The sequence below is a fragment of the Triturus cristatus genome, chromosome 1_1 (assembly GCF_964204655.1).
Source record: "Triturus cristatus chromosome 1_1, aTriCri1.1, whole genome shotgun sequence".
Taxonomy (NCBI): Eukaryota; Metazoa; Chordata; class Amphibia; order Caudata; family Salamandridae; genus Triturus; species Triturus cristatus.
The window spans coordinates 764,086,847-764,231,025 of NC_140579.1; positions in this window are offsets into that span (position 1 = coordinate 764,086,847).

Below are 144,179 nucleotides of genomic sequence, written 5' to 3' on the forward strand. Positions count from 1 at the left end.
TGTTTGCAACACTGTCTGCTTTCTTTTGGATAGCCCACTAATGGCTGGATTTATGAGAAATATATTTGAGTGACTTTGGTGTTTATCATGAACTACGAGGCTATTCACAGAACTGCTGTTCCCAGAATGCTATTCTACTTTGATTGCAAGGCTCCACCTGTGGCTAATAAAAGGTATTTGTTTTACTCAACAGCATTCTGTGCATTACATGAGAGGTTGCTCTGCCTATGAATAAGGACGATTGATGTCTGAAACGCGTAAGGCAATTTATTTATCCAGGGAGCTGCAGATGGTGTTGTTGCCTTATTTTGACGATGAAAAGTGCGTCCTAAAAGCTTTGGCAAATGTGAAACTTTATGTAATGCACGGCAGCCTTGCCGTGGGGACTGAACTACCGCAAGAAAAGCGGGCCGACGGCTCTGGATGCATGGAGCCGATCCCGGTCCATCGTGTCGGCATATCATTGTTTGCAACACTGTCTGCTTTCTTTTGGATAGCCCACTAATGGCTGGATTTATGAGAAATATATTTGAGTGACTTTGTTGTTTTTCACGAACTACGAGGCTAATCACAGAACTGCTGTTCCCAGAATGCTATTCTACTTTGATTGCAAGGCTCCACCTGTGGCTAATAAAAGGTGTTTGTTTTACTCAACAGCATTCTGTGCCTTACATGAGAGGTTGCTCTGCCTATGAATAAGGACGATTGATGTCTGAAACGCGTAAGGCAATTTATTTATCCAGGGAGCTGCAGATGGTGTTGTTGCCTTATTTTGACGATGGAAAGTGCGTCCTAAAAGCTTTGGCAAATGTGAAACTTTATGTAATGCACGGCAGCCTTGCCGTGGGGACTGCACTACCGCAAGAAAAGCGGGCCGACGGCTCTGGATGCATGGAGCCGATCCCGGTCCATCGTGTCGGCATATCATTGTTTGCAACACTGTCTGCTTTCTTTTGGATAGCCCACTAATGGCTGGATTTATGAGAAATATATTTGAGTGACTTTGGTGTTTATCATGAACTACGAGGCTATTCACAGAACTGCTGTTCCCAGAATGCTATTCTACTTTGATTGCAAGGCTCCACCTGTGGCTAATAAAAGGTATTTGTTTTACTCAACAGCATTCTGTGCCTTACATGAGAGGTTGCTCTGCCTATGAATAAGGACGATTGATGTCTGAAACGCGTAAGGCAATTTATTTATCCAGGGAGCTGCAGATGGTGTTGTTGCCTTATTTTGACGATGAAAAGTGCGTCCTAAAAGCTTTGGCAAATGTGAAACTTTATGTAATGCACGGCAGCCTTGCCGTGGGGACTGAACTACCGCAAGAAAAGCGGGCCGACGGCTCTGGATGCATGGAGCCGATCCCGGTCCATCGTGTCGGCATATCATTGTTTGCAACACTGTCTGCTTTCTTTTGGATAGCCCACTAATGGCTGGATTTATGAGAAATATATTTGAGTGACTTTGTTGTTTTTCATGAACTACGAGGCTAATCACAGAACTGCTGTTCCCAGAATGCTATTCTACTTTGATTGCAAGGCTCCACCTGTGGCTAATAAAAGGTATTTGTTTTACTCAACAGCATTCTGTGCCTTACATGAGAGGTTGCTCTGCCTATGAATAAGGACGATTGATGTCTGAAACGCGTAAGGCAATTTATTTATCCAGGGAGCTGCAGATGGTGTTGTTGCCTTATTTTGACGATGGAAAGTGCGTCCTAAAAGCTTTGGCAAATGTGAAACTTTATGTAATGCACGGCAGCCTTGCCGTGGGGACTGCACTACCGCAAGAAAAGCGGGCCGACGGCTCTGGATGCATGGAGCCGATCCCGGTCCATCGTGTCGGCATATCATTGTTTGCAACACTGTCTGCTTTCTTTTGGATAGCCCACTAATGGCTGGATTTATGAGAAATATATTTGAGTGACTTTGTTGTTTATCATGAACTACGAGGCTAATCACAGAACAGCTGTTCCCAGAATGCTATTCTACTTTGATTGCAAGGCTCCACCTGTGGCTAATAAAAGGTATTTGTTTTACTCAACAGCATTCTGTGCCTTACATGAGAGGTTGCTCTGCCTATGAATAAGGACGATTGATGTCTGAAACACGTAAGGCAATTTATTTATCCAGGGAGCTGCAGATGGTGTTGTTGCCTTATTTTGACGATGGAAAGTGCGTCCTAAAAGCTTTGGCAAATGTGAAACTTTATGTAATGCACGGCAGCCTTGCCGTGGGGACTGCACAACCGCAAGAAAAGCGGGCCGACGGCTCTGGATGCATGGAGCCGATCCCGGTCCATCGTGTCGGCATATCATTGTTTGCAACACTGTCTGCTTTCTTTTGGATAGCCCACTAATGGCTGGATTTATGAGAAATATATTTGAGTGACTTTGTTGTTTATCATGAACTACGAGGCTAATCACAGAACTGCTGTTCCCAGAATGCTATTCTACTTTGATTGCAAGGCTCCACCTGTGGCTAATAAAAGGTATTTGTTTTACTCAACAGCATTCTGTGCCTTACATGAGAGGTTGCTCTGCCTATGAATAAGGACGATTGATGTCTGAAACGCGTAAGGCAATTTATTTATCCAGGGAGCTGCAGATGGTGTTGTTGCCTTATTTTGACGATGGAAAGTGCGTCCTAAAAGCTTTGGCAAATGTGAAACTTTATGTAATGCACGGCAGCCTTGACGTGGGGACTGCACTACCGCAAGAAAAGCGGGCCGACGGCTCTGGATGCATGGAGCTGATCCCGGTCCATCGTGTCGGCATATCATTGTTTGCAACACTGTCTGCTTTCTTTTGGATAGCCCACTAATGGCTGGGTTTATGAGAAATACATTTGAGTGACTTTGTTGTTTATCATGAACTACGAGGCTAATCACAGAACTGCTGTTCCCAAAATGCTATTCTACTTTGATTGCAAGGCTCCACCTGTGGCTAATAAAAGGTACTTGTTTTACTCAACAGCATTCTGTGCCTTACATGAGAGGTTGCTCTGCCTATGAATAAGGACGATTGATGTCTGAAACGCGTAAGGCAATTTATTTATCCAGGGAGCTGCAGATGGTGTTGTTGCCTTATTTTGACAATGGAAAGTACGTCCTAAAAGCTTTGGCAAATGTGAAACTTTATGTAATGCACGGCAGCCTTGCCGTGGGGACTGCACTACCGCAAGAAAAGCGGGCCGACGGCTCTGGATGAATGGAGCCGATCCCGGTCCATCGTGTCGGCATATCATTGTTTGCAACACTGTCTGCTTTATTTTGGATAGCCCACTAATGGCTGGATTTATGAGAAATATATTTGAATGACTTTGTTGTTTATCATGAACTACGAGGCTAATCACAGAACTGCTGTTCCCAGAATGCTATTCTACTTTGATTGCAAGGCTCCACCTGTGGCTAATAAAAGGTATTTGTTTTACTCAACAGCATTCTGTGCCTTACATGAGAGGTTGCTCTGCCTATGAATAAGGACGATTGATGTCTGAAACGCGTAAGGCAATTTATTTATCCAGGGAGCTGCAGATGGTGTTGTTGCCTTATTTTGACGATGGAAAGTGCGTCCTAAAAGCTTTGGCAAATGTGAAACTTTATGTAATGCACGGCAGCCTTGCCGTGGGGACTGCACTACCGCAAGAAAAGCAGGTCTCTGGATGCATCGAGCCGATCCCGGTCCATCGTGTCGGCATATCATTGTTTGCAACACTGTCTGCTTTCTTTTGGATAGCCCACTAATGGCTGGATTTATGAGAAATATATTTGAGTGACTTTGTTGTTTATCATGAACTACGAGGCTAATCACAGAACTGCTGTTCCCAGAATGCTATTCTACTTTGATTGCAAGGCTCCACCTGTGGCTAATAAAAGGTATTTTTTTTACTCAACAGCATTCTGTGCCTTACATGAGAGGTTGCTCTGCCTATGAATAAGGACGATTGATGTCTGAAACGCGTAATGCAATTTATTTATCCAGGGAGCTGCAGATGGTGTTGTTGCCTTATTTTGACGATGGAAAGTGCGTCCTAAAAGCTTTGGCAAATGTGAAACTTTATGTAATGCACGGCAGCCTTGCCGTGGGGACTTCACTACCACAAGAAAAGCGGGCCGACGGCTCTGGATGCATGGAGCCGATCCCGGTCCATCGTGTCGGCATATCATTGTTTGCAACACTGTCTGCTTTCTTTTGGATAGCCCACTAATGGCTGGATTTATGAGAAATATATTTGAGTGACTTTGGTGTTTATCATGAACTACGAGGCTAATCACAGAACTGCTGTTCCCAAAATGCTATTCTACTTTGATTGCAAGGCTCCACCTGTGGCTAATAAAAGGTATTTGTTTTACTCAACAGCATTCTGTGCCTTACATGAGAGGTTGCTCTGCCTATGAATAAGGACGATTGATGTCTGAAACGCGTAAGGCAATTTATTTATCCAGGGAGCTGCAGATGGTGTTGTTGCCTTATTTTGACGATGGAAAGTGCGTCCTAAAAGCTTTGGCAAATGTGAAACTTTATGTAATGCACGGCAGCCTTGCCGTGGGGACTGCACTACCGCAAGAAAAGCGGGCCGACGGCTCTGGATGCATGGAGCCGATCCCGGTCCATCGTGTCGGCATATCATTGTTTGCAACACTGTCTGCTTTCTTTTGGATAGCCCACTAATGGCTGGATTTATGAGAAATATATTTGAGTGACTTTGGTGTTTATCATGAACTACGAGGCTAATCACAGAACTGCTGTTCCCAAAATGCTATTCTACTTTGATTGCAAGGCTCCACCTGTGGCTAATAAAAGGTATTTGTTTTACTCAACAGCATTCTGTGCCTTACATGAGAGGTTGCTCTGCCTATGAATAAGGACGATTGATGTCTGAAACGCGTAAGGCAATTTATTTATCCAGGGAGCTGCAGATGGTGTTGTTGCCTTATTTTGACGATGGAAAGTGCGTCCTAAAAGCTTTGGCAAATGTGAAAGTTTATGTAATGCACGGCAGCCTTGCCGTGGGGACTGCACTACCGCAAGAAAAGCGGGCCGACGGCTCTGGATGCATGGAGCCGATCCCGGTCCATCGTGTCGGCATATCATTGTTTGCAACACTGTCTGCTTTCTTTTGGATAGCCCACTAATGGCTGGATTTATGAGAAATATATTTGAGTGACTTTGTTGTTTATCATGAACTACGAGGCTAATCACAGAACTGCTGTTCCCAGAATGCTATTCTACTTTGATTGCAAGGCTCCACCTGTGGCTAATAAAAGGTATTTGTTTTACTCAACAGCATTCTGTGCCTTACATGAGAGGTTGCTCTGCCTATGAATAAGGACGATTGATGTCTGAAACGCGTAAGGCAATTTATTTATCCAGGGAGCTGCAGATGGTGTTGTTGCCTTATTTTGACGATGGAAAGTGCGTCCTAAAAGCTTTGGCAAATGTGAAACTTTATGTAATGCACGGCAGCCTTGCCGTGGGGACTGCACTACCGCAAGAAAAGCGGGCCGACGGCTCTGGATGCATGGAGCCGATCCCGGTCCATCGTGTCGGCATATCATTGTTTGCAACACTGTCTGCTTTCTTTTGGATAGCCCACTAATGGCTGGATTTATGAGAAATATATTTGAGTGACTTTGTTGTTTATTATGAACTGCGAGGCAAATCACAGAACTGCTGTTCCCAGAATGCTATTCTACTTTGATTGCAAGGCTCCACCTGTGGCTAATAAAAGGTATTTGTTTTACTCAACAGCATTCTGTGCCTTACATGAGAGGTTGCTCTGCCTATGAATAAGGACGATTGATGTCTGAAACGCGTAAGGCAATTTATTTATCCAGGGAGCTGCAGATGGTGTTGTTGCCTTATTTTGACGATGGAAAGTGCGTCCTAAAAGCTTTGGCAAATGTGAAACTTTATGTAATGCACGGCAGCCTTGCCGTGGGGACTGCACTACCGGAAGAAAAGCGGGCCGACGGCTCTGGGTGCATGGAGCCGATCCCGGTCCATCGTGTCGGCATATCATTGTTTGCAACACTGTCTGCTTTCTTTTGGATAGCCCACTAATGGCTGGATTTATGAGAAATATATTTGAGTGACTTTGGTGTTTATCATGAACTACGAGGCTAATCACAGAACTGCTGTTCCCAAAATGCTATTCTACTTTGATTGCAAGGCTCCACCTGTGGCTAATAAAAGGTATTTGTTTTACTCAACAGCATTCTGTGCCTTACATGAGAGGTTGCTCTGCCTATGAATAAGGACGATTGATGTCTGAAACGCGTAATGCAATTTATTTATCCAGGGAGCTGCAGATGGTGTTGTTGCCTTATTTTGACGATGGAAAGTGCGTCCTAAAAGCTTTGGCAAATGTGAAACTTTATGTAATGCACGGCAGCCTTGCCGTGGGGACTGCACTACCGCAAGAAAAGCGGGCCAACGGCTCTGGATGTATGGAGCCGATCCCGGTCCATCGTGTCGGCATATCATTGTTTGCAACACTGTCTGCTTTCTTTTGGATAGCCCACTAATGGCTGGATTTATGAGAAATATATTTGAGTGACTTTGTTGTTTATCATGAACTACGAGGCTATTCACAGAACTGCTGTTCCCAGAATGCTATTCTACTTTGATTGCAAGGCTCCACCTGTGGCTAATAAAAGGTATTTGTTTTACTCAACAGCATTCTGTGCCTTACATGAGAGGTTGCTCTGCCTATGAATAAGGACGATTGATGTCTGAAACGCGTAAGGCAATTTATTTATCCAGGGAGCTGCAGATGGTGTTGTTGCCTTATTTTGACGATGAAAAGTGCGTCCTAAAAGCTTTGGCAAATGTGAAACTTTATGTAATGCACGGCAGCCTTGCCGTGGGGACTGAACTACCGCAAGAAAAGCGGGCCGACGGCTCTGGATGCATGGAGCCGATCCCGGTCCATCGTGTCGGCATATCATTGTTTGCAACACTGTCTGCTTTCTTTTGGATAGCCCACTAATGGCTGGATTTATGAGAAATATATTTGAGTGACTTTGTTGTTTTTCATGAACTACGAGGCTAATCACAGAACTGCTGTTCCCAGAATGCTATTCTACTTTGATTGCAAGGCTCCACCTGTGGCTAATAAAAGGTATTTGTTTTACTCAACAGCATTCTGTGCCTTACATGAGAGGTTGCTCTGCCTATGAATAAGGACGATTGATGTCTGAAACGCGTAAGGCAATTTATTTATCCAGGGAGCTGCAGATGGTGTTGTTGCCTTATTTTGACGATGGAAAGTGCGTCCTAAAAGCTTTGGCAAATGTGAAACTTTATGTAATGCACGGCAGCCTTGCCGTGGGGACTGCACTACCGCAAGAAAAGCGGGCCGACGGCTCTGGATGCATGGAGCCGATCCCGGTCCATCGTGTCGGCATATCATTGTTTGCAACACTGTCTGCTTTCTTTTGGATAGCCCACTAATGGCTGGATTTATGAGAAATATATTTGAGTGACTTTGTTGTTTATCATGAACTACGAGGCTAATCACAGAACTGCTGTTCCCAGAATGCTATTCTACTTTGATTGCAAGGCTCCACCTGTGGCTAATAAAAGGTATTTGTTTTACTCAACAGCATTCTGTGCCTTACATGAGAGGTTGCTCTGCCTATGAATAAGGACGATTGATGTCTGAAACGCGTAAGGCAATTTATTTATCCAGGGAGCTGCAGATGGTGTTGTTGCCTTATTTTGACGATGGAAAGTGCGTCCTAAAAGCTTTGGCAAATGTGAAACTTTATGTAATGCACGGCAGCCTTGACGTGGGGACTGCACTACCGCAAGAAAAGCGGGCCGACGGCTCTGGATGCATGGAGCTGATCCCGGTCCATCGTGTCGGCATATCATTGTTTGCAACACTGTCTGCTTTCTTTTGGATAGCCCACTAATGGCTGGGTTTATGAGAAATATATTTGAGTGACTTTGTTGTTTATCATGAACTACGAGGCTAATCACAGAACTGCTGTTCCCAAAATGCTATTCTACTTTGATTGCAAGGCTCCACCTGTGGCTAATAAAAGGTACTTGTTTTACTCAACAGCATTCTGTGCCTTACATGAGAGGTTGCTCTGCCTATGAATAAGGACGATTGATGTCTGAAACGCGTAAGGCAATTTATTTATCCAGGGAGCTGCAGATGGTGTTGTTGCCTTATTTTGACAATGGAAAGTACGTCCTAAAAGCTTTGGCAAATGTGAAACTTTATATAATGCACGGCAGCCTTGCCGTGGGGACTGCACTACCGCAAGAAAAGCGGGCCGACGGCTCTGGATGCATGGAGCCGATCCCGGTCCATCGTGTCGGCATATCATTGTTTGCAACACTGTCTGCTTTATTTTGGATAGCCCACTAATGGCTGGATTTATGAGAAATATATTTGAATGACTTTGTTGTTTATCATGAACTACGAGGCTAATCACAGAACTGCTGTTCCCAGAATGCTATTCTACTTTGATTGCAAGGCTCCACCTGTGGCTAATAAAAGGTATTTGTTTTACTCAACAGCATTCTGTGCCTTACATGAGAGGTTGCTCTGCCTATGAATAAGGACGATTGATGTCTGAAACGCGTAAGGCAATTTATTTATCCAGTGAGCTGCAGATGGTGTTGTTGCCTTATTTTGACGATGGAAAGTGCGTCCTAAAAGCTTTGGAAAATGTGAAACTTTATGTAATGCACGGCAGCCTTGCCGTGGGGACTGCACTACCGCAAGAAAAGCAGGTCGACGGCTCTGGATGCATGGAGCCGATCCCGGTCCATCGTGTCGGCATATCATTGTTTGCAACACTGTCTGCTTTCTTTTGGATAGCCCACTAATGGCTGGATTTATGAGAAATATATTTGAGTGACTTTGTTGTTTATAATGAACTACGAGGCTAATCACAGAACTGCTGTTCCCAGAATGCTATTCTACTTTGATTGCAAGGCTCCACCTGTGGCTAATAAAAGGTATTTTTTTTACTCAACAGCATTCTGTGCCTTACATGAGAGGTTGCTCTGCCTATGAATAAGGACGATTGATGTCTGAAACGCGTAATGCAATTTATTTATCCAGGGAGCTGCAGATGGTGTTGTTGCCTTATTTTGACGATGGAAAGTGCGTCCTAAAAGCTTTGGCATATGTGAAACTTTATGTAATGCACGGCAGCCTTGCTATGGGGACTGCACTACCGCAAGAAAAGCGGGCCGATGGCTCTGGATGCATGGAGCCGATCCCGGTCCATCGTGTCGGCATATCATTGTTTGCAACACTGTCTGCTTTCTTTTGGATAGCCCACTAATGGCTGGATTTATGAGAAATATATTTGAGTGACTTTGTTGTTTATCATGAACTACGAGGCTAATCACATAACAGCTGTTCCCAGAATGCTATTCTACTTTGATTGCAAGGCTCCACCTGTGGCTAATAAAAGGTATTTGTTTTACTCAACAGCATTCTGTGCCTTACATGAGAGGTTGCTCTGCCTATGAATAAGGACGATTGATGTCTGAAACGCGTAAGGCAATTTATTTATTCAGGGAGCTGCAGATGGTGTTGTTGCCTTATTTTGACGATGGAAAGTGCGTCCTAAAAGCTTTGGCAAATGTGAAACTTTATGTAATGCACGGCAGCCTTGCCGTGGGGACTTCACTACCACAAGAAAAGCGGTCCGACGGCTCTGGATGCATGGAGCCGATCCCGGTCCATCGTGTCGGCATATCATTGTTTGCAACACTGTCTGCTTTCTTTTGGATAGCCCACTAATGGCTGGATTTATGAGAAATATATTTGAGTGACTTTGGTGTTTATCATGAACTACGAGGCTAATCACAGAACTGCTGTTCCCAAAATGCTATTCTACTTTGATTGCAAGGCTCCACCTGTGGCTAATAAAAGGTATTTGTTTTACTCAACAGCATTCTGTGCCTTACATGAGAGGTTGCTCTGCCTATGAATAAGGACGATTGATGTCTGAAACGCGTAAGGCAATTTATTTATCCAGGTAGCTGCAGATGGTGTTGTTGCCTTATTTTGACGATGGAAAGTGCGTCCTAAAAGCTTTGGCAAATGTGAAACTTTATGTAATGCACGGCAGCCTTGCCGTGGGGACTGCACTACCGCAAGAAAAGCGGGCCGACGGCTCTGGATGCATGGAGCCGATCCCGGTCCATCGTGTCGGCATATCATTGTTTGCAACACTGTCTGCTTTCTTTTGGATAGCCCACTAATGGCTGGATTTATGAGAAATATATTTGAGTGACTTTGTTGTTTATCATGAACTACGAGGCTAATCACAGAACTGCTGTTCCCAGAATGCTATTCTACTTTGATTGCAAGGCTCCACCTGTGGCTAATAAAAGGTATTTGTTTTACTCAACAGCATTCTGTGCCTTACATGAGAGGTTGCTCTGCCTATGAATAAGGACGATTGATGTCTGAAACGCGTAAGGCAATTTATTTATCCAGGGAGCTGCAGATGGTGTTGTTGCCTTATTTTGACGATGGAAAGTGCGTCCTAAAAGCTTTGGCAAATGTGAAACTTTATGTAATGCACGGCAGCCTTGCCGTGGGGACTGCACTACCGCAAGAAAAGCGGGCCGACGGCTCTGGATGCATGGAGCCGATCCCGGTCCATCGTGTCGGCATATCATTGTTTGCAACACTGTCTGCTTTCTTTTGGATAGCCCACTAATGGCTGGATTTATGAGAAATATATTTGAGTGACTTTGTTGTTTATCATGAACTGCGAGGCAAATCACAGAACTGCTGTTCCCAGAATGCTATTCTACTTTGATTGCAAGGCTCCACCTGTGGCTAATAAAAGGTATTTGTTTTACTCAACAGCATTCTGTGCCTTACATGAGAGGTTGCTCTGCCTATGAATAAGGACGATTGATGTCTGAAACGCGTAAGGCAATTTATTTATCCAGGGAGCTGCAGATGGTGTTGTTGCCTTATTTTGACGATGGAAAGTGCGTCCTAAAAGCTTTGGCAAATGTGAAACTTTATGTAATGCACGGCAGCCTTGCCGTGGGGACTGCACTACCGCAAGAAAAGCGGGCCGACGGCTCTGGATGCATGGAGCCGATCCCGGTCCATCGTGTCGGCATATCATTGTTTGCAACACTGTCTGCTTTCTTTTGGATAGCCCACTAATGGCTGGATTTATGAGAAATATATTTGAGTGACTTTGGTGTTTATCATGAACTACGAGGCTAATCACAGAACTGCTGTTCCCAAAATGCTATTCTACTTTGATTGCAAGGCTCAACCTGTGGCTAATAAAAGGTATTTGTTTTACTCAACAGCATTCTGTGCCTTACATGAGAGGTTGCTCTGCCTATGAATAAGGACGATTGATGTCTGAAACTCGTAATGCAATTTATTTATCCAGGGAGCTGCAGATGGTGTTGTTGCCTTATTTTGACGATGGAAAGTGCGTCCTAAAAGCTTTGGCAAATGTGAAACTTTATGTAATGCACGGCAGCCTTGCCGTGGGGACTGCACTACCGCAAGAAAAGCGGGCCAACGGCTCTGGATGCATGGAGCCGATCCCGGTCCATCGTGTCGGCATATCATTGTTTGCAACACTGTCTGCTTTCTTTTGGATAGCCCACTAATGGCTGGATTTATGAGAAATATATTTGAGTGACTTTGTTGTTTATCATGAACTACGAGGCTATTCACAGAACTGCTGTTCCCAGAATGCTATTCTACTTTGATTGCAAGGCTCCACCTGTGGCTAATAAAAGGTATTTGTTTTACTCAACAGCATTCTGTGCCTTACATGAGAGGTTGCTCTGCCTATCAATAAGGACGATTGATGTCTGAAACGCGTAAGGCAATTTATTTATCCAGGGAGCTGCAGATGGTGTTGTTGCCTTATTTTGACGATGAAAAGTGCGTCCTAAAAGCTTTGGCAAATGTGAAAACTTATGTAATGCACGGCAGCCTTGCCGTGGGGACTGAACTACCGCAAGAAAAGCGGGCCGACGGCTCTGGATGCATGGAGCCGATCCCGGTCCATCGTGTCGGCATATCATTGTTTGCAACACTGTCTGCTTTCTTTTGGATAGCCCACTAATGGCTGGATTTATGAGAAATATATTTGAGTGACTTTGTTGTTTTTCATGAACTACGAGGCTAATCACAGAACTGCTGTTCCCAGAATGCTATTCTACTTTGATTGCAAGGCTCCACCTGTGGCTAATAAAAGGTATTTGTTTTACTCAACAGCATTCTGTGCCTTACATGAGAGGTTGCTCTGCCTATGAATAAGGACGATTGATGTCTGAAACGCGTAAGGCAATTTATTTATCCAGGGAGCTGCAGATGGTGTTGTTGCCTTATTTTGACGATGGAAAGTGCGTCCTAAAAGCTTTGGCAAATGTGAAACTTTATGTAATGCACGGCAGCCTTGCCGTGGGGACTGCACTACCGCAAGAAAAGCGGGCCGACGGCTCTGGATGCATGGAGCCGATCCCGGTCCATCGTGTCAGCATATCATTGTTTGCAACACTGTCTGCTTTCTTTTGGATAGCCCACTAATGGCTGGATTTATGAGAAATATATTTGAGTGACTTTGTTGTTTATCATTGTAGGAGAGTAGGGTCTGCTTTCTATGTTCACCCCCACTTTTTGCTTTTGCTTTACTTGTTTTCAACTTAGATGTGGCTGTGGGCCTGCTAATCAGACCCACAGCCCTGCTATTCTCTCTCTAAATTAATACTATGTACTTTAGGTGCATAACCCATTTGGATAGGATCACCTTATTGGCCCCTGTACAGTGTACCCTAGGTACCCAGGGCATAGGTGTACCCTAGGCCTACCAGGGGCTGCAGCATGTATTATGCCACCCCTGGCCTGGCCTTCCATTTTGACACAACTGGCTGATCACTCAGCTGGGGCAAGGTCGTGTACTCACCCCTTGCTTAGGTGTAGTATTCCTATACCTAACTTACATATAGACACATGTGTACCTATCAGTCACTCCTATGGCAGGCCTTGACAATCCTGGAGGCAGAGTGCTTGGTAACATGTGAGATGGTGCTCTAGCATGAGCTGAGCCTGTCTGCAGCTTTCGGAACCTTGTCCTTATAGCTGTTCTATGATATAGCCTACCATATACTCTTAAAGTGCCTTATAATCTTAGACGGTTATGGTAACTATGGTTTGGCTTTATCAAAACATGTCGTGTAAGGTGTCTAACACTAGGGAATAATACCCCCATGCCATTTCTGGACATGAGAATATTATTCCCCCCTTCTAGAGGGAGAGACATGTTAAAATCATACTTCAACTGTTAGCCTCTGACCAAAGCCTCAGCATCACAAAATGGATGCTGCTGCCACGACACAAGTCTGACCTCCTGCAGCTGGGAGTGATCCCAGCCAGGGAGGCCTGGACAATAGGTTTCCTGCTTGGGGAGGTGCTAGCACCTCTCCAGACAGCCTTTAGTGTATTGGGGCAGGGTGGGCTGAAAGGAATGAGACATGCCTGGGGCACACAAGGTGTTCCTTGCATAGTCCAGTTCAAACCGGCGCTGGGGCACTCCAGCCCCAGCTCTGGCGCGAAACTGGACAAAGGGAAGTGGGTGTAACCACCCCCTCCCAGGTCCCACCCATAAGGCGTGACCTAGCAGGTATCCCAGCCCCCCAGATTAGTATAAGAGTGGGAGTTGGGCCTCAAGACTTTAGATTATCCTGAACCTGCAAAACTGAACAGAAACTCTGGACCTTCGACATTCGACGAAAGAAGAAGACTGAAGAATCTCCCTTGTAGCCAAGGAGTGGCTACCCTGTGCAAACAGGCACCATCAAGAGACTACCCTTTGCTTTGCGACCGTTCTACGAGGAACCGACTGCAGAGCCCGACCAGAGCCTTGACTTCCAGACTTCTCCGACCCTCATCCACATCTGCAGCAGAGCTGAGATCCGTGGAGGCGACGAGCGACGTGGGACCGGCTACCTGGGAAAAGTGGCTAGTAACTTACAGCGCAGCTTCTGAGGTACCCTCGAAGTTGTGCACCGGGGATTGAGAAGCCCCAACCCCAAGCACCATCTGCACCGCAGACCAGCCCCCCACACTCCACGAGTCCTGCGTGGGGCCCTTCAGCATTTTCCTGCTTGCCGCGTCTGTCCGGTTGCTTGCCCGCTGGCTTGTGGCCTTTGTGACGACGCTCCCTGAAATCTTCTGCGCTGGTTTGGCTCCTCCAGACTGGCTCCCGCTTCTCTGCAAAGAAGAAGCACCCCAGACCTTCCTGGTCTGCACCAGAAGCAAGTCCTTTGTTCTTCGTGGGTTCCGCTTGCCAAGGCTTGGTGAGTCCTAGTCCAACTTCGACGCCGCCGACAGCAAGAGCCTTCGTGGGACAGCTCGCCTCCTGGTCCTGGTCGTCCTCGACGCTTCCTGGTCCTCCTGGCTGCAGCGACAAGCTTCACCTTCACCTGCAACTCTTCACGACATCGCCTGGTTCCTTCCTGGTTCCACGTGGTCACTGGCTAGTGACCTTGACTCTGTCCCTTCTGCTTGCAGGTTTCTTCTCTTCTAGATCCCAGCCTTGGGATCCACCGGACACTCTCCCCTGACTGCCTGTCAGCATCTTTCTTCAGGCATCCATAGGAGTCGACGACGAAAACGACGCATCTTCACCCCTATGCACCCGCAGCCTGTGGGCTAGGTAACTTGGGTACTCCGGTGCTCATCAGGATAGTGACTATCCTAGTGTCTAGTTTTCAAGTCTCAACTTCCTAGCTACTCCGGAAGTGTCCTAAATCTACCGTTTTCTAAACTGTAATATTGCTATTGACTTTTACGCATTACGCGTGAGTGTTTCCACTCTGCACACGAATCCCGTGGGCCTCCCACTTCCTAACTAACGCTAGTGTAGGGTAGCCCCAGCGATTCCCTAGGCCTAGGCCTATTCTATTTCCGTGACAGTGGTTCTTATACCACTTATTTAGTATATGGTTTGCTTGGCCCCTAGGGCCTAACTGTATTACTTACCTGTGTGACTTACTGTATGCATTAATAAGACTGTGTTGTACTTACCTCTAATCTCATAAAGAGTGCTGAGGGTTTGCTTAGAATAAATACACTTTATTTTATATATATATCTGTTGTGGTGTCCTTTCATTTGGTATTCAAGGGATTATATATGGTATCACAGCTGGCTTCACATGCCATTCAGAGTTTAGCCTAAGACTGCTCTTGTCCATGCTACCACTAGGATAGCTGGTCTATAAGGTTGACTTTACAACCAATCACCATAAGGGTATTTGGACTGATATAAGGTGTACACTATAACTAGTGACATCATACATCAGGCCAACTTCTCACATTGGTGAGCAGCGGTTGGGATCTGAGCTTGCTGTTGTAATACCATTGTAATCTTGAGATACTAAATTGAAAGATCACACAGATATTGTCTAGGTACATATAACATAGATTATTATACTTAAGTCCTACTGGACTTTGTAGCTGTAGGTTGAAGGGAGTAACACACCCTGACTACAACTACTAGAAAGGTTTAGTAGATACAACTAGTGTAGGTAGGTGCACACACCACACCCTCACTAGATCATGTCTCTGAGAGTAGATCAAGTAGATGCTCTCTCAGGAGGATCAGGTCTGCAAAAGATCCCCTCTAGATATGATACCTTAACATTCCAGGAGATGAGACAATTGTGCACCTCCAGAGGAATAAAACAGGGTGCAAACCCTACCCTCCTTCAGTTAAGACAACTCCTAGAGGAGTATGATGCTCAGAGGGCATCTCAGGCAGGTGCCCTAGGCACAGAGGAGGGTCTACCCACCACAGAGGAGTCAGATGGGGCTTCAGATGGGGAGGTAGACAGCCAGAGCCAAGTAAGGAGACTTAGCCAGGCTAACTTAAGTCCCCCCATACAGACCCACAAGTAGGCATTCACAGAGAAGCAGGAGGGACAGATCCCCTTCAAGGGAATCCATCCACTCCCATGTCTCTAGCATCTCTAATGCTTCCTCTCACAGGGGAATGACTTCACCTGAGAGAAAGGAGCATGCAGCCAGAATGAGGGAGGCTAATCTGAGGATTCAGAGGGAAGAACTTGCCCTTGCCAAAGAGAAGCTTGCTCTGGCTAGAGAGCAAAAGTTAAGTGGGTTAGAACCCACTGGTGGCAGCAACATTCCTAGAGATAGAGACAGGCACTATGATAATAGAAACCTGAGCAAGATTGTCCCTCCCTACAAGTGTGGGGATGACATCCACAAATGGATAACTGCTTTGGAGAGAGCTTGCAAAGTACAGCAGGTACCCCAAAGTCAGTGGGCAGCTATCTTGTGGCTCTCCTTCTCTGAGAAAGGAAGAGACAAGCTCCTCACAGTTAGTGATGAGGATGCAGATAATTACACTGTCCTGAAGAGTGCTCTGATTGATGGGTTTGGCCTATTCACTGAACAATACAGGTTGTTGTTCAGGGATACCCAGAAGACACAGACTCAGGACTGGACTGACTTTGTAGATTGTGCCACTAAGGCTCTGGAAGGCTGGCTAATGGGAAGTAAGGTTAAGGACTATACAGGATTGTATAATTTGATCATGAGAGAGCAAATACTTAACAACTGTCAAAACCAGCTATTGCATCAACACCTGATTGATTCTGATCTGACTTCTCCCCAAGAATTGGGAAAGAAGGCAGATAGATGGGTCAGGACTAGAGTTAAGCAGAAAAACCAGAACCAGGGCGGTGATCAGAAAAAGGCAGACCAGAAGGGTAATGAGCAGAAACAAAAAGACCAGAAGTCTTCACCAGGCCCCCAAAAGGCTCAGGGGGAGGGTGGTTCCAAAAAGGACAAGAAGAAAGATGGCCAAAAGAAACCATGGTGCAACTATTGTAAGTCCAACTCACATTGGTTTAGTGAGTGCACCAAAAAGGATAAGCCCCCAGCCACCATTGCCCCTAAGGCAACTGTACCCCCTAGTTCAGCTGTAAGTGGTGGTTCCCAGCAAAAGGGTGTAGTAGGGTTAACCCTGGGAACTGAGGAGGATTCTGGCCTAGTCAGAGTACCTACTCAGGCTGTCCTGATCTGTGATGGGGACTTAGCTTTGTCCTCTACTGTAGGCCCCAGTAACCTGGGCAAGTACAGACAGACACCTTTTATCAACCAAAGAATGGCTCAGGCCTACAGGGACACTGGAGCTAGTGTCACAATGGTGACACCTGCTTTTGTGGACCCTGGACAGATCATACTAGGTGAGAATTACCTAGTGACCAACGCTAGCAATGCCACTACCTCCCATAGTGTGGCTATTGTTAACTTCTCCTGGGGAGGGGTAACTGGCCTCAAGAAAGTTGTTGTTAGTTCAGACCTTCCTGTAGAGTGTTTACTGGGCAATGATCTTGAAACTTCAGTTTGGTCTGAAGTGGAGTATAGGACCCATGCAGAAATGCTGGGGATAGATGCACATGTCCTTGCTGTGACCAGGTCACAGGCCAAAAAGTGCAACACTGAACAAGTGCTGGATCCTGAAACTATGGACCAGTCACAATCCAAGAGAAAGAGCAGTAGGGTTAAGGCTGTGCCTTCCCCCCTGCCTCAGGTGGTGGATCAGCCCTCCCAGGAGGATGATTCTGAGAGCCCTGAAGGAACTGTCCTAGAAGAACTTGAACCTGATCAGGTTGAGTTTCTTGGGACAGGGGGACCTTCCAGGGCAGATCTGAGGCAGGCTCAATTAGACTGCCCCTCTCTTGAACCCCTCAGACAGCTGGCTGCTGCTGAGGCTGCAGGGAATGCTCAAGGTACCCATAGAGTGTATTGGGATGAAGGGCTACTGTACTCAGAGGCTAGAGACCCCAAGCCTGGTGCATCCAGGAGGTTGGTCATACCACTGAAGTTCAGAGGCTTCCTTCTAACCTTGGCCCATGATATTCCCCTTGCAGGACATTTAGGCCAGAACAAGACTTGGGACAGGCTTGTCCCTCACTTTCACTGGCCCCATATGTCAGAAGATACCAAGGAGTTTTGTCGCTCCTGTGTCACCTGCCAAGCCAGTGGCAAATCAGGTGGCACCACAAAGGCCCCCCTCATACCACTACCTGTGGTGGGGGTCCCCTTTGAAAGAGTGGGCATAGATATTGTAGGACCAATGGACCCACAAACAGCATCTGGGCACAGATTCATACTGGTGATAGTGGACCATGCCACCAGGTACCCAGAAGCAATTCCCCTGAGGACCACAACAGCTCCTGTTATGGCAAGGGCCCTGCTTGGAGTATTCTCCAGAGTGGGCTTTCCAAAGGAGGTCATTTCTGACAGAGGTGCCAACTTTATGTCAGGATACTTGACTGCAATGTGGAAGGAGTGTGGTGTTAACTATAAGTTCACCACACCCTATCACCCACAGTGCAATGGGCTTGTTGAGAGATTCAACAAGACCCTAAAGGGAATGATAAAAGGATTACCAGACAAGCTTAGGCGAAGATGGGACATCCTTTTACCCTGCCTTCTGTTTGCTTACAGAGAGGTCCCACAAAAGGGGGTCGGCTACAGCCCTTTTGAGCTTTTGTTTGGGCATCCTGTAAGAGGACCCCTGTGTTTGGTGAAGGAAGGATGGGAGAGACCTCTCAGACAACCCAAACTAGACATAGTGGATTATGTACTTGGTCTCCGCTCCAGGATGGCAGAGTATATGAAGAAGGCTTCTAAAAACCTTGAGGCAAGCCAAGAACTCCAAAAAGCTTGGCATGACCAAAAGGCTGTACTGACTGTTTACCAGCCAGGACAGAAAGTGTGGGTGTTGGAGCCAGTGGCCCCAGCAGCACTCCAAGACAAATGGTCTGGACCCCACACTATTGTTGAGAAAAAGGGAGAAGTCACCTACTTGGTGGACCTTGGGACTCCCAGAAGCCCCCACAGGGTGCTTCATGTCAACAGATTGAAGGCATATGTTGACAGGGCAGACATGGGGCTACTCATGGCTACAGATGAGGGGCAGGAGGAAGAGAGTGACCCTCTCCCAGACCTGTTGACTCAGAACCCTGATGATGGCTCAGTTGATGGTGTGGTCTTTTCTGACAGCCTCACTGTCCATCAGCAACAGGACTGCAGACAGGTTCTGCAATCCTACAGACATATGTTCTCTCTGACCCCAAGTCAGACAAACTGGTGCACCCATGAGGTGGACACTGGTGACAGTCTGCCTGTGAAGAGTAAAATCTACAGGCAACCTGACCATGTCAGGGACTGCATAAAAGTTGAGGTACAAAAGATGTTGGAGCTGGGAGTCATTGAACCTTCAGAGAGCCCTTGGGCTAGTCCTGTAGTCCTTGTGCCAAAACCTCACACCCAAGATGGTAAGAGAGAGATGAGGTTTTGCGTGGATTACAGAGGTCTCAATGCTGTCACTAGGACAGATGCCCACCCAATACCTAGGGCAGATGAGCTCATTGACAGACTGGCAGCTGCTAAGTTTTTGAGCACATTTGACCTAACAGCAGGCTACTGGCAAATCAGACTAGCTGAGAGTGCAAAGGCCAAAACTGCTTTCTCGACCCCAGGAGGACATTATCAATTTGTGGTAATGCCCTTTGGTTTGAAGAATGCACCTGCCACTTTCCAAAGGCTGGTGAATCAAGTCCTTACTGGGTTGGATGATTATTGTGCAGCTTATCTTGATGATATTGCTGTCTTTAGCTCCACCTGGGAGGATCACCTGGTCCACCTGAGGAATGTTTTAGAGGCCCTGCAAAAGGCAGGCCTCACTATCAAGGCCACTAAGTGCCAGATAGGGCAGAGCAAGGTTGTATACCTGGGCCACCTAGTTGGTGGGGGTCAGGTTCAACCACTGGAGAGCAAGATCCAGACCATAAAGGACTGGGCTCCTCCATCTACCCAGACTCAGGTCAGAGCTTTCTTGGGCCTGACTGGGTACTACAGAAAGTTTGTTAAGAACTATGGGTCCATAGTGACACCACTTAATGACTTGACCTCCAAAAAGATGCCAAAGAAAGTTCAGTGGACAGTAAGCTGTCAAAAAGCATTTGATGACCTGAAGCAGGCCATGTGCAGTGCACCTATTCTGAAAAGTCCAGACTACTCCAAAGAGATGCTTCTGAGTTAGGTGTGGGAGCTGTTCTTTCACAACTGAATGTAGATGGTCAAGACCAGCCCATTGCTTTTATAAGTAGAAGGCTGACCCCTAGAGAGAAACGTTGGTCAGCTATTGAGAGGGAGGCCTTTGCTGTGGTTTGGGCCCTGAAGAAGCTGAGGCCATACTTGTTTGGCACTCACTTCAAGATTCAGACAGACCATAAGCCCCTCTTGTGGCTAAATCAGATGAAGGGTGAAAATCCCAAACTTCTTAGGTGGTCCATTTCCCTACAGGGGATGGACTTCACAGTGGAACATAGACCTGGGACTGACCATGCCAATGCAGATGGACTCTCCAGATATTTCCACTTAGAACATGAAGACTCAACTGGTCAAGGTTAGTTTAATGTCCCTAAGTTTGGGGGGGGGGGGGGTTGTGTAGGAGAGTAGGGTCTGCTTTCAATGTTCACCCCCACTTTTTGCTTTTGCTTTACTGGTTTTCGACTTAGATGTGGCTGTGGGCCTGCTAATCAGACCCACAGCCCTGCTGTTCTCTCTCTAAATTAATACTATGTACTGTAGGTGCATAACCCATTTGGATAGGATCACCTTATTGGCCCCTGTACAGTGTACCCTAGGTACCCAGGGCATAGGTGTACCCTAGGCCTACCAGGGGCTGCAGCATGTATTATGCCACCCCTGGCCTGGCCTTCCATTTTGACACAACTGGCTGATCACTCAGCTGGGGCAAGGTCGTGTACTCACCCCTTGCTTAGGTGTAGTATTCCTATACCTAACTTACATATAGACACATGTGTACCTATCAGTCACTCCTATGGCAGGCCTTGACAATCCTGGAGGCAGAGTGCTTGGTAACATGTGAGATGGTGCTCTAGCATGAGCTGAGCCTGTCTGCAGCTTTCGGAACCTTGTCCTTATAGCTGTTCTATGATATAGCCTACCATATACTCTTAAAGTGCCTTATAATCTTAGACGGTTATGGTAACTATGGTTTGGCTTTATCAAAACATGTCGTGTAAGGTGTCTAACACTAGGGAATAATACCCCCATGCCATTTCTGGACATGAGAATATTATTCCCCCCTTCTAGAGGGAGAGACATGTTAAAATCATACTTCAACTGTTAGCCTCTGACCAAAGCCTCAGCATCACAAAATGGATGCTGCTGCCACGACACAAGTCTGACCTCCTGCAGCTGGGAGTGATCCCAGCCAGGGAGGCCTGGACAATAGGTTTCCTGCTTGGGGAGGTGCTAGCACCTCTCCAGACAGCCTTTAGTGTATTGGGGCAGGGTGGGCTGAAAGGAATGAGACATGCCTGGGGCACACAAGGTGTTCCTTGCATAGTCCAGTTCAAACCGGCGCTGGGGCACTCCAGCCCCAGCTCTGGCACGAAACTGGACAAAGGGAAGTGGGTGTAACCACCCCCTCCCAGGTCCCACCCATAAGGCGTGACCTAGCAGGTATCCCAGCCCCCCAGATTAGTATAAGAGTGGGAGTTGGGCCTCAAGACTTTAGATTATCCTGAACCTGCAAAACTGAACAGAAACTCTGGACCTTCGACATTCGACGAAAGAAGAAGACTGAAGAATCTCCCTTGTAGCCAAGGAGTGGCTACCCTGTGCAAACAGGCACCATCAAGAGACTACCCTTTGCTTTGCGACCGTTCTACGAGGAACCGACTGCAGAGCCCGACCAGAGCCTTGACTTCCAGACTTCTCCGACCCTCATCCACATCTGCAGCAGAGCTGAGATCCGTGGAGGCGACGAGCGACGTGGGACCGGCTACCTGGGAAAAGTGGCTAGTAACTTACAGCGCAGCTTCTGAGGTACCCTCGAAGTTGTGCACCGGGGATTGAGAAGCCCCAACCCCAAGCACCATCTGCACCGAAGACCAGCCCCCCACACTCCACGAGTCCTGCGTGGGGCCCTTCAGCATTTTCCTGCTTGCCGCGTCTGTCCGGTTGCTTGCCCGCTGGCTAGTGGCCTTTGTGACGACGCTCCCTGAAATCTTCTGCGCTGGTTTGGCTCCTCCAGACTGGCTCCCGCTTCTCTGCAAAGAAGAAGCACCCCAGACCTTCCTGGTCTGCACCAGAAGCAAGTCCTTTGTTCTTCGTGGGTTCCGCTTGCCAAGGCTTGGTGAGTCCTAGTCCAACTTCGACGCCGCCGACAGCAAGAGCCTTCGTGGGACAGCTCGCCTCCTGGTCCTGGTCGTCCTCGACGCTTCCTGGTCCTCCTGGCTGCAGCGACAAGCTTCACCTTCACCTGCAACTCTTCACGACATCGCCTGGTTCCTTCCTGGTTCCACGTGGTCACTGGCTAGTGACCTTGACTCTGTCCCTTCTGCTTGCAGGTTTCTTCTCTTCTAGATCCCAGCCTTGGGATCCACCGGACACTCTCCCCTGACTGCCTGTCAGCATCTTTCTTCAGGCATCCATAGGAGTCGACGACGAAAACGACGCATCTTCACCCCTATGCACCCGCAGCCTGTGGGCTAGGTAACTTGGGTACTCCGGTGCTCATCAGGATAGTGACTATCCTAGTGTCTAGTTTTCAAGTCTCAACTTCCTAGCTACTCCGGAAGTGTCCTAAATCTACCGTTTTCTAAACTGTAATATTGCTATTGACTTTTACGCATTACGCGTGAGTGTTTCCACTCTGCACACGAATCCCGTGGGCCTCCCACTTCCTAACTAACGCTAGTGTAGGGTAGCCCCAGCGATTCCCTAGGCCTAGGCCTATTCTATTTCCGTGACAGTGGTTCTTATACCACTTATTTAGTATATGGTTTGCGTGGCCCCTAGGGCCTAACTGTATTACTTACCTGTGTGACTTACTGTATGCATTAATAAGACTGTGTTGTACTTACCTCTAATCTCATTAAGAGTGCTGAGGGTTTGCTTAGAATAAATACACTTTATTTTATATATATATCTGTTGTGGTGTCCTTTCATTTGGTATTCAAGGGATTATATATGGTATCACAGCTGGCTTCACATGTCATTCAGAGTTTAGCCTAAGACTGCTCTTGTCCATGCTACCACTAGGATAGCTGGTCTATAAGGTTGACTTTACAACCAATCACCATAAGGGTATTTGGACTGATATAAGGTGTACACTATAACTAGTGACATCATACATCAGGCCAACTTCTCACAATCATGAACTACGAGGCTAATCACAGAACTGCTGTTCCCAGAATGCTATTCTACTTTGATTGCAAGGCTCCACCTGTGGCTAATAAAAGGTATTTGTTTTACTCAACAGCATTCTGTGCCTTACATGAGAGGTTGTTCTGCCTATGAATAAGGACGATTGATGTCTGAAACGCGTAAGGCAATTTATTTATCCAGGGAGCTGCAGATCGTGTTGTTGCCTTATTTTGACGATGGAAAGTGCGTCCTAAAAGCTTTGGCAAATGTGAAACTTTATGTAATGCACGGCAGCCTTGCCGTGGGGACTGCACTACCGCAAGAAAAGCGGGCCGACGGCTCTGGATGCATGGAGCCGATCCCGGTCCATCGTGTCGGCATATCATTGTTTGCAACACTGTCTGCTTTCTTTTGGATAGCCCACTAATGGCTGGATTTATGAGAAATATATTTGAGTGACTTTGTTGTTTATCATGAACTGCGAGGCAAATCACAGAACTGCTGTTCCCAGAATGCTATTCTACTTTGATTGCAAGGCTCCACCTGTGGCTAATAAAAGGTATTTGTTTTACTCAACAGCATTCTGTGCCTTACATGAGAGGTTGCTCTGCCTATGAATAAGGACGATTGATGTCTGAAACGCGTAAGGCAATTTATTTATCCAGGGAGCTGCAGATGGTGTTGTTGCCTTATTTTGACGATGGAAAGTGCGTCCTAAAAGCTTTGGCAAATGTGAAACTTTATGTAATGCACGGCAGCCTTGCCGTGGGGACTGCACTACCGCAAGAAAAGCGGGCCGACGGCTCTGGATGCATGGAGCCGATCCCGGTCCATCGTGTCAGCATATCACTGTTTGCAACACTGTCTGCTTTCTTTTGGATAGCCCACTAATGGCTGGATTTATGAGAAATATATTTGAGTGACTTTGGTGTTTATCATGAACTACGAGGCTAATCACAGAACTGCTGTTCCCAAAATGCTATTCTACTTTGATTGCAAGGCTCCACCTGTGGCTAATAAAAGGTATTTGTTTTACTCAACAGCATTCTGTGCCTTACATGAGAGGTTGCTCTGCCTATGAATAAGGACGATTGATGTCTGAAACGCGTAATGCAATTTATTTATCCAGGGAGCTGCAGATGGTGTTGTTGCCTTATGTTGACGATGGAAAGTGCGTCCTAAAAGCTTTGGCAAATGTGAAACTTTATGTAATGCACGGCAGCCTTGCCGTGGGGACTGCACTACCGCAAGAAAAGCGGGCCGACGGCTCTGGATGCATGGAGCCGATCCCGGTCCATCGTGTCGGCATATCATTGTTTGCAACACTGTCTGCTTTCTTTTGGATAGCCCACTAATGGCTGGATTTATGAGAAATATATTTGAGTGACTTTGTTGTTTATCATGAACTACGAGGCTAATCACAGAACTGCTGTTCCCAGAATGCTATTCTACTTTGATTGCAAGGCTCCACCTGTGGCTAATAAAAGGTATTTGTTTTACTCAACAGCATTCTGTGCCTTACATGAGAGGTTGCTCTGCCTATGAATAAGGACGATTGATGTCTGAAACGCGTAAGGCAATTTATTTATCCAGGGAGCTGCAGATGGTGTTGCTGCCTTATTTTGACGATGGAAAGTGCGTCCTAAAAGCTTTGACAAATGTGAAACTTTATGTAATGCACGGCAGCCTTGCCGTGGGGACTGCACTACCACAAGAAAGGCGGGCCGACGGCTCTGGATGCATAGAGCCGATCCCGGTCCATCGTGTCGGCATATCATTGTTTGCAACACTGTCTGCTTTCTTTTGGATAACCCACTAATGGCTGGATTTATGAGAAATATATTTGAGTGACTTTGTTGTTTATCATGAACTACGAGGCTAATCACAGAACTGCTGTTCCCAGAATGCTATTCTACTTTGATTGCAAGGCTCCACCTGTGGCTAATAAAAGGTATTTGTTTTACTCAACAGCATTCTGTGCCTTACATGAGAGGTTGCTCTGCCTATGAATAGGGACGATTGATGTCTGAAACGCGTAAGGCAATTTATTTATCCAGGGAGCTGCAGATGGTGTTGTTGGCTTATTTTGACGATGGAAAGTGCGTCCTAAAAGCTTTGGCAAATGTGAAACTTTATGTAATGCACGGCAGCCTTGCCGTGGGGACTGCACTACCGCAACAAAAGCAGGCCGACGGCTCTGGATGCATGGAGCCGATCCCGGTCCATCGTGTCGGCATATCATTGTTTGCAACACTGTCTGCTTTCTTTTGGATAGCCCACTAATGGCTGGATTTATGAGAAATATATTTGAGTGACTTTGTTGTGTATCATGAACTACGAGGCTAATCACAGAACTGCTGTTCCCAGAATGCTATTCTACTTTGATTGCAAGGCTCCACCTGTGGCTAATAAAAGGTATTTGTTTTACTCAACAGCATTCTGTGCCTTACATGAGAGGTTGCTCTGCCTATGAATAAGGACGATTGATGTCTGAAACGCGTAAGGCAATTTATTTATCCAGGGAGCTGCAGATGGTGTTGTTGCCTTATTTTGACGATGGAAAGTGCGTCCTAAAAGCTTTGGCAAATGTGAAACTTTATGTAATGCACGGCAGCCTTGCCGTGGGGACTGCACTACCGCAAGAAAAGCGGGCCGACGGCTCTGGATGCATGGAGCCGATCCCGGTCCATCGTGTCGGCATATCATTCTTTGCAACACTGTCTGCTTTCTTTTGGATAGCCCACTAATGGCTGGATTTATGAGAAATATATTTGAGTGACTTTGGTGTTTATCATGAACTACGAGGCTAATCACAGAACTGCTGTTCCCAAAATGCTATTCTACTTTGATTGCAAGGCTCCACCTGTGGCTAATAAAAGGTATTTGTTTTACTCAACAGCATTCTGTGCCTTACATGAGAGGTTGCTCTGCCTATGAATAAGGACGATTGATGTCTGAAACGCGTAATGCAATTTATTTATCCAGGGAGCTGCAGATGGTGTTGTTGCCTTATTTTGACGATGGAAAGTGCGTCCTAAAAGCTTTGGCAAATGTGAAACTTTATGTAATGCACGGCAGCCTTGCCGTGGGGACTGCACTACCGCAAGAAAAGCGGGCCGACGGCTCTGGATGCATGGAGCCGATCCCGGTCCATCGTGTCGGCATATCATTGTTTGCAACACTGTCTGCTTTCTTTTGGATAGCCCACTAATGGCTGGATTTATGAGAAATATATTTGAGTGACTTTGTTGTTTATCATGAACTACGAGGCTATTCACAGAACTGCTGTTCCCAGAATGCTATTCTACTTTGATTGCAAGGCTCCACCTGTGGCTAATAAAAGGTATTTGTTTTACTCAACAGCATTCTGTGCCTTACATGAGAGGTTGCTCTGCCTATGAATAAGGACGATTGATGTCTGAAACGCGTAAGGCAATTTATTTATCCAGGGAGCTGCAGATGGTGTTGTTGCCTTATTTTGACAATGAAAAGTGCGTCCTAAAAGCTTTGGCAAATGTGAAACTTTATATAATGCACGGCAGCCTTGCCGTGGGGACTGCACTACCGCAAGAAAAGCGGGCCGACGGCTCTGGATGCATGGAGCCGATCCCGGTCCATCGTGTCGGCATATCATTGTTTGCAACACTGTCTGCTTTCTTTTGGATAGCCCACTAATGGCTGGATTTATGAGAAATATATTTGAGTGACTTTGTTGTTTATCATGAACTACGAGGCTAATCACAGAACTGCTGTTCCCAGAATGCTATTCTACTTTGATTGCAAGGCTCCACCTGTGGCTAATAAAAGGTATTTGTTTTACTCAACAGCATTCTGTGCCTTACATGAGAGGTTGCTCTGCCTATGAATAAGGACGATTGATGTCTGAAACGTGTAAGGCAATTTATTTATCCAGGGCGCTGCAGATGGTGTTGTTGCCTTATTTTGTCGATGGAAAGTGCGTCCTAAAAGCTTTGGCAAATGTGAAACTTTATGTAATGCACGGCAGCCTTGCCGTGGGGACTGCACTACCGCAAGAAAAGCGGGCCGACGGCTCTGGATGCATGGAGCCGATCCCGGTCCATCGTGTCGGCATATCATTGTTTGCAACACTGTCTGCTTTCTTTTGGATAGCCCACTAATGGCTGGATTTATGAGAAATATATTTGAGTGACTTTGTTGTTTATCATGAACTACGAGGCTATTCACAGAACTGCTGTTCCCAGAATGCTATTCTACTTTGATTGCAAGGCTCCACCTGTGGCTAATAAAAGGTATTTGTTTTACTCAACAGCATTCTGTGCCTTACATGAGAGGTTGCTCTGCCTATGAATAAGGACGATTGATGTCTGAAACGCGTAAGGCAATTTATTTATCCAGGGAGCTGCAGATGGTGTTGTTGCCTTATTTTGACGATGAAAAGTGCGTCCTAAAAGCTTTGGCAAATGTGAAACTTTATATAATGCACGGCAGCCTTGCCGTGGGGACTGCACTACCGCAAGAAAAGCGGGCCGACGGCTCTGGATGCATGGAGCCGATCCCGGTCCATCGTGTCGGCATATCATTGTTTGCAACACTGTCTGCTTTCTTTTGGATAGCCCACTAATGGCTGGATTTATGAGAAATATATTTGAGTGACTTTGTTGTTTATCATGAACTACGAGGCTAATCACAGAACTGCTGTTCCCAGAATGCTATTCTACTTTGATTGCAAGGCTCCACCTGTGGCTAATAAAAGGTATTTGTTTTACTCAACAGCATTCTGTGCCTTACATGAGAGGTTGCTCTGCCTATGAATAAGGACGATTGATGTCTGAAACGCGTAAGGCAATTTATTTATCCAGGGAGCTGCAGATGGTGTTGTTGCCTTATTTTGACGATGAAAAGTGCGTCCTAAAAGCTTTGGCAAATGTGAAACTTTATATAATGCACGGCAGCCTTGCCGTGGGGACTGCACTACCGCAAGAAAAGCGGGCCGACGGCTCTGGATGCATGGAGCCGATCCCGGTCCATCGTGTCGGCATATCATTGTTTGCAACACTGTCTGCTTTCTTTTGGATAGCCCACTAATGGCTGGATTTATGAGAAATATATTTGAGTGACTTTGTTGTTTATCATGAACTACGAGGCTAATCACAGAACTGCTGTTCCCAGAATGCTATTCTACTTTGATTGCAAGGCTCCACCTGTGGCTAATAAAAGGTATTTGTTTTACTCAACAGCATTCTGTGCCTTACATGAGAGGTTGCTCTGCCTATGAATAAGGACGATTGATGTCTGAAACGCGTAAGGCAATTTATTTATCCAGGGAGCTGCAGATGGTGTTGTTGCCTTATTTTGTCGATGGAAAGTGCGTCCTAAAAGCTTTGGCAAATGTGAAACTTTATGTAATGCACGGCAGCCTTGCCGTGGGGACTGCACTACCGCAAGAAAAGCGGGCCGACGGCTCTGGATGCATGGAGCCGATCCCGGTCCATCGTGTCGGCATATCAATGTTTGCAACACTGTCTGCTTTCTTTTGGATAGCCCACTAATGGCTGGATTTATGAGAAATATATTTGAGTGACTTTGTTGTTTATCATGAACTACGAGGCTAATCACAGAACAGCTGTTCCCAGAATTCTATTCTACTTTGATTGCAAGGCTCCACCTGTGGCTAATAAAAGGTATTTGTTTTACTCAACAGCATTCTGTGCCTTACATGAGAGGTTGCTCTGCCTATGAATAAGGACGATTGATGTCTGAAACACGTAAGGCAATTTATTTATCCAGGGAGCTGCAGATGGTGTTGTTGCCTTATTTTGACGATGGAAAGTGCGTCCTAAAAGCTTTGGCAAATGTGAAACTTTATGTAATGCACGGCAGCCTTGCCGTGGGGACTGCACTACCGCAAGAAAAGCGGGCCGACGGCTCTGGATGCATGGAGCCGATCCCGGTCCATCGTGTCGGCATAACATTGTTTGCAACACTGTCTGCTTTCTTTTGGATAGCCCACTAATGGCTGGATTTATGAGAAATATATTTGAGTGACTTTGTTGTTTATCATGAACTGCGAGGCAAATCACAGAACTGTTGTTCCCAGAATGCTATTCTACTTTGATTGCAAGGCTCCACCTCTGGCTAATAAAAGGTATTTGTTTTACTCAACAGCATTCTGTGCCTTACATGAGAGGTTGCTCTGCCTATGAATAAGGACGATTGATGTCTGAAACGCGTAAGGCAATTTATTTATCCAGGGAGCTGCAGATGGTGTTGTTGCCTTATTTTGACGATGGAAAGTGCGTCCTAAAAGCTTTGGCAAATGTGAAACTTTATGTAATGCACGGCAGCCTTGCCGTGGGGACTGCACTACCGCAAGAAAAGCAGGTCGACGGCTCTGGATGCATGGAGCCGATCCCGGTCCATCGTGTCGGCATATCATTGTTTGCAACACTGTCTGCTTTCTTTTGGATAGCCCACTAATGGCTGGATTTATGAGAAATATATTTGAGTGACTTTGTTGTTTATCATGAACTACGAGGCTAATCACAGAACTGCTGTTCCCAGAATGCTATTCTACTTTGATTGCAAGGCTCCACCTGTGGCTAATAAAAGGTATTTGTTTTACTCAACAGCATTCTGTGCCTTACATGAGAGGTTGCTCTGCCTATGAATAAGGACGATTGATGTCTGAAACGCGTAAGGCAATTTATTTATCCAGGGAGCTGCAGATGGTGTTGTTGCCTTATTTTGTCGATGGAAAGTGCGTCCTAAAAGCTTTGGCAAATGTGAAACTTTATGTAATGCACGGCAGCCTTGCCGTGGGGACTGCACTACCGCAAGAAAAGCGGGCCGACGGCTCTGGATGCTTGGAGCCGATCCCGGTCCATCGTGTCGGCATATCATTGTTTGCAACACTGTCTGCTTTCTTTTGGATAGCCCACTAATGGCTGGATTTATGAGAAATATATTTGAGTGACTTTGTTGTTTATCATGAACTACGAGGCTAATCACAGAACAGCTGTTCCCAGAATTCTATTCTACTTTGATTGCAAGGCTCCACCTGTGGCTAATAAAAGGTATTTGTTTTACTCAACAGCATTCTGTGCCTTACATGAGAGGTTGCTCTGCCTATGAATAAGGACGATTGATGTCTGAAACACGTAAGGCAATTTATTTATCCAGGGAGCTGCAGATGGTGTTGTTGCCTTATTTTGACGATGGAAAGTGCGTCCTAAAAGCTTTGGCAAATGTGAAACTTTATGTAATGCACGGCAGCCTTGCCGTGGGGACTGCACTACCGCAAGAAAAGCGGGCCGACGGCTCTGGATGCATGGAGCCGATCCCGGTCCATCGTGTCGGCATATCATTGTTTGCAACACTGTCTGCTTTCTTTTGGATAGCCCACTAATGGCTGGATTTATGAGAAATATATTTGAGTGACTTTGTTGTTTATCATGAACTGCGAGGCAAATCACAGAACTGCTGTTCCCAGAATGCTATTCTACTTTGATTGCAAGGCTCCACCTCTGGCTAATAAAAGGTATTTGTTTTACTCAACAGCATTCTGTGCCTTACATGAGAGGTTGCTCTGCCTATGAATAAGGACGATTGATGTCTGAAACGCGTAAGGCAATTTATTTATCCAGGGAGCTGCAGATGGTGTTGTTGCCTTATTTTGACGATGGAAAGTGCGTCCTAAAAGCTTTGGCAAATGTGAAACTTTATGTAATGCACGGCAGCCTTGCCGTGGGGACTGCACTACCGCAAGAAAAGCGGGCCGACGGCTCTGGATGCATGGAGCCGATCCCGGTCCATCGTGTCGGTGTGAGAAGTTGGCCTGATGTATGATGTCACTAGTTATAGTGTACACCTTATATCAGTCCAAATACCCTTATGGTGATTGGTTGTAAAGTCAACCTTATAGACCAGCTATCCTAGTGGTAGCATGGACAAGAGCAGTCTTAGGCTAAACTCTGAATGGCATGTGAAGCCAGCTGTGATACCATATATAATCCCTTGAATACCAAATGAAAGGACACCACAACAGATATATCTATAAAATAAAGTGTATTTATTCTAAGCAAACCCTCAGCACTCTTTATGAGATTAGAGGTAAGTACAACACAGTCTTATTTATGCATACATTAAGTCACACAGGTAAGTAATACAGTTAGGCCCTAGGGGCCACGCAAACCATATACTAAGTAAGTGGTATAAGAACCACTGTCACGGAAATAGGATAGGCCTAGGCCTAGGGAATCGCTGGGGCTACACTACACTAGCGTTAGTTAGGAAGTGGGAGGCCCACGGGATTCGTGTGCAGAGTGGAAACACTCACGCGTAATGCGTAAAAGTAAATAGCAATAGTACAGTTTAGAAAACTGTAGATTTAGGACACTTCCGGAGTAGCTAGGAAGTTGAGACTTGAAAACTAGACACTAGGATAGTCACTATCCTGATGAGCACCGGACTACCCAAGTTACCTAGCCCACAGGCTGCGGGTGCATAGGGGTGAAGATGCGTCGTTTTCGTCGTCGACTCCTATGGATGCCTGAAGAAAGATGCTGACAGGCAGTCAGTGAAGAGTGTCCGGTGGATCCCAAGGCTGGGATCAAGAAGAGAAGAAACCTGCAAGCAGAAGGGACAGAGTCAAGGTCACTAGCCAGTGACCACGTGGAACCAGGAAGGAACCAGGCGATGTCGTGAAGATTGCAGGTGAAGGTGAAGCTTGTCGCTGCAGCCAGGAGGACCAGGAAGCGTCGAGGACGACCAGGACCAGGAGGCGAGCTGTCCCATGAAGGCTCTTGCTGTTGGCGGCGTCGAAGTTGGACTAGGACTCACCAAGCCTTGGCAAGCGGAACCCACAAAGAACGAAGGACTTGCTTCTGGTGCAGACCAGGAAGGTCTGGGGTGCTTCTTCTTTGCAGAGAAGCGGGAGCCAGTCTGGAGGAGCCAAACCAGTGCAGAAGATTTCAGGGTGCGTCGTCACAGAGGCCACTAGCCAGCGGGCAAGCAACCGGACAGACGCGGCAAGCAGGAAAATGCTGAAGGGCCCCACGCAGGACTCGTGGAGTGTGGGGGGCTGATCTTCGGTGCAGATGGTGCTTGGGGTTGTGGCTTCTCAATCCCCGGTGCACAACTTCGAGGGTACCTCAGAAGCTGCGCTGTAAGTTACTAGCCACTTTTTCCAGGTAGCCGGTCCCACGTCGCTCGTCGCCTCCACGGATCTCAGCTCTGCTGCAGATGTGGATGAGGGTCGGAGAAGTCTGGAAGTCAAGGCTCTGGTCGGGCTCTGCAGTCGGTTCCTCGTAGAACGGTCGCAAAGCAAAGGGTAGTCTCTTGATGGTGCCTGTTTGCACAGGGTAGCCACTCCTTGGCTACAAGGGAGATTCTTCAGTCTTCTTCTTTCGTCGAATGTCGAAGGTCCAGAGTTTCTGTTCAGTTTTGCAGGTTCAGGATAATCTAAAGTCTTGAGGCCCAACTCCCACTCTTATACTAATCTGGGGGGCTGGGATACCTGCTAGGTCACGCCTTATGGGTGGGACCTGGGAGGGGGTGGTTACACCCACTTCCCTTTGTCCAGTTTCGCGCCAGAGCTGGGGCTGGAGTGCCCCAGCGCCGGTTTGAACTGGACTATGCAAGGAACACCTTGTGTGCCCCAGGCATGTCTCATTCCTTTCAGCCCACCCTGCCCCAATACACTAAAGGCTGTCTGGGGAGGTGCTAGCACCTCCCCAAGCAGGAAACCTATTGTCCAGGCCTCCCTGGCTGGGATCACTCCCAGCTGCAGGAGGTCAGACTTGTGTCGTGGCAGCAGCATCCATTTTGTGATGCTGATGCTTTGGTCAGAGGCTAACAGTTGAAGTATGATTTTAACATGTCTTTCCCTCTAGAAGGGGGGAATAATATTCTCATGTCCAGAAATGGCATGGGGGTATTATTCCACAGTGTTAGACACCTTACACGACATGTTTCGATAAAGCCAAACCATAGTTACCATAACCGTCTAAGATTATAAGGCACTTTAAGAGTATATGGTAGGCTATATCATAGAACAGCTATAAGGACAAGGTTCCGAAAGCTGCAGACAGGCTCAGCTCATGCTAGAGCACCATCTCACATGTTACCAAGCACTCTGCCTCCAGGATTGTCAAGGCCTGCCATAGGAGTGACTGATAGGTACACATGTGTCTATATGTAAGTTAGGTATAGGAATACTACACCTAAGCAAGGGGTGATTACACGACCTTGCCCCAGCTGAGTGATCAGCCAGTTGTGTCAAAATGGAAGGCCAGGCCAGGGGTGGCATAATACATGCTGCAGCCCCTGGTAGGCCTAGGGTACACCTATGCCCTGGGTACCTAGGGTACACTGTACAGGGGCCAATAAGGTGATCCTATCCAAATGGGTTATGCACCTAAAGTACATATTATTAATTTAGAGAGAGAACAGCAGGGCTGTGGGTCTGATTAGCAGGTCCACAGCCACATCTAAGTCGAAAACCAGTAAAGCAAAAGCAAAAAGTTGGGGTGAACATAGAAAGCAGACCCTACTCTCCTACACAACCCCCCCCCAAACTTAGGGACATTAAACTAACCTTGACCAGTTGAGTCTTCATGTTCTAAGTGGAAATATCTGGAGAGTCCATCTGCATTGGCATGGTCAGTCCCAGGTCTATGTTCCACTGTGAAGTCCATCCCCTGTAGGGAAATGGACCACCTAAGAAGTTTGGGATTTTCACCCTTCATCTGATTTAGCCACAAGAGGGGCTTATGGTCTGTCTGAATCTTGAAGTGAGTGCCAAACAAGTATGGCCTCAGCTTCTTCAGGGCCCAAACCACAGCAAAGGCCTCCCTCTCAATAGCTGACCAACGTTTCTCTCTAGGGGTCAGCCTTCTACTTATAAAAGCAATGGGCTGGTCTTGACCATCTACATTCAGTTGTGAAAGAACGGCTCCCACACCTAACTCAGAAGCATCTGTCTGGACAATGAACTCTTTGGAGTAGTCTGGACTTTTCAGAATAGGTGCACTGCACATGGCCTGCTTCAGGTCATCAAATGCTTTTTGACAGCTTACTGTCCACTGAACTTTCTTTGGCATCTTCTTGGAGGTCAAGTCATTAAGTGGTGTCACTATGGACCCATAGTTCTTAACAAACTTTCTGTAGTACCCAGTCAGGCCCAAGAAAGCTCTGACCTGAGTCTGGGTAGTTGGAGGAGCCCAGTCCTTTATGGTCTGGATCTTGCTCTCCAGTGGTTGAACCTGACCCCCACCAACTAGGTGGCCCAGGTATACAACCTTGCTCTGCCCTATCTGGCACTTAGTGGCCTTGATAGTGAGGCCTGCCTTTTGCAGGGCCTCTAAAACATTCCTCAGGTGGACCAGGTGATCCTCCCAGGTGGAGCTAAAGACAGCAATATCATCAAGATAAGCTGCACAATAATCATCCAACCCAGTAAGGACTTGATTCACCAGCCTTTGGAAAGTGGCAGGTGCATTCTTCAAACCAAAGGGCATTACTACAAATTGATAATGTCCTCCTGGGGTCGAGAAAGCAGTTTTGGCCTTTGCACTCTCAGCTAGTCTGATTTGCCAGTAGCCTGCTGTTAGGTCAAATGTGCTCAAAAACTTAGCAGCTGCCAGTCTGTCAATGAGCTCATCTGCCCTAGGTATTGGGTGGGCATCTGTCCTAGTGACAGCATTGAGACCTCTGTAATCCACGCAAAACCTCATCTCTCTCTTACCATCTTGGGTGTGAGGTTTTGGCACAAGGACTACAGGACTAGCCCAAAGGCTCTCTGAAGGTTCAATGACTCCCAGCTCCAACATCTTTTGTACCTCAACTTTTATGCAGTCCCTGACATGGTCAGGTTGCCTGTAGATTTTACTCTTCACAGGCAGACTGTCACCAGTGTCCACCTCATGGGTGCACCAGTTTGTCTGACTTGGGGTCAGAGAGAACATATGTCTGTAGGATTGCAGAACCTGTCTGCAGTCCTGTTGCTGATGGACAGTGAGGCTGTCAGAAAAGACCACACCATCAACTGAGCCATCATCAGGGTTCTGAGTCAACAGGTCTGGGAGAGGGTCACTCTCTTCCTCCTGCCCCTCATCTGTAGCCATGAGTAGCCCCATGTCTGCCCTGTCAACATATGCCTTCAATCTGTTGACATGAAGCACCCTGTGGGGGCTTCTGGGAGTCCCAAGGTCCACCAAGTAGGTGACTTCTCCCTTTTTCTCAACAATAGTGTGGGGTCCAGACCATTTGTCTTGGAGTGCTGCTGGGGCCACTGGCTCCAACACCCACACATTCTGTCCTGGCTGGTAAACAGTCAGTACAGCCTTTTGGTCATGCCAAGCTTTTTGGAGTTCTTGGCTTGCCTCAAGGTTTTTAGAAGCCTTCTTCATATACTCTGCCATCCTGGAGCGGAGACCAAGTACATAATCCACTATGTCTAGTTTGAGTTGTCTGAGAGGTCTCTCCCATCCTTCCTTCACCAAACACAGGGGTCCTCTTACAGGATGCCCAAACAAAAGCTCAAAAGGGCTGTAGCCAACCCCCTTTTGTGGGACCTCTCTGTAAGCAAACAGAAGGCAGGGTAAAAGGATGTCCCATCTTCGCCTAAGCTTGTCTGGTAATCCTTTTATCATTCCCTTTAGGGTCTTGTTGAATCTCTCAACAAGCCCATTGCACTGTGGGTGATAGGGTGTGGTGAACTTATAGTTGACAACACACTCCTTCCACATTGCAGTCAAGTATCCTGACATAAAGTTGGTACCTCTGTCAGAAATGACCTCCTTTGGAAAGCCCACTCTGGAGAATACTCCAAGCAGGGCCCTTGCCACAACAGGAGCTGTTGTGGTCCTCAGGGGAATTGCTTCTGGGTACCTGGTGGCATGGTCCACTATCACCAGTATGAATCTGTGCCCAGATGCTGTTTGTGGGTCCATTGGTCCTACAATATCTATGCCCACTCTTTCAAAGGGGACCCCCACCACTGGTAGTGGTATGAGGGGGGCCTTTGTGGTGCCACCTGATTTGCCACTGGCTTGGCAGGTGACACAGGAGCGACAAAACTCCTTAGTATCTTCTGACATATGGGGCCAGTGAAAGTGAGGGACAAGCCTGTCCCAAGTCTTGTTCTGGCCTAAATGTCCTGCAAGGGGAATATCATGGGCCAAGGTAAGAAGGAAGCCTCTGAACTTCAGTGGTATGACCAACCTCCTGGATGCACCAGGCTTGGGGTCTCTAGCCTCTGAATACAGTAGCCCTTCATCCCAATACACTCTAGGGGTACCTTGAGCATTCCCTGCAGCCTCAGCAGCAGCCAGCTGTCTGAGGGGTTCAAGAGAGGGGCAGTCTAATTGAGCCTGCCTCAGATCTGCCCTTGAAGGTCCCCCTGTCCCAAGAAACTCAACCTGATCAGGTTCAAGTTCTTCTAGGACAGTTCCTTCAGGGCTCTCAGAATCATCCTCCTGGGAGGGCTGATCCACCACCTGAGGCAGGGGGGAAGGCACAGCCTTAACCCTACTGCTCTTTCTCTTGGGTTGTGACTGGTCCATAGTTTCAGGATCCAGCACTTGTTCAGTGTTGCACTTTTTGGCCTGTGACCTGGTCACAGCAAGGACATGTGCATCTATCCCCAGCATTTCTGCATGGGTCCTATACTCCACTTCAGACCAAACTGAAGTTTCAAGATCATTGCCCAGTAAACACTCTACAGGAAGGTCTGAACTAACAACAACTTTCTTGAGGCCAGTTACCCCTCCCCAGGAGAAGTTAACAATAGCCACACTATGGGAGGTAGTGGCATTGCTAGCGTTGGTCACTAGGTAATTCTCACCTAGTATGATCTGTCCAGGGTCCACAAAAGCAGGTGTCACCATTGTGACACTAGCTCCAGTGTCCCTGTAGGCCTGAGCCATTCTTTGGTTGATAAAAGGTGTCTGTCTGTACTTGCCCAGGTTACTGGGGCCTACAGTAGAGGACAAATCTAAGTCCCCATCACAGATCAGAACAGCCTGAGTAGGTACTCTGACTAGGCCAGAATCCTCCTCAGTTCCCAGGGTTAACCCTACTACACCCTTTTGCTGGGAACCACCACTTACAGCTGAACTAGGGGGTACAGTTGCCTTAGGGGCAATGGTGGCTGGGGGCTTATCCTTTTTGGTGCATTCACTAAACCAATGTGAGTTGGACTTACAATAGTTGCACCATGGTTTCTTTTGGCCATCTTTCTTCTTATCCTTTTTGGAACCACCCTCCCCCTGAGCCTTTTGGGGGCCTGGTGAAGACTTCTGGTCTTTTTGTTTCTGCTCATTACCCTTCTGGTCTGCCTTTTTCTGATCACCGCCCTGGTTCTGGTTTTTCTGCTTAACTCTAGTCCTGACCCATCTATCTGCCTTCTTTCCCAATTCTTGGGGAGAAGTCAGATCAGAATCAATCAGGTGTTGATGCAATAGCTGGTTTTGACAGTTGTTAAGTATTTGCTCTCTCATGATCAAATTATACAATCCTGTATAGTCCTTAACCTTACTTCCCATTAGCCAGCCTTCCAGAGCCTTAGTGGCACAATCTACAAAGTCAGTCCAGTCCTGAGTCTGTGTCTTCTGGGTATCCCTGAACAACAACCTGTATTGTTCAGTGGTTAGGCCAAACCCATCAATCAGAGCACTCTTCAGGACAGTGTAATTATCTGCATCCTCATCACTAACTGTGAGGAGCTTGTCTCTTCCTTTCTCAGAGAAGGAGAGCCACAAGATAGCTGCCCACTGACTTTGGGGTACCTGCTGTACTTTGCAAGCTCTCTCCAAAGCAGTTATCCATTTGTGGATGTCATCCCCACACTTGTAGGGAGGGACAATCTTGCTCAGGTTTCTATTGTCATAGTGCCTGTCTCTATCTCTAGGAATGTTGCTGCCACCAGTGGGTTCTAACCCACTTAACTTTTGTTCTCTAGCCAGAGCAAGCTTCTCTTTGGCAAGGGCAAGTTCTTCCCTCTGAATCCTCAGATTAGCCTCCCTCATTCTGGCTGCATGCTCCTTTCTCTCAGGTGAAGTCATTCCCCTGTGAGAGGAAGCATTAGAGATGCTAGAGACATGGGAGTGGATGGATTCCCTTGAAGGGGATCTGTCCCTCCTGTTTCTCTCTGTAAGCCTACTTGTGGGTCTGTATGGGGGGACCCCATGCAAACTCCCATGTAAACTTAGGTTAGCCTGGCTAAGTCTTCCTACTTGGCCCTGGCTGTCTACCTCTCCATCTGAAGCCCCATCTGACTCCTCTGTGGTGGGTAGACCCTCCTCTGTGCCTAGGGCACCTGCCTGAGATGCCCTATGAGCATCATACTCCTCTAGGAGTTGTCTTAACTGAAGGAGGGTAGGGTTTGCACCCTGTTTTATTCCTCTGGAGGTACACAAGTGTCTCATCTCCTGGAATGTTAAGGTATCATATCTAGAGGGGATCTTTTGCAGACCTGATCCTCCTGAGAGAGCATCTACTTGATCTCCTCTCAGAGACATGATCTAGTGAGGGTGTGGTGTGTGCACCTACCTACACTAGTTGTATCTACTAAACCTCTCTAGTAGTTGTAGTCAGGGTGTGTTACTCCCTTCCACCTACAACTACAAAGTCCAGTAGGACTTAAGTATAATAATCTATGTTATATGTACCTAGACAATATCTGTGTGATCTTTCAATTTAGTATCTCAAGATTACAATGGTATTACAACAGCAAGCTCAGATCCCACCGCTGCCACCAATGTGAGAAGTTGGCCTGATGTATGATGTCACTAGTTATAGCGTACACCTTATATCAGTCCAAATACCCTTATGGTGATTGGTTGTAAAGTCAACCTTATAGACCAGCTATCCTAGTGGTAGCATGGACAAGAGCAGTCTTAGGCTAAACTCTGAATGGCATGTGAAGCCAGCTGTGATACCATATATAATCCCTTGAATACCAAATGAAAGGACACCACAACAGATATATATATAAAATAAAGTGTATTTATTCTAAGCAAACCCTCAGCACTCTTTATGAGATTAGAGGTAAGTACAACACAGTCTTATTTATGCATACATTAAGTCACACAGGTAAGTAATACAGTTAGGCCCTAGGGGCCACGCAAACCATATACTAAGTAAGTGGTATAAGAACCACTGTCACGGAAATAGGATAGGCCTAGGCCTAGGGAATCGCTGGGGCTACACTACACTAGCGTTAGTTAGGAAGTGGGAGGCCCACGGGATTCGTGTGCAGAGTGGAAACACTCACGCGTAATGCGTAAAAGTCAATAGCAATAGTACAGTTTAGAAAACGGTAGATTTAGGACACTTCCGGAGTAGCTAGGAAGTTGAGACTTGAAAACTAGACACTAGGATAGTCACTATCCTGATGAGCACCGGAGTACCCAAGTTACCTAGCCCACAGGCTGCGGGTGCATAGGGGTGAAGATGCGTCGTTTTCGTCGTCGACTCCTATGGATGCCTGAAGAAAGATGCTGACAGGCAGTCAGTGAAGAGTGTCCGGTGGATCCCAAGGCTGGGATCAAGAAGAGAAGAAACCTGCAAGCAGAAGGGACAGAGTCAAGGTCACTAGCCAGTGACCACGTGGAACCAGGAAGGAACCAGGCGATGTCGTGAAGATTGCAGGTGAAGGTGAAGCTTGTTGCTGCAGCCAGGAGGACCAGGAAGCGTCGAGGACGACCAGGACCAGGAGGCGAGCTGTCCCACGAAGGCTCTTGCTGTCGGCGGCGTCGAAGTTGGACTAGGACTCACCAAGCCTTGGCAAGCGGAACCCACGAAGAACGAAGGACTTGCTTCTGGTGCAGACCAGGAAGGTCTGGGGTTCTTCTTCTTTGCAGAGAAGTGGGAGCCAGTCTGGAGGAGCCAAACCAGCGCAGAAGATTTCAGGGTGCGTCGTCACAGAGGCCACTAGCCAGCGGGCAAGCAACCGGACAGACGCGGCAAGCAGGAAAATGCTGAAGGGCCCCACGCAGGACTCGTGGAGTGTGGGGGGCTGATCTTCGGTGCAGATGGTGCTTGGGGTTGGGGCTTCTCAATCCCCGGTGCACAACTTCGAGGGTACCTCAGAAGCTGCGCTGTAAGTTACTAGCCACTTTTCCCAGGTAGCCGGTCCCACGTCGCTCGTCGCCTCCACGGATCTCAGCTCTGCTGCAGATGTGGATGAGGGTCGGAGAAGTCTGGAAGTCAAGGCTCTGGTTGGGCTCTGCAGTCGGTTCCTCGTAGAACGGTCGCAAAGCAAAGGGTAGTCTCTTGATGGTGCCTGTTTGCACAGGGTAGCCACTCCTTGGCTACAAGGGAGATTCTTCAGTCTTCTTCTTTCGTCGAATGTCGAAGGTCCAGAGTTTCTGTTCAGTTTTGCAGGTTCAGGATAATCTAAAGTCTTGAGGCCCAACTCCCACTCTTATACTAATCTGGGGGGCTGGGATACCTGCTAGGTCACGCCTTATGGGTGGGACCTGGGAGGGGGTGGTTACACCCACTTCCCTTTGTCCAGTTTCGCGCCAGAGCTGGGGCTGGAGTGCCCCAGCGCCGGTTTGAACTGGACTATGCAAGGAACACCTTGTGTGCCCCAGGCATGTCTCATTCCTTTCAGCCCACCCTGCCCCAATACACTAAAGGCTGTCTGGGGAGGTGCTAGCACCTCCCCAAGCAGGAAACCTATTGTCCAGGCCTCCCTGGCTGGGATCACTCCCAGCTGCAGGAGGTCAGACTTGTGTCGTGGCAGCAGCATCCATTTTGTGATGCTGAGGCTTTGGTCAGAGGCTAACAGTTGAAGTATGATTTTAACATGTCTTTCCCTCTAGAAGGGGGGAATAATATTCTCATGTCCAGAAATGGCATGGGGGTATTATTCCACAGTGTTAGACACCTTACACGACATGTTTCGATAAAGCCAAACCATAGTTACCATAACCGTCTAAGATTATAAGGCACTTTAAGAGTATATGGTAGGCTATATCATAGAACAGCTATAAGGACAAGGTTCCGAAAGCTGCAGACAGGCTCAGCTCATGCTAGAGCACCATCTCACATGTTACCAAGCACTCTGCCTCCAGGATTGTCAAGGCCTGCCATAGGAGTGACTGATAGGTACACATGTGTCTATATGTAAGTTAGGTATAGGAATACTACACCTAAGCAAGGGGTGATTACACGACCTTGCCCCAGCTGAGTGATCAGCCAGTTGTGTCAAAATGGAAGGCCAGGCCAGGGGTGGCATAATACATGCTGCAGTCCCTGGTAGGCCTAGGGTACACCTATGCCCTGGGTACCTAGGGTACACTGTACAGGGGCCAATAAGGTGATCCTATCCAAATGGGTTATGCACCTAAAGTACATAGTATTAATTTAGAGAGAGAACAGCAGGGCTGTGGGTCTGATTTGCAGGCCCACAGCCACATCTAAGTCGAAAACCAGTAAAGCAAAAGCAAAAAGTGGGGGTGAACATAGAAAGCAGACCCTACTCTCCTACAGTCGGCATATCATTGTTTGCAACACTGTCTGCTTTCTTTTGGATAGCCCACTAATGGCTGGATTTATGAGAAATATATTTGAGTGACTTTGGTGTTTATCATGAACTACGAGGCTAATCACAGAACTGCTGTTCCCAGAATGCTATTCTACTTTGATTGCAAGGCTCCACCTGTGGCTAATAAAAGGTATTTGTTTTACTCAACAGCATTCTGTGCCTTACATGAGAGGTTGCTCTGCCTATGAATAAGGACGATTGATGTCTGAAACGCGTAAGGCAATTTATTTATCCAGGGAGCTGCAGATGGTGTTGTTGCCTTATTTTGACGATGGAAAGTGCGTCCTAAAAGCTTTGGCAAATGTGAAACTTTATGTAATGCACGGCAGCCTTGCCGTGGGGACTGCACTACCGCAAGAAAAGCGGGCCGACGGCGCTGGATGCATGGAGCCGATCCCGGTCCATCGTGTCGGCATATCATTGTTTGCAACACTGTCTGCTTTCTTTTGGATAGCCCACTAATGGCTGGATTTATGAGAAATATATTTGAGTGACTTTGTTGTTTATCATGAACTACGAGGCTAATCACAGAACTGCTGTTCCCAGAATGCTATTCTACTTTGATTGCAAGGCTCCACCTGTGGCTAATAAAAGGTATTTGTTTTACTCAACAGCATTCTGTGCCTTACATGAGAGGTTGCTCTGCCTATGAATAAGGACGATTGATGTCTGAAACGCGTAAGGCAATTTATTTATCCAGGGAGCTGCAGATGGTGTTGTTGCCTTATTTTGACGATGGAAAGTGCGTCCTAAAAGCTTTGGCAAATGTGAAACTTTATGTAATGCACGGCAGCCTTGACGTGGGGACTGCACTACCGCAAGAAAAGCGGGCCGACGGCTCTGGATGCATGGAGCCGATCCCGGTCCATCGTGTCGGCATATCATTGTTTGCAACACTGTCTGCTTTCTTTTGGATAGCCCACTAATGGCTGGGTTTATGAGAAATATATTTGAGTGACTTTGTTGTTTATCATGAACTACGAGGCTAATCACAGAACTGCTGTTCCCAAAATGCTATTCTACTTTGATTGCAAGGCTCCACCTGTGGCTAATAAAAGGTACTTGTTTTACTCAACAGCATTCTGTGCCTTACATGAGAGGTTGCTCTGCCTATGAATAAGGACGATTGATGTCTGAAACGCGTAAGGCAATTTATTTATCCAGGGAGCTGCAGATGGTGTTGTTGCCTTATTTTGACGATGGAAAGTACGTCCTAAAAGCTTTGGCAAATGTGAAACTTTATGTAATGCACGGCAGCCTTGCCGTGGGGACTGCACTACCACAAGAAAAGCGGGCCGACGGCTCTAGATGCATGGAGCCGATCCCGGTCCATCGTGTCGGCATATCATTGTTTGCAACACTGTCTGCTTTATTTTGGATAGCCCACTAATGGCTGGATTTATGAGAAATATATTTGAATGACTTTGTTGTTTATCATGAACTACGAGGCTAATCACAGAACTGCTGTTCCCAGAATGCTATTCTACTTTGATTGCAAGGCTCCACCTGTGGCTAATAAAAGGTATTTGTTTTACTCAACAGCATTCTGTGCCTTACATGAGAGGTTGCTCTGCCTATGAATAAGGACGATTGATGTCTGAAACGCGTAAGGCAATTTATTTATCCAGGGAGCTGCAGATGGTGTTGTTGCCTTATTTTGACGATGGAAAGTGCGTCCTAAAAGCTTTGGCAAATGTGAAACTTTATGTAATGCACGGCAGCCTTGCCGTGGGGACTGCACTACCGCAAGAAAAGCAGGTCGACGGCTCTGGATGCATGGAGCCGATCCCGGTCCATCGTGTCGGCATATCATTGTTTGCAACACTGTCTGCTTTCTTTTGGATAGCCCACTAATGGCTGGATTTATGAGAAATATATTTGAGTGACTTTGTTGTTTATCATGAACTACGAGGCTAATCACAGAACTGCTGTTCCCAGAATGCTATTCTACTTTGATTGCAAGGCTCCACCTGTGGCTAATAAAAGGTATTTTTTTTACTCAACAGCATTCTGTGCCTTACATGAGAGGTTGCTCTGCCTATGAATAAGGACGATTGATGTCTGAAACGCGTAATGCAATTTATTTATCCAGGGAGCTGCAGATGGTGTTGTTGCCTTATTTTGACGATGGAAAGTGCGTCCTAAAAGCTTTGGCAAATGTGAACATTTATGTAATGCACGGCAGCCTTGCCTTGGGGACTGCACTACCGCAAGAAAAGCGGGCCGACGGCTCTGGATGCATGGAGCCGATCCCGGTCCATCGTGTCGGCATATCATTGTTTGCAACACTGTCTGCTTTCTTTTGGATAACCCACTAATGGCTGGATTTATGAGAAATATATTTGAGTGACTTTGTTGTTTATCATGAACTACGAGGCTAATCACAGAACTGCTGTTCCCAGAATGCTATTCTACTTTGATTGCAAGGCTCCACCTGTGGCTAATAAAAGGTATTTGTTTTACTCAACAGCATTCTGTGCCTTACATGAGAGGTTGCTCTGCCTATGAATAAGGACGATTGATGTCTGAAACGCGTAAGGCAATTTATTTATCCAGGGAGCTGCAGATGGTGTTGTTGCCTTATTTTGACGATGGAAAGTGCGTCCTAAAAGCTTTGGCAAATGTGAAACTTTATGTAATGCACGGCAGCCTTGCCGTGGGGACTGCACTACCGCAAGAAAAGCGGGCCGACGGCTCTGGATGCATGGAGCCGATCCCGGTCCATCGTGTCGGCATATCATTGTTTGCAACACTGTCTGCTTTCTTTTGGATAGCCCACTAATGGCTGGATTTATGAGAAATATATTTGAGTGACTTTGTTGTTTATCATGAACTACGAGGCTAATCACAGAACAGCTGTTCCCAGAATTCTATTCTACTTTGATTGCAAGGCTCCACCTGTGGCTAATAAAAGGTATTTGTTTTACTCAACAGCATTCTGTGCCTTACATGAGAGGTTGCTCTGCCTATGAATAAGGACGATTGATGTCTGAAACACGTAAGGCAATTTATTTATCCAGGGAGCTGCAGATGGTGTTGTTGCCTTATTTTGACGATGGAAAGTGCGTCCTAAAAGCTTTGGCAAATGTGAAACTTTATGTAATGCACGGCAGCCTTGCCGTGGGGACTGCACTACCGCAAGAAAAGCGGGCCGACGGCTCTGGATGCATGGAGCCGATCCCGGTCCATCGTGTCGGCATATCATTGTTTGCAACACTGTCTGCTTTCTTTTGGATAGCCCACTAATGGCTGGATTTATGAGAAATATATTTGAGTGACTTTGGTGTTTATCATGAACTACGAGGCTATTCACAGAACTGCTGTTCCCAAAATGCTATTCTACTTTGATTGCAAGGCTCCACCTGTGGCTAATAAAAGGTATTTGTTTTACTCAACAGCATTCTGTGCCTTACATGAGAGGTTGCTCTGCCTATGAATAAGGACGATTGATGTCTGAAACGCGTAAGGCAATTTATTTATCCAGGGAGCTGCAGATGGTGTTGTTGCCTTATTTTGACGATGAAAAGTGCGTCCTAAAAGCTTTGGCAAATGTGAAACTTTATATAATGCACGGCAGCCTTGCCGTGGGGACTGCACTACCGCAAGAAAAGCGGGCCGACGGCTCTGGATGCATGGAGCCGATCCCGGTCCATCGTGTCGGCATATCATTGTTTGCAACACTGTCTGCTTTCTTTTGGATAGCCCACTAATGGCTGGATTTATGAGAAATATATTTGAGTGACTTTGTTGTTTATCATGAACTACGAGGCTAATCACAGAACTGCTGTTCCCAGAATGCTATTCTACTTTGATTGCAAGGCTCCACCTGTGGCTAATAAAAGGTATTTGTTTTGCTCAACAGCATTCTGTGCCTTACATGAGAGGTTGCTCTGCCTATGAATAAGGACGATTGATGTCTGAAACGCGTAAGGCAATTTATTTATCCAGGGAGCTGCAGATGGTGTTGTTGCCTTATTTTGACGATGGAAAGTGCGTCCTAAAAGCTTTGGCAAATGTGAAACTTTATGTAATGCACGGCAGCCTTGCCGTGGGTACTGCACTACCGCAAGAAAAGCGGGCCGACAGCTCTGGATGCATGGAGCCGATCCCGGTCCATCGTGTCGGCATATCATTGTTTGCAACACTGTCTGCTTTCTTTTGGATAGCCCACTAATGGCTGGATTTATGAGAAATATATTTGAGTGACTTTGTTGTTTATCATGAACTACGAGGCTAATCACAGAACAGCTGTTCCCAGAATTCTATTCTACTTTGATTGCAAGGCTCCACCTGTGGCTAATAAAAGGTATTTGTTTTACTCAACAGCATTCTGTGCCTTACATGAGAGGTTGCTCTGCCTATGAATAAGGACGATTGATGTCTGAAACACGTAAGGCAATTTATTTATCCAGGGAGCTGCAGATGGTGTTGTTGCCTTATTTTGACGATGGAAAGTGCGTCCTAAAAGCTTTGGCAAATGTGAAACTTTATGTAATGCACGGCAGTCTTGCCGTGGGGACTGCACTACCGCAAGAAAAGCGGGCCGACGGCTCTGGATGCATGGAGCCGATCCCGGTCCATCGTGTCGGCATATCATTGTTTGCAACACTGTCTGCTTTCTTTTGGATAGCCCACTAATGGCTGGATTTATGAGAAATATATTTGAGTGACTTTGATGTTTATCATGAACTACGAGGCTAATCACAGAACTGCTGTTCCCAAAATGCTATTCTACTTTGATTGCAAGGCTCCACCTGTGGCTAATAAAAGGTATTTGTTTTACTCAACAGCATTCTGTGCCTTACATGAGAGGTTGCTCTGCCTATGAATAAGGATGATTGATGTCTGAAACGCGTAATGCAATTTATTTATCCAGGGAGCTGCAGATGGTGTTGTTGCCTTATTTTGACGATGGAAAGTGCGTCCTAAAAGCTTTGGCAAATGTGAAACTTTATGTAATGCACGGCAGCCTTGCCGTGGGGACTGCACTACCGCAAGAAAAGCGGGCCGACGGCTCTGGATGCATGGAGCCGATCCCGGTCCATCGTGTCGGCATATCATTGTTTGCAACACTGTCTGCTTTCTTTTGGATAGCCCACTAATGGCTGGATTTATGAGAAATATATTTGAGTGACTTTGTTGTTTATCATGAACTACGAGGCTATTCACAGAACTGCTGTTCCCAGAATGCTATTCTACTTTGATTGCAAGGCTCCACCTGTGGCTAATAAAAGGTATTTGTTTTACTCAACAGCATTCTGTGCCTTACATGAGAGGTTGCTCTGCCTATGAATAAGGACGATTGATGTCTGAAACGCGTAAGGCAATTTATTTATCCAGGGAGCTGCAGATGGTGTTGTTGCCTTATTTTGACAATGGAAAGTACGTCCTAAAAGCTTTGGCAAATGTGAAACTTTATGTAATGCACGGCAGCCTTGCCGTGGGGACTGCACTACCGCAAGAAAAGCGGGCCGACGGCTCTGGATGCATGGAGCCGATCCCGGTCCATCGTGTCGGCATATCATTGTTTGCAACACTGTCTGCTTTATTTTGGATAGCCCACTAATGGCTGGATTTATGAGAAATATATTTGAATGACTTTGTTGTTTATCATGAACTACGAGGCTAATCACAGAACTGCTGTTCCCAGAATGCTATTCTACTTTGATTGCAAGGCTCCACCTGTGGCTAATAAAAGGTATTTGTTTTACTCAACAGCATTCTGTGCCTTACATGAGAGGTTGCTCTGCCTATGAATAAGGACGATTGATGTCTGAAACGCGTAAGGCAATTTATTTATCCAGGGAGCTGCAGATGGTGTTGTTGCCTTATTTTGACGATGGAAAGTGCGTCCTAAAAGCTTTGGCAAATGTGAAACTTTATGTAATGCACGGCAGCCTTGCCGTGGGGACTGCACAACCGCAAGAAAAGCAGGTCGACGGCTCTGGATGCATGGAGCCGATCCCGGTCCATCGTGTCGGCATATCATTGTTTGCAACACTGTCTGCTTTCTTTTGGATAGCCCACTAATGGCTGGATTTATGAGAAATATATTTGAGTGACTTTGTTGTTTATCACGAACTACGAGGCTAATCACAGAACTGCTGTTCCCAGAATGCTATTCTACTTTGATTGCAAGGCTCCACCTGTGGCTAATAAAAGGTATTTGTTTTACTCAACAGCATTCTGTGCCTTACATGAGAGGTTGCTCTGCCTATGAATAAGGACGATTGATGTCTGAAACGCGTAAGGCAATTTATTTATCCAGGGAGCTGCATATGGTGTTGTTGCCTTATTTTGACGATGGAAAGTGCGTCCTAAAAGCTTTGGCATATGTGAAACTTTATGTAATGCACGGCAGCCTTGCTATGGGGACTGCACTACCGCAAGAAAAGTGGGCCGATGGCTCTGGATGCATTGAGCCGATCCCGGTCCATCGTGTCGGCATATCATTGTTTGCAACACTGTCTGCTTTCTTTTGTATAGCCCACTAATGGCTGGATTTATGAGAAATATATTTGAGTGACTTTGTTGTTTATCATGAACTACGAGGCTAATCACATAACAGCTGTTCCCAGAATGCTATTCTACTTTGATTGCAAGGCTCCACCTGTGGCTAATAAAAGGTATTTGTTTTACTCCACAGCATTCTGTGCCTTACATTAGAGGTTGCTCTGCCTATGAATAAGGACGATTGATGTCTGAAACGCGTAAGGCAATTTATTTATTCAGGGAGCTGCAGATGGTGTTGTTGCCTTATTTTGACGATGGAAAGTGCGTCCTAAAAGCTTTGGCCAATGTGAAACTTTATGTAATGCACGGCAGCCTTGCCGTGGGGACTTCACTACCACAAGAAAAGCGGGCCGACGGCTCTGGATGCATGGAGCCGATCCCGGTCCATCGTGTCGGCATATCATTGTTTGCAACACTGTCTGCTTTCTTTTGGATAGCCCACTAATGGCTGGATTTATGAGAAATATATTTGAGTGACTTTGTTGTTTATCATGAACTACGAGGCTATTCACAGAACTGCTGTTCCCAGAATGCTATTCTACTTTGATTGCAAGGCTCCACCTGTGGCTAATAAAAGGTATTTGTTTTACTCAACAGCATTCTGTGCCTTACATGAGAGATTGCTCTGCCTATGAATAAGGACGATTGATGTCTGAAACGCGTAAGGCAATTTATTTATCCAGGGAGCTGCAGATGGTGTTGTTGCCTTATTTTGACGATGAAAAGTGCGTCCTAAAAGCTTTGGCAAATGTGAAACTTTATGTAATGCACGGCAGCCTTGCCGTGGGGACTGAACTACCGCAAGAAAAGCGGGCCAACGGCTCTGGATGCATGGAGCCGATCCCGGTCCATCGTGTCGGCATATCATTGTTTGCAACACTGTCTGCTTTCTTTTGGATAGCCCACTAATGGATGGATTTATGAGAAATATATTTGAGTGACTTTGTTGTTTTTCATGAACTACGAGGCTAATCACAGAACTGCTGTTCCCAGAATGCTATTCTACTTTGATTGCAAGGCTCCACCTGTGGCTAATAAAAGGTATTTGTTTTACTCAACAGCATTCTGTGCCTTACATGAGAGGTTGCTCTGCCTATGAATAAGGACGATTGATGTCTGAAACGCGTAAGGCAATTTATTTATCCAGGGAGCTGCAGATGGTGTTGTTGCCTTATTTTGACGATGGAAAGTGCGTCCTAAAAGCTTTGGCAAATGTGAAACTTTATGTAATGCACGGCAGCCTTGCCGTGGGGACTGCACTACCGCAAGAAAAGCGGGCCGACGGCTCTGGATGCATGGAGCCGATCCCGGTCCATCGTGTCGGCATATCATTGTTTGCAACACTGTCTGCTTTCTTTTGGATAGCCCACAAATGGCTGGATTTATGAGAAATATATTTGAGTGACTTTGTTGTTTATCATGAACTACGAGGCTAATCACAGAACTGCTGTTCCCAGAATGCTATTCTACTTTGATTGCAAGGCTCCACCTGTGGCTAATAAAAGGTATTTGTTTTACTCAACAGCATTCTGTGCCTTACATGAGAGGTTGCTCTGCCTATGAATAAGGACGATTGATGTCTGAAACGCGTAAGGCAATTTATTTATCCAGGGAGCTGCAGATGGTGTTGTTGCCTTATTTTGACGATGGAAAGTGCGTCCTAAAAGCTTTGGCAAATGTGAAACTTTATGTAATGCACGGCAGCCTTGCCGTGGGGACTGCACTACCGCAAGAAAAGCGGCACGACGGCTCTGGATGCATGGAGCCGATCCCGGTCCATCGTGTCGGCATATCATTGTTTGCAACACTGTCTGCTTTCTTTTGGATAGCCCACTAATGGCTGGATTTATGAGAAATATATTTGAGTGACTTTGTTGTTTATCATGAACTGCGAGGCAAATCAAAGAACTGCTGTTCCCAGAATGCTATTCTACTTTGATTGCAAGGCTCCACCTGTGGCTAATAAAAGGTATTTGTTTTACTCAACAGCATTCTGTGCCTTACATGAGAGGTTGCTCTGCCTATGAATAAGGACGATTGATGTCTGAAACGCGTAAGGCAATTTATTTATCCAGGGAGAAGCAGATGGTGTTGTTGCCTTATTTTGACGATGGAAAGTGCGTCCTAAAAGCTTTGGCAAATGTGAAACTTTATGTAATGCACGGCAGCCTTGCCGTGGGGACTGCACTACCGCAAGAAAAGCGGGCCGACGGCTCTGGATGCATGGAGCCGATCCCGGTCCATCGTGTCGGCATATCATTGTTTGCAACACTGTCTGCTTTCTTTTGGATAGCCCACTAATGGCTGGATTTATGAGAAATATATTTGAGTGACTTTGGTGTTTATCATGAACTACGAGGCTAATCACAGAACTGCTGTTCCCAAAATGCTATTCTACTTTGATTGCAAGGCTCCACCTGTGGCTAATAAAAGGTATTTGTTTTACTCAACAGCATTCTGTGCCTTACATGAGAGGTTGCTCTGCCTATGAATAAGGACGATTGATGTCTGAAACGCGTAATGCAATTTATTTATCCAGGGAGCTGCAGATGGTGTTGTTGCCTTATTTTGACGATGGAAAGTGCGTCCTAAAAGCTTTGGCAAATGTGAAACTTTATGTAATGCACGGCAGCCTTGCCGTGGGGACTGCACTACCGCAAGAAAAGCGGGCCAACGGCTCTGGATGCATGGAGCCGATCCCGGTCCATCGTGTCGGCATATCATTGTTTGCAACACTGTCTGCTTTCTTTTGGATAGCCCACTAATGGCTGGATTTATGAGAAATATATTTGAGTGACTTTGTTGTTTATCATGAACTACGAGGCTATTCACAGAACTGCTGTTCCCAGAATGCTATTCTACTTTGATTGCAAGGCTCCACCTGTGGCTAATAAAAGGTATTTGTTTTACTCAACAGCATTCTGTGCCTTACATGAGAGGTTGCTCTGCCTATGAATAAGGACGATTGATGTCTGAAACGCGTAAGGCAATTTATTTATCCAGGGAGCTGCAGATGGTGTTGTTGCCTTATTTTGACGATGAAAAGTGCGTCCTAAAAGCTTTGGCAAATGTGAAAATTTATGTAATGCACGGCAGCCTTGCCGAGGGGACTGAACTACCGCAAGAAAAGCGGGCCGACGGCTCTGGATGCATGGAGCCGATCCCGGTCCATCGTGTCGGCATATCAGTGTTTGCAACACTGTCTGCTTTCTTTTGGATAGCCCACTAATGGCTGGATTTATGAGAAATATATTTGAGTGACTTTGTTGTTTATCATGAACTACGAGGCTAATCACAGAACTGCTGTTCCCAGAATGCTATTCTACTTTGATTGCAAGGCTCCACCTGTGGCTAATAAAAGGTATTTGTTTTACTCAACAGCATTCTGTGCCTTACATGAGAGGTTGTTCTGCCTATGAATAAGGACGATTGATGTCTGAAACGCGTAAGGCAATTTATTTATCCAGGGAGCTGCAGATGGTGTTGTTGCCTTATTTTGACGATGGAAAGTGCGTCCTAAAAGCTTTGGCAAATGTGAAACTTTATGTAATGCACGGCAGCCTTGCCGTGGGGACTGCACTACCGCAAGAAAAGCGGGCCGACGGCTCTGGATGCATGGAGCCGATCCCGGTCCATCGTGTCGGCATATCACTGTTTGCAACACTGTCTGCTTTCTTTTGGATAGCCCACTAATGGCTGGATTTATGAGAAATATATTTGAGTGACTTTGGTGTTTATCATTGTGAGAAGTTGGCCTGATGTATGATGTCACTAGTTATAGTGTACACCTTATATCAGTCCAAATACCCTTATGGTGATTGGTTGTAAAGTCAACCTTATAGACCAGCTATCCTAGTGGTAGCATGGACAAGAGCAGTCTTAGGCTAAACTCTGAATGGCATGTGAAGCCAGCTGTGATACCATATATAATCCCTTGAATACCAAATGAAAGGACACCACAACAGATATATATATAAAATAAAGTGTATTTATTCTAAGCAAACCCTCAGCACTCTTTATGAGTTTAGAGGTAAGTACAACACAGTCTTATTAATGCATACAGTAAGTCACACAGGTAAGTAATACAGTTAGGCCCTAGGGGCCACGCAAACCATATACTAAAGAAGTGGTATAAGAACCACTGTCACGGAAATAGAATAGGCCTAGGCCTAGGGAATCGCTGGGGCTACACTACACTAGCGTTAGTTAGGAAGTGGGAGGCCCACGGGATTCGTGTGCAGAGTGGAAACACTCACGCGTAATGCGTAAAAGTCAATAGCAATGTTACAGTTTAGAAATAGATAGATTTAGGACACTTCCGGAGTAGCTAGGAAGTTGAGACTTGAAAACTAGACACTAGGATAGTCACTATCCTGATGAGCACCGGAGTACCCAAGTTACCTAGCCCACAGGCTGCGGGTGCATAGGGGTGAAGATGCGTCGTTTTCGTCGTCGACTCCTATGGATGCCTGAAGAAAGATGCTGACAGGCAGTCAGGAGAGAGTGTCCGGTGGATCCCAAGCCTGGGATCAAGAAGAGAAGAAACCTGCAAGCAGAGGGGACAGAGTCAAGGTCACTAGCCAGTGACCACGTGGAACCAGGAAGGAACCAGGCGATGTCGTGAAGAGTTGCAGGTGAAGGTGAAGCTTGTCGCTGCAGCCAGGAGGACCAAGAAGCGTCGAGGACGACCAGGACCAGGAGGCGGGCTGTCCCACGAAGGCTCTTGCTGTCGGCGGCGTCGAAGTTGGACTAGGACTCACCAAGCCTTGGCAAGCGGAACCCACGAAGAACAAGGGACTTGCTTCTGGTGCAGACCAGGAAGGTCTGGGGTGCTTCTTCTTTGCAGAGAAGCGGGAGCCAGTCTGGAGGAGCCAAACCAGCGCAGAAGATTTCAGGGAGCGTCGTCACAAAGGCCACTAGCCAGCGGGCAAGCAACCGGACAGACGCGGCAAGCAGGAAAATGCTGAAGGGCCCCACGCAGGACTCGTGGAGTGTGGGGGGCTGGTCTTCGGTGCAGATGGTGCTTGGGGTTGGGGCTTCTCAATCCCCGGTGCACAACTTCGAGGGTACCTCAGAAGCTGCGCTGTAAGTTACTAGCCACTTTTCCCAGGTAGCCGGTCCCACGTCGCTCGTCGCCTCCACGGATCTCAGCTCTGCTGCAGATGTGGATGAGGGTCGGAGAAGTCTGGAAATCAAGGCTCTGGTCGGGCTCTGCAATCGGTTCCTCGTCGAACGTTTCACAAAGCAAAGGGTAGTCACTTGATGGTGCCTGTTTGCACAGGGTAGCCACTCCTTGGCTACAAGGGAGATTCTTCAGTCTTCTTCTTTCGTCGAATGTCGAAGGTCCAGAGTTTCTGTTCAGTTTTGCAGGTTCAGGATAATCCAAAGTCTTGAGGCCCAACTCCCACTCTTATACTAATCTGGGGGGCTGGGATACCTGCTAGGTCACGCCTTATGGGTGGGACCTGGGAGGGGGTGGTTACACCCACTTCCCTTTGTCCAGTTTCGCGCCAGAGCTGGGGCTGGAGTGCCCCAGCACCGGTTTGAACTGGACTATGCAAGGAACACCTTGTGTGCCCCAGGCATGTCTCATTCCTTTCAGCCCACCCTGCCCCAATACACTAAAGGCTGTCTGGGGAGGTGCTAGCACCTCCCCAAGCAGGAAACCTATTGTCCAGGCCTCCCTGGCTGGGATCACTCCCAGCAGCAGGAGGTCAGACTTGTGTCTGTGGCAGCAGCATCCATTTTGTGATGCTGAGGCTTTGGTCAGAGGTTACACAGCAAAGTAGGATTTTAACATGTCTCTCCCTCTAGAAGGGAGGAATAATATCCTCATCACCAGAAATGGTATGGGGGTATTATTCCAAAGTGTTAGACACCTTACACGACATGTTTTGATACAGCCAAACCATAGTTACCATAACCGTTTAAGATTATAAGGCACTTTAAGAGTATATGGTAGGCTATATCATAGAACAGCTATAAGGACTTGGTTCCGAAAGCTGCAGACAGGCTCAGCTCATGCTAGAGCACCATCTCACATGTTACCAAGCACTCTGCCTCCAGGATTGTTAAGGCCTGCCATAGGAGTGACTGATAGGTACACATGTGTCTATATATAAGGGTAGATATAGGCATACTATATCTAAGCAAGGGGTGATTACACGACCTTGCCCCAGCTGAGTGATCAGCCAGTTGTGTCTGATTGGAAGGCCAGACCAGGGGTGGCATAATACATGCTGCAGCCCCTGGGAGGCCTAGGGTACACCTATGCCCTGGGTACCTAGGGTACACTGTACAGGGTCCAATAAGGTGATCCTTACCAATTGGTTATGTACCTAGGGTACATGGAGTCCATTTTACAGAGAGAGCAGACAGCCTGAGACCCTGAATGGCAGGATCTCAGGCCAACTAAGTCGAAAAACCAGCTAGACACTAGGCAAAAAGTTGGGGGTAACCATAGTCAGATATCCACCTTCCTACACAACCCCCCCCCCAAACGAAAGGAGATAAGGCTGGCCTTGACAAGGTAAGCCTCTATTGCCTGAGTGGCCATATAAGGAAGAACCAGCACTGGCATGGTTACCCCCTGTCTCATGGTCCACTAAGCAATCCCTCATCCTAAAGATATCATAGGGTCTCCACCATAGGGAATCTCTACCTTTGGTGTGTCTTTGCAAAGTAAAAGGCTGGTGTTGAGATGGAGTACTGAAGTGAGTGTCCTCAAAGTGAGGCCTCAGCTTCCTCCAATCATCCTCCACCCTGGATGCCTTTCTTTCTCTAACTGAGTTGCACTGTGCTCTCAGGGTCAGCCTCTGGCTACCTAAAGCTGGAGGCTGGGTCCCTTTTGTGGGCTTACTGGAGGGACAGGTCAGGTTTGGGGCCCTAAGGTCCCATGTTTGCCTGTGCCCAACAGAATCCCTCTGGGGGAGGTCCCTAACTACCTGTGAAGGGGATCCCTCAGGAATGTTTTTACCCATCACCTGGCTAGGGCAGCTAACCAGGCAATCCTCATTCTTTTGATGGGGGGGTTCTTGTGGACAGGGGCCCTCTTGGGGTCCACTGGCCTCCCTGACCTCTGCAGCCCTGGGCTGACTGAGGCAGGGTAGAGAGAGGCAGGCTACCTGCACCAGACTGGGTCCCACCTTGGAAGGGGCCACTGACATCAGAGGCTCTGCCAGGCCAGGCCTGGCTACCTCTGGGGCAGTTCCTTCACAAGGGGTGAGGTCAGATCCCTGAGGAGGCTGACCTCTTCCTAATGTCTGGGGAGAGGGAGACTTTTCTTCCTCCCCACTACTCTCTGTTTGTGTGGAGTGATCCATAGTTTCAGGCTTCACTACACCTATATCAGTCTGAGTGTGGGCTGAGACCATTACAGCCTTGCCAACCTTTTCAGGAAGGCACTCAGTTTGTGTTTGAGCTGTGACTGTCACAGCTCTGCCAATTTCTACAGGGAAGTCTGTCTGTGCCTGGGCTGTGGCTACCACTGCCCTTCCAACCTTTTCAGGGAGGAAAGCTACTTGGACAGGGGTTGTGACTGGCACAACCCCACTACCCTTTTTGGAAAGGCCTACCATTTTAGAATGGGTGTCTTGTTCAACTCCAGCCCAAGCTGAGAGTTCTAAGTCATTCCCCAGTAAGCAGTCCACAGGCAAGGTTGGAGACACTGCCACCCTTTTAGGGCCAGTGACCCCTCCCCAGCTGAGACATACCTCTGCCATGGGATGACTGTTCTGTTTGCCATCAATGTTAGTTACCTGGTATGAGAAACCAGGCAAAAGCTGCTCAGAGGGAACTAGCCTATGGGCCACCATAGTGATGCTAGCTCCAGTGTCTCTGTAGGCCTCAGCTTTTCTACCATTGATGTAGGGTTCCTGTCTGTACCTACCCAAAGTGTTGGGACAGGCAGTGAAGTTGGCAAACCCCATGCCACCATCACAGACAAGAGTAGCTGCTGCAGGGGAATTGGCTAAGCCAGGATCCCCCTGGGTTCCCCAAGAAAACCCAACCAAATTTTTGGGGGCACTCCCACCACCTGGGGGATTACTGCTGACAGTAATAGGTGGTGTGACAGGAGTAGTTGGAGGAACAGTTTTGTTTTTAGCCTGTGGACAACTGCTGTCAGTTTTCCAATGCCCAGGTGTTTTACACACATGGCAGTAAGGCTTTTTAACTGTGGTAGAGGAGGGAGCTTGGGACCCACCACCCTGTGTGGAGTTTTGGGGCCCTGAGGAAGATTTCTCTTTTGCTTTATCCCCACCCTTCTCTTGAGGCTTGGTGGTATCTTTCTTTTGGTCACCACCCTGACTTTTAGGCCTAATCCTGGTCCTGACCCATTTATCTGCCCTCTTTCCCAATTCTTGGGGAGAGGTCAAATCTGAGTCTACCAGGTGTTGATGGAGAAGCTGGTTCTGACAATTACTAAGGATCTGCTCCCTCATAATCAAGTTGTACAATCCTGTATAGTCCTGCACCTTGCTGCCATTTAACCAACCTTCCAAAGCCTTAGTGGCACAATCTACAAAATCAGACCAGTCCTGTGTCTGTGTCTTCTGGGTGTCTCTGAACAACAACCTATATTGCTCAGTGGTTAAGCCAAACCCATCTATCAGAGCACTCTTCAGGACTTTGTAATTATTTGCATCCTCATCACTGACTGTGAGGAGCTTGTCTCTACCTTTATCAGAAAAGGAGAGCCACAAGATAGCTGCCCACTGACTTTGGGGTACCTGCTGTACTTTGCAGGCCCTCTCCAAAGCAGTCATCCATTTGTGGATGTCATCCCCATTCTGATATGGGGGGACTATCTTGCTTAGGTTTCTATGGTCATAAGACCTATCCCTATCTCTAGGAATGTTGCTGCCACCAGTGGGTTCTGACCCACACAATTTTTGCTCTCTAGCCAGAGCAAGCTTCTCTTTGGCAAGGGCAATTTCTTCCCTCTGAATCCTCAGATTAGCTTCCCTCATTCTGGCTTTATGCTCCTTTCTCTCAGGTGAAGTCATTCCCCTGTGAGAGGAAGCATTAGAGGTGTTAGAGACATGGGAGTGGATGGATTCCCTTGAAGGGGATCTGTCCCTCCTGCTTCTCTGTGAATGTCTACTTGTGGGTCTGTATGGGGGGACCCCATGCAAACTCCCATGTAAACTTAAGTTAGCCTGGCTAAGTCTTCCTACTTGGCCCTGGCTGTCTACCTCTTCCTCTGAAGTCCCATCTGACTCATCTGTGGTGGGTAGGCCCTTATCTACAGCTATGGCACCATCCCTGGCAGCTCTTTCAGCATCATAGGCCTCCAGAAGCTCCACTAGCTGTCTAAGGGTAGGGTTTGCACCCTGTTTTATTCCTCTGGAGGTACACAATTGTCTCATCTCCTGGAATGTTAAGGTATCATACCTAGAGGGGGTCTTCTGCAGACCTGCCCCTCCTGAGAGAGCATCTACTTGATCTTCTCCCAGAGGCATGATCTAGTGAGGGTGTGGTGTGTGCACCTACCTACACTAGTTGTTTCTACTAAACCTCTCTAGTAGTTGTAGTCAGGGTGTGTTACTCCCTTCAACCTACCACTACTAAGTCCAGTAGGACTTAAGTATTATAAACTATGTTATATGTACCTAGACAATATCTGTGTGATCTTTCAATTTAGTATCTCAAGATTACAATGGTATTACAACAGCAAGCTCAGATCCCAACCGCTGCTCACCAATGTGAGAAGTTGGCCTGATGTATGATGTCACTAGTTATAGTGTACACCTTATATCAGTCCAAATACCCTTATGGTGATTGGTTGTAAAGTCAACCTTATAGACCAGCTATCCTAGTGGTAGCATGGACAAGAGCAGTCTTAGGCTAAACTCTGAATGGCATGTGAAGCCAGCTGTGATACCATATATAATCCCTTGAATACCAAATGAAAGGACACCACAACAGATATATATATAAAATAAAGTGTATTTATTCTAAGCAAACCCTCAGCACTCTTTATGAGTTTAGAGGTAAGTACAACACAGTCTTATTAATGCATACAGTAAGTCACACAGGTAAGTAATACAGTTAGGCCCTAGGGGCCACGCAAACCATATACTAAAGAAGTGGTATAAGAACCACTGTCACGGAAATAGAATAGGCCTAGGCCTAGGGAATCGCTGGGGCTACACTACACTAGCGTTAGTTAGGAAGTGGGAGGCCCACGGGATTCGTGTGCAGAGTGGAAACACTCACGCGTAATGCGTAAAAGTCAATAGCAATGTTACAGTTTAGAAATAGATAGATTTAGGACACTTCCGGAGTAGCTAGGAAGTTGAGACTTGAAAACTAGACACTAGGATAGTCACTATCCTGATGAGCACCGGAGTACCCAAGTTACCTAGCCCACAGGCTGCGGGTGCATAGGGGTGAAGATGCGTCGTTTTCGTCGTCGACTCCTATGGATGCCTGAAGAAAGATGCTGACAGGCAGTCAGGAGAGAGTGTCCGGTGGATCCCAAGCCTGGGATCAAGAAGAGAAGAAACCTGCAAGCAGAGGGGACAGAGTCAAGGTCACTAGCCAGTGACCACGTGGAACCAGGAAGGAACCAGGCGATGTCGTGAAGAGTTGCAGGTGAAGGTGAAGCTTGTCGCTGCAGCCAGGAGGACCAGGAAGCGTCGAGGACGACCAGGACCAGGAGGCGGGCTGTCCCACGAAGGCTCTTGCTGTCGGCGGCGTCGAAGTTGGACTAGGACTCACCAAGCCTTGGCAAGCGGAACCCACGAAGAACAAGGGACTTGCTTCTGGTGCAGACCAGGAAGGTCTGGGGTGCTTCTTCTTTGCAGAGAAGCGGGAGCCAGTCTGGAGGAGCCAAACCAGCGCAGAAGATTTCAGGGAGCGTCGTCACAAAGGCCACTAGCCAGCGGGCAAGCAACCGGACAGACGCGGCAAGCAGGAAAATGCTGAAGGGCCCCACGCAGGACTCGTGGAGTGTGGGGGGCTGGTCTTCGGTGCAGATGGTGCTTGGGGTTGGGGCTTCTCAATCCCCGGTGCACAACTTCGAGGGTACCTCAGAAGCTGCGCTGTAAGTTACTAGCCACTTTTCCCAGGTAGCCGGTCCCACGTCGCTCGTCGCCTCCACGGATCTCAGCTCTGCTGCAGATGTGGATGAGGGTCGGAGAAGTCTGGAAATCAAGGCTCTGGTCGGGCTCTGCAATCGGTTCCTCGTCGAACGTTTCACAAAGCAAAGGGTAGTCACTTGATGGTGCCTGTTTGCACAGGGTAGCCACTCCTTGGCTACAAGGGAGATTCTTCAGTCTTCTTCTTTCGTCGAATGTCGAAGGTCCAGAGTTTCTGTTCAGTTTTGCAGGTTCAGGATAATCCAAAGTCTTGAGGCCCAACTCCCACTCTTATACTAATCTGGGGGGCTGGGATACCTGCTAGGTCACGCCTTATGGGTGGGACCTGGGAGGGGGTGGTTACACCCACTTCCCTTTGTCCAGTTTCGTGCCAGAGCTGGGGCTGGAGTGCCCCAGCACCGGTTTGAACTGGACTATGCAAGGAACACCTTGTGTGCCCCAGGCATGTCTCATTCCTTTCAGCCCACCCTGCCCCAATACACTAAAGGCTGTCTGGGGAGGTGCTAGCACCTCCCCAAGCAGGAAACCTATTGTCCAGGCCTCCCTGGCTGGGATCACTCCCAGCAGCAGGAGGTCAGACTTGTGTCTGTGGCAGCAGCATCCATTTTGTGATGCTGAGGCTTTGGTCAGAGGTTACACAGCAAAGTAGGATTTTAACATGTCTCTCCCTCTAGAAGGGAGGAATAATATCCTCATCACCAGAAATGGTATGGGGGTATTATTCCAAAGTGTTAGACACCTTACACGACATGTTTTGATACAGCCAAACCATAGTTACCATAACCGTTTAAGATTATAAGGCACTTTAAGAGTATATGGTAGGCTATATCATAGAACAGCTATAAGGACTTGGTTCCGAAAGCTGCAGACAGGCTCAGCTCATGCTAGAGCACCATCTCACATGTTACCAAGCACTCTGCCTCCAGGATTGTTAAGGCCTGCCATAGGAGTGACTGATAGGTACACATGTGTCTATATATAAGGGTAGATATAGATACTATATCTAAGCAAGGGGTGATTACACGACCTTGCCCCAGCTGAGTGATCAGCCAGTTGTGTCTGATTGGAAGGCCAGACCAGGGGTGGCATAATACATGCTGCAGCCCCTGGGAGGCCTAGGGTACACCTATGCCCTGGGTACCTAGGGTACACTGTACAGGGTCCAATAAGGTGATCCTTACCAATTGGTTATGTACCTAGGGTACATGGAGTCCATTTTACAGAGAGAGCAGACAGCCTGAGACCCTGAATGGCAGGATCTCAGGCCAACTAAGTCGAAAAACCAGCTAGACACTAGGCAAAAAGTTGGGGGTAACCATAGTCAGATATCCACCTTCCTACAATCATGAACTACGAGGCTAATCACAGAACTGCTGTTCCCAAAATGCTATTCTACTTTGATTGCAAGGCTCCACCTGTGGCTAATAAAAGGTATTTGTTTTACTCAACAGCATTCTGTGCCTTACATGAGAGGTTGCTCTGCCTATGAATAAGGACGATTGATGTCTAAAACGCGTAATGCAATTTATTTATCCAGGGAGCTGCAGATGGTGTTGTTGCCTTATTTTAACGATGGAAAGTGCGTCCTAAAAGCTTTGGCAAATGTGAAACTTTATGTAATGCACGGCAGCCTTGCCGTGGGGACTGCACTACCGCAAAAAAAGTGGGCCGACGGCTCTGGATGCATGGAGCCGATCCCGGTCCATCGTGTCGGCATATCATTGTTTGCAACACTGTCTGCTTTCTTTTGGATAGCCCACTAATGGCTGGATTTATGAGAAATATATTTGAGTGACTTTGTTGTTTATCATGAACTACGAGGCTATTCACAGAACTGCTGTTCCCAGAATGCTATTCTACTTTGATTGCAAGGCTCCACCTGTGGCTAATAAAAGGTATTTGTTTTACTCAACAGCATTTTGTGCCTTACATGAGAGGTTGCTCTGCCTCTTAATAAGGACGATTGATGTCTGAAACGCGTAAGGCAATTTATTTATCCAGGGAGCTGCAGATGGTGTTGCTGCCTTATTTTGACGATGGAAAGTGCGTCCTAAAAGCTTTGACAAATGTGAAACTTTATGTAATGCACGGCAGCCTTGCCGTGGGGACTGCACTACCACAAGAAAGGCGGGCCGACGGCTCTGGATGCATAGAGCCGATCCCGGTCCATCGTGTCGGCATATCATTGTTTGCAACACTGTCTGCTTTCTTTTGGATAACCCACTAATGGCTGGATTTATGAGAAATATATTTGAGTGACTTTGTTGTTTATCATGAACTACGAGGCTAATCACAGAACTGCTGTTCCCAGAATGCTATTCTACTTTGATTGCAAGGCTCCACCTGTGGCTAATAAAAGGTATTTGTTTTACTCAACAGCATTCTGTGCCTTACATGAGAGGTTGCTCTGCCTATGAATAAGGACGATTGATGTCTGAAACGCGTAAGGCAATTTATTTATCCAGGGAGCTGCAGATGGTGTTGTTGCCTTATTTTGACGATGGAAAGTGCGTCCTAAAAGCTTTGGCAAATGTGAAACTTTATGTAATGCACGGCAGCCTTGCCGTGGGGACTGCACTACCGCAAGAAAAGCGGGCCGACGGCTCTGGATGCATGGAGCCGATCCCGGTCCATCGTGTCGGCATATCATTGTTTGCAACACTGTCTGCTTTCTTTTGGATAGCCCACTAATGGCTGGATTTATGAGAAATATATTTGAGTGACTTTGTTGTTTATCATGAACTACGAGGCTAATCACAGAACAGCTGTTCCCAGAATTCTATTCTACTTTGATTGCAAGGCTCCACCTGTGGCTAATAAAAGGTATTTGTTTTACTCAACAGCATTCTGTGCCTTACATGAGAGGTTGCTCTGCCTATAAATAAGGACGATTGATGTCTGAAACACGTAAGGCAATTTATTTATCCAGGGAGCTGCAGATATTGTTGTTGCCTTATTTTGACGATGGAAAGTGCGTCCTAAAAGCTTTGGCAAATGTGAAACTTTATGTAATGCACGGCAGCCTTGCCGTGGGGACTGCACTACCGCAAGAAAAGCGGGCCGACGGCTCTGGATGCATGGAGCTGATACCAGTCCATCGTGTCGGCATATCATTGTTTGCAACACTGTCTGCTTTCTTTTGGATAGCCCACTAATGGCTGGATTTATGAGAAATATATTTGAGTGACTTTGGTGTTTATCATGAACTACGAGGCTAATCACAGAACTGCTGTTCCCAAAATGCTATTCTACTTTGATTGCAAGGCTCCACCTGTGGCTAATAAAAGGTATTTGTTTTACTCAACAGCATTCTGTGCCTTACATGAGAGGTTGCTCTGCCTATGAATAAGGACGATTGATGTCTGAAACGCGTAATGCAATTTATTTATCCAGGGAGCTGCAGATGGTGTTGTTGCCTTATTTTGACGATGGAAAGTGCGTCCTAAAAGCTTTGGCAAATGTGAAACTTTATGTAATGCACGGCAGCCTTGCCGTGGGGACTGCACTACCGCAAGAAAAGCGGGCCGACGGCTCTGGATGCATGGAGCCGATCCCGGTCCATCGTGTCGGCATATCATTGTTTGCAACACTGTCTGCTTTCTTTTGGATAGCCCACTAATGGCTGGATTTATGAGAAATATATTTGAGTGACTTTGTTGTTTATCATGAACTACGAGGCTATTCACAGAACTGCTGTTCCCAGAATGCTATTCTACTTTGATTGCAAGGCTCCACCTGTGGCTAATAAAAGGTATTTGTTTTACTCAACAGCATTCTGTGCCTTACATGAGAGGTTGCTCTGCCTATGAATAAGGACGATTGATGTCTGAAACGCGTAAGGCAATTTATTTATCCAGGGAGCTGCAGATGGTGTTGTTGCCTTATTTTGACGATGAAAAGTGCGTCCTAAAAGCTTTGGCAAATGTGAAACTTTATATAATGCACGGCAGCCTTGCCGTGGGGACTGCACTACCGCAAGAAAAGCAGGCCGACGGCTCTGGATGCATGGAGCCGATCCCGGTCCATCGTGTCGGCATATCATTGTTTGCAACACTGTCTGCTTTCTTTTGGATAGCCCACTAATGGCTGGATTTATGAGAAATATATTTGAGTGACTTTGGTGTTTATCATGAACTACGAGGCTAATCACAGAACTGCTGTTCCCAGAATGCTATTCTACTTTGTTTGCAAGGCTCCACCTGTGGCTAATAAAAGGTATTTGTTTTACTCAACAGCATTCTGTGCCTTACATGAGAGGTTGCTCTGCCTATGAATAAGGACGATTGATGTCTGAAACGCGTAAGGCAATTTATTTATCCAGGGAGCTGCAGATGGTGTTGTTGCCTTATTTTGACGATGGAAAGTGCGTCCTAAAAGCTTTGGCAAATGTGAAACTTTATGTAATGCACGGCAGCCTTGCCGTGGGGACTGCACTACCGCAAGAAAAGCGGGCCGACGGCGCTGGATGCATGGAGCCGATCCCGGTCCATCGTGTCGGCATATCATTGTTTGCAACACTGTCTGCTTTCTTTTGGATAGCCCACTAATGGCTGGATTTATGAGAAATATATTTGAGTGACTTTGTTGTTTATCATGAACTACGAGGCTAATCACAGAACTGCTGTTCCCAGAATGCTATTCTACTTTGATTGCAAGGCTCCACCTGTGGCTAATAAAAGGTATTTGTTTTACTCAACAGCATTCTGTGCCTTACATGAGAGGTTGCTCTGCCTATGAATAAGGACGATTGATGTCTGAAACGCGTAAGGCAATTTATTTATCCAGGGAGCTGCAGATGGTGTTGTTGCCTTATTTTGACGATGGAAAGTGCGTCCTAAAAGCTTTGGCAAATGTGAAACTTTATGTAATGCACGGCAGCCTTGACGTGGGGACTGCACTACCGCAAGAAAAGCGGGCCGACGGCTCTGGATGCATGGAGCCGATCCCGGTCCATCGTGTCGGCATATCATTGTTTGCAACACTGTCTGCTTTCTTTTGGATAGCCCACTAATGGCTGGGTTTATGAGAAATATATTTGAGTGACTTTGTTGTTTATCATGAACTACGAGGCTAATCACAGAACTGCTGTTCCCAAAATGCTATTCTACTTTGATTGCAAGGCTCCACCTGTGGCTAATAAAAGGTACTTGTTTTACTCAACAGCATTCTGTGCCTTACATGAGAGGTTGCTCTGCCTATGAATAAGGACGATTGATGTCTGAAACGCGTAAGGCAATTTATTTATCCAGGGAGCTGCAGATGGTGTTGTTGCCTTATTTTGACGATGGAAAGTACGTCCTAAAAGCTTTGGCAAATGTGAAACTTTATGTAATGCACGGCAGCCTTGCCGTGGGGACTGCACTACCACAAGAAAAGCGGGCCGACGGCTCTAGATGCATGGAGCCGATCCCGGTCCATCGTGTCGGCATATCATTGTTTGCAACACTGTCTGCTTTATTTTGGATAGCCCACTAATGGCTGGATTTATGAGAAATATATTTGAATGACTTTGTTGTTTATCATGAACTACGAGGCTAATCACAGAACTGCTGTTCCCAGAATGCTATTCTACTTTGATTGCAAGGCTCCACCTGTGGCTAATAAAAGGTATTTGTTTTACTCAACAGCATTCTGTGCCTTACATGAGAGGTTGCTCTGCCTATGAATAAGGACGATTGATGTCTGAAACGCGTAAGGCAATTTATTTATCCAGGGAGCTGCAGATGGTGTTGTTGCCTTATTTTGACGATGGAAAGTGCGTCCTAAAAGCTTTGGCAAATGTGAAACTTTATGTAATGCACGGCAGCCTTGCCGTGGGGACTGCACTACCGCAAGAAAAGCAGGTCGACGGCTCTGGATGCATGGAGCCGATCCCGGTCCATCGTGTCGGCATATCATTGTTTGCAACACTGTCTGCTTTCTTTTGGATAGCCCACTAATGGCTGGATTTATGAGAAATATATTTGAGTGACTTTGTTGTTTATCATGAACTACGAGGCTAATCACAGAACTGCTGTTCCCAGAATGCTATTCTACTTTGATTGCAAGGCTCCACCTGTGGCTAATAAAAGGTATTTTTTTTACTCAACAGCATTCTGTGCCTTACATGAGAGGTTGCTCTGCCTATGAATAAGGACGATTGATGTCTGAAACGCGTAATGCAATTTATTTATCCAGGGAGCTGCAGATGGTGTTGTTGCCTTATTTTGACGATGGAAAGTGCGTCCTAAAAGCTTTGGCAAATGTGAACATTTATGTAATGCACGGCAGCCTTGCCTTGGGGACTGCACTACCGCAAGAAAAGCGGGCCGACGGCTCTGGATGCATGGAGCCGATCCCGGTCCATCGTGTCGGCATATCATTGTTTGCAACACTGTCTGCTTTCTTTTGGATAACCCACTAATGGCTGGATTTATGAGAAATATATTTGAGTGACTTTGTTGTTTATCATGAACTACGAGGCTAATCACAGAACTGCTGTTCCCAGAATGCTATTCTACTTTGATTGCAAGGCTCCACCTGTGGCTAATAAAAGGTATTTGTTTTACTCAACAGCATTCTGTGCCTTACATGAGAGGTTGCTCTGCCTATGAATAAGGACGATTGATGTCTGAAACGCGTAAGGCAATTTATTTATCCAGGGAGCTGCAGATGGTGTTGTTGCCTTATTTTGACGATGGAAAGTGCGTCCTAAAAGCTTTGGCAAATGTGAAACTTTATGTAATGCACGGCAGCCTTGCCGTGGGGACTGCACTACCGCAAGAAAAGCGGGCCGACGGCTCTGGATGCATGGAGCCGATCCCGGTCCATCGTGTCGGCATATCATTGTTTGCAACACTGTCTGCTTTCTTTTGGATAGCCCACTAATGGCTGGATTTATGAGAAATATATTTGAGTGACTTTGTTGTTTATCATGAACTACGAGGCTATTCACAGAACAGCTGTTCCCAGAATGCTATTCTACTTTGATTGCAAGGCTCCACCTGTGGCTAATAAAAGGTATTTGTTTTACTCAACAGCATTCTGTGCCTTACATGAGAGGTTGCTCTGCCTATGAATAAGGACGATTGATGTCTGAAACGCGTAAGGCAATTTATTTATCCAGGGAGCTGCAGATGGTGTTGTTGCCTTATTTTGACAATGGAAAGTACGTCCTAAAAGCTTTGGCAAATGTGAAACTTTATGTAATGCACGGCAGCCTTGCCGTGGGGACTGCACTACCGCAAGAAAAGCGGGCCGACGGCTCTGGATGCATGGAGCCGATCCCGGTCCATCGTGTCGGCATATCATTGTTTGCAACACTGTCTGCTTTATTTTGGATAGCCCACTAATGGCTGGATTTATGAGAAATATATTTGAATGACTTTGTTGTTTATCATGAACTACGAGGCTAATCACAGAACTGCTGTTCCCAGAATGCTATTCTACTTTGATTGCAAGGCTCCACCTGTGGCTAATAAAAGGTATTTGTTTTACTCAACAGCATTCTGTGCCTTACATGAGAGGTTGCTCTGCCTATGAATAAGGACGATTGATGTCTGAAACGCGTAAGGCAATTTATTTATCAGGGAGCTGCAGATGGTGTTGTTGCCTTATTTTGACGATGGAAAGTGCGTCCTAAAAGCTTTGGCAAATGTGAAACTTTATGTAATGCACGGCAGCCTTGCCGTGGGGACTGCACTACCGCAAGAAAAGCAGGTCGACGGCTCTGGATGCATGGAGCCGATCCCGGTCCATCGTGTCGGCATATCATTGTTTGCAACACTGTCTGCTTTCTTTTGGATAGCCCACTAATGGCTGGATTTATGAGAAATATATTTGAGTGACTTTGTTGTTTATCATGAACTACGAGGCTAATCACAGAACTGCTGTTCCCAGAATGCTATTCTACTTTGATTGCAAGGCTCCACCTGTGGCTAATAAAAGGTATTTTTTTTACTCAACAGCATTCTGTGCCTTACATGAGAGGTTGCTCTGCCTATGAATAAGGACGATTGATGTCTGAAACGCGTAATGCAATTTATTTATCCAGGGAGCTGCAGATGGTGTTGTTGCCTTATTTTGACGATGGAAAGTGCGTCCTAAAAGCTTTGGCAAATGTGAAACTTTATGTAATGCACGGCAGCCTTGCCGTGGGGACTGCACTACCGCAAGAAAAGCGGGCCGACGGCTCTGGATGCATGGAGCCGATCCCGGTCCATCGTGTCGGCATATCATTGTTTGCAACACTGTCTGCTTTCTTTTGGATAGCCCACTAATGGCTGGATTTATGAGAAATATATTTGAGTGACTTTGTTGTTTATCACGAACTACGAGGCTAATCACAGAACTGCTGTTCCCAGAATGCTATTCTACTTTGATTGCAAGGCTCCACCTGTGGCTAATAAAAGGTATTTGTTTTACTCAACAGCATTCTGTGCCTTACATGAGAGGTTGCTCTGCCTATGAATAAGGACGATTGATGTCTGAAACGCGTAAGGCAATTTATTTATCCAGGGAGCTGCATATGGTGTTGTTGCCTTATTTTGACGATGGAAAGTGCGTCCTAAAAGCTTTGGCATATGTGAAACTTTATGTAATGCACGGCAGCCTTGCTATGGGGACTGCACTACCGCAAGAAAAGTGGGCCGATGGCTCTGGATGCATGGAGCCGATCCCGGTCCATCGTGTCGGCATATCATTGTTTGCAACACTGTCTGCTTTCTTTTGTATAGCCCACTAATGGCTGGATTTATGAGAAATATATTTGAGTGACTTTGTTGTTTATCATGAACTACGAGGCTAATCACATAACAGCTGTTCCCAGAATGCTATTCTACTTTGATTGCAAGGCTCCACCTGTGGCTAATAAAAGGTATTTGTTTTACTCCACAGCATTCTGTGCCTTACATTAGAGGTTGCTCTGCCTATGAATAAGGACGATTGATGTCTGAAACGCGTAAGGCAATTTATTTATTCAGGGAGCTGCAGATGGTGTTGTTGCCTTATTTTGACGATGGAAAGTGCGTCCTAAAAGCTTTGGCAAATGTGAAACTTTATGTAATGCACGGCAGCCTTGCCGTGGGGACTGCACTACCGCAAGAAAAGCGGGCCAACGGCTCTGGATGCATGGAGCCGATCCCGGTCCATCGTGTCGGCATATCATTGTTTGCAACACTGTCTGCTTTCTTTTGGATAGCCCACTAATGGCTGGATTTATGAGAAATATATTTGAGTGACTTTGTTGTTTATCATGAACTACGAGGCTATTCACAGAACTGCTGTTCCCAGAATGCTATTCTACTTTGATTGCAAGGCTCCACCTGTGGCTAATAAAAGGTATTTGTTTTACTCAACAGCATTCTGTGCCTTACATGAGAGGTTGCTCTGCCTATGAATAAGGACGATTGATGTCTGAAACGCGTAAGGCAATTTATTTATCAGGGAGCTGCAGATGGTGTTGTTGCCTTATTTTGACGATGGAAAGTGCGTCCTAAAAGCTTTGGCAAATGTGAAACTTTATGTAATGCACGGCAGCCTTGCCGTGGGGACTGCACTACCGCAAGAAAAGCAGGTCGACGGCTCTGGATGCATGGAGCCGATCCCGGTCCATCGTGTCGGCATATCATTGTTTGCAACACTGTCTGCTTTCTTTTGGATAGCCCACTAATGGCTGGATTTATGAGAAATATATTTGAGTGACTTTGTTGTTTATCATGAACTACGAGGCTAATCACAGAACTGCTGTTCCCAGAATGCTATTCTACTTTGATTGCAAGGCTCCACCTGTGGCTAATAAAAGGTATTTTTTTTACTCAACAGCATTCTGTGCCTTACATGAGAGGTTGCTCTGCCTATGAATAAGGACGATTGATGTCTGAAACGCGTAATGCAATTTATTTATCCAGGGAGCTGCAGATGGTGTTGTTGCCTTATTTTGACGATGGAAAGTGCGTCCTAAAAGCTTTGGCAAATGTGAAACTTTATGTAATGCACGGCAGCCTTGCCGTGGGGACTGCACTACCGCAAGAAAAGCGGGCCGACGGCTCTGGATGCATGGAGCCGATCCCGGTCCATCGTGTCGGCATATCATTGTTTGCAACACTGTCTGCTTTCTTTTGGATAGCCCACTAATGGCTGGATTTATGAGAAATATATTTGAGTGACTTTGTTGTTTATCACGAACTACGAGGCTAATCACAGAACTGCTGTTCCCAGAATGCTATTCTACTTTGATTGCAAGGCTCCACCTGTGGCTAATAAAAGGTATTTGTTTTACTCAACAGCATTCTGTGCCTTACATGAGAGGTTGCTCTGCCTATGAATAAGGACGATTGATGTCTGAAACGCGTAAGGCAATTTATTTATCCAGGGAGCTGCATATGGTGTTGTTGCCTTATTTTGACGATGGAAAGTGCGTCCTAAAAGCTTTGGCATATGTGAAACTTTATGTAATGCACGGCAGCCTTGCTATGGGGACTGCACTACCGCAAGAAAAGTGGGCCGATGGCTCTGGATGCATGGAGCCGATCCCGGTCCATCGTGTCGGCATATCATTGTTTGCAACACTGTCTGCTTTCTTTTGTATAGCCCACTAATGGCTGGATTTATGAGAAATATATTTGAGTGACTTTGTTGTTTATCATGAACTACGAGGCTAATCACATAACAGCTGTTCCCAGAATGCTATTCTACTTTGATTGCAAGGCTCCACCTGTGGCTAATAAAAGGTATTTGTTTTACTCCACAGCATTCTGTGCCTTACATTAGAGGTTGCTCTGCCTATGAATAAGGACGATTGATGTCTGAAACGCGTAAGGCAATTTATTTATTCAGGGAGCTGCAGATGGTGTTGTTGCCTTATTTTGACGATGGAAAGTGCGTCCTAAAAGCTTTGGCCAATGTGAAACTTTATGTAATGCACGGCAGCCTTGCCGTGGGGACTTCACTACCACAAGAAAAGCGGGCCGACGGCTCTGGATGCATGGAGCCGATCCCGGTCCATCGTGTCGGCATATCATTGTTTGCAACACTGTCTGCTTTCTTTTGGATAGCCCACTAATGGCTGGATTTATGAGAAATATATTTGAGTGACTTTGTTGTTTATCATGAACTACGAGGCTATTCACAGAACTGCTGTTCCCAGAATGCTATTCTACTTTGATTGCAAGGCTCCACCTGTGGCTAATAAAAGGTATTTGTTTTACTCAACAGCATTCTGTGCCTTACATGAGAGATTGCTCTGCCTATGAATAAGGACGATTGATGTCTGAAACGCGTAAGGCAATTTATTTATCCAGGGAGCTGCAGATGGTGTTGTTGCCTTATTTTGACGATGAAAAGTGCGTCCTAAAAGCTTTGGCAAATGTGAAACTTTATGTAATGCACGGCAGCCTTGCCGTGGGGACTGAACTACCGCAAGAAAAGCGGGCCGACGGCTCTGGATGCATGGAGCCGATCCCGGTCCATCGTGTCGGCATATCATTGTTTGCAACACTGTCTGCTTTCTTTTGGATAGCCCACTAATGGATGGATTTATGAGAAATATATTTGAGTGACTTTGTTGTTTTTCATGAACTACGAGGCTAATCACAGAACTGCTGTTCCCAGAATGCTATTCTACTTTGATTGCAAGGCTCCACCTGTGGCTAATAAAAGGTATTTGTTTTACTCAACAGCATTCTGTGCCTTACATGAGAGGTTGCTCTGCCTATGAATAAGGACGATTGATGTCTGAAACGCGTAAGGCAATTTATTTATCCAGGGAGCTGCAGATGGTGTTGTTGCCTTATTTTGACGATGGAAAGTGCGTCCTAAAAGCTTTGGCAAATGTGAAACTTTATGTAATGCACGGCAGCCTTGCCGTGGGGACTGCACTACCGCAAGAAAAGCGGGCCAACGGCTCTGGATGCATGGAGCCGATCCCGGTCCATCGTGTCGGCATATCATTGTTTGCAACACTGTCTGCTTTCTTTTGGATAGCCCACTAATGGCTGGATTTATGAGAAATATATTTGAGTGACTTTGTTGTTTATCATGAACTACGAGGCTATTCACAGAACTGCTGTTCCCAGAATGCTATTCTACTTTGATTGCAAGGCTCCACCTGTGGCTAATAAAAGGTATTTGTTTTACTCAACAGCATTCTGTGCCTTACATGAGAGGTTGCTCTGCCTATGAATAAGGACGATTGATGTCTGAAACGCGTAAGGCAATTTATTTATCCAGGGAGCTGCAGATGGTGTTGTTGCCTTATTTTGACGATGAAAAGTGCGTCCTAAAAGCTTTGGCAAATGTGAAACTTTATGTAATGCACGGCAGCCTTGCCGAGGGGACTGAACTACCGCAAGAAAAGCGGGCCGACGGCTCTGGATGCATGGAGCCGATCCCGGTCCATCGTGTCGGCATATCAGTGTTTGCAACACTGTCTGCTTTCTTTTGGATAGCCCACTAATGGCTGGATTTATGAGAAATATATTTGAGTGACTTTGTTGTTTATCATGAACTACGAGGCTAATCACAGAACTGCTGTTCCCAGAATGCTATTCTACTTTGATTGCAAGGCTCCACCTGTGGCTAATAAAAGGTATTTGTTTTACTCAACAGCATTCTGTGCCTTACATGAGAGGTTGTTCTGCCTATGAATAAGGACGATTGATGTCTGAAACGCGTAAGGCAATTTATTTATCCAGGGAGCTGCAGATGGTGTTGTTGCCTTATTTTGACGATGGAAAGTGCGTCCTAAAAGCTTTGGCAAATGTGAAACTTTATGTAATGCACGGCAGCCTTCCCGTGGGGACTGCACTACCGCAAGAAAAGCGGGCCGACGGCTCTGGATGCATGGAGCCGATCCCGGTCCATCGTGTCGGCATATCACTGTTTGCAACACTGTCTGCTTTCTTTTGGATAGCCCACTAATGGCTGGATTTATGAGAAATATATTTGAGTGACTTTGGTGTTTATCATTGTGAGAAGTTGGCCTGATGTATGATGTCACTAGTTATAGTGTACACCTTATATCAGTCCAAATACCCTTATGGTGATTGGTTGTAAAGTCAACCTTATAGACCAGCTATCCTAGTGGTAGCATGGACAAGAGCAGTCTTAGGCTAAACTCTGAATGGCATGTGAAGCCAGCTGTGATACCATATATAATCCCTTGAATACCAAATGAAAGGACACCACAACAGATATATATATAAAATAAAGTGTATTTATTCTAAGCAAACCCTCAGCACTCTTTATGAGTTTAGAGGTAAGTACAACACAGTCTTATTAATGCATACAGTAAGTCACACAGGTAAGTAATACAGTTAGGCCCTAGGGGCCACGCAAACCATATACTAAAGAAGTGGTATAAGAACCACTGTCACGGAAATAGAATAGGCCTAGGCCTAGGGAATCGCTGGGGCTACACTACACTAGCGTTAGTTAGGAAGTGGGAGGCCCACGGGATTCGTGTGCAGAGTGGAAACACTCACGCGTAATGCGTAAAAGTCAATAGCAATGTTACAGTTTAGAAATAGATAGATTTAGGACACTTCCGGAGTAGCTAGGAAGTTGAGACTTGAAAACTAGACACTAGGATAGTCACTATCCTGATGAGCACCGGAGTACCCAAGTTACCTAGCCCACAGGCTGCGGGTGCATAGGGGTGAAGATGCGTCGTTTTCGTCGTCGACTCCTATGGATGCCTGAAGAAAGATGCTGACAGGCAGTCAGGAGAGAGTGTCCGGTGGATCCCAAGCCTGGGATCAAGAAGAGAAGAAACCTGCAAGCAGAGGGGACAGAGTCAAGGTCACTAGCCAGTGACCACGTGGAACCAGGAAGGAACCAGGCGATGTCGTGAAGAGTTGCAGGTGAAGGTGAAGCTTGTCGCTGCAGCCAGGAGGACCAGGAAGCGTCGAGGACGACCAGGACCAGGAGGCGGGCTGTCCCACGAAGGCTCTTGCTGTCGGCGGCGTCGAAGTTGGACTAGGACTCACCAAGCCTTGGCAAGCGGAACCCACGAAGAACAAGGGACTTGCTTCTGGTGCAGACCAGGAAGGTCTGGGGTGCTTCTTCTTTGCAGAGAAGCGGGAGCCAGTCTGGAGGAGCCAAACCAGCGCAGAAGATTTCAGGGAGCGTCGTCACAAAGGCCACTAGCCAGCGGGCAAGCAACCGGACAGACGCGGCAAGCAGGAAAATGCTGAAGGGCCCCACGCAGGACTCGTGGAGTGTGGGGGGCTGGTCTTCGGTGCAGATGGTGCTTGGGGTTGGGGCTTCTCAATCCCCAGTGCACAACTTCGAGGGTACCTCAGAAGCTGCGCTGTAAGTTACTAGCCACTTTTCCCAGGTAGCCGGTCCCACGTCGCTCGTCGCCTCCACGGATCTCAGCTCTGCTGCAGATGTGGATGAGGGTCGGAGAAGTCTGGAAATCAAGGCTCTGGTCGGGCTCTGCAATCGGTTCCTCGTCGAACGTTTCACAAAGCAAAGGGTAGTCACTTGATGGTGCCTGTTTGCACAGGGTAGCCACTCCTTGGCTACAAGGGAGATTCTTCAGTCTTCTTCTTTCGTCGAATGTCGAAGGTCCAGAGTTTCTGTTCAGTTTTGCAGGTTCAGGATAATCCAAAGTCTTGAGGCCCAACTCCCACTCTTATACTAATCTGGGGGGCTGGGATACCTGCTAGGTCACGCCTTATGGGTGGGACCTGGGAGGGGGTGGTTACACCCACTTCCCTTTGTCCAGTTTCGCGCCAGAGCTGGGGCTGGAGTGCCCCAGCACCGGTTTGAACTGGACTATGCAAGGAACACCTTGTGTGCCCCAGGCATGTCTCATTCCTTTCAGCCCACCCTGCCCCAATACACTAAAGGCTGTCTGGGGAGGTGCTAGCACCTCCCCAAGCAGGAAACCTATTGTCCAGGCCTCCCTGGCTGGGATCACTCCCAGCAGCAGGAGGTCAGACTTGTGTCTGTGGCAGCAGCATCCATTTTGTGATGCTGAGGCTTTGGTCAGAGGTTACACAGCAAAGTAGGATTTTAACATGTCTCTCCCTCTAGAAGGGAGGAATAATATCCTCATCACCAGAAATGGTATGGGGGTATTATTCCAAAGTGTTAGACACCTTACACGACATGTTTTGATACAGCCAAACCATAGTTACCATAACCGTTTAAGATTATAAGGCACTTTAAGAGTATATGGTAGGCTATATCATAGAACAGCTATAAGGACTTGGTTCCGAAAGCTGCAGATAGGCTCAGCTCATGCTAGAGCACCATCTCACATGTTACCAAGCACTCTGCCTCCAGGATTGTTAAGGCCTGCCATAGGAGTGACTGATAGGTACACATGTGTCTATATATAAGGGTAGATATAGGCATACTATATCTAAGCAAGGGGTGATTACACGACCTTGCCCCAGCTGAGTGATCAGCCAGTTGTGTCTGATTGGAAGGCCAGACCAGGGGTGGCATAATACATGCTGCAGCCCCTGGGAGGCCTAGGGTACACCTATGCCCTGGGTACCTAGGGTACACTGTACAGGGTCCAATAAGGTGATCCTTACCAATTGGTTATGTACCTAGGGTACATGGAGTCCATTTTACAGAGAGAGCAGACAGCCTGAGACCCTGAATGGCAGGATCTCAGGCCAACTAAGTCGAAAAACCAGCTAGACACTAGGCAAAAAGTTGGGGGTAACCATAGTCAGATATCCACCTTCCTACACAACCCCCCCCCAAACGAAAGGAGATAAGGCTGGCCTTGACAAGGTAAGCCTCTATTGCCTGAGTGGCCATATAAGGAAGAACCAGCACTGGCATGGTTACCCCCTGTCTCATGGTCCACTAAGCAATCCCTCATCCTAAAGATATCATAGGGTCTCCACCATAGGGAATCTCTACCTTTGGTGTGTCTTTGCAAAGTAAAAGGCTGGTGTTGAGATGGAGTACTGAAGTGAGTGTCCTCAAAGTGAGGCCTCAGCTTCCTCCAATCATCCTCCACCCTGGATGCCTTTCTTTCTCTAACTGAGTTGCACTGTGCTCTCAGGGTCAGCCTCTGGCTACCTAAAGCTGGAGGCTGGGTCCCTTTTGTGGGCTTACTGGAGGGACAGGTCAGGTTTGGGGCCCTAAGGTCCCATGTTTGCCTGTGCCCAACAGAATCCCTCTGGGGGAGGTCCCTAACTACCTGTGAAGGGGATCCCTCAGGAATGTTTTTACCCATCACCTGGCTAGGGCAGCTAACCAGGCAATCCTCATTCTTTTGATGGGGGGGTTCTTGTGGACAGGGGCCCTCTTGGGGTCCACTGGCCTCCCTGACCTCTGCAGCCCTGGGCTGACTGAGGCAGGGTAGAGAGAGGCAGGCTACCTGCACCAGACTGGGTCCCACCTTGGAAGGGGCCACTGACATCAGAGGCTCTGCCAGGCCAGGCCTGGCTACCTCTGGGGCAGTTCCTTCACAAGGGGTGAGGTCAGATCCCTGAGGAGGCTGACCTCTTCCTAATGTCTGGGGAGAGGGAGACTTTTCTTCCTCCCCACTACTCTCTGTTTGTGTGGAGTGATCCATAGTTTCAGGCTTCACTACACCTATATCAGTCTGAGTGTGGGCTGAGACCATTACAGCCTTGCCAACCTTTTCAGGAAGGCACTCAGTTTGTGTTTGAGCTGTGACTGTCACAGCTCTGCCAATTTCTACAGGGAAGTCTGTCTGTGCCTGGGCTGTGGCTACCACTGCCCTTCCAACCTTTTCAGGGAGGAAAGCTACTTGGACAGGGGTTGTGACTGGCACAACCCCACTACCCTTTTTGGAAAGGCCTACCATTTTAGAATGGGTGTCTTGTTCAACTCCAGCCCAAGCTGAGAGTTCTAAGTCATTCCCCAGTAAGCAGTCCACAGGCAAGGTTGGAGACACTGCCACCCTTTTAGGGCCAGTGACCCCTCCCCAGCTGAGACATACCTCTGCCATGGGATGACTGTTCTGTTTGCCATCAATGTTAGTTACCTGGTATGAGAAACCAGGCAAAAGCTGCTCAGAGGGAACTAGCCTATGGGCCACCATAGTGATGCTAGCTCCAGTGTCTCTGTAGGCCTCAGCTTTTCTACCATTGATGTAGGGTTCCTGTCTGTACCTACCCAAAGTGTTGGGACAGGCAGTGAAGTTGGCAAACCCCATGCCACCATCACAGACAAGAGTAGCTGCTGCAGGGGAATTGGCTAAGCCAGGATCCCCCTGGGTTCCCCAAGAAAACCCAACCAAATTTTTGGGGGCACTCCCACCACCTGGGGGATTACTGCTGACAGTAATAGGTGGTGTGACAGGAGTAGTTGGAGGAACAGTTTTGTTTTTAGCCTGTGGACAACTGCTGTCAGTTTTCCAATGCCCAGGTGTTTTACACACATGGCAGTAAGGCTTTTTAACTGTGGTAGAGGAGGGAGCTTGGGACCCACCACCCTGTGTGGAGTTTTGGGGCCCTGAGGAAGATTTCTCTTTTGCTTTATCCCCACCCTTCTCTTGAGGCTTGGTGGTATCTTTCTTTTGGTCACCACCCTGACTTTTAGGCCTAATCCTGGTCCTGACCCATTTATCTGCCCTCTTTCCCAATTCTTGGGGAGAGGTCAAATCTGAGTCTACCAGGTGTTGATGGAGAAGCTGGTTCTGACAATTACTAAGGATCTGCTCCCTCATAATCAAGTTGTACAATCCTGTATAGTCCTGCACCTTGCTGCCATTTAACCAACCTTCCAAAGCCTTAGTGGCACAATCCACAAAATCAGACCAGTCCTGTGTCTGTGTCTTCTGGGTGTCTCTGAACAACAACCTATATTGCTCAGTGGTTAAGCCAAACCCATCTATCAGAGCACTCTTCAGGACTTTGTAATTATTTGCATCCTCATCACTGACTGTGAGGAGCTTGTCTCTACCTTTATCAGAAAAGGAGAGCCACAAGATAGCTGCCCACTGACTTTGGGGTACCTGCTGTACTTTGCAGGCCCTCTCCAAAGCAGTCATCCATTTGTGGATGTCATCCCCATTCTGATATGGGGGGACTATCTTGCTTAGGTTTCTATGGTCATAAGACCTATCCCTATCTCTAGGAATGTTGCTGCCACCAGTGGGTTCTGACCCACACAATTTTTGCTCTCTAGCCAGAGCAAGCTTCTCTTTGGCAAGGGCAATTTCTTCCCTCTGAATCCTCAGATTAGCTTCCCTCATTCTGGCTTTATGCTCCTTTCTCTCAGGTGAAGTCATTCCCCTGTGAGAGGAAGCATTAGAGGTGTTAGAGACATGGGAGTGGATGGATTCCCTTGAAGGGGATCTGTCCCTCCTGCTTCTCTGTGAATGTCTACTTGTGGGTCTGTATGGGGGGACCCCATGCAAACTCCCATGTAAACTTAAGTTAGCCTGGCTAAGTCTTCCTACTTGGCCCTGGCTGTCTACCTCTTCCTCTGAAGTCCCATCTGACTCATCTGTGGTGGGTAGGCCCTTATCTACAGCTATGGCACCATCCCTGGCAGCTCTTTCAGCATCATAGGCCTCCAGAAGCTCCACTAGCTGTCTAAGGGTAGGGTTTGCACCCTGTTTTATTCCTCTGGAGGTACACAATTGTCTCATCTCCTGGAATGTTAAGGTATCATACCTAGAGGGGGTCTTCTGCAGACCTGCCCCTCCTGAGAGAGCATCTACTTGATCTTCTCCCAGAGGCATGATCTAGTGAGGGTGTGGTGTGTGCACCTACCTACACTAGTTGTTTCTACTAAACCTCTCTAGTAGTTGTAGTCAGGGTGTGTTACTCCCTTCAACCTACCACTACTAAGTCCAGTAGGACTTAAGTATTATAAACTATGTTATATGTACCTAGACAATATCTGTGTGATCTTTCAATTTAGTATCTCAAGATTACAATGGTATTACAACAGCAAGCTCAGATCCCAACCGCTGCTCACCAATGTGAGAAGTTGGCCTGATGTATGATGTCACTAGTTATAGTGTACACCTTATATCAGTCCAAATACCCTTATGGTGATTGGTTGTAAAGTCAACCTTATAGACCAGCTATCCTAGTGGTAGCATGGACAAGAGCAGTCTTAGGCTAAACTCTGAATGGCATGTGAAGCCAGCTGTGATACCATATATAATCCCTTGAATACCAAATGAAAGGACACCACAACAGATATATATATAAAATAAAGTGTATTTATTCTAAGCAAACCCTCAGCACTCTTTATGAGTTTAGAGGTAAGTACAACACAGTCTTATTAATGCATACAGTAAGTCACACAGGTAAGTAATACAGTTAGGCCCTAGGGGCCACGCAAACCATATACTAAAGAAGTGGTATAAGAACCACTGTCACGGAAATAGAATAGGCCTAGGCCTAGGGAATCGCTGGGGCTACACTACACTAGCGTTAGTTAGGAAGTGGGAGGCCCACGGGATTCGTGTGCAGAGTGGAAACACTCACGCGTAATGCGTAAAAGTCAATAGCAATGTTACAGTTTAGAAATAGATAGATTTAGGACACTTCCGGAGTAGCTAGGAAGTTGAGACTTGAAAACTAGACACTAGGATAGTCACTATCCTGATGAGCACCGGAGTACCCAAGTTACCTAGCCCACAGGCTGCGGGTGCATAGGGGTGAAGATGCGTCGTTTTCGTCGTCGACTCCTATGGATGCCTGAAGAAAGATGCTGACAGGCAGTCAGGAGAGAGTGTCCGGTGGATCCCAAGCCTGGGATCAAGAAGAGAAGAAACCTGCAAGCAGAGGGGACAGAGTCAAGGTCACTAGCCAGTGACCACGTGGAACCAGGAAGGAACCAGGCGATGTCGTGAAGAGTTGCAGGTGAAGGTGAAGCTTGTCGCTGCAGCCAGGAGGACCAGGAAGCGTCGAGGACGACCAGGACCAGGAGGCGGGCTGTCCCACGAAGGCTCTTGCTGTCGGCGGCGTCGAAGTTGGACTAGGACTCACCAAGCCTTGGCAAGCGGAACCCACGAAGAACAAGGGACTTGCTTCTGGTGCAGACCAGGAAGGTCTGGGGTGCTTCTTCTTTGCAGAGAAGCGGGAGCCAGTCTGGAGGAGCCAAACCAGCGCAGAAGATTTCAGGGAGCGTCGTCACAAAGGCCACTAGCCAGCGGGCAAGCAACCGGACAGACGCGGCAAGCAGGAAAATGCTGAAGGGCCCCACGCAGGACTCGTGGAGTGTGGGGGGCTGGTCTTCGGTGCAGATGGTGCTTGGGGTTGGGGCTTCTCAATCCCCGGTGCACAACTTCGAGGGTACCTCAGAAGCTGCGCTGTAAGTTACTACCCACTTTTCCCAGGTAGCCGGTCCCACGTCGCTCGTCGCCTCCACGGATCTCAGCTCTGCTGCAGATGTGGATGAGGGTCGGAGAAGTCTGGAAATCAAGGCTCTGGTCGGGCTCTGCAATCGGTTCCTCGTCGAACGTTTCACAAAGCAAAGGGTAGTCACTTGATGGTGCCTGTTTGCACAGGGTAGCCACTCCTTGGCTACAAGGGAGATTCTTCAGTCTTCTTCTTTCGTCGAATGTCGAAGGTCCAGAGTTTCTGTTCAGTTTTGCAGGTTCAGGATAATCCAAAGTCTTGAGGCCCAACTCCCACTCTTATACTAATCTGGGGGGCTGGGATACCTGCTAGGTCACGCCTTATGGGTGGGACCTGGGAGGGGGTGGTTACACCCACTTCCCTTTGTCCAGTTTCGCGCCAGAGCTGGGGCTGGAGTGCCCCAGCACCGGTTTGAACTGGACTATGCAAGGAACACCTTGTGTGCCCCAGGCATGTCTCATTCCTTTCAGCCCACCCTGCCCCAATACACTAAAGGCTGTCTGGGGAGGTGCTAGCACCTCCCCAAGCAGGAAACCTATTGTCCAGGCCTCCCTGGCTGGGATCACTCCCAGCAGCAGGAGGTCAGACTTGTGTCTGTGGCAGCAGCATCCATTTTGTGATGCTGAGGCTTTGGTCAGAGGTTACACAGCAAAGTAGGATTTTAACATGTCTCTCCCTCTAGAAGGGATGAATAATATCCTCATCACCAGAAATGGTATGGGGGTATTATTCCAAAGTGTTAGACACCTTACACGACATGTTTTGATACAGCCAAACCATAGTTACCATAACCGTTTAAGATTATAAGGCACTTTAAGAGTATATGGTAGGCTATATCATAGAACAGCTATAAGGACTTGGTTCCGAAAGCTGCAGACAGGCTCAGCTCATGCTAGAGCACCATCTCACATGTTACCAAGCACTCTGCCTCCAGGATTGTTAAGGCCTGCCATAGGAGTGACTGATAGGTACACATGTGTCTATATATAAGGGTAGATATAGGCATACTATATCTAAGCAAGGGGTGATTACACGACCTTGCCCCAGCTGAGTGATCAGCCAGTTGTGTCTGATTGGAAGGCCAGACCAGGGGTGGCATAATACATGCTGCAGCCCCTGGGAGGCCTAGGGTACACCTATGCCCTGGGTACCTAGGGTACACTGTACAGGGTCCAATAAGGTGATCCTTACCAATTGGTTATGTACCTAGGGTACATGGAGTCCATTTTACAGAGAGAGCAGACAGCCTGAGACCCTGAATGGCAGGATCTCAGGCCAACTAAGTCGAAAAACCAGCTAGACACTAGGCAAAAAGTTGGGGGTAACCATAGTCAGATATCCACCTTCCTACAATCATGAACTACGAGGCTAATCACAGAACTGCTGTTCCCAAAATGCTATTCTACTTTGATTGCAAGGCTCCACCTGTGGCTAATAAAAGGTATTTGTTTTACTCAACAGCATTCTGTGCCTTACATGAGAGGTTGCTCTGCCTATGAATAAGGACGATTGATGTCTAAAACGCGTAATGCAATTTATTTATCCAGGGAGCTGCAGATGGTGTTGTTGCCTTATTTTAACGATGGAAAGTGCGTCCTAAAAGCTTTGGCAAATGTGAAACTTTATGTAATGCACGGCAGCCTTGCCGTGGGGACTGCACTACCGCAAGAAAAGTGGGCCGACGGCTCTGGATGCATGGAGCCGATCCCGGTCCATCGTGTCGGCATATCATTGTTTGCAACACTGTCTGCTTTCTTTTGGATAGCCCACTAATGGCTGGATTTATGAGAAATATATTTGAGTAACTTTGTTGTTTATCATGAACTACGAGGCTATTCACAGAACTGCTGTTCCCAGAATGCTATTCTACTTTGATTGCAAGGCTCCACCTGTGGCTAATAAAAGGTATTTGTTTTACTCAACAGCATTTTGTGCCTTACATGAGAGGTTGCTCTGCCTCTTAATAAGGACGATTGATGTCTGAAACGCGTAAGGCAATTTATTTATCCAGGGAGCTGCAGATGGTGTTGCTGCCTTATTTTGACGATGGAAAGTGCGTCCTAAAAGCTTTGACAAATGTGAAACTTTATGTAATGCACGGCAGCCTTGCCGTGGGGACTGCACTACCACAAGAAAGGCGGGCCGACGGCTCTGGATGCATAGAGCCGATCCCGGTCCATCGTGTCGGCATATCATTGTTTGCAACACTGTCTGCTTTCTTTTGGATAACCCACTAATGGCTGGATTTATGAGAAATATATTTGAGTGACTTTGTTGTTTATCATGAACTACGAGGCTAATCACAGAACTGCTGTTCCCAGAATGCTATTCTACTTTGATTGCAAGGCTCCACCTGTGGCTAATAAAAGGTATTTGTTTTACTCAACAGCATTCTGTGCCTTACATGAGAGGTTGCTCTGCCTATGAATAAGGACGATTGATGTCTGAAACGCGTAAGGCAATTTATTTATCCAGAAGCTGCAGATGGTGTTGTTGCCTTATTTTGACGATGGAAAGTGCGTCCTAAAAGCTTTGGCAAATGTGAAACTTTATGTAATGCACGGCAGCCTTGCCGTGGGGACTGCACTACCGCAAGAAAAGCGGGCCGACGGCTCTGGATGCATGGAGCCGATCCCGGTCCATCGTGTCGGCATATCATTGTTTGCAACACTGTCTGCTTTCTTTTGGATAGCCCACTAATGGCTGGATTTATGAGAAATATATTTGAGTGACTTTGTTGTTTATCATGAACTACGAGGCTAATCACAGAACAGCTGTTCCCAGAATTCTATTCTACTTTGATTGCAAGGCTCCACCTGTGGCTAATAAAAGGTATTTGTTTTACTCAACAGCATTCTGTGCCTTACATGAGAGGTTGCTCTGCCTATAAATAAGGACGATTGATGTCTGAAACACGTAAGGCAATTTATTTATCCAGGGAGCTGCAGATATTGTTGTTGCCTTATTTTGACGATGGAAAGTGCGTCCTAAAAGCTTTGGCAAATGTGAAACTTTATGTAATGCACGGCAGCCTTGCCGTGGGGACTGCACTACCGCAAGAAAAGCGGGCCGACGGCTCTGGATGCATGGAGCTGATACCAGTCCATCGTGTCGGCATATCATTGTTTGCAACACTGTCTGCTTTCTTTTGGATAGCCCACTAATGGCTGGATTTATGAGAAATATATTTGAGTGACTTTGGTGTTTATCATGAACTACGAGGCTAATCACAGAACTGCTGTTCCCAAAATGCTATTCTACTTTGATTGCAAGGCTCCACCTGTGGCTAATAAAAGGTATTTGTTTTACTCAACAGCATTCTGTGCCTTACATGAGAGGTTGCTCTGCCTATGAATAAGGACGATTGATGTCTGAAACGCGTAATGCAATTTATTTATCCAGGGAGCTGCAGATGGTGTTGTTGCCTTATTTTGACGATGGAAAGTGCGTCCTAAAAGCTTTGGCAAATGTGAAACTTTATGTAATGCACGGCAGCCTTGCCGTGGGGACTGCACTACCGCAAGAAAAGCTGGCCGACGGCTCTGGATGCATGGAGCCGATCCCGGTCCATCGTGTCGGCATATCATTGTTTGCAACACTGTCTGCTTTCTTTTGGATAGCCCACTAATGGCTGGATTTATGAGAAATATATTTGAGTGACTTTGTTGTTTATCATGAACTACGAGGCTATTCACAGAACTGCTGTTCCCAGAATGCTATTCTACTTTGATTGCAAGGCTCCACCTGTGGCTAATAAAAGGTATTTGTTTTACTCAACAGCATTCTGTGCCTTACATGAGAGGTTGCTCTGCCTATGAATAAGGACGATTGATGTCTGAAACGCGTAAGGCAATTTATTTATCCAGGGAGCTGCAGATGGTGTTGTTGCCTTATTTTGACGATGAAAAGTGCGTCCTAAAAGCTTTGGCAAATGTGAAACTTTATATAATGCACGGCAGCCTTGCCGTGGGGACTGCACTACCGCAAGAAAAGCAGGCCGACGGCTCTGGATGCATGGAGCCGATCCCGGTCCATCGTGTCGGCATATCATTGTTTGCAACACTGTCTGCTTTCTTTTGGATAGCCCCTAATGGCTGGATTTATGAGAAATATATTTGAGTGACTTTGTTGTTTATCATGAACTACGAGGCTAATCACAGAACTGCTGTTCCCAGAATGCTATTCTACTTTGATTGCAAGGCTCCACCTGTGGCTAATAAAAGGTATTTGTTTTACTCAACAGCATTCTGTGCCTTACATGAGAGGTTGCTCTGCCTATGAATAAGGACGATTGATGTCTGAAACGCGTAAGGCAATTTATTTATCCAGGGAGCTGCAGATGGTGTTGTTGCCTTATTTTGACGATGGAAAGTGCGTCCTAAAAGCTTTGGCAAATGTGAAACTTTATGTAATGCACGGCAGCCTTGCCGTGGGGACTGCACTACCGCAAGAAAAGCGGGCCGACGGCTCTGGATGCATGGAGCCGATCCCGGTCCATCGTGTCGGCATATCATTGTTTGCAACACTGTCTGCTTTCTTTTGGATAGCCCACTAATGGCTGGATTTATGAGAAATATATTTGAGTGACTTTGTTGTTTATCATGAACTACGAGGCTAATCACAGAACAGCTGTTCCCAGAATTCTATTCTACTTTGATTGCAAGGCTCCACCTGTGGCTAATAAAAGGTATTTGTTTTACTCAACAGCATTCTGTGCCTTACATGAGAGGTTGCTCTGCCTATGAATAAGGACGATTGATGTCTGAAACACGTAAGGCAATTTATTTATCCAGGGAGCTGCAGATGGTGTTGTTGCCTTATTTTGACGATGGAAAGTGCGTCCTAAAAGCTTTGGCAAATGTGAAACTTTATGTAATGCACGGCAGCCTTGCCGTGGGGACTGCACTACCGCAAGAAAAGCGGGCCGACGGCTCTGGATGCATGGAGCCGATCCCGGTCCATAGTGTCGGCATATCATTGTTTGCAACACTGTCTGCTTTCTTTTGGATAGCCCACTAATGGCTGGATTTATGAGAAATATATTTGAGTGACTTTGGTGTTTATCATGAACTACGAGGCTAATCACAGAACTGCTGTTCCCAAAATGCTATTCTACTTTGATTGCAAGGCTCCACCTGTGGCTAATAAAAGGTATTTGTTTTACTCAACAGCATTCTGTGCCTTACATGAGAGGTTGCTCTGCCTATGAATAAGGATGATTGATGTCTGAAACGCGTAATGCAATTTATTTATCCAGGGAGCTGCAGATGGTGTTGTTGCCTTATTTTGACGATGGAAAGTGCGTCCTAAAAGCTTTGGCAAATGTGAAACTTTATGTAATGCACGGCAGCCTTGCCGTGGGGACTGCACTACCGCAAGAAAAGCGGGCCGACGGCTCTGGATGCATGGAGCCGATCCCGGTCCATCGTGTCGGCATATCATTGTTTGCAACACTGTCTGCTTTCTTTTGGATAGCCCACTAATGGCTGGATTTATGAGAAATATATTTGAGTGACTTTGTTGTTTATCATGAACTACGAGGCTATTCACAGAACTGCTGTTCCCAGAATGCTATTCTACTTTGATTGCAAGGCTCCACCTGTGGCTAATAAAAGGTATTTGTTTTACTCAACAGCATTCTGTGCCTTACATGAGAGGTTGCTCTGCCTATGAATAAGGACGATTGATGTCTGAAACGCGTAAGGCAATTTATTTATCCAGGGAGCTGCAGATGGTGTTGTTGCCTTATTTTGACGATGAAAAGTGCGTCCTAAAAGCTTTGGCAAATGTGAAACTTTATATAATGCACGGCAGCCTTGCCGTGGGGACTGCACTACCGCAAGAAAAGCGGGCCGACGGCTCTGAAAGCATGGAGCCGATCCCGGTCCATCGTGTCGGCCTATCATTGTTTGCAACACTGTCTGCTTTCTTTTGGATAGCCCACTAATGGCTGGATTTATGAGAAATATATTTGAGTGACTTTGTTGTTTATCATGAACTACGAGGCTAATCACAGAACTGCTGTTCCCAGAATGCTATTGTACTTTGATTGCAAGGCTCCACCTGTGGCTAATAAAAGGTATTTGTTTTACTCAACAGCATTCTGTGCCTTACATGAGAGGTTGCTCTGCCTATGAATAAGGACGATTGATGTCTGAAACGCGTAAGGCAATTTATTTATCCAGGGAGCTGCAGATAGTGTTGCTGCCTTATTTTGACGATGGAAAGTGCGTCCTAAAAGCTTTGGCAAATGTGAAACTTTATGTAATGCACGGCAGCCTTGCCGTGGGGACTGCACTACCACAAGAAAGGCGGGCCGACGGCTCTGGATGCATAGAGCCTATCCCGGTCCATCGTGTGGGCATATCATTGTTTGCAACACTGTCTGCTTTCTTTTGGATAGCCCACTAATGGCTGGATTTATGAGAAATATATTTGAGTGACTTTGTTGTTTATCATGAACTACGAGGCTAATCACAGAACTGCTGTTCCCAGAATGCTATTCTACTTTGATTGCAAGGCTCCACCTGTGGCTAATAAAAGGTATTTGTTTTACTCAACAGCATTCTGTGCCTTACATGAGAGGTTGCTCTGCCTATGAATAAGGACGATTGATGTCTGAAACGCGTAAGGCAATTTATTTATCCAGGGAGCTGCAGATGGTGTTGTTGGCTTATTTTGACGATGGAAAGTGCGTCCTAAAAGCTTTGGCAAATGTGAAACTTTATGTAATGCACGGCAGCCTTGCCGTGGGGACTGCACTACCGCAACAAAAGCGGGCCGACGGCTCTGGATGCATGGAGCCGATCCCGGTCCATCGTGTCGGCATATCATTGTTTGCAACACTGTCTGCTTTCTTTTGGATAGCCCACTAATGGCTGGATTTATGAGAAATATATTTGAGTGACTTTGTTGTGTATCATGAACTACGAGGCTAATCACAGAACTGCTGTTCCCAGAATGCTATTCTACTTTGATTGCAAGGCTCCACCTGTGGCTAATAAAAGGTATTTGTTTTACTCAACAGCATTCTGTGCCTTACATGAGAGGTTGCTCTGCCTATGAATAAGGACGATTGATGTCTGAAACGCGTAAGGCAATTTATTTATCCAGGGAGCTGCAGATGGTGTTGTTGCCTTATTTTGACGATGAAAAGTGCGTCCTAAAAGCTTAGGCAAATGTGAAACTTTATGTAATGCACGGCAGCCTTGCCGTGGGGACTGCACTACCGCAAGAAAAGCGGGCCGACGGCTCTGGATGCCTGGAGCCGATCCCGGTCCATCGTGTCGGCATATCATTGTTTGCAACACTGTCTGCTTTCTTTTGGATAGCCCACTAATGGCTGGATTTATGAGAAATATATTTGAGTGACTTTGTTGTTTATCATGAACTACGAGGCTAATCACAGAACTGCTGTTCCCAGAATGCTATTCTACTTTGATTGCAAGGCTCCACCTGTGGCTAATAAAAGGTATTTGTTTTACTCAACAGCATTCTGTGCCTTACATGAGAGGTTGCTCTGCCTATGAATAAGGACGATTGATGTCTGAAACGCGTAAGGCAATTTATTTATCCAGGGAGCTGCAGATGGTGTTGCTGCCTTATTTTGACGATGGAAAGTGCGTCCTAAAAGCTTTGGCAAATGTGAAACTTTATGTAATGCACGGCAGCCTTGCCGTGGGGACTGCACTACCACAAGAAAGGCGGGCCGACGGCTCTGGATGCATAGAGCCGATCCCGGTCCATCGTGTCGGCATATCATTGTTTGCAACACTGTCTGCTTTCTTTTGGATAGCCCACTAATGGCTGGATTTATGAGAAATATATTTGAGTGACTTTGTTGTTTATCATGAACTACGAGGCTAATCACAGAACTGCTGTTCCCAGAATGCTATTCTACTTTGATTGCAAGGCTCCACCTGTGGCTAATAAAAGGTATTTGTTTTACTCAACAGCATTCTGTGCCTTACATGAGAGGTTGCTCTGCCTATGAATAAGGACGATTGATGTCTGAAATGCGTAAGGCAATTTATTTATCCAGGGAGCTGCAGATGGTGTTGTTGGCTTATTTTGACGATGGAAAGTGCGTCCTAAAAGCTTTGGCAAATGTGAAACTTTATGTAATGCACGGCAGCCTTGCCGTGGGGACTGCACTACCGCAACAAAAGCGGGCCGACGGCTCTGGATGCATGGAGCCGATCCCGGTCCATCGTGTCGGCATATCATTGTTTGCAACACTGTCTGCTTTCTTTTGGATAGCCCACTAATGGCTGGATTTATGAGAAATATATTTGAGTGACTTTGTTGTGTATCATGAACTACGAGGCTAATCACAGAACTGCTGTTCCCAGAATGCTATTCTACTTTGATTGCAAGGCTCCACCTGTGGCTAATAAAAGGTATTTGTTTTACTCAACAGCATTCTGTGCCTTACATGAGAGGTTGCTCTGCCTATGAATAAGGACGATTGATGTCTGAAACGCGTAAGGCAATTTATTTATCCAGGGAGCTGCAGATGGTGTTGTTGCCTTATTTTGACGATGGAAAGTGCGTCCTAAAAGCTTTGGCAAATGTGAAACTTTATGTAATGCACGGCAGCCTTGCCGTGGGGACTGCACTACCGCAAGAAAAGCGGGCCGACGGCTCTGGATGCATGGAGCCGATCCCGGTCCATCGTGTCGGCATATCATTGTTTGCAACACTGTCTGCTTTCTTTTGGATAGCCCACTAATGGCTGGATTTATGAGAAATATATTTGAGTGACTTTGTTGTTTATCATGAACTACGAGGCTATTCACAGAACTGCTGTTCCCAGAATGCTATTCTACTTTGATTGCAAGGCTCCACCTGTGGCTAATAAAAGGTATTTGTTTTACTCAACAGCATTCTGTGCCTTACATGAGAGGTTGCTCTGCCTATGAATAAGGACGATTGATGTCTGAAACGCGTAAGGCAATTTATTTATCCAGGGACCTGCAGATGGTGTTGTTGCCTTATTTTGACGATGAAAAGTGCGTCCTAAAAGCTTTGGCAAATGTGAAACTTTATGTAATGCACGGCAGCCTTGCCGTGGGGACTGCACTACCGCAAGAAAAGCGGGCCGACGGCTCTGGATGCATGGAGCCGATCCCGGTCCATCGTGTCGGCATATCATTGTTTGCAACACTGTCTGCTTTCTTTTGGATAGCCCACTAATGGCTGGATTTATGAGAAATATATTTGAGTGACTTTGGTGTTTATCATGAACTACGAGGCTAATCACAAAACTGCTGTTCCCAGAATGCTATTCTACTTTGATTGCAAGGCTCCACCTGTGGCTAATAAAAGGTATTTGTTTTACTCAACAGCATTCTGTGCCTTACATGAGAGGTTGCTCTGCCTATGAATAAGGACGATTGATGTCTGAAACGCGTAAGGCAATTTATTTATCCAGGGAGCTGCAGATGGTGTTGTTGCCTTATTTTGACGATGGAAAGTGCGTCCTAAAAGCTTTGGCAAATGTGAAACTTTATGTAATGCACGGCAGCCTTGCCGTGGGGACTGCACTACCGCAACAAAAGCGGGCCGACGGCTCTGGATGCATGGAGCCGATCCCGGTCCATCGTGTCGGCATATCATTGTTTGCAACACTGTCTGCTTTCTTTTGGATAGCCCACTAATGGCTGGATTTATGAGAAATATATTTGAGTGACTTTGTTGTTTATCATGAACTACGAGGCTAATCACAGAACTGCTGTTCCCAGAATGCTATTCTACTTTGATTGCAAGGCTCCACCTGTGGCTAATAAAAGGTATTTGTTTTACTCAACAGCATTCTGTGCCTTACATGAGAGGTTGCTCTGCCTATGAATAAGGACGATTGATGTCTGAAACGCATAAGGCAATTTATTTATCCAGGGATCTGCAGATGGTGTTGTTGCCTTATTTTGACGATGGAAAGTGCGTCCTAAAAGCTTTGGCAAATGTGAAACTTTATGTAATGCACGGCAGCCTTGCCGTGGGGACTGCACTACCGCAAGAAAAGCGGGCCGACGGCTCTGGATGCATGGAGCCGATCCCTGTCCATCGTGTCAGCATATCATTGTTTGCAACACTGTCTGCTTTCTTTTGGATAGCCCACTAATGGCTGGATTTATGAGAAATATATTTGAGTGACTTTGTTGTTTATCATGAACTACGAAGCTAATCACAGAACTGCTGTTCCCAGAATGCTATTCTACTTTGATTGCAAGGCTCCACCTGTGGCTAATAAAAGGTATTTGTTTTACTCAACAGCATTCTGTGCCTTACATGAGAGGTTGCTCTGCCTATGAATAAGGACGATTGATGTCTGAAACGCGTAAGGCAATTTATTTATCCAGGGAGCTGCAGATGGCTTTGTTGCCTTATTTTGACGATGGAAAGTGCGTCCTAAAAGCTTTGGCAAATGTGAAACTTTATGTAATGCACGGCAGCCTTGCCGTGGGGACTGCACTGCCGCAAGAAAAGCGGGCCGACGGCTCTGGATGCATGGAGCCGATCCCGGTCCATCGTGTCGGCATATCATTGTTTGCAACACTGTCTGCTTTCTTTTGGATAGCCCACTAATGGCTGGATTTATGAGAAATATATTTGAGTGACTTTGTTGTTTATCATGAACTACGAGGCTAATCACAGAACTGCTGTTCCCAGAATGCTATTCTACTTTGATTGCAAGGCTCCACCTGTGGCTAATAAAAGGTATTTGTTTTACTCAACAGCATTCTGTGCCTTACATGAGAGGTTGCTCTGCCTATGAATAAGGACGATTGATGTCTGAAACGCGTAAGGCAATTTATTTATCCAGGGAGCTGCAGATGGTGTTGTTGCCTTATTTTGACGATGGAAAGTGCGTCCTAAAAGCTTTGGCAAATGTGAAACTTTATGTAATGCACGGCAGCCTTGCCGTGGGGACTGCACTACCGCAAGAAAGGCGGGCCGACGGCTCTGGATGCATGGAGCCGATCCCGGTCCATCGTGTTGGCATATCATTGTTTGCAACACTGTCTGCTTTCTTTTGGATAGCCCACTAATGGCTGGATTTATGAGAAATATATTTGAGTGACTTTGTTGTTTATCATGAACTACGAGGCTAATCACAGAACTGCTGTTCCCAGAATGCTATTCTACTTTGATTGCAAGGCTCCACCTGTGGCTAATAAAAGGTATTTGTTTTACTCAACAGCATTCTGTGCCTTACATGAGAGGTTGCTCTGCCTATGAATAAGGACGATTGATGTCTGAAACGCGTAAGGCAATTTATTTATCCAGGGAGCTGCAGATGGTGTTGTTGGCTTATTTTGACGATGGAAAGTGCGTCCTAAAAGCTTTGGCAAATGTGAAACTTTATGTAATGCACAGCAGCCTTGCCGTGGGGACTGCACTACCGCAAGAAAAGCGGGCCGACGGCTCTGGATGCATGGAGCCGATCCCGGTCCATCGTGTCGGCATATCATTGTTTGCAACACTGTCTGCTTTCTTTTGGATAGCCCACTAATGGCTGGATTAATGAGAAATATATTTGAGTGACTTTGTTGTTTATCATGAACTACGAGGCTAATCACAGAACTGCTGTTCCCAGAATGCTATTCTACTTTGATTGCAAGGCTCCACCTGTGGCTAATAAAAGGTATTTGTTTTACTCAACAGCATTCTGTGCCTTACATGAGAGGTTGCTCTGCCTATGAATAAGGACGATTGATGTCTGAAACGCATAAGGCAATTTATTTATCCAGCGAGCTGCAGATGGTGTTGTTGCCTTATTTTGACGATGGAAAGTGCGTCCTAAAAGCTTTGGCAAATGTGAAACTTTATGTAATGCACGGCAGCCTTGCCGTGGGGACTGCACTACCGCAAGAAAAGCGGGCCGACGGCTCTGGATGCATGGAGCCGATCCCGGTCCATCGTGTCGGCATATCATTGTTTGCAACACTGTCTGCTTTCTTTTGGATAGCCCACCAATGGCTGGATTTATGAGAAATATATTTGAGTGACTTTGTTGTTTATCATGAACTACGAAGCTAATCACAGAACTGCTGTTCCCAGAATGCTATTCTACTTTGATTGCAAGGCTCCACCTGTGGCTAATAAAAGGTACTTGTTTTACTCAACAGCATTCTGTGCCTTACATGAGAGGTTGCTCTGCCTATGAATAAGGACGATTGATGTCTGAAACGCGTAAGGCAATTTATTTATCCAGGGAGCTGCAGATGGCTTTGTTGCCTTATTTTGACGATGGAAAGTGCGTCCTAAAAGCTTTGGCAAATGTGAAACTTTATGTAATGCACGGCAGCCTTGCCGTGGGGACTGCACTGCCGCAAGAAAAGCGGGCCGACAGCTCTGGATGCATGGAGCCGATCCCGGTCCATCGTGTCGGCATATCATTGTTTGCAACACTGTCTGCTTTCTTTTGGATAGCCCACTAATGGCTGGATTTATGAGAAATATATTTGAGTGACTTTGTTGTTTATCATGAACTACGAGGCTAATCACAGAACTGCTGTTCCCAGAATGCTATTCTACTTTGATTGCAAGGCTCCACCTGTGGCTAATAAAAGGTATTTGTTTTACTCAACACCATTCTGTGCCTTACATGAGAGGTTGCTCTGCCTATGAATAAGGACGATTGATGTCTGAAACGTGTAAGGCAATTTGTTTATCCAGGGAGCTGCAGATGGTGTTGTTGCCTTATTTTGACGATGGAAAGTGCGTCCTAAAAGCTTTGGCAAATGTGAAACTTTAAGTAATGCACGGCAGCCTTGCCGTGGGGACTGCACTACCGCAAGAAAAGCGGGCCGACGGCTCTGGATGCATGGAGCCGATCCCGGTCCATCGTGTCGGCATATCATTGTTTGCAACACTGTCTGCTTTCTTTTGGATAGCCCACTAATGGCTGGATTTATGAGAAATATATTTGAGTGACTTTGGTGTTTATCATGAACTACGAGGCTAATCACAGAACTGCTGTTCCCAAAATGCTATTCTACTTTGATTGCAAGGCTCCACCTGTGGCTAATAAAAGGTATTTGTTTTACTCAACAGCATTCTGTGCCTTACATGAGAGGTTGCTCTGCCTATGAATAAGGACGATTGATGTCTGAAACGCGTAAGGCAATTTATTTATCCAGGGAGCTGCAGATGGTGTTGTTGCCTTATTTTGACGATGGAAAGTGCGTCCTAAAAGCTTTGGCAAATGTGAAACTTTATGTAATGCACGGCAGCCTTGCCGTGGGGACTGCACTACCGCAAGAAAAGCGGGCCGACGGCTCTGGATGCATGGAGCCGATCCCGGTCCATCGTGTCGGCATATCATTGTTTGCAACACTGTCTGCTTTCTTTTGGATAGCCCACTAATGGCTGGATTTATGAGAAATATATTTGAGTGACTTTGTTGTTTATCATGAACTACGAGGCTATTCACAGAACTGCTGTTCCCAGAATGCTATTCTACTTTGATTGCAAGACTCCACCTGTGGCTAATAAAAGGTATTTGTTTTACTCAACAGCATTCTGTGCCTTACATGAGAGGTTGCTCTGCCTATGAATAAGGACGATTGATGTCTGAAACGCGTAAGGCACTTTATTTATCCAGGGAGCTGCAGATGGTGTTGTTGCCTTATTTTGATGATGAAAAGTGCGTCCTAAAAGCTTTGGCAAATGTGAAACTTTATGTAATGCACGGCAGCCTTGCCGTGGGGACTGCACTACCGCAAGAAAAGCGGGCCGACGGCTCTGGATGCATGGAGCCGATCCCGGTCCATCGTGTCGGCATATCATTGTTTGCAACACTGTCTGCTTTCTTTTGGATAGCCCACTAATGGCTGGATTTATGAGAAATATATTTGAGTGACTTTGGTGTTTATCATGAACTACGAGGCTAATCACAAAACTGCTGTTCCCAGAATGCTATTCTACTTTGATTGCAAGGCTCCACCTGTGGCTAATAAAAGGTATTTGTTTTACTCAACAGCATTCTGTGCCTTACATGAGAGGTTGCTCTGCCTATGAATAAGGACGATTGATGTCTGAAACGCGTAAGGCAATTTATTTATCCAGGGAGCTGCAGATGGTGTTGTTGCCTTATTTTGACGATGGAAAGTGCGTCCTAAAAGCTTTGGCAAATGTGAAACTTTATGTAATGCACGGCAGCCTTGCCGTGGGGACTGCACTACCGCATTAAAGGCGGGCCGACGGCTCTGGATGCATGGAGCCGATCCCGGTCCATCGTGTCGGCATATCGTTGTTTGCAACACTGTCTGCTTTCTTTTGGATAGCCCACTAATGGCTGGATTTATGAGAAATATATTTGAGTGACTTTGTTGTTTATCATGAACTACGAGGCTAATCACAGAACTGCTGTTCCCAGAATGCTATTCTACTTTGATTGCAAGGCTCCACCTGTGGCTAATAAAAGGTAATTGTTTTACTCAACAGCATTCTGTGCCTTACATGAGAGGTTGCTCTGCCTATGAATAAGGACGATTGATGTCTGAAACGCGTAAGGCAATTTATTTATCCAGGGAGCTGCAGATGGTGTTGTTGCCTTATTTTGACGATGGAAAGTGCGTAATAAAAGCTTTGGCAAATGTGAAGTTTTATGTAATGCACGGCAGCCTTGCCGTGGGGACTGCACTACCGCAAGAAAAGCGGGCCGACGCCTCTGGATGCATGGAGCCGATCCCGGTCCATCGTGTCGGCATATCATTGTTTGCAACACTGTCTGCTTTCTTTTGGATAGCCCACTAATGGCTGGATTTATGAGAAATATATTTGAGTGACTTTGTTGTTTATCATGAACTACGAGGCTAATCACAGAACTGCTGTTCCCAGAATGCTATTCTACTTTGATTGCAAGGCTCCACCTGTGGCCAATTAAAGGTATTTGTTTTACTCAACAGCTTTCTGTGCCTTACATGAGAGGTTGCTCTGCCTATGAATAAGGACGATTGATGTCTGAAACGCATAAGGCAATTTATTTATCCAGGGATCTGCAGATGGTGTTGTTTCCTTATTTTGACGATGGAAAGTGCGTCCTAAAAGCTTTCGCAAATGTGAAACTTTATGTAATGCACGGCAGCCTTGCCGTGGGGACTGCACTACCGCAAGAAAAGCGGCCCGACGGCTCTGGATGCATGGAGCCGATCCCGGTCCATTGTGTCGGCATATCATTGTTTGCAACACTGTCTGCTTTCTTTTGGATAGCCCACTAATGGCTGGATTTATGAGAAATATATTTGAGTGACTTTGTTGTTTATCATGAACTACGAAGCTAATCACAGAACTGCTGTTCCCAGAATGCTATTCTACTTTGATTGCAAGGCTCCACCTGTGGCTAATAAAAGGTATTTGTTTTACTCAACAGCATTCTGTGCCTTACATGAGAGGTTGCTCTGCCTATGAATAAGGACGATTGATGTCTGAAACGCGTAAGGCAATTTATTTATCCAGGGAGCTGCAGATGGCTTTGTTGCCTTATTTTGACGATGGAAAGTGCGTCCTAAAAGCTTTGGCAAATGTGAAACTTTATGTAATGCACGGCAGCCTTGCCGTGGGGACTGCACTGCCGCAAGAAAAGCGGGCCGACGGCTCTGGATGCATGGAGCCGATCCCGGTCCATCGTGTTGGCATATCATTGTTTGCAACACTGTCTGCTTTCTTTTGGATAGCCCACTAATGGCTGGATTTATGAGAAATATATTTGAGTGACTTTGTTGTTTATCATGAACCGTGAGGTTAATCACAGAACTGCTGATCCCAGAATGCTATTCTACTTTGATTGCAAGGCTCCACCTGTGGCTAATAAAAGGTATTTGTTTTACTCAACAGTATTCTGTGCCTTACATGAGAGGTTGCTCTGCCTATGAATAAGGACGATTGATGTCTGAAACGCGTAAGGCAATTTATTTATCCAGGGAGCTGCAGATGGTGTTGTTGGCTTATTTTGACGATGGAAAGTGCGTCCTAAAAGCTTTGGCAAATGTGAAACTTTATGTAATGCACAGCAGCCTTGCCGTGGGGACTGCACTACCGCAAGAAAAGCGGGCCGACGGCTCTGGATGCATGGAGCCGATCCCGGTCCATCGTGTCGGCATATCATTGTTTGCAACACTGTCTGCTTTCTTTTGGATAGCCCACTAATGGCTGGATTTATGAGAAATATATTTGAGTGACTTTGTTGTTTATCATGAACTACGAGGCTAATCACAGAACTGCTGTTCCCAGAATGCTATTCTACTTTGATTGCAAGGCTCCACCTGTGGCTAATAAAAGGTATTTGTTTTACTCAACAGCATTCTGTGCCTTACATGAGAGGTTGCTCTGCCTACGAATAAGGACGATTGATGTCTGAAACGCATAAGGCAATTTATTTATCCAGGGAGCTGCAGATGGTGTTGTTGCCTTATTTTGACGATGGAAAGTGCGTCCTAAAAGCTTTGGCAAATGTGAAACTTTATGTAATGCACGGCAGCCTTGCAGTGGGGACTGCACTGCCGCAAGAAAAGCGGGCCGACGGCTCTGGATGCATGGAGCCGATCCCGGTCCATCGTGTCGGCATATCATTGTTTGCAACACTGTCTGCTTTCTTTTGGATAGCCCACCAATGGCTGGATTTATGAGAAATATATTTGAGTGACTTTGTTGTTTATCATGAACTACGAAGCTAATCACAGAACTGCTGTTCCCAGAATGCTATTCTACTTTGATTGCAAGGCTCCACCTGTGGCTAATAAAAGGTACTTGTTTTACTCAACAGCATTCTGTGCCTTACATGAGAGGTTGCTCTGCCTATGAATAAGGACGATTGATGTCTGAAACGCGTAAGGCAATTTATTTATCCAGGGAGCTGCAGATGGCTTTGTTGCCTTATTTTGACGATGGAAAGTGCGTCCTAAAAGCTTTGGCAAATGTGAAACTTTATGTAATGCACGGCAGCCTTGCCGTGGGGACTGCACTGCCGCAAGAAAAGCGGGCCGACGGCTCTGGATGCATGGAGCCGATCCCGGTCCATCGTGTCGGCATATCATTGTTTGCAACACTGTCTGCTTTCTTTTGGATAGCCCACTAATGGCTGGATTTATGAGAAATATATTTGAGTGACTTTGTTGTTTATCATGAACTACGAGGCTAATCACAGAACTGCTGTTCCCAGAATGCTATTCTACTTTGATTGCAAGGCTCCACCTGTGGCTAATAAAAGGTATTTGTTTTACTCAACAGCATTCTGTGCCTTACATGAGAGGTTGCTCTGCCTATGAATAAGGACGATTGATGTCTGAAACGTGTAAGGCAATTTATTTATCCAGGGAGCTGCAGATGGTGTTGTTGCCTTATTTTGACGATGGAAAGTGCGTCCTAAAAGCTTTGGCAAATGTGAAACTTTATGTAATGCACGGCAGCCTTGCCGTGGGGACTGCACTACCGCAAGAAAAGCGGGCCGACGGCTCTGGATGCATGGAGCCGATCCCGGTCCATCGTGTCGGCATATCATTGTTTGCAACACTGTCTGCTTTCTTTTGGATAGCCCACTAATGGCTGGATTTATGAGAAATATATTTGAGTGACTTTGTTGTTTATCATGAACTACGAAGCTAATCACAGAACTGCTGTTCCCAGAATGCTATTCTACTTTGATTGCAAGGCTCCACCTGTGGCTAATAAAAGGTATTTGTTTTACTCAACAGCATTCTGTGCCTTACATGAGAGGTTGCTCTGCCTATGAATAAGGACGATTGATGTCTGAAACGTGTAAGGCAATTTATTTATCCAGGGAGCTGCAGATGGCTTTGTTGCCTTATTTTGACGATGGAAAGTGCGTCCTAAAAGCTTTGGCAAATGTGAAACTTTATGTAATGCACGGCAGCCTTGCCGTGGGGACTGCACTGCCGCAAGAAAAGCGGGCCGACGGCTCTGGATGCATGGAGCCGATCCCGGTCCATCGTGTCGGCATATCATTGTTTGCAACACTGTCTGCTTTCTTTTGGATAGCCCACTAATGGCTGGATTTATGAGAAATATATTTGAGTGACTTTGTTGTTTATCATGAACTACGAGGCTAATCACAGAACTGCTGTTCCCAGAATGCTATTCTACTTTGATTGCAAGGCTCCACCTGTGGCTAATAAAAGGTATTTGTTTTACTCAACAGCATTCTGTGCCTTACATGAGAGGTTGCTCTGCCTATGAATAAGGACGATTGATGTCTGAAACGCGTAAGGCAATTTATTTATCCAGGGAGCTGCAGATGGTGTTGTTGCCTTATTTTGACGATGGAAAGTGCGTCCTAAAAGCTTTGGCAAATGTGAAACTTTATGTAATGCACGGCAGCCTTGCCGTGGGGACTGCACTACCGCAAGAAAGGCGGGCCGACGGCTCTGGATGCATGGAGCCGATCCCGGTCCATCGTGTTGGCATATCATTGTTTGCAACACTGTCTGCTTTCTTTTGGATAGCCCACTAATGGCTGGATTTATGAGAAATATATTTGAGTGACTTTGTTGTTTATCATGAACTACGAGGCTAATCACAGAACTGCTGTTCCCAGAATGCTATTCTACTTTGATTGCAAGGCTCCACCTGTGGCTAATAAAAGGTATTTGTTTTACTCAACAGCATTCTGTGCCTTACATGAGAGGTTGCTCTGCCTATGAATAAGGACGATTCATGTCTGAAACGCGTAAGGCAATTTATTTATCCAGGGAGCTGCAGATGGTGTTGTTGGCTTATTTTGACGATGGAAAGTGCGTCCTAAAAGCTTTGGCAAATGTGAAACTTTATGTAATGCACAGCAGCCTTGCCGTGGGGACTGCACTACCACAAGAAAAGCGGGCCGACGGCTCTGGATGCATGGAGCCGATCCCGGTCCATCGTGTCGGCATATCATTGTTTGCAACACTGTCTGCTTTCTTTTGGATAGCCCACTAATGGCTGGATTTATGAGAAATATATTTGAGTGACTTTGTTGTTTATCATGAACTACGAGGCTAATCACAGAACTGCTGTTCCCAGAATGCTATTCTACTTTGATTGCAAGGCTCCACCTGTGGCTAATAAAAGGTATTTGTTTTACTCAACAGCATTCTGTGCCTTACATGAGAGGTTGCTCTGCCTATGAATAAGGACGATTGATGTCTGAAACGCATAAGGCAATTTATTTATCCAGGGAGCTGCAGATGGTGTTGTTGCCTTATTTTGACGATGGAAAGTGCGTCCTAAAAGCTTTGGCAAATGTGAAACTTTATGTAATGCACGGCAGCCTTGCCGTGGGGACTGCACTACCGCAAGAAAAGCGGGCCGACGGCTCTGGATGCATGGAGCCGATCCCGGTCCATCGTGTCGGCATATCATTGTTTGCAACACTGTCTGCTTTCTTTTGGATAGCCCACCAATGGCTGGATTTATGAGAAATATATTTGAGTGACTTTGTTGTTTATCATGAACTACGAAGCAAATCACAGAACTGCTGTTCCCAGAATGCTATTCTACTTTGATTGCAAGGCTCCACCTGTGGCTAATAAAAGGTACTTGTTTTACTCAACAGCATTCTGTGCCTTACATGAGAGGTTGCTCTGCCTATGAATAAGGACGATTGATGTCTGAAACGCGTAAGGCAATTTATTTATCCAGGGAGCTGCAGATGGCTTTGTTGACTTATTTTGACGATGGAAAGTGCGTCCTAAAAGCTTTGGCAAATGTGAAACTTTATGTAATGCACGGCAGCCTTGCCGTGGGGACTGCACTGCCGCAAGAAAAGCGGGCCGACGGCTCTGGATGCATGGAGCCGATCCCGGTCCATCGTGTCGGCATATCATTGTTTGCAACACTGTCTGCTTTCTTTTGGATAGCCCACTAATGGCTGGATTTATGAGAAATATATTTGAGTGACTTTGTTGTTTATCATGAACTACGAGGCTAATCACAGAACTGCTGTTCCCAGAATGCTATTCTACTTTGATTGCAAGGCTCCACCTGTGGCTAATAAAAGGTATTTGTTTTACTCAACAGCATTCTGTGCCTTACATGAGAGGTTGCTCTGCCTATGAATAAGGACGATTGATGTCTGAAACGTGTAAGGCAATTTATTTATCCAGGGAGCTGCAGATGGTGTTGTTGCCTTATTTTGACGATGGAAAGTGCGTAATAAAAGCTTTGGCAAATGTGAAACTTTATGTAATGCACGGCAGCCTTGCCGTGGGGACTGCACTACCGCAAGAAAAGCGGGCCGACGGCTCTGGATGCATGGAGCCGATCCCGGTCCATCGTGTCGGCATATCATTGTTTGCAACACTGTCTGCTTTCTTTTGGATAGCCCACCAATGGCTGGATTTATGAGAAATATATTTGAGTGACTTTGTTGTTTATCATGAACTACGAAGCTAATCACAGAACTGCTGTTCCCAGAATGCTATTCTACTTTGATTGCAAGGCTCCACCTGTGGCTAATAAAAGGTACTTGTTTTACTCAACAGCATTCTGTGCCTTACATGAGAGGTTGCTCTGCCTATGAATAAGGACGATTGATGTTTGAAACGCGTAAGGCAATTTATTTATCCAGGGAGCTGCAGATGGCTTTGTTGCCTTATTTTGACGATGGAAAGTGCGTCCTAAAAGCTTTGGCAAATGTGAAACTTTATGTAATGTACGGCAGCCTTGCCGTGGGGACTGCACTGCCGCAAGAAAAGCGGGCCGACGGCTCTGGATGCATGGAGCCGATCCCGGTCCATCGTGTCGGCATATCATTGTTTGCAACACTGTCTGCTTTCTTTTGGATAGCCCACTAATGGCTGGATTTATGAGAAATATATTTGAGTGACTTTGTTGTTTATCATGAACTACGAGGCTAATCACAGAACTGCTGTTCCCAGAATGCTATTCTACTTTGATTGCAAGGCTCCACCTGTGGCTAATAAAAGGTATTTGTTTTACTCAACAGCATTCTGTGCCTTACATGAGAGGTTGCTCTGCCTATGAATAAGGACGATTGATGTCTGAAACGTGTAAGGCAATTTATTTATCCAGGGAGCTGCAGATGGTGTTGTTGCCTTATTTTGACGATGGAAAGTGCGTAATAAAAGCTTTGGCAAATGTGAAACTTTATGTAATGCACGGCAGCCTTGCCGTGGGGACTGCACTACCGCAAGAAAAGCGGGCCGACGGCTCTGGATGCATGGAGCCGATCCCGGTCCATCGTGTCGGCATATCATTGTTTGCAACACTGTCTGCTTTCTTTTGGATAGCCCACTAATGGCTGGATTTATGAGAAATTTATTTGAGTGACTTTGTTGTTTATCATGAACTACGAGGCTAATCACAGAACTGCTGTTCCCAGAATGCTATTCTACTTTGATTGCAAGGCTCCACCTGTGGCTAATAAAAGGTATTTGTTTTACTCAACAGCATTCTGTGCCTTACATGAGAGGTTGCTCTGCCTATGAATAAGGACGATTGATGTCTGAAACGCATAAGGCAATTTATTTATCCAGGGAGCTGCAGATGGTGTTGTTGCCTTATTTTGACGATGGAAAGTTCGTCCTAAAAGCTTTGGCAAATGTGAAACTTTATGTAATGCACGGCAGCCTTGCCGTGGGGACTGCACTACCGCAAGAAAAGCGGGCCGACGGCTCTGGATGCATGGAGCCGATCCCGGTCCATCGTGTCGGCATATCATTGTTTGCAACACTGTCTGCTTTCTTTTGGATAGCCCACTAATGGCTGGATTTATGAGAAATATATTTGAGTGACTTTGTTGTTTATCATGAACTACGAGGCTAATCACAGAACAGCTGTTCCCAGAATTCTATTCTACTTTGATTGCAAGGCTCCACCTGTGGCTAATAAAAGGTATTTGTTTTACTCAACAGCATTCTGTGCCTTACATGAGAGGTTGCTCTGCCTATGAATAAGGACGATTGATGTCTGAAACACGTAAGGCAATTTATTTATCCAGGGAGCTGCAGATGGTGTTGTTGCCTTATTTTGACGATGGAAAGTGCGTCCTAAAAGCTTTGGCAAATGTGAAACTTTATGTAATGCACGGCAGCCTTGCCGTGGGGACTGCACTACCGCAAGAAAAGCGGGCCGACGGCTCTGGATGCATGGAGCCGATCCCGGTCCATCGTGTCGGCATATCATTGTTTGCAACACTGTCTGCTTTCTTTTGGATAGCCCACTAATGGCTGGATTTATGAGAAATATATTTGAGTGACTTTGTTGTTTATCATGAACTACGAAGCTAATCACAGAACTGCTGTTCCCAGAATGCTATTCTACTTTGATTGCAAGGCTCCACCTGTGGCTAATAAAAGGTACTTGTTTTACTCAACAGCATTCTGTGCCTTACATGAGAGGTTGCTCTGCCTATGAATAAGGACGATTGATGTTTGAAACGCGTAAGGCAATTTATTTATCCAGGGAGCTGCAGATGGCTTTGTTGCCTTATTTTGACGATGGAAAGTGCGTCCTAAAAGCTTTGGCAAATGTGAAACTTTATGTAATGTACGGCAGCCTTGCCGTGGGGACTGCACTGCCGCAAGAAAAGCGGGCCGACGGCTCTGGATGCATGGAGCCGATCCCGGTCCATCGTGTCGGCATATCATTGTTTGCAACACTGTCTGCTTTCTTTTGGATAGCCCACTAATGGCTGGATTTATGAGAAATATATTTGAGTGACTTTGTTGTTTATCATGAACTACGAGGCTAATCACAGAACTGCTGTTCCCAGAATGCTATTCTACTTTGATTGCAAGGCTCCACCTGTGGCTAATAAAAGGTATTTGTTTTACTCAACAGCATTCTGTGCCTTACATGAGAGGTTGCTCTGCCTATGAATAAGGACGATTGATGTCTGAAACGTGTAAGGCAATTTATTTATCCAGGGAGCTGCAGATGGTGTTGTTGCCTTATTTTGACGATGGAAAGTTCGTCCTAAAAGCTTTGGCAAATGTGAAACTTTATGTAATGCACGGCAGCCTTGCCGTGGGGACTGCACTACCGCAAGAAAAGCGGGCCGACGGCTCTGGATGCATGGAGCCGATCCCGGTCCATCGTGTCGGCATATCATTGTTTGCAACACTGTCTGCTTTCTTTTGGATAGCCCACTAATGGCTGGATTTATGAGAAATATATTTGAGTGACTTTGTTGTTTATCATGAACTACGAGGCTAATCACAGAACAGCTGTTCCCAGAATTCTATTCTACTTTGATTGCAAGGCTCCACCTGTGGCTAATAAAAGGTATTTGTTTTACTCAACAGCATTCTGTGCCTTACATGAGAGGTTGCTCTGCCTATGAATAAGGACGATTGATGTCTGAAACACGTAAGGCAATTTATTTATCCAGGGAGCTGCAGATGGTGTTGTTGCCTTATTTTGACGATGGAAAGTGCGTCCTAAAAGCTTTGGCAAATGTGAAACTTTATGTAATGCACGGCAGCCTTGCCGTGGGGACTGCACTACCGCAAGAAAAGCGGGCCGACGGCTCTGGATGCATAGAGCCTATCCCGGTCCATCGTGTGGGCATATCATTGTTTGCAACACTGTCTGCTTTCTTTTGGATAGCCCACTAATGGCTGGATTTATGAGAAATATATTTGAGTGACTTTGTTGTTTATCATGAACTACGAGGCTAATCACAGAACTGCTGTTCCCAGAATGCTATTCTACTTTGATTGCAAGGCTCCACCTGTGGCTAATAAAAGGTATTTGTTTTACTCAACAGCATTCTGTGCCTTACATGAGAGGTTGCTCTGCCTATGAATAAGGACGATTGATGTCTGAAACGCGTAAGGCAATTTATTTATCCAGGGAGCTGCAGATGGTGTTGTTGGCTTATTGTGACGATGGAAAGTGCGTCCTAAAAGCTTTGGCAAATGTGAAACTTTATGTAATGCACGGCAGCCTTGCCGTGGGGACTGCACTACCGCAACAAAAGCGGGCCGACGGCTCTGGATGCATGGAGCCGATCCCGGTCCATCGTGTCGGCATATCATTGTTTGCAACACTGTCTGCTTTCTTTTGGATAGCCCACTAATGGCTGGATTTATGAGAAATATATTTGAGTGACTTTGTTGTGTATCATGAACTACGAGGTTAATCACAGAACTGCTGTTCCCAGAATGCTATTCTACTTTGATTGCAAGGCTCCACCTGTAGCTAATAAAAGGTATTTGTTTTACTCAACAGCATTCTGTGCCTTACATGAGAGGTTGCTCTGCCTATGAATAAGGACGATTGATGTCTGAAACGCGTAAGGCAATTTATTTATCCAGGGAGCTGCAGATGGTGTTGTTGCCTTATTTTGACGATGAAAAGTGCGTCCTAAAAGCTTAGGCAAATGTGAAACTTTATGTAATGCACGGCAGCCTTGCCGTGGGGACTGCACTACCGCAAGAAAAGCGGGTCGACGGCTCTGGATGCATGGAGCCGATCCCGGTCCATCGTGTCGGCATATCATTGTTTGCAACACTGTCTGCTTTCTTTTGGATAGCCCACTAATGGCTGGATTTATGAGAAATATATTTGAGTGACTTTGTTGTTTATCATGAACTACGAGGCTAATCACAGAACTGCTGTTCCCAGAATGCTATTCTACTTTGATTGCAAGGCTCCACCTGTGGCTAATAAAAGGTATTTGTTTTACTCAACAGCATTCTGTGCCTTACATGAGAGGTTGCTCTGCCTATGAATAAGGACGATTGATGTCTGAAACGCGTAAGGCAATTTATTTATCCAGGGAGCTGCAGATGGTGTTGCTGCCTTATTTTGACGATGGAAAGTGCGTCCTAAAAGCTTTGGCAAATGTGAAACTTTATGTAATGCACGGCAGCCTTGCCGTGGGGACTGCACTACCACAAGAAAGGCGGGCCGACGGCTCTGGATGCATAGAGCCGATCCCGGTCCATCGTGTCGGCATATCATTGTTTGCAACACTGTCTGCTTTCTTTTGGATAGCCCACTAATGGCTGGATTTATGAGAAATATATTTGAGTGACTTTGTTGTTTATCATGAACTACGAGGCTAATCACAGAACTGCTGTTCCCAGAATGCTATTCTACTTTGATTGCAAGGCTCCACCTGTGGCTAATAAAAGGTATTTGTTTTACTCAACAGCATTCTGTGCCTTACATGAGAGGTTGCTCTGCCTATGAATAAGGACGATTGATGTCTGAAATGCGTAAGGCAATTTATTTATCCAGGGAGCTGCAGATGGTGTTGTTGGCTTATTTTGACGATGGAAAGTGCGTCCTAAAAGCTTTGGCAAATGTGAAACTTTATGTAATGCACGGCAGCCTTGCCGTGGGGACTGCACTACCGCAACAAAAGCGGGCCGACGGCTCTGGATGCATGGAGCCGATCCCGGTCCATCGTGTCGGCATATCATTGTTTGCAACACTGTCTGCTTTCTTTTGGATAGCCCACTAATGGCTGGATTTATGAGAAATATATTTGAGTGACTTTGTTGTTTATCATGAACTACGAGGCTATTCACAGAACTGCTGTTCCCAGAATGCTATTCTACTTTGATTGCAAGGCTCCACCTGTGGCTAATAAAAGGTATTTGTTTTACTCAACAGCATTCTGTGCCTTACATGAGAGGTTGCTCTGCCTATGAATAAGGACGATTGATGTCTGAAACGCGTAAGGCAATTTATTTATCCAGGGAGCTGCAGATGGTGTTGTTGCCTTATTTTGACGATGAAAAGTGCGTCCTAAAAGCTTTGGCAAATGTGAAACTTTATGTAATGCACGGCAGCCTTGCCGTGGGGACTGCACTACCGCAAGAAAAGCGGGCCGACGGCTCTGGATGCATGGAGCCGATCCCGGTCCATCGTGTCGGCATATCATTGTTTGCAACACTGTCTGCTTTCTTTTGGATAGCCCACTAATGGCTGGATTTATGAGAAATATATTTGAGTGACTTTGGTGTTTATCATGAACTACGAGGCTAATCACAAAACTGCTGTTCCCAGAATGCTATTCTACTTTGATTGCAAGGCTCCACCTGTGGCTAATAAAAGGTATTTGTTTTACTCAACAGCATTCTGTGCCTTACATGAGAGGTTGCTCTGCCTATGAATAAGGACGATTGATGTCTGAAACGCGTAAGGCAATTTATTTATCCAGGGAGCTGCAGATGGTGTTGTTGCCTTATTTTGATGATGGAAAGTGCGTCCTAAAAGCTTTGGCAAATGTGAAACTTTATGTAATGCACGGCAGCCTTGCCGTGGGGACTGCACTACCGCAACAAAAGCGGGCCGACGGCTCTGGATGCATGGAGCCGATCCCGGTCCATCGTGTCGGCATATCATTGTTTGCAACACTGTCTGCTTTCTTTTGGATAGCCCACTAATGGCTGGATTTATGAGAAATATATTTGAGTGACTTTGTTGTTTATCATGAACTACGAGGCTAATCACAGAACTGCTGTTCCCAGAATGCTATTCTACTTTGATTGCAAGGCTCCACCTGTGGCTAATAAAAGGTATTTGTTTTACTCAACAGCATTCTGTGCCTTACATGAGAGGTTGCTCTGCCTATGAATAAGGACGATTGATGTCTGAAACGCGTAAGGCAATTTATTTATCCAGGGATCTGCAGATGGTGTTGTTGCCTTATTTTGACGATGGAAAGTGCGTCCTAAAAGCTTTGGCAAATGTGAAACTTTATGTAATGCACGGCAGCCTTGCCGTGGGGACTGCACTACCGCAAGAAAAGCGGGCCGACGGCTCTGGATGCATGGAGCCGATCCCGGTCCATCGTGTCAGCATATCATTGTTTGCAACACTGTCTGCTTTCTTTTGGATAGCCCACTAATGGCTGGATTTATGAGAAATATATTTGAGTGACTTTGTTGTTTATCATGAACTACGAAGCTAATCACAGAACTGCTGTTCCCAGAATGCTATTCTACTTTGATTGCAAGGCTCCACCTGTGGCTAATAAAAGGTATTTGTTTTACTCAACAGCATTCTGTGCCTTACATGAGAGGTTGCTCTGCCTATGAATAAGGACGATTGATGTCTGAAACGCGTAAGGCAATTTATTTATCCAGGGAGCTGCAGATGGCTTTGTTGCCTTATTTTGACGATGGAAAGTGCGTCCTAAAAGCTTTGGCAAATGTGAAACTTTATGTAATGCACGGCAGCCTTGCCGTGGGGACTGCACTGCCGCAAGAAAAGCGGGCCGACGGCTCTGGATGCATGGAGCCGATCCCGGTCCATCGTGTCGGCATATCATTGTTTGCAACACTGTCTGCTTTCTTTTGGATAGCCCACTAATGGCTGGATTTATGAGAAATATATTTGAGTGACTTTGTTGTTTATCATGAACTACGAGGCTAATCACAGAACTGCTGTTCCCAGAATGCTATTCTACTTTGATTGCAAGGCTCCACCTGTGGCTAATAAAAGGTATTTGTTTTACTCAACAGCATTCTGTGCCTTACATGAGAGGTTGCTCTGCCTATGAATAAGGACGATTGATGTCTGAAACGCGTAAGGCAATTTATTTATCCAGGGAGCTGCAGATGGTGTTGTTGCCTTATTTTGACGATGGAAAGTGCGTCCTAAAAGCTTTGGCAAATGTGAAACTTTATGTAATGCACGGCAGCCTTGCCGTGGGGACTGCACTACCGCAAGAAAGGCGGGCCGACGGCTCTGGATGCATGGAGCCGATCCCGGTCCATCGTGTTGGCATATCATTGTTTGCAACACTGTCTGCTTTCTTTTGGATAGCCCACTAATGGCTGGATTTATGAGAAATATATTTGAGTGACTTTGTTGTTTATCATGAACTACGAGGCTAATCACAGAACTGCTGTTCCCAGAATGCTATTCTACTTTGATTGCAAGGCTCCACCTGTGGCTAATAAAAGGTATTTGTTTTACTCAACAGCATTCTGTGCCTTACATGAGAGGTTGCTCTGCCTATGAATAAGGACGATTGATGTCTGAAACGCGTAAGGCAATTTATTTATCCAGGGAGCTGCAGATGGTGTTGTTGGCTTATTTTGACGATGGAAAGTGCGTCCTAAAAGCTTTGGCAAATGTGAAACTTTATGTAATGCACAGCAGCCTTGCCGTGGGGACTGCACTACCGCAAGAAAGGCGGGCCGACGGCTCTGGATGCATGGAGCCGATCCCGGTCCATCGTGTCGGCATATCATTGTTTGCAACACTGTCTGCTTTCTTTTGGATAGCCCACTAATGGCTGGATTTATGAGAAATATATTTGAGTGACTTTGTTGTTTATCATGAACTACGAGGCTAATCACAGAACTGCTGTTCCCAGAATGCTATTCTACTTTGATTGCAAGGCTCCACCTGTGGCTAATAAAAGGTATTTGTTTTACTCAACAGCATTCTGTGCCTTACATGAGAGGTTGCTCTGCCTATGAATAAGGACGATTGATGTCTGAAACGCATAAGGCAATTTATTTATCCAGGGAGCTGCAGATGGTGTTGTTGCCTTATTTTGACGATGGAAAGTGCGTCCTAAAAGCTTTGGCAAATGTGAAACTTTATGTAATGCACGGCAGCCTTGCCGTGGGGACTGCACTACCGCAAGAAAAGCGGGCCGACGGCTCTGGATGCATGGAGCCGATCCCGGTCCATCGTGTCGGCATATCATTGTTTGCAACACTGTCTGCTTTCTTTTGGATAGCCCACCAATGGCTGGATTTATGAGAAATATATTTGAGTGACTTTGTTGTTTATCATGAACTACGAAGCTAATCACAGAACTGCTGTTCCCAGAATGCTATTCTACTTTGATTGCAAGGCTCCACCTGTGGCTAATAAAAGGTACTTGTTTTACTCAACAGCATTCTGTGCCTTACATGAGAGGTTGCTCTGCCTATGAATAAGGACGATTGATGTCTGAAACGCGTAAGGCAATTTATTTATCCAGGGAGCTGCAGATGGCTTTGTTGCCTTATTTTGACGATGGAAAGTGCGTCCTAAAAGCTTTGGCAAATGTGAAACTTTATGTAATGCACGGCAGCCTTGCCGTGGGGACTGCACTGCCGCAAGAAAAGCGGGCCGACAGCTCTGGATGCATGGAGCCGATCCCGGTCCATCGTGTCGGCATATCATTGTTTGCAACACTGTCTGCTTTCTTTTGGATAGCCCACTAATGGCTGGATTTATGAGAAATATATTTGAGTGACTTTGTTGTTTATCATGAACTACGAGGCTAATCACAGAACTGCTGTTCCCAGAATGCTATTCTACTTTGATTGCAAGGCTCCACCTGTGGCTAATAAAAGGTATTTGTTTTACTCAACACCATTCTGTGCCTTACATGAGAGGTTGCTCTGCCTATGAATAAGGACGATTGATGTCTGAAACGTGTAAGGCAATTTATTTATCCAGGGAGCTGCAGATGGTGTTGTTGCCTTATTTTGACGATGGAAAGTGCGTCCTAAAAGCTTTGGCAAATGTGAAACTTTATGTAATGCACGGCAGCCTTGCCGTGGGGACTGCACTACCGCAAGAAAAGCGGGCCGACGGCTCTGGATGCATGGAGCCGATCCCGGTCCATCGTGTCGGCATATCATTGTTTGCAACACTGTCTGCTTTCTTTTGGATAGCCCACTAATGGCTGGATTTATGAGAAATATATTTGAGTGACTTTGGTGTTTATCATGAACTACGAGGCTAATCACAGAACTGCTGTTCCCAAAATGCTATTCTACTTTGATTGCAAGGCTCCACCTGTGGCTAATAAAAGGTATTTGTTTTACTCAACAGCATTCTGTGCCTTACATGAGAGGTTGCTCTGCCTATGAATAAGGACGATTGATGTCTGAAACGCGTAAGGCAATTTATTTATCCAGGGAGTTGCAGATGGTGTTGTTGCCTTATTTTGACGATGGAAAGTGCGTCCTAAAAGCTTTGGCAAATGTGAAACTTTATGTAATGCACGGCAGCCTTGCCGTGGGGACTGCACTACCGCAAGAAAAGCGGGCCGACGGCTCTGGATGCATGGAGCCGATCCCGGTCCATCGTGTCGGCATATCATTGTTTGCAACACTGTCTGCTTTCTTTTGGATAGCCCACTAATGGCTGGATTTATGAGAAATATATTTGAGTGACTTTGTTGTTTATCATGAACTACGAGGCTATTCACAGAACTGCTGTTCCCAGAATGCTATTCTACTTTGATTGCAAGACTCCACCTGTGGCTAATAAAAGGTATTTGTTTTACTCAACAGCATTCTGTGCCTTACATGAGAGGTTGCTCTGCCTATGAATAAGGACGGTTGATGTCTGAAACGCGTAAGGCAATTTATTTATCCAGGGAGCTGCAGATGGTGTTGTTGCCTTATTTTGATGATGAAAAGTGCGTCCTAAAAGCTTTGGCAAATGTGAAACTTTATGTAATGCACGGCAGCCTTGCCGTGGGGACTGCACTACCGCAAGAAAAGCGGGCCGACGGCTCTGGATGCATGGAGCCGATCCCGGTCCATCGTGTCGGCATATCATTGTTTGCAACACTGTCTGCTTTCTTTTGGATAGCCCACTAATGGCTGGATTTATGAGAAATATATTTGAGTGACTTTGGTGTTTATCATGAACTACGAGGCTAATCACAAAACTGCTGTTCCCAGAATGCTATTCTACTTTGATTGCAAGGCTCCACCTGTGGCTAATAAAAGGTATTTGTTTTACTCAACAGCATTCTGTGCCTTACATGAGAGGTTGCTCTGCCTATGAATAAGGACGATTGATGTCTGAAACGCGTAAGGCAATTTATTTATCCAGGGAGCTGCAGATGGTGTTGTTGCCTTATTTTGACGATGGAAAGTGCGTCCTAAAAGCTTTGGCAAATGTGAAACTTTATGTAATGCACGGCAGCCTTGCCGTGGGGACTGCACTACCGCAAGAAAAGCGGGCCGACGCCTCTGGATGCATGGAGCCGATCCCGGTCCATCGTGTCGGCATATCATTGTTTGCAACACTGTCTGCTTTCTTTTGGATAGCCCACTAATGGCTGGATTTATGAGAAATATATTTGAGTGACTTTGTTGTTTATCATGAACTACGAGGCTAATCACAGAACTGCTGTTCCCAGAATGCTATTCTACTTTGATTGCAAGGCTCCACCTGTGGCCAATTAAAGGTATTTGTTTTACTCAACAGCATTCTGTGCCTTACATGAGAGGTTGCTCTGCCTATGAATAAGGACGATTGATGTCTGAAACGCATAAGGCAATTTATTTATCCAGGGATCTGCAGATGGTGTTGTTTCCTTATTTTGACGATGGAAAGTGCGTCCTAAAAGCTTTGGCAAATGTGAAACTTTATGTAATGCACGGCAGCCTTGCCGTGGGGACTGCACTACCGCAAGAAAAGCGGCCCGACGGCTCTGGATGCATGGAGCCGATCCCGGTCCATTGTGTCGGCATATCATTGTTTGCAACACTGTCTGCTTTCTTTTGGATAGCCCACTAATGGCTGGATTTATGAGAAATATATTTGAGTGACTTTGTTGTTTATCATGAACTACGAAGCTAATCACAGAACTGCTGTTCCCAGAATGCTATTCTACTTTGATTGCAAGGCTCCACCTGTGGCTAATAAAAGGTATTTGTTTTACTCAACAGCATTCTGTGCCTTACATGAGAGGTTGCTCTGCCTATGAATAAGGACGATTGATGTCTGAAACGCGTAAGGCAATTTATTTATCCAGGGAGCTGCAGATGGCTTTGTTGCCTTATTTTGACGATGGAAAGTGCGTCCTAAAAGCTTTGGCAAATGTGAAACTTTATGTAATGCACGGCAGCCTTGCCGTGGGGACTGCACTGCCGCAAGAAAAGCGGGCCGACGGCTCTGGATGCATGGAGCCGATCCCGGTCCATCGTGTTGGCATATCATTGTTTGCAACACTGTCTGCTTTCTTTTGGATAGCCCACTAATGGCTGGATTTATGAGAAATATATTTGAGTGACTTTGGTGTTTATCATGAACTACGAGGCTAATCACAGAACTGCTGTTCCCAAAATGCTATTCTACTTTGATTGCAAGGCTCCACCTGTGGCTAATAAAAGGTATTTGTTTTACTCAACAGCATTCTGTGCCTTACATGAGAGGTTGCTCTGCCTATGAATAAGGACGATTGATGTCTGAAACGCGTAAGGCAATTTATTTATCCAGGGAGCTGCAGATGGTGTTGTTGCCTTATTTTGACGATGGAAAGTGCGTCCTAAAAGCTTTGGCAAATGTGAAACTTTATGTAATGCACGGCAGCCTTGCCGTGGGGACTGCACTACCGCAAGAAAAGCGGGCCGACGGCTCTGGATGCATGGAGCCGATCCCGGTCCATCGTGTCGGCATATCATTGTTTGCAACACTGTCTGCTTTCTTTTGGATAGCCCACTAATGGCTGGATTTATGAGAAATATATTTGAGTGACTTTGTTGTTTATCATGAACTACGAGGCTATTCACAGAACTGCTGTTCCCAGAATGCTATTCTACTTTGATTGCAAGACTCCACCTGTGGCTAATAAAAGGTATTTGTTTTACTCAACAGCATTCTGTGCCTTACATGAGAGGTTGCTCTGCCTATGAATAAGGACGGTTGATGTCTGAAACGCGTAAGGCAATTTATTTATCCAGGGAGCTGCAGATGGTGTTGTTGCCTTATTTTGATGATGAAAAGTGCGTCCTAAAAGCTTTGGCAAATGTGAAACTTTATGTAATGCACGGCAGCCTTGCCGTGGGGACTGCACTACCGCAAGAAAAGCGGGCCGACGGCTCTGGATGCATGGAGCCGATCCCGGTCCATCGTGTCGGCATATCATTGTTTGCAACACTGTCTGCTTTCTTTTGGATAGCCCACTAATGGCTGGATTTATGAGAAATATATTTGAGTGACTTTGGTGTTTATCATGAACTACGAGGCTAATCACAAAACTGCTGTTCCCAGAATGCTATTCTACTTTGATTGCAAGGCTCCACCTGTGGCTAATAAAAGGTATTTGTTTTACTCAACAGCATTCTGTGCCTTACATGAGAGGTTGCTCTGCCTATGAATAAGGACGATTGATGTCTGAAACGCGTAAGGCAATTTATTTATCCAGGGAGCTGCAGATGGTGTTGTTGCCTTATTTTGACGATGGAAAGTGCGTCCTAAAAGCTTTGGCAAATGTGAAACTTTATGTAATGCACGGCAGCCTTGCCGTGGGGACTGCACTACCGCATTAAAGGCGGGCCGACGGCTCTGGATGCATGGAGCCGATCCCGGTCCATCGTGTCGGCATATCATTGTTTGCAACACTGTCTGCTTTCTTTTGGATAGCCCACTAATGGCTGGATTTATGAGAAATATATTTGAGTGACTTTGTTGTTTATCATGAACTACGAGGCTAATCAAAGAACTGCTGTTCCCAGAATGCTATTCTACTTTGATTGCAAGGCTCCACCTGTGGCTAATAAAAGGTAATTGTTTTACTCAACAGCATTCTGTGCCTTACATGAGAGGTTGCTCTGCCTATGAATAAGGACGATTGATGTCTGAAACGCGTAAGGCAATTTATTTATCCAGGGAGCTGCAGATGGTGTTGTTGCCTTATTTTGACGATGGAAAGTGCGTAATAAAAGCTTTGGCAAATGTGAAACTTTATGTAATGCACGGCAGCCTTGCCGTGGGGACTGCACTACCGCAAGAAAAGCGGGCCGACGCCTCTAGATGCATGGAGCTGATCCCGGTCCATCGTGTCGGCATATCATTGTTTGCAACACTGTCTGCTTTCTTTTGGATAGCCCACTAATGGCTGGATTTATGAGAAATATATTTGAGTGACTTTGTTGTTTATCATGAACTACGAGGCTAATCACAGAACTGCTGTTCCCAGAATGCTATTCTACTTTGATTGCAAGGCTCCACCTGTGGCCAATTAAAGGTATTTGTTTTACTCAACAGCATTCTGTGCCTTACATGAGAGGTTGCTCTGCCTATGAATAAGGACGATTGATGTCTGAAACGCATAAGGCAATTTATTTATCCAGGGATCTGCAGATGGTGTTGTTTCCTTATTTTGACGATGGAAAGTGCGTCCTAAAAGCTTTGGCAAATGTGAAACTTTATGTAATGCACGGCAGCCTTGCCGTGGGGACTGCACTACCGCAAGAAAAGCGGCCCGACGGCTCTGGATGCATGGAGCCGATCCCGGTCCATTGTGTCGGCATATCATTGTTTGCAACACTGTCTGCTTTCTTTTGGATAGCCCACTAATGGCTGGATTTATGAGAAATATATTTGAGTGACTTTGTTGTTTATCATGAACTACGAAGCTAATCACAGAACTGCTGTTCCCAGAATGCTATTCTACTTTGATTGCAAGGCTCCACCTGTGGCTAATAAAAGGTATTTGTTTTACTCAACAGCATTCTGTGCCTTACATGAGAGGTTGCTCTGCCTATGAATAAGGACGATTGATGTCTGAAACGCGTAAGGCAATTTATTTATCCAGGGAGCTGCAGATGGCTTTGTTGCCTTATTTTGACGATGGAAAGTGCGTCCTAAAAGCTTTGGCAAATGTGAAACTTTATGTAATGCACGGCAGCCTTGCCGTGGGGACTGCACTGCCGCAAGAAAAGCGGGCCGACGGCTCTGGATGCATGGAGCCGATCCCGGTCCATCGTGTTGGCATATCATTGTTTGCAACACTGTCTGCTTTCTTTTGGATAGCCCACTAATGGCTGGATTTATGAGAAATATATTTGAGTGACTTTGTTGTTTATCATGAACCGTGAGGCTAATCACAGAACTGCTGTTCCCAGAATGCTATTCTACTTTGATTGCAAGGCTCCACCTGTGGCTAATAAAAGGTATTTGTTTTACTCAACAGTATTCTGTGCCTTACATGAGAGGTTGCTCTGCCTATGAATAAGGACGATTGATGTCTGAAACGCGTAAGGCAATTTATTTATCCAGGGAGCTGCAGATGGTGTTGTTGGCTTATTTTGACGATGGAAAGTGCGTCCTAAAAGCTTTGGCAAATGTGAAACTTTATGTAATGCACAGTAGCCTTGCCGTGGGGACTGCACTACCGCAAGAAAAGCGGGCCGACGGCTCTGGATGCATGGAGCCGATCCCGGTCCATCGTGTCGGCATATCATTGTTTGCAACACTGTCTGCTTTCTTTTGGATAGCCCACTAATGGCTGGATTTATGAGAAATATATTTGAGTGACTTTGTTGTTTATCATGAACTACGAGGCTAATCACAGAACTGCTGTTCCCAGAATGCTATTCTACTTTGATTGCAAGGCTCCACCTGTGGCTAATAAAAGGTATTTGTTTTACTCAACAGCATTCTGTGCCTTACATGAGAGGTTGCTCTGCCTACGAATAAGGACGATTGATGTCTGAAACGCATAAGGCAATTTATTTATCCAGGGAGCTGCAGATGGTGTTGTTGCCTTATTTTGACGATGGAAAGTGCGTCCTAAAAGCTTTGGCAAATGTGAAACTTTATGTAATGCACGGCAGCCTTGCAGTGGGGACTGCACTGCCGCAAGAAAAGCGGGCCGACGGCTCTGGATGCATGGAGCCGATCCCGGTCCATCGTGTCGGCATATCATTGTTTGCAACACTGTCTGCTTTCTTTTGGATAGCCCACCAATGGCTGGATTTATGAGAAATATATTTGAGTGACTTTGTTGTTTATCATGAACTACGAAGCTAATCACAGAACTGCTGTTCCCAGAAATCTATTCTACTTTGATTGCAAGGCTCCACCTGTGGCTAATAAAAGGTACTTGTTTTACTCAACAGCATTCTGTGCCTTACATGAGAGGTTGCTCTGCCTATGAATAAGGACGATTGATGTCTGAAACGCGTAAGGCAATTTATTTATCCAGGGAGCTGCAGATGGCTTTGTTGCCTTATTTTGACGATGGAAAGTGCGTCCTAAAAGCTTTGGCAAATGTGAAACTTTATGTAATGCACGGCAGCCTTGCCGTGGGGACTGCACTGCCGCAAGAAAAGCGGGCCGACGGCTCTGGATGCATGGAGCCGATCCCGGTCCATCGTGTCGGCATATCATTGTTTGCAACACTGTCTGCTTTCTTTTGGATAGCCCACTAATGGCTGGATTTATGAGAAATATATTTGAGTGACTTTGTTGTTTATCATGAACTACGAGGCTAATCACAGAACTGCTGTTCCCAGAATGCTATTCTACTTTGATTGCAAGGCTCCACCTGTGGCTAATAAAAGGTATTTGTTTTACTCAACAGCATTCTGTGCCTTACATGAGAGGTTGCTCTGCCTATGAATAAGGACGATTGATGTCTGAAACGTGTAAGGCAATTTATTTATCCAGGGAGCTGCAGATGGTGTTGTTGCCTTATTTTGACGATGGAAAGTGCGTCCTAAAAGCTTTGGCAAATGTGAAACTTTATGTAATGCACGGCAGCCTTGCCGTGGGGACTGCACTACCGCAAGAAAAGCGGGCCGACGGCTCTGGATGCATGGAGCCGATCCCGGTCCATCGTGTCGGCATATCATTGTTTGCAACACTGTCTGCTTTCTTTTGGATAGCCAACTAATGGCTGGATTTATGAGAAATATATTTGAGTGACTTTGTTGTTTATCATGAACTACGAAGCTAATCACAGAACTGCTGTTCCCAGAATGCTATTCTACTTTGATTGCAAGGCTCCACCTGTGGCCAATTAAAGGTATTTGTTTTACTCAACAGCATTCTGTGCCTTACATGAGAGGTTGCTCTGCCTATGAATAAGGACGATTGATGTCTGAAACGCGTAAGGCAATTTATTTATCCAGGGAGCTGCAGATGGTGTTGTTGCCTTATTTTGACGATGGAAAGTGCGTCCTAAAAGCTTTGGCAAATGTGAAACTTTATGTAATGCACGGCAGCCTTGCCGTGGGGACTGCACTACCGCATTAAAGGCGGGCCGACGGCTCTGGATGCATGGAGCCGATCCCGGTCCATCGTGTCGGCATATCATTGTTTGCAACACTGTCTGCTTTCTTTTGGATAGCCCACTAATGGCTGGATTTATGAGAAATATATTTGAGTGACTTTGTTGTTTATCATGAACTACGAGGCTAATCAAAGAACTGCTGTTCCCAGAATGCTATTCTACTTTGATTGCAAGGCTCCACCTGTGGCTAATAAAAGGTAATTGTTTTACTCAACAGCATTCTGTGCCTTACATGAGAGGTTGCTCTGCCTATGAATAAGGACGATTGATGTCTGAAACGCGTAAGGCAATTTATTTATCCAGGGAGCTGCAGATGGTGTTGTTGCCTTATTTTGACGATGGAAAGTGCGTAATAAAAGCTTTGGCAAATGTGAAACTTTATGTAATGCACGGCAGCCTTGCCGTGGGGACTGCACTACCGCAAGAAAAGCGGGCCGACGCCTCTGGATGCATGGAGCTGATCCCGGTCCATCGTGTCGGCATATCATTGTTTGCAACACTGTCTGCTTTCTTTTGGATAGCCCACTAATGGCTGGATTTATGAGAAATATATTTGAGTGACTTTGTTGTTTATCATGAACTACGAGGCTAATCACAGAACTGCTGTTCCCAGAATGCTATTCTACTTTGATTGCAAGGCTCCACCTGTGGCCAATTAAAGGTATTTGTTTTACTCAACAGCATTCTGTGCCTTACATGAGAGGTTGCTCTGCCTATGAATAAGGACGATTGATGTCTGAAACGCATAAGGCAATTTATTTATCCAGGGATCTGCAGATGGTGTTGTTTCCTTATTTTGACGATGGAAAGTGCGTCCTAAAAGCTTTGGCAAATGTGAAACTTTATGTAATGCACGGCAGCCTTGCCGTGGGGACTGCACTACCGCAAGAAAAGCGGCCCGACGGCTCTGGATGCATGGAGCCGATCCCGGTCCATTGTGTCGGCATATCATTGTTTGCAACACTGTCTGCTTTCTTTTGGATAGCCCACTAATGGCTGGATTTATGAGAAATATATTTGAGTGACTTTGTTGTTTATCATGAACTACGAAGCTAATCACAGAACTGCTGTTCCCAGAATGCTATTCTACTTTGATTGCAAGGCTCCACCTGTGGCTAATAAAAGGTATTTGTTTTACTCAACAGCATTCTGTGCCTTACATGAGAGGTTGCTCTGCCTATGAATAAGGACGATTGATGTCTGAAACGCGTAAGGCAATTTATTTATCCAGGGAGCTGCAGATGGCTTTGTTGCCTTATTTTGACGATGGAAAGTGCGTCCTAAAAGCTTTGGCAAATGTGAAACTTTATGTAATGCACGGCAGCCTTGCCGTGGGGACTGCACTGCCGCAAGAAAAGCGGGCCGACGGCTCTGGATGCATGGAGCCGATCCCGGTCCATCGTGTTGGCATATCATTGTTTGCAACACTGTCTGCTTTCTTTTGGATAGCCCACTAATGGCTGGATTTATGAGAAATATATTTGAGTGACTTTGTTGTTTATCATGAACCGTGAGGCTAATCACAGAACTGCTGTTCCCAGAATGCTATTCTACTTTGATTGCAAGGCTCCACCTGTGGCTAATAAAAGGTATTTGTTTTACTCAACAGTATTCTGTGCCTTACATGAGAGGTTGCTCTGCCTATGAATAAGGACGATTGATGTCTGAAACGCGTAAGGCAATTTATTTATCCAGGGAGCTGCAGATGGTGTTGTTGGCTTATTTTGACGATGGAAAGTGCGTCCTAAAAGCTTTGGCAAATGTGAAACTTTATGTAATGCACAGTAGCCTTGCCGTGGGGACTGCACTACCGCAAGAAAAGCGGGCCGACGGCTCTGGATGCATGGAGCCGATCCCGGTCCATCGTGTCGGCATATCATTGTTTGCAACACTGTCTGCTTTCTTTTGGATAGCCCACTAATGGCTGGATTTATGAGAAATATATTTGAGTGACTTTGTTGTTTATCATGAACTACGAGGCTAATCACAGAACTGCTGTTCCCAGAATGCTATTCTACTTTGATTGCAAGGCTCCACCTGTGGCTAATAAAAGGTATTTGTTTTACTCAACAGCATTCTGTGCCTTACATGAGAGGTTGCTCTGCCTACGAATAAGGACGATTGATGTCTGAAACGCATAAGGCAATTTATTTATCCAGGGAGCTGCAGATGGTGTTGTTGCCTTATTTTGACGATGGAAAGTGCGTCCTAAAAGCTTTGGCAAATGTGAAACTTTATGTAATGCACGGCAGCCTTGCAGTGGGGACTGCACTGCCGCAAGAAAAGCGGGCCGACGGCTCTGGATGCATGGAGCCGATCCCGGTCCATCGTGTCGGCATATCATTGTTTGCAACACTGTCTGCTTTCTTTTGGATAGCCCACCAATGGCTGGATTTATGAGAAATATATTTGAGTGACTTTGTTGTTTATCATGAACTACGAAGCTAATCACAGAACTGCTGTTCCCAGAAATCTATTCTACTTTGATTGCAAGGCTCCACCTGTGGCTAATAAAAGGTACTTGTTTTACTCAACAGCATTCTGTGCCTTACATGAGAGGTTGCTCTGCCTATGAATAAGGACGATTGATGTCTGAAACGCGTAAGGCAATTTATTTATCCAGGGAGCTGCAGATGGCTTTGTTGCCTTATTTTGACGATGGAAAGTGCGTCCTAAAAGCTTTGGCAAATGTGAAACTTTATGTAATGCACGGCAGCCTTGCCGTGGGGACTGCACTGCCGCAAGAAAAGCGGGCCGACGGCTCTGGATGCATGGAGCCGATCCCGGTCCATCGTGTCGGCATATCATTGTTTGCAACACTGTCTGCTTTCTTTTGGATAGCCCACTAATGGCTGGATTTATGAGAAATATATTTGAGTGACTTTGTTGTTTATCATGAACTACGAGGCTAATCACAGAACTGCTGTTCCCAGAATGCTATTCTACTTTGATTGCAAGGCTCCACCTGTGGCTAATAAAAGGTATTTGTTTTACTCAACAGCATTCTGTGCCTTACATGAGAGGTTGCTCTGCCTATGAATAAGGACGATTGATGTCTGAAACGTGTAAGGCAATTTATTTATCCAGGGAGCTGCAGATGGTGTTGTTGCCTTATTTTGACGATGGAAAGTGCGTCCTAAAAGCTTTGGCAAATGTGAAACTTTATGTAATGCACGGCAGCCTTGCCGTGGGGACTGCACTACCGCAAGAAAAGCGGGCCGACGGCTCTGGATGCATGGAGCCGATCCCGGTCCATCGTGTCGGCATATCATTGTTTGCAACACTGTCTGCTTTCTTTTGGATAGCCAACTAATGGCTGGATTTATGAGAAATATATTTGAGTGACTTTGTTGTTTATCATGAACTACGAAGCTAATCACAGAACTGCTGTTCCCAGAATGCTATTCTACTTTGATTGCAAGGCTCCACCTGTGGCTAATAAAAGGTATTTGTTTTACTCAAAAGCATTCTGTGCCTTACATGAGAGGTTGCTCTGCCTATGAATAAGGACGATTGATGTCTGAAACGTGTAAGGCAATTTATTTATCCAGGGAGCTGCAGATGGCTTTGTTGCCTTATTTTGACGATGGAAAGTGCGTCCTAAAAGCTTTGGCAAATGTGAAACTTTATGTAATGCACGGCAGCCTTGCCGTGGGGACTGCACTGCCGCAAGAAAAGCGGGCCGACGGCTCTGGATGCATGGAGCCGATCCCGGTCCATCGTGTCGGCATATCATTGTTTGCAACACTGTCTGCTTTCTTTTGGATAGCCCACTAATGGCTGGATTTATGAGAAATATATTTGAGTGACTTTGTTGTTTATCATGAACTACGAGGCTAATCACAGAACTGCTGTTCCCAGAATGCTATTCTACTTTGATTGCAAGGCTCCACCTGTGGCTAATAAAAGGTATTTGTTTTACTCAACAGCATTCTGTGCCTTACATGAGAGGTTGCTCTGCCTATGAATAAGGACGATTGATGTCTGAAACGCGTAAGGCAATTTATTTATCCAGGGAGCTGCAGATGGTGTTGTTGCCTTATTTTGACGATGGAAAGTGCGTCCTAAAAGCTTTGGCAAATGTGAAACTTTATGTAATGCACGGCAGCCTTGCCGTGGGGACTGCACTACCGCAAGAAAGGCGGGCCGACGGCTCTGGATGCATGGAGCCGATCCCGGTCCATCGTGTTGGCATATCATTGTTTGCAACACTGTCTGCTTTCTTTTGGATAGCCCACTAATGGCTGGATTTATGAGAAATATATTTGAGTGACTTTGTTGTTTATCATGAACTACGAGGCTAATCACAGAACTGCTGTTCCCAGAATGCTATTCTACTTTGATTGCAAGGCTCCACCTGTGGCTAATAAAAGGTATTTGTTTTACTCAACAGCATTCTGTGCCTTACATGAGAGGTTGCTCTGCCTATGAATAAGGACGATTGATGTCTGAAACGCGTAAGGCAATTTATTTATCCAGGGAGCTGCAGATGGTGTTGTTGGCTTATTTTGACGATGGAAAGTGCGTCCTAAAAGCTTTGGCAAATGTGAAACTTTATGTAATGCACAGCAGCCTTGCCGTGGGGACTGCACTACCACAAGAAAAGCGGGCCGACGGCTCTGGATGCATGGAGCGTATCCCGGTCCATCGTGTCGGCATATCATTGTTTGCAACACTGTCTGCTTTCTTTTGGATAGCCCACTAATGGCTGGATTTATGAGAAATATATTTGAGTGACTTTGTTGTTTATCATGAACTACGAGGCTAATCACAGAACTGCTGTTCCCAGAATGCTATTCTACTTTGATTGCAAGGCTCCACCTGTGGCTAATAAAAGGTATTTGTTTTACTCAACAGCATTCTGTGCCTTACATGAGAGGTTGCTCTGCCTATGAATAAGGAGGATTGATGTCTGAAACGCATAAGGCAATTTATTTATCCAGGGAGCTGCAGATGGTGTTATTGCCTTATTTTGACGATGGAAAGTGCGTCCTAAAAGCTTTGGCAAATGTGAAACTTTATGTAATGCACGGCAGCCTTGCCGTGGGGACTGCACTACCGCAAGAAAAGCGGGCCGACGGCTCTGGATGCATGGAGCCGATCCCGGTCCATCGTGTCGGCATATCATTGTTTGCAACACTGTCTGCTTTCTTTTGGATAGCCCACCAATGGCTGGATTTATGAGAAATATATTTGAGTGACTTTGTTGTTTATCATGAACTACGAAGCAAATCACAGAACTGCTGTTCCCAGAATGCTATTCTACTTTGATTGCAAGGCTCCACCTGTGGCTAATAAAAGGTACTTGTTTTACTCAACAGCATTCTGTGCCTTACATGAGAGGTTGCTCTGCCTATGAATAAGGACGATTGATGTCTGAAACGCGTAAGGCAATTTATTTATCCAGGGAGCTGCAGATGGCTTTGTTGCCTTATTTTGACGATGGAAAGTGCGTCCTAAAAGCTTTGGCAAATGTGAAACTTTATGTAATGCACGGCAGCCTTGCCGTGGGGACTGCACTGCCGCAAGAAAAGCGGGCCGACGGCTCTGGATGCATGGAGCCGATCCCGGTCCATCGTGTCGGCATATCATTGTTTGCAACACTGTCTGCTTTCTTTTGGATAGCCCACTAATGGCTGGATTTATGAGAAATATATTTGAGTGACTTTGTTGTTTATCATGAACTACGAGGCTAATCACAGAACTGCTGTTCCCAGAATGCTATTCTACTTTGATTGCAAGGCTCCACCTGTGGCTAATAAAAGGTATTTGTTTTACTCAACAGCATTCTGTGCCTTACATGAGAGGTTGCTCTGCCTATGAATAAGGACGATTGATGTCTGAAACGCGTAAGGCAATTTATTTATCCAGGGAGCTGCAGATGGTGTTGTTGCCTTATTTTGACGATGGAAAGTGCGTCCTAAAAGCTTTGGCAAATGTGAAACTTTATGTAATGCACGGCAGCCTTGCCGTGGGGACTGCACTACCGCAAGAAAGGCGGGCCGACGGCTCTGGATGCATGGAGCCGATCCCGGTCCATCGTGTTGGCATATCATTGTTTGCAACACTGTCTGCTTTCTTTTGGATAGCCCACTAATGGCTGGATTTATGAGAAATATATTTGAGTGACTTTGTTGTTTATCATGAACTACGAGGCTAATCACAGAACTGCTGTTCCCAGAATGCTATTCTACTTTGATTGCAAGGCTCCACCTGTGGCTAATAAAAGGTATTTGTTTTACTCAACAGCATTCTGTGCCTTACATGAGAGGTTGCTCTGCCTATGAATAAGGACGATTGATGTCTGAAACGCGTAAGGCAATTTATTTATCCAGGGAGCTGCAGATGGTGTTGTTGGCTTATTTTGACGATGGAAAGTGCGTCCTAAAAGCTTTGGCAAATGTGAAACTTTATGTAATGCACAGCAGCCTTGCCGTGGGGACTGCACTACCACAAGAAAAGCGGGCCGACGGCTCTGGATGCATGGAGCCGATCCCGGTCCATCGTGTCGGCATATCATTGTTTGCAACACTGTCTGCTTTCTTTTGGATAGCCCACTAATGGCTGGATTTATGAGAAATATATTTGAGTGACTTTGTTGTTGATCATGAACTACGAGGCTAATCACAGAACTGCTGTTCCCAGAATGCTATTCTACTTTGATTGCAAGGCTCCACCTGTGGCTAATAAAAGGTATTTGTTTTACTCAACAGCATTCTGTGCCTTACATGAGAGGTTGCTCTGCCTATGAATAAGGACGATTGATGTCTGAAACGCATAAGGCAATTTATTTATCCAGGGAGCTGCAGATGGTGTTGTTGCCTTATTTTGACGATGGAAAGTGCGTCCTAAAAGCTTTGGCAAATGTGAAACTTTATGTAATGCACGGCAGCCTTGCCGTGGGGACTGCACTACCGCAAGAAAAGCGGGCCGACGGCTCTGGATGCATGGAGCCGATCCCGGTCCATCGTGTCGGCATATCATTGTTTGCAACACTGTCTGCTTTCTTTTGGATAGCCCACCAATGGCTGGATTTATGAGAAATATATTTGAGTGACTTTGTTGTTTATCATGAACTACGAAGCAAATCACAGAACTGCTGTTCCCAGAATGCTATTCTACTTTGATTGCAAGGCTCCACCTGTGGCTAATAAAAGGTACTTGTTTTACTCAACAGCATTCTGTGCCTTACATGAGAGGTTGCTCTGCCTATGAATAAGGACGATTGATGTCTGAAACGCGTAAGGCAATTTATTTATCCAGGGAGCTGCAGATGGCTTTGTTGCCTTATTTTGACGATGGAAAGTGCGTCCTAAAAGCTTTGGCAAATGTGAAACTTTATGTAATGCACGGCAGCCTTGCCGTGGGGACTGCACTGCCGCAAGAAAAGCGGGCCGACGGCTCTGGATGCATGGAGCCGATCCCGGTCCATCGTGTCGGCATATCATTGTTTGCAACACTGTCTGCTTTCTTTTGGATAGCCCACTAATGGCTGGATTTATGAGAAATATATTTGAGTGACTTTGTTGTTTATCATGAACTACGAGGCTAATCACAGAACTGCTGTTCCCAGAATGCTATTCTACTTTGATTGCAAGGCTCCACCTGTGGCTAATAAAAGGTATTTGTTTTACTCAACAGCATTCTGTGCCTTACATGAGAGGTTGCTCTGCCTATGAATAAGGACGATTGATGTCTGAAACGTGTAAGGCAATTTATTTATCCAGGGAGCTGCAGATGGTGTTGTTGCCTTATTTTGACGATGGAAAGTGCGTAATAAAAGCTTTGGCAAATGTGAAACTTTATGTAATGCACGGCAGCCTTGCCGTGGGGACTGCACTACCGCAAGAAAAGCGGGCCGACGGCTCTGGATGCATGGAGCCGATCCCGGTCCATCGTGTCGGCATATCATTGTTTGCAACACTGTCTGCTTTCTTTTGGATAGCCCACCAATGGCTGGATTTATGAGAAATATATTTGAGTGACTTTGTTGTTTATCATGAACTACGAAGCTAATCACAGAACTGCTGTTCCCAGAATGCTATTCTACTTTGATTGCAAGGCTCCACCTGTGGCTAATAAAAGGTACTTGTTTTACTCAACAGCATTCTGTGCCTTACATGAGAGGTTGCTCTGCCTATGAATAAGGACGATTGATGTCTGAAACGCGTAAGGCAATTTATTTATCCAGGGAGCTGCAGATGGCTTTGTTGCCTTATTTTGACGATGGAAAGTGCGTCCTAAAAGCTTTGGCAAATGTGAAACTTTATGTAATGTACGGCAGCCTTGCCGTGGGGACTGCACTGCCGCAAGAAAAGCGGGCCGACGGCTCTGGATGCATGGAGCCGATCCCGGTCCATCGTGTCGGCATATCATTGTTTGCAACACTGTCTGCTTTCTTTTGGATAGCCCACTAATGGCTGGATTTATGAGAAATATATTTGAGTGACTTTGTTGTTTATCATGAACTACGAGGCTAATCACAGAACTGCTGTTCCCAGAATGCTATTCTACTTTGATTGCAAGGCTCCACCTGTGGCTAATAAAAGGTATTTGTTTTACTCAACAGCATTCTGTGCCTTACATGAGAGGTTGCTCTGCCTATGAATAAGGACGATTGATGTCTGAAACGTGTAAGGCAATTTATTTATCCAGGGAGCTGCAGATGGTGTTGTTGCCTTATTTTGACGATGGAAAGTGCGTAATAAAAGCTTTGGCAAATGTGAAACTTTATGTAATGCACGGCAGCCTTGCCGTGGGGACTGCACTAGCGCAAGAAAAGCGGGCCGACGGCTCTGGATGCATGGAGCCGATCCCGGTCCATCGTGTCGGCATATCATTGTTTGCAACACTGTCTGCTTTCTTTTGGATAGCCCACTAATGGCTGGATTTATGAGAAATATATTTGAGTGACTTTGTTGTTTATCATGAACTACCAGGCTAATCACAGAACTGCTGTTCCCAGAATGCTATTCTACTTTAATTGCAAGGCTCCACCTGTGGCTAATAAAAGGTATTTGTTTTACTCAACAGCATTCTGTGCCTTACATGAGAGGTTGCTCTGCCTATGAATAAGGACGATTGATGTCTGAAACGCATAAGGCAATTTATTTATCCAGGGAGCTGCAGATGGTGTTGTTGCCTTATTTTGACGATGGAAAGTTCGTCCTAAAAGCTTTGGCAAATGTGAAACTTTATGTAATGCACGGCAGCCTTGCCGTGGGGACTGCACTACCGCAAGAAAAGCGGGCCGACGGCTCTGGATGCATGGAGCCGATCCCGGTCCATCGTGTCGGCATATCATTGTTTGCAACACTGTCTGCTTTCTTTTGGATAGCCCACTAATGGCTGGATTTATGAGAAATATATTTGAGTGACTTTGTTGTTTATCATGAACTACGAAGCTAATCACAGAACTGCTGTTCCCAGAATGCTATTCTACTTTGATTGCAAGGCTCCACCTGTGGCTAATAAAAGGTATTTGTTTTACTCAACAGCATTCTGTGCCTTACATGAGAGGTTGCTCTGCCTATGAATAAGGACGATTGATGTCTGAAACGCGTAAGGCAATTTATTTATCCAGGGAGCTGCAGATGGCTTTGTTGCCTTATTTTGACGATGGAAAGTGCGTCCTAAAAGCTTTGGCAAATGTGAAACTTTATGTAATGCATGGCAGCCTTGCCGTGGGGACTGCACTGCCGCAAGAAAAGCGGGCCGACGGCTCTGGATGCATGGAGCCGATCCCGGTCCATTGTGTCGGCATATCATTGTTTGCAACACTGTCTGCTTTCTTTTGGATAGCCCACTAATGGCTGGATTTATGAGAAATATATTTGAGTGACTTTGTTGTTTATCATGAACTACGAGGCTAATCACAGAACTGCTGTTCCCAGAATGCTATTCTACTTTGATTGCAAGGCTCCACCTGTGGCTAATAAAAGGTATTTGTTTTACTCAACAGCATTCTGTGCCTTACATGAGAGTTTGCTCTGCCTATGAATAAGGACGATTGATGTCTGAAACGCGTAAGGCAATTTATTTATCCAGGGAGCTGCAGATGGTGTTGTTGCCTTATTTTGACGATGGAAAGTGCGTCCTAAAAGCTTTGGCAAATGTGAAACTTTATGTAATGCACGGCAGCCTTGCCGTGGGGACTGCACTGCCGCAAGAAAAGCGGGCCGACGGCTCTGGATGCATGGAGCCGATCCCGGTCCATCGTGTCGGCATATCATTGTTTGCAACACTGTCTGCTTTCTTTTGGATAGCCCACTAATGGCTGGATTTATGAGAAATATATTTGAGTGACTTTGTTGTTTATCATGAACTACGAGGCTAATCACAGAACTGCTGTTCCCAGAATGCTATTCTACTTTGATTGCAAGGCTCCACCTGTGGCTAATAAAAGGTATTTGTTTTACTCAACAGCATTCTGTGCCTTACATGAGAGGTTGCTCTGCCTATGAATAAGGACGATTGATGTCTGAAACGTGTAAGGCAATTTATTTATCCAGGGAGCTGCAGATGGTGTTGTTGCCTTATTTTGACGATGGAAAGTGCGTAATAAAAGCTTTGGCAAATGTGAAACTTTATGTAATGCACGGCAGCCTTGCCGTGGGGACTGCACTGCCGCAAGAAAAGCGGGCCGACGGCTCTGGATGCATGGAGCCGGTCCATCGTGTCGGCATATCATTGTTTGCAACACTGTCTGCTTTCTTTTGGATAGCCCACCAATGGCTGGATTTATGAGAAATATATTTGAGTGACTTTGTTGTTTATCATGAACTACGAAGCTAATCACAGAACTGCTGTTCCCAGAATGCTATTCTACTTTGATTGCAAGGCTCCACCTGTGGCTAATAAAAGGTACTTGTTTTACTCAACAGCATTCTGTGCCTTACATGAGAGGTTGCTCTGCCTATGAATAAGGACGATTGATGTCTGAAACGCGTAAGGCAATTTATTTATCCAGGGAGCTGCAGATGGCTTTGTTGCCTTATTTTGACGATGGAAAGTGCGTCCTAAAAGCTTTGGCAAATGTGAAACTTTATGTAATGTACGGCAGCCTTGCCGTGGGGACTGCACTGCCGCAAGAAAAGCGGGCCGACGGCTCTGGATGCATGGAGCCGATCCCGGTCCATCGTGTCGGCATATCATTGTTTGCAACACTGTCTGCTTTCTTTTGGATAGCCCACTAATGGCTGGATTTATGAGAAATATATTTGAGTGACTTTGTTGTTTATCATGAACTACGAGGCTAATCACAGAACTGCTGTTCCCAGAATGCTATTCTACTTTGATTGCAAGGCTCCACCTGTGGCCAATAAAAGGTATTTGTTTTACTCAACAGCATTCTGTGCCTTACATGAGAGGTTGCTCTGCCTATGAATAAGGACGATTGATGTCTGAAACGCATAAGGCAATTTATTTATCCAGGGAGCTGCAGATGGTGTTGTTGCCTTATTTTGACGATGGAAAGTGCGTCCTAAAAGCTTTGGCAAATGTGAAACTTTATGTAATGCACGGCAGCCTTGCCGTGGGGACTGCACTACCGCAAGAAAAGCGGGCCGACGGCTCTGGATGCATGGAGCCGATCCCGGTCCATCGTGTCGGCATATCATTGTTTGCAACACTGTCTGCTTTCTTTTGGATAGCCCACTAATGGCTGGATTTATGAGAAATATATTTGAGTGACTTTGTTGTTTATCATGAACTACGAAGCTAATCACAGAACTGCTGTTCCCAGAATGCTATTCTACTTTGATTGCAAGGCTCCACCTGTGGCTAATAAAAGGTATTTGTTTTACTCAACAGCATTCTGTGCCTTACATGAGAGGTTGCTCTGCCTATGAATAAGGACGATTGATGTCTGAAACGCGTAAGGCAATTTATTTATCCAGGGAGCTGCAGATGGCTTTGTTGCCTTATTTTGACGATGGAAAGTGCGTCCTAAAAGCTTTGACAAATGTGAAACTTTATGTAATGCATGGCAGCCTTGCCGTGGGGACTGCACTGCCGCAAGAAAAGCGGGCCGACGGCTCTGGATGCATGGAGCCGATCCCGGTCCATTGTGTCGGCATATAATTGTTTGCAACACTGTCTGCTTTCTTTTGGATAGCCCACTAATGGCTGGATTTATGAGAAATATATTTGAGTGACTTTGTTGTTTATCATGAACTACGAGGCTAATCACAGAACTGCTGTTCCCAGAATGCTATTCTACTTTGATTGCAAGGCTCCACCTGTGGCTAATAAAAGGTATTTGTTTTACTCAACAGCATTCTGTGCCTTACATGAGAGTTTGCTCTGCCTATGAATAAGGACGATTGATGTCTGAAACGCGTAAGGCAATTTATAAATACAGGGAGCTGCAGATGGTGTTGTTGCCTTATTTTGACGATGGAAAGTGCGTAATAAAAGCTTTGGCAAATGTGAAACTTTATGTAATGCACGGCAGCCTTGCCGTGGGGACTGCACTACCGCAAGAAAAGCGGGCCGACGGCTCTGGATGCATGGAGCCGATCCCGGTCCATCGTGTCGGCATATCATTGTTTGCAACACTGTCTGCTTTCTTTTGGATAGCCCACTAATGGCTGGATTTATGAGAAATATATTTGAGTGACTTTGTTGTTTATCATGAACTACAAGGCTAATCACAGAACTGCTGTTCCCAGAATGCTATTCTACTTTGATTGCAAGGCTCCACCTGTGGCTAATAAAAGGTGTTTGTTTTACTCAACAGCATTCTGTGCCTTACATGAGAGGTTGCTCTGCCTATGAATAAGGACGATTGATGTCTGAAACGCGTAAGGCAATTTATTTATCCAGGGAGCTGCAGATGGTGTTGTTGCCTTATTTTGACGATGGAAAGTGCGTCCTAAAAGCTTTGGCAAATGTGAAACTTTATGTAATGCACGGCAGCCTTGCCGTGGGGACTGCACTACCGCAAGAAAAGCGGGCCGACGGCTCTGGATGCATGGAGCTGATCCCGGTCCATCGTGTCGGCATATCATTGTTTGCAACACTGTCTGCTTTCTTTTGGATAGCCCACTAATGGCTGGATTTATGAGAAATATATTTGAGTGACTTTGTTGTTTATCATGAACTACGAGGCTAATCACAGAACTGCTGTTCCCAGAATGCTATTCTACTTTGATTGCAAGGCTCCACCTGTGGCTAATAAAAGGTATTTGTTTTACTCAACAGCATTCTGTGCCTTACATGAGAGGTTGCTCTGCCTATGAATAAGGACGATTGATGTCTGAAACGCGTAAGGCAATTTATTTATCCAGGGAGCTGCAGATGGTGTTGTTGCCTTATTTTGACGATGGAAAGTGCGTAATAAAAGCTTTGGCAAATGTGAAACTTTATGTAATGCACGGCAGCCTTGCCGTGGGGACTGCACTACCGCAAGAAAAGCGGGCCGACGGCTCTGGATGCATGGAGCCGATCCCGGTCCATCGTGTCGGCATATCATTGTTTGCAACACTGTCTGCTTTCTTTTGGATAGCCCACCAATGGCTGGATTTATGAGAAATATATTTGAGTGACTTTGTTGTTTATCATGAACTACGAAGCTAATCACAGAACTGCTGTTCCCAGAATGCTATTCTACTTTGATTGCAAGGCTCCACCTGTGGCTAATAAAAGGTACTTGTTTTACTCAACAGCATTCTGTGCCTTACATGAGAGGTTGCTCTGCCTATGAATAAGGACGATTGATGTCTGAAACGTGTAAGGCAATTTATTTATCCAGGGAGCTGCAGATGGCTTTGCTGCCTTATTTTGACGATGGAAAGTGCGTCCTAAAAGCTTTGGCAAATGTGAAACTTTATGTAATGTACGGCACCCTTGCCGTGGGGACTGCACTGCCGCAAGAAAAGCGGGCCGACGGCTCTGGATGCATGGAGCCGATCCCGGTCCATCGTGTCGGCATATCATTGTTTGCAACACTGTCTGCTTTCTTTTGGATAGCCCACTAATGGCTGGATTTATGAGAAATATATTTGAGTGACTTTGTTGTTTATCATGAACTACGAGGCTAATCACAGAACTGCTGTTCCCAGAATGCTATTCTACTTTGATTGCAAGGCTCCACCTGTGGCTAATAAAAGGTATTTGTTTTACTCAACAGCATTCTGTGCCTTACATGAGAGGTTGCTCTGCCTATGAATAAGGACGATTGATGTCTGAAACGTGTAAGGCAATTTATTTATCCAGGGAGCTGCAGATGGTGTTGTTGCCTTATTTTGACGATGGAAAGTGCGTAATAAAAGCTTTGGCAAATGTGAAACTTTATGTAATGCACGGCAGCCTTGCCGTGGGGACTGCACTACCGCAAGAAAAGCGGGCCGACGGCTCTGGATGCATGGAGCCGATCCCGGTCCATCGTGTCGGCATATCATTGTTTGCAACACTGTCTGCTTTCTTTTGGATAGCCCACTAATGGCTGGATTTATGAGAAATATATTTGAGTGACTTTGTTGTTTATCATGAACTACGAGGCTAATCACAGAACTGCTGTTCCCAGAATGCTATTCTACTTTAATTGCAAGGCTCCACCTGTGGCTAATAAAAGGTATTTGTTTTACTCAACAGCATTCTGTGCCTTACATGAGAGGTTGCTCTGCCTATGAATAAGGACGATTGATGTCTGAAACGCATAAGGCAATTTATTTATCCAGGGAGCTGCAGATGGTGTTGTTGCCTTATTTTGACGATGGAAAGTTCGTCCTAAAAGCTTTGGCAAATGTGAAACTTTATGTAATGCACGGCAGCCTTGCCGTGGGGACTGCACTACCGCAAGAAAAGCGGGCCGACGGCTCTGGATGCATGGAGCCGATCCCGGTCCATCGTGTCGGCATATCATTGTTTGCAACACTGTCTGCTTTCTTTTGGATAGCCCACTAATGGCTGGATTTATGAGAAATATATTTGAGTGACTTTGTTGTTTATCATGAACTACGAAGCTAATCACAGAACTGCTGTTCCCAGAATGCTATTCTACTTTGATTGCAAGGCTCCACCTGTGGCTAATAAAAGGTATTTGTTTTACTCAACAGCATTCTGTGCCTTACATGAGAGGTTGCTCTGCCTATGAATAAGGACGATTGATGTCTGAAACGCGTAAGGCAATTTATTTATCCAGGGAGCTGCAGATGGCTTTGTTGCCTTATTTTGACGATGGAAAGTGCGTCCTAAAAGCTTTGGCAAATGTGAAACTTTATGTAATGCATGGCAGCCTTGCCGTGGGGACTGCACTGCCGCAAGAAAAGCGGGCCGACGGCTCTGGATGCATGGAGCCGATCCCGGTCCATTGTGTCGGCATATCATTGTTTGCAACACTGTCTGCTTTCTTTTGGATAGCCCACTAATGGCTGGATTTATGAGAAATATATTTGAGTGACTTTGTTGTTTATCATGAACTACGAGGCTAATCACAGAACTGCTGTTCCCAGAATGCTATTCTACTTTGATTGCAAGGCTCCACCTGTGGCTAATAAAAGGTATTTGTTTTACTCAACAGCATTCTGTGCCTTACATGAGAGTTTGCTCTGCCTATGAATAAGGACGATTGATGTCTGAAACGCGTAAGGCAATTTATTTATCCAGGGAGCTGCAGATGGTGTTGTTGCCTTATTTTGACGATGGAAAGTGCGTCCTAAAAGCTTTGGCAAATGTGAAACTTTATGTAATGCACGGCAGCCTTGCCGTGGGGACTGCACTGCCGCAAGAAAAGCGGGCCGACGGCTCTGGATGCATGGAGCCGATCCCGGTCCATCGTGTCGGCATATCATTGTTTGCAACACTGTCTGCTTTCTTTTGGATAGCCCACTAATGGCTGGATTTATGAGAAATATATTTGAGTGACTTTGTTGTTTATCATGAACTACGAGGCTAATCACAGAACTGCTGTTCCCAGAATGCTATTCTACTTTGATTGCAAGGCTCCACCTGTGGCTAATAAAAGGTATTTGTTTTACTCAACAGCATTCTGTGCCTTACATGAGAGGTTGCTCTGCCTATGAATAAGGACGATTGATGTCTGAAACGTGTAAGGCAATTTATTTATCCAGGGAGCTGCAGATGGTGTTGTTGCCTTATTTTGACGATGGAAAGTGCGTAATAAAAGCTTTGGCAAATGTGAAACTTTATGTAATGCACGGCAGCCTTGCCGTGGGGACTGCACTGCCGCAAGAAAAGCGGGCCGACGGCTCTGGATGCATGGAGCCGGTCCATCGTGTCGGCATATCATTGTTTGCAACACTGTCTGCTTTCTTTTGGATAGCCCACCAATGGCTGGATTTATGAGAAATATATTTGAGTGACTTTGTTGTTTATCATGAACTACGAAGCTAATCACAGAACTGCTGTTCCCAGAATGCTATTCTACTTTGATTGCAAGGCTCCACCTGTGGCTAATAAAAGGTACTTGTTTTACTCAACAGCATTCTGTGCCTTACATGAGAGGTTGCTCTGCCTATGAATAAGGACGATTGATGTCTGAAACGCGTAAGGCAATTTATTTATCCAGGGAGCTGCAGATGGCTTTGTTGCCTTATTTTGACGATGGAAAGTGCGTCCTAAAAGCTTTGGCAAATGTGAAACTTTATGTAATGTACGGCAGCCTTGCCGTGGGGACTGCACTGCCGCAAGAAAAGCGGGCCGACGGCTCTGGATGCATGGAGCTGATCCCGGTCCATCGTGTCGGCATATCATTGTTTGCAACACTGTCTGCTTTCTTTTGGATAGCCCACTAATGGCTGGATTTATGAGAAATATATTTGAGTGACTTTGTTGTTTATCATGAACTACGAGGCTAATCACAGAACTGCTGTTCCCAGAATGCTATTCTACTTTGATTGCAAGGCTCCACCTGTGGCCAATAAAAGGTATTTGTTTTACTCAACAGCATTCTGTGCCTTACATGAGAGGTTGCTCTGCCTATGAATAAGGACGATTGATGTCTGAAACGCATAAGGCAATTTATTTATCCAGGGAGCTGCAGATGGTGTTGTTGCCTTATTTTGACGATGGAAAGTGCGTCCTAAAAGCTTTGGCAAATGTGAAACTTTATGTAATGCACGGCAGCCTTGCCGTGGGGACTGCACTACCGCAAGAAAAGCGGGCCGACGGCTCTGGATGCATGGAGCCGATCCCGGTCCATCGTGTCGGCATATCATTGTTTGCAACACTGTCTGCTTTCTTTTGGATAGCCCACTAATGGCTGGATTTATGAGAAATATATTTGAGTGACTTTGTTGTTTATCATGAACTACGAAGCTAATCACAGAACTGCTGTTCCCAGAATGCTATTCTACTTTGATTGCAAGGCTCCACCTGTGGCTAATAAAAGGTATTTGTTTTACTCAACAGCATTCTGTGCCTTACATGAGAGGTTGCTCTGCCTATGAATAAGGACGATTGATGTCTGAAACGCGTAAGGCAATTTATTTATCCAGGGAGCTGCAGATGGCTTTGTTGCCTTATTTTGACGATGGAAAGTGCGTCCTAAAAGCTTTGACAAATGTGAAACTTTATGTAATGCATGGCAGCCTTGCCGTGGGGACTGCACTGCCGCAAGAAAAGTGGGCCGACGGCTCTGGATGCATGGAGCCGATCCCGGTCCATTGTGTCGGCATATCATTGTTTGCAACACTGTCTGCTTTCTTTTGGATAGCCCACTAATGGCTGGATTTATGAGAAATATATTTGAGTGACTTTGTTGTTTATCATGAACTACGAGGCTAATCACAGAACTGCTGTTCCCAGAATGCTATTCTACTTTGATTGCAAGGCTCCACCTGTGGCTAATAAAAGGTATTTGTTTTACTCAACAGCATTCTGTGCCTTACATGAGAGTTTGCTCTGCCTATGAATAAGGACGATTGATGTCTGAAACGCGTAAGGCAATTTATTTATCCAGGGAGCTGCAGATGGTGTTGTTGCCTTATTTTGACGATGGAAAGTGCGTAATAAAAGCTTTGGCAAATGTGAAACTTTATGTAATGCACGGCAGCCTTGCCGTGGGGACTGCACTACCGCAAGAAAAGCGGGCCGACGGCTCTGGATGCATGGAGCCGATCCCGGTCCATCGTGTCGGCATATCATTGTTTGCAACACTGTCTGCTTTCTTTTGGATAGCCCACTAATGGCTGGATTTATGAGAAATATATTTGAGTGACTTTGTTGTTTATCATGAACTACAAGGCTAATCACAGAACTGCTGTTCCCAGAATGCTATTCTACTTTGATTGCAAGGCTCCACCTGTGGCTAATAAAAGGTGTTTGTTTTACTCAACAGCATTCTGTGCCTTACATGAGAGGTTGCTCTGCCTATGAATAAGGACGATTGATGTCTGAAACGCGTAAGGCAATTTATTTATCCAGGGAGCTGCAGATGGTGTTGTTGCCTTATTTTGACGATGGAAAGTGCGTCCTAAAAGCTTTGGCAAATGTGAAACTTTATGTAATGCACGGCAGCCTTGCCGTGGGGACTGCACTACCGCAAGAAAAGCGGGCCGACGGCTCTGGATGCATGGAGCTGATCCCGGTCCATCGTGTCGGCATATCATTGTTTGCAACACTGTCTGCTTTCTTTTGGATAGCCCACTAATGGCTGGATTTATGAGAAATATATTTGAGTGACTTTGTTGTTTATCATGAACTACGAGGCTAATCACAGAACTGCTGTTCCCAGAATGCTATTCTACTTTGATTGCAAGGCTCCACCTGTGGCTAATAAAAGGTATTTGTTTTACTCAACAGCATTCTGTGCCTTACATGAGAGGTTGCTCTGCCTATGAATAAGGACGATTGATGTCTGAAACGCGTAAGGCAATTTATTTATCCAGGGAGCTGCAGATGGTGTTGTTGCCTTATTTTGACGATGGAAAGTGCGTCCTAAAAGCTTTGGCAAATGTGAAACTTTATGTAATGCACGGCAGCCTTGCCGTGGGGACTGCACTACCGCAAGAAAGGCGGGCCGACGGCTCTGGATGCATGGAGCCGATCCCGGTCCATCGTGTTGGCATATCATTGTTTGCAACACTGTCTGCTTTCTTTTGGATAGCCCACTAATGGCTGGATTTATGAGAAATATATTTGAGTGACTTTGTTGTTTATCATGAACTACGAGGCTAATCACAGAACTGCTGTTCCCAGAATGCTATTCTACTTTGATTGCAAGGCTCCACCTGTGGCTAATAAAAGGTATTTGTTTTACTCAACAGCATTCTGTGCCTTACATTAGAGGTTGCTCTGCCTATGAATAAGGACGATTGATGTCTGAAACGCGTAAGGCAATTTATTTATCCAGGAAGCTGCAGATGGTGTTGTTGCCTTATTTTGACGATGGAAAGTGCGTCCTAAAAGCTTTGGCAAATGTGAAACTTTATGTAATGCACGGCAGCCGTGCCGTGGGGACTGCACTACCGCAAGAAAAGCGGGCCGACGGCTCTGGATGCATGGAGCCGATCCCGGTCCATCGTGTCGGCATATCATTGTTTGCAACACTGTCTGCTTTCTTTTGGATAGCCCACTAATGGCTGGATTTATGAGAAATATATTTGAGTGACTTTGTTGTTTATCATGAACTACGAGGCTTATCACAGAACTGCTGTTCCCAGAATGCTATTCTACTTTGATTGCAAGGCTCCACCTGTGGCTAATAAAAGGTATTTGTTTTACTCAACAGCATTCTGTGCCTTACATGAGAGGTTGCTCTGCCTATGAATAAGGATGATTGATGTCTGAAACGCGTAAGGCAATTTACTTATCCAGGGAGCTGCAGATAGTGGTGTTGCCTTATTTTGACGATGGAAAGTGCGTCCTAAAAGCTTTGGCAAATGTGAAACTTTATATATATATATATATATATATATATATATATATATATATATATATTTTTTTTTTTTTTTTTTGGTTCAAAGGCTCTGCATTCGGATAAGCACTCGACAGCAGAGTAGAAGAAAACTTCATTTATTCAAGGCATTTGAAGATCGTTTCAGTCCGTCATTGTAACTGCTAGCCAACGCGTTTCAGAGCTGTCTGCTCCTTCCTCTTGGGCAATGGAATGGCGGATTTGCAATACTCCCAACAGTCCCATGATTCAGCTTCCTAAAGTAGTGGCTGTCTCAGGTGTGCGCACTTAGTAGTTTTTGCGCCTTCGCAATGTATGCTGGGACATGTAGTTATTGCTTGCTCCTCACTTCACCCATAGTGGGTTCCGCAGTTCCATTTTAATTTCTTCAGTTCCACAGTGATTAAGTACGCATCCTCTGTGGTTTAAAAACACTTAGTGTGCTCCGGATTGAAGCTTTCTTCATTAGTGAAGCCTTCTGCTGTGCCTCATCAGCACGAAGAATTCCTGCTGGCGGCCCCTCTTTTTCAACAGGTGGTGCTACACCCACGACGAAGCTGTCGTGCAATTCAATTTGGTTCAAAGGCTCTGCATTCGGATAAGCACTCGACAGCAGAGTAGAAGAAAACTTCATTTATTCAAGGTATTTGAAGATCGTTTCAGTCCGTCATTGTAACTGCTAGCCAACGCGTTTCAGAGCTGTCTGCTCCTTTCTCTTGGGCAATGGAATGGCGGATTTGCAATACTCCCAACAGTCCCATGATTCAGCTTCCTAAAGTAGTGGCCGTCTCAGGTGTGCGCACTTAGTAGTTTTCGCGCCTTCGCAATGTATGCTGGGACATGTAGTTATTGCTTGCTCCTCACTTCACCCATAGTGGGTTTCGCAGTTCCTCTTTTTCAACAGGTGGTGCTACCTGTTGAAAAAGAGGGGCCGCCAGCAGGAATTCTTCGTGCTGATGAGGCACAGCAGAAGGCTTCACTAATGAAGAAAGCTTCAATCCGGAGCACACTAAGTGTTTTTAAACCACAGAGGATGCGTACTTAATCACTGTGGAACTGAAGAAATTAAAATGGAACTGCGGAACCCACTATGGGTGAAGTGAGGAGCAAGCAATAACTACATGTCCCAGCATACATTGCGAAGGCGCGAAAACTACTAAGTGCGCACACCTGAGACGGCCACTACTTTAGGAAGCTGAATCATGGGACTGTTGGGAGTATTGCAAATCCGCCATTCCATTGCCCAAGAGGAAGGAGCAGACAGCTCTGAAACGCGTTGGCTAGCAGTTACAATGACGGACTGAAACGATCTTCAAATGCCTTGAATAAATGAAGTTTTCTTCTACTCTGCTGTCGAGTGCTTATCCGAATGCAGAGCCTTTGAACCAAATTGAATTGCATGACAGCTTCGTCGTGGGTGTAGCACCACCTGTTGAAAAAGAGGGGCCGCCAGCAGGAATTCTTCGTGCTGATGAGGCACAGCAGAAGGCTTCACTAATGAAGAAAGCTTCAATCTGGAGCACACTAAGTGTTTTTAAACCACAGAGGATGCGTACTTAATCACTGTGTGTTAGAGTCGGGGATCTCTGGTTGGCGCAAGGTTGCCCTTGAGTCAAGCAGGAACCCTCTCCTCCACGTCAGGGCGCAGGATAACCCCTCGCGAATGACCCTTGCTCACCCTCTAGGTGCGTGGCGTGAGCAGCCAAGGCGATTCCTCAGGCGTTGTTGGTTAAGCACTTACAATCATACACACAGTAAATACATCAATCCCCCCAGAAACGGACACCAGACTTGGATATATATAAAAATATGTTTCTTTATGTAAAAATAAGGTATATATCTCTCAGCAGACTTATCACAAGACCAATAACGTTTTCGCTAGGCCACCAGGTTATACAGCAGGTAAATGTTCTTGGTTCGTAGTTTCAAATGGATAGTTCGTAGTCTCTTTACTTGTAGTTCCAGTACTCACAGAGATCGGTTCCTGCGAACGGGGAAATAAGGCGTTGCGGGCCCCGAGCCCGATACTGGAACTTCTTTCGTGATGTGGAGAGTCGGCACAGGTCGGGGCGACTCTCAGCTTGGGAAGTGTTCTTGGGTCCTCAATCAGCAGGTGTGGGCACGTAGGCAGGCGCGGCCAGCGACCCTTTAGCACGGCGGTGCAGGAGGGTCTCCACAGCGGGGGCGGCGCGGCCTGAGATGTCCGGGGATAGCGAAGCGGGGTCACAGGGCACGGTCAGTGCAGCTGGGTGACCCGGCGTGGATCACAGTCGTCGGACGGCTTCCGGCAGGAGGGGTGATAGCGCGTTCAGCGCACTCCAATGGCAGGCGGTGACAGGGGTGCAGGCGGCCTGGCCCGGGGACAGAGAGCGGCTCCGGACGGAGCGGGGCTCTCACGGGATTGCGGCAGGCGAGCTCCTGAGTGTCACGGCCCTAGGAGGGGCGATGAGGGGCGCAGTCTCTTTTCCAGCGGGATGCCCACACGGCTCGAATTGGAGGATGAGCAAGAAGCACAGAGAACCCACTGTTCCTGGGGTTCAGTTCAGGGGGCCAGCTCAGATCAAGCCCTTGGAGAATGTTCAAGCACAAAGTAGCAAAGTCTTTTCAGTAAGTCTCTTCCTCTCCTTTCTCAGCAAGGCAGGCAGCAGGCCAGCTCCTCCAGCGTCTCCTTCTCCTTCTAGTCGGGCAGAGGTTCTTTGTGGTAAACAGGATTCTGATTTCTTAGGAGCCAGGCTCCTACTTTTATACCATGATTCTTTTGTTCTTTAGCGCCAGGGGGCCTAGGCCTGGCTCAGTCCAGTTCTGGAGCACTTTGTTATGGTGACTCTGCTCTTTCCTTTCAGCAGCAGGGCAGAGACATCAGCCGCCCCACAGGGGGTGGCGCCGGCTTTGTGGTGGCAGAGCACAGGTCTATTCAAGAGTCAAGGTGTACTCCTCCCACCCATCCAGGTGTCACCTCTCTACCCACCACCTGGCAGCCAACCTGTCTCTGGGGATTCCCCAACCCTGCTCCTTACTGTTGCCAGGCAGAACACATACACACAGCAGAGGCGGACTGAGATGGTCAGGTCAGTAAATACTAACTTTCTAAAAGTAGTATTTACAAACCCAGGATATTAAAATAAACTTGACTACAAGAAGTATTTTATTATTCTGAGTTCAGGCATACTAAACTTGACACTTCTACCATGCTCTCTGAGTCCACTGAGGTCACAGCGTTGGCGTGATCCCGGCAGCCCATTCTGGCCTATGGAGAGCAGGTAGCCTTCAATAGTGAAAAACGACAAGGGCTGTAATTCACTACTAAGACATGCCACACACACAGGGCATGTCCTACCTTATGCCTACAATGCACCCTGCCCTTGGGCCTACCAGAGGGGTGGCTAATATGTAGGTAAGGGAAGGTTTAGGGACTGGCAAGTGGGGGCACTTGCGCAGTCAGCGCGACGGTCCCGGACCGCGCACAGGGTCTGCGGTGGCAGGCCCTAGACACATTTTACAGGGCCGCTTTCTGTGGGTGGCGCAACCAGCACTGCAAGCCCACCAGCAGCATTGGCATTCACAAGCCCTGGCACCCCTGGTGCACTTTACTGGGGACTGACAGTGAATCCAATAAACCAATCATGAACATCAATTTAATGTATACATTTTACTATAGGGAGAGCATATGCACCTTAGCACTGGTCAGCAGTGGTAAGGTGCCCAGAGTCATAAAACAGCCAACAACAGGTCAGAAAAAATACAGGAGGAAGGCAAAAAGTTTAGGGATGACCCTGCAAAAAGGGCCAAGTCCAACACAACCCCCTTCCAGCCAAAACGCAGGGTAGACCAATCACCACCGTGATGGTCTTCCCTGCTTGAGGCGATAGAACAAGGACCTGGCCCGCAACTGCAGGGGCAGACTCCATTTCTACGCCAATCTGAACCTATCGGACTCCCTCTGTCCATACTCTCAGGGCCCACCAAGCCACTCCATGGGGAACCCTTCTCCTCACCTGTGGACACCACCTGTGCAGCACCTAACCTTAACTGGCCTACAGGTGTGTCCCAACAGACAGACAGCAAAATGCTACAGTGGCCACTGACAGTAGTCAGGGATGAGACCCAGGCCGTATGCCTCTCAGGGCTCTCAATCCTCTGTGGCGCCAGGGAGCGGGGGGCAGTAGCCCCAGGTGCTTGGCACCCTTTGTCCATTCTCCCCCTTGTCAGGTCAGGTATGACATCCTGGCACTGACCCACCAGCCCCAGGGCTGTACCCGGCGGCTGGACCCAAGACTGGGGTGGCCTCTCCCACACCCGGTCCTTCTCCTTGGGGCTCTGTACCCTCCCACCTGGAGTGGTACCCCCTTCCAGAATTGCCAGGGCACCTGGGGCAGGTGTCCTGCGCAATTCGCCCACCAGTTCAGGTGTTCTATCCTGCAACTGGGCGTCCAGGTCCGGGGGGACACCCTGAACCTGGCCCTCCAACCTAGGGTCTAAACCCTTCAGTTGAGCCGGGGTCAGAGGCGAGGACTCCCTCCCTCTGCACCCCCTTCCAGAGTACTGCCCACTCCCAACTGGCGTGGTACCCCCAGAAGCAACATGGGTCAGGACACTGATTACAGTAGTCTCACCCGCCAGGTGAGACAACACCTGAACCTGCCTTCCCAACCCTGGGACCAACCCATGCGGTTGAACGCTCGCCTGGCGCACCAGGACTTCCCGGGGAGCATGCATGCCCCCCCTGAGGGTGACACATAACTCATGTGTCGTGTGACAGTCTGCCTGGCGCTGATCTCCCGACCCCTGTCCATCTGACAGTGCCTGAAGATCCCCCAGGACAGAAGTGGTGTCACCATGGTCACTCACGGGGGACGCAGCCCTTCTGGCTGGCCCCTGACCCACTGGTTCTTCCACTGGGGACTCTTTCCCCTTCTCACCCCTCAATCTGGACCTCTGCACCCTCCCAACTGGAGCGGTACTGCCAGACACCAGAACTGATGGAGGCCTGCTTACAGACACTCCCAGCTCACCAGACACTAGGGGATCCCCCTCAACGGGTGGCCCATCAGGACAGCCTAGGCTCCCCGCCTGGTGTTCCCTTAAAGAACCATCCAGGCTCTGAGACTGGGTTTTGGGCACCTGGGGGCACGCAGCCCCACACTCACTCCTTCTCCACTGAGACAGGACGTGAGCCCCTACACCCCTCCCACTACCATGGGACCTAGCTGGGCTATTCTGCACCACTTCCACCACTCTGGGTTGGAAGATACCTGAGCCACTCCCCACAGGGTCACTCCCCAATGCCTCTCCAGACCCTCTGGAATCCACCAAAAGGTCTGCTTCCAATGTGAGTTCTCTGCGGTCAGAGAACTCACCCTCACACAGGTGTTGGCATGGCTCTGGAAAACAGGGACTTAAAATATGCTCTCCCACAATTGGATCACACAGCCCCCTAGCAGGGTTAACCAAACTATCCTTCACCTTACCATCCAGTGCCTCACACACGTACTCCACATCACTCTCCTGAGACTGGCAAGACAGTATCTGACTGTCTCTGTCCCACAACCTACACTCTTCTGGGCGGTCCCCACACTCACCCACCAGGACTTCAATTTTGGGGGAACCCCTCTCCCTGTACCTCTCAGCTAGAGTCAGTAGAGTGTCCCTCCCTCCACTAGGACTATGAACCCCTGCGCCAGTTACCCTATTCCCTTCAGGGATACTGCGCACTACTGGAGCTACCTCATGCCCTTGAACCTCCTGGTGTATGTTAACCCCCTCCTTCAAGTCAGGCGCCACATCTCTGGGTGTGCGTACTACTCTCTCAGCACTGTAAAACTTGATATTGCTGCCACCAGAGGGAGAGCGGTCTAAACTCTTGATCTTGAGATTCAACTCCCTCATTTTTAGATCATGATCCATTTGGCGTTGTTGTGCCTCCAAGGCCAACTTCTGCTTTTCCATTTCTATTTGTCCTGCCAACTTTGCCATCTCCATTGCATGCGCCCTGTCTGCTGCCCTGTCTGCCAGCTCCTCTGGCGACCGGACTCTGCTGGGTTCCTCAAGGTTGTCGGGTGGAACGATGTCCCCCGCATTCCGTAGGTCTCGTGACTCCTTCCAGGCTCTCAACGCCTTGGTGTACTGGGGCTTCCTCTTGCATCCAGCATGGGGGACTCTGAATTGTACACTGTAGTCTTTCAATTGCTCCATCGTGTAGCCTTCCAGTCTCTCCCAATCCACCTCATCTATTCCAGAAATCACAGAGAGTGCTCTTCCAGCGGAGTGCGAGCCAGGCATGGTTGCAGTAATGGCAGATGTCTCAACAAAGTTCAACAATTACAAACCTGTGGCTGCGTTATTTGGTCTGCTCTCACTATCTGGCGATTAATAATTCACTGTATGCAAATTACAAGTGCAAATCCGAAATCCCAACCGCTGCCAACAATGTTAGAGTCGGGGATCTCTGGTTGGCGCAAGGTTGCCCTTGAGTCAAGCAGGAACCCTCTCCTCCACGTCAGGGCGCAGGATAACCCCTCGCGAATGACCCTTGCTCACCCTCTAGGTGCGTGGCGTGAGCAGCCAAGGCGATTCCTCAGGCGTTGTTGGTTAAGCACTTACAATCATACACACAGTAAATACATCAATCCCCCCAGAAACGAACACCAGACTTGGATATATATAAAAATACGTTTCTTTATGTAAAAATAAGGTATATATCTCTCAGCAGACTTATCACAAGACCAATAACGTTTTCGCTAGGCCACCAGGTTATACAGCAGGTAAATGTTCTTGGTTCGTAGTTTCAAATGGATAGTTCGTAGTCTCTTTACTTGTAGTTCCAGTACTCACAGAGATCGGTTCCTGCGAACGGGGAAATAAGGCGTTGCGGGCCCCGAGCCCGATACTGGAACTTCTTTCGTGATGTGGAGAGTCGGCACAGGTCGGGGCGACTCTCAGCTTGGGAAGTGTTCTTGGGTCCTCAATCAGCAGGTGTGGGCACGTAGGCAGGCGCGGCCAGCGACCCTTTAGCACGGCGGTGCAGGAGGGTCTCCACAGCGGGGGCGGCGCGGCCTGAGATGTCCGGGGATAGCGAAGCGGGGTCACAGGGCACGGTCAGTGCAGCTGGGTGACCCGGCGTGGATCACAGTCGTCGGACGGCTTCCGGCAGGAGGGGTGATAGCGCGTTCAGCGCACTCCAATGGCAGGCGTTGACAGGGGTGCAGGCGGCCTGGCCCGGGGACAGAGAGCGGCTCCGGACGGAGCGGGGCTCTCACGGGATTGCGGCAGGCGAGCTCCTGAGTGTCACGGCCCTAGGAGGGGCGATGAGGGGCGCAGTCTCTTTTCCAGCGGGATGCCCACACGGCTCGAATTGGAGGATGAGCAAGAAGCACAGAGAACCCACTGTTCCTGGGGTTCAGTTCAGGGGGCCAGCTCAGATCAAGCCCTTGGAGAATGTTCAAGCACAAAGTAGCAAAGTCTTTTCAGTAAGTCTCTTCCTCTCCTTTCTCAGCAAGGCAGGCAGCAGGCCAGCTCCTCCAGCGTCTCCTTCTCCTTCTAGTCGGGCAGAGGTTCTTTGTGGTAAACAGGATTCTGATTTCTTAGGAGCCAGGCTCCTACTTTTATACCATGATTCTTTTGTTCTTTAGCGCCAGGGGGCCTAGGCCTGGCTC